General features: G+C 36.6%; 4 protein-coding genes across 8 annotated transcripts in view; all 4 read right to left on the bottom strand.

Moving 5' to 3' along the window:
- Positions 1-3427: 3427 nt before the first annotated feature.
- Positions 3428-22780, bottom strand: etv1 (ETS variant transcription factor 1). Of its 5 annotated transcripts, XM_079885049.1 has the most exons (14): positions 22610-22735; positions 22185-22271; positions 21122-21209; positions 20843-20890; positions 20116-20181; positions 16264-16317; positions 12261-12390; positions 10426-10614; positions 9098-9342; positions 7455-7523; positions 7269-7337; positions 6831-7000; positions 5241-5342; positions 3428-4306 (listed from the first exon to the last, which is right to left on the bottom strand). In XM_079885049.1, the coding sequence occupies exons 2-14, from the start codon at positions 22242-22244 to the stop codon at positions 4085-4087; spliced, it is 1512 nt and encodes a 503-aa protein (XP_079741175.1). In that variant the 5' UTR covers positions 22245-22271; positions 22610-22735; the 3' UTR covers positions 3428-4084. The 5 variants fall into 5 exon arrangements, with proteins under 5 accessions (XP_079741175.1, XP_079741171.1, XP_079741174.1 ...); XM_079885045.1 differs by lacking the exon at positions 20116-20181 and having other exon boundaries at positions 9098-9354; positions 22610-22733; XM_079885048.1 differs by lacking the exon at positions 20116-20181 and having other exon boundaries at positions 3429-4306; positions 22200-22271; positions 22610-22780.
- Positions 22781-27025: 4245 nt separating this feature from the next.
- Positions 27026-86976, bottom strand: dgkb (diacylglycerol kinase, beta). The gene is made up of 25 exons (XM_079885050.1): positions 86836-86976; positions 79719-79848; positions 77478-77554; positions 77228-77248; positions 76984-77131; positions 75911-76048; positions 75231-75280; positions 73825-73899; positions 73620-73739; positions 73072-73189; positions 72465-72553; positions 72079-72195; positions 71719-71817; positions 71544-71642; positions 69435-69508; positions 67958-68032; positions 65138-65223; positions 63335-63424; positions 62908-63068; positions 55921-55985; positions 40590-40680; positions 40129-40324; positions 30690-30810; positions 28788-28848; positions 27026-27144 (listed from the first exon to the last, which is right to left on the bottom strand). The coding sequence occupies exons 1-25, from the start codon at positions 86836-86838 to the stop codon at positions 27040-27042; spliced, it is 2409 nt and encodes an 802-aa protein (XP_079741176.1). The 5' UTR covers positions 86839-86976; the 3' UTR covers positions 27026-27039.
- A 5433-nt stretch (positions 86977-92409) lies between these two features.
- Positions 92410-121466, bottom strand: agmo (alkylglycerol monooxygenase). Its single transcript, XM_079886051.1, has 13 exons — positions 121185-121466; positions 118627-118757; positions 118171-118322; positions 109532-109635; positions 109290-109385; positions 107430-107496; positions 107131-107196; positions 106769-106848; positions 105731-105865; positions 103759-103875; positions 102235-102317; positions 101630-101735; positions 92410-93233 (listed from the first exon to the last, which is right to left on the bottom strand). The coding sequence occupies exons 1-13, from the start codon at positions 121305-121307 to the stop codon at positions 93153-93155; spliced, it is 1341 nt and encodes a 446-aa protein (XP_079742177.1). The 5' UTR covers positions 121308-121466; the 3' UTR covers positions 92410-93152.
- Positions 121467-127778: 6312 nt separating this feature from the next.
- meox2a (mesenchyme homeobox 2a) overlaps positions 127779-129420 on the bottom strand; it is a 10684-nt gene continuing 9042 nt past the window's right edge. Inside the window, exon 3 of the mRNA XM_079886141.1 lies at positions 127779-128792. Coding sequence (XP_079742267.1) covers positions 128571-128792 — 222 coding nt within the window. The 3' untranslated portion in view covers positions 127779-128570. The remainder of the gene's footprint in view (positions 128793-129420) is intronic.

Consider the following 129420-nt stretch of genomic DNA (forward strand, 5'->3'; position numbering starts at 1 on the left):
TTACCATTGTGTTGTTGTATAGACGTGTTTTTATAAGAGTATAAAGGATGACGGTTTTTCTGCACCACTCTGTTGAAATGACTGAAACAAATGTTGGTAATGCCAAGGTGCTTCAAATATATATATCAAGATATGTTTTTGTGAAGTGTCAGTACTGGTATTACGAAATGGTCAACAAATTAATTTTTTGTCGTTGCTGATAAAACATTCTTCCAGAATTAAAACCATGAAATGAGTATGGTAACAGTCATGAAAAGGCTTCCCTAAATTACACTGACTTTTCCGTAGCCAGCATTTTGACGAAATCTTCTGTGATGGCGCCTCCTTCAACGTGGCAATTGAAACCTGAAAGGGATCCACCATACAGAAGGTCATGTGCTAGGATGACGGCATGTTTACTACATTGCAACCCATAAATATGCAATACACTGTAAAAAAAATGTTTTGTTTCAACTTAAAAAAGTACGTGTTCATGCTGCATTAAAATGTTAAGTTTACTTGAAAGTGACAACTTGGATATTTGAGTTTACTAAACTTAACATTTTAAGGCAGCCCGAACACTTACTTTTTTAAGTTGAAACCACAATATATATATCGTCATTCACAACAGACTTCTGTATACTGTAAATCAGGCCGCAGCGCTTCCGGTTCAGGGCCTCATTTATAAAACGTGCGTACACACAGATTTGATTGTGCATATGCTAAAATCCACAACAAACGCTCATATTTATAAAAAAGGTCTTCGACGTGATAAACTGCTTATCGCCAGTTCTAAGCAGACGTATGCACTTTTCCTTGTGGCAGAGAGTCGGAGTTCTGCGGGTATTTGGAAATCCAAGCAATTCTTGCCGCTCGCAATTCTAAGTAAGTAAAGGATATGGACTTGTCAGCTGCGCAAAATTTCCAGATCATTTGTGATTTATAGATTTCACATCTGGAAGAGAGGCATATTATAAAGGAGGCCCCAGCTGATTACCGTTAGCTGATTGCCATCAGTTCTTATTGCTGTTAACTCTTTCTCCGACAAGCGGATGCAGTGAGACCTGTTTTCCTGTTTGTTCATGTGACTTTCGGCATAAAGTATGGAAGCTTGTTTCTGCCACGGAATAAAACAATTTTAAAAGATAATTGCGACTTTTTATCTCACAATTCTGACTTTTTTTCTCGTAATTGCGAGTTTATATCACACGATTCTGACTTTTTTTTCTCGTAATTGCGAGTTTATATCACACGATTCTGACTTTTTTTCTCGTAATTGCGAGTTTATATCACACGATTCTGACTTTTTTTCTCGTAATTGTGTTATATCACATGATTCTGACTTTTTTTCTCGTAATTGCGAGTTTATATCACACGATTCTGACTTTTTTTCTCGTAATTGTGAGTTTATATCACACGATTCTGACTTTTTTTCTCGTAATTGCGAGTTTACTGTATATCACACGATTCTGACTTTTTCTCATAATTGCGAGTTTATATCACACGATTTTGACTTTTTTTCTCGTAATTGCGAGTTTATATCACACGATTCTGACTTTTTTTCTCGTAATTGCGAGTTTATATCACACGATTCTGACTTTTTTTCTCGTAATTGCGAGTTTATATCACACGATTCTGACTTTTTTTCTCGTAATTGTGAGTTTATATCACACGATTCTGACTTTTTTTCTCGTAATTGCGAGTTTACTGTATATCACACGATTCTGACTTTTTCTCATAATTGCGAGTTTATATCACACGATTTTGACTTTTTTTCTCGTAATTGCGAGTTTATATCACACGATTCTGACTTTTTTTCTCGTAATTGCGAGTTTATATCACACGATTCTGACTTTTTTTCTCGTAATTGCGAGTTTATATCACACGATTCTGACTTTTTTTCTCGTAATTGCGAGTTTATATCACACGATTCTGACTTTTTTTCTCGTAATTGCGAGTTTGTATCACACGATTCTGATTTTTTTTCTCGTAATTGCGAGTTTATATCACACGATTCTGACTTTTTTTCTCGTAATTGCGAGTTTGTATCACACGATTCTGATTTTTTTTCTCGTAATTGCGAGTTTATATCACGATTCTGACTTTTTTTCTCGTAATTGCGAGTTTATATCACACGATTCTGACTTTTTTTCTCGTAATTGTGAGTTTATATCACACGATTCTGACTTTTTTTCTCGTAATTGCGAGTTTACTGTATATCACACGATTCTGACTTTTTCTCATAATTGCGAGTTTATATCACACGATTTTGACTTTTTTTCTCGTAATTGCGAGTTTATATCACACGATTCTGACTTTTTTTCTCGTAATTGCGAGTTTTTATCACACGATTCTGATTTTTTTTCTCGTAAATTGCGAGTTTATATCACACGATTCTGACTTTTTTTCTCGTAATTGGGAGTTTATATCACACAATTCTGACTTTTTTTCTCGTAATTGCGAGTTTATATCACACAATTCTGACTTTTTTTCTCGTAATTGTGAGTTTATATCACACAATTCTGAGTTTTTTTCTCGTAATTGTGTTTATATCACACGATTCTGACTTTTTTTCTCGTAATTGCGAATTGTCAGTGTTATTAGACAACTATCTCAAGTAAGAACTTCTATTTCTGGCAGTTTTATTGTGGATCTGGAAGCTGAATGAAATCATAAACTAGGGAATAACACTACTTATTTGCTTGAATGTTTGTGCCATTGAAATATGAGACAAGGATTGACATAAATCACATTGTGTATACTTAGGAACAAAAAAACAACCCGATTGTATTTCAACACTATTTTATTACAGAAGTGTAGCTATTGCCATTCCCTTCGCAATTATGTATATATATTTTTTACATTCAATAAACACTGATGTTTTTTTTTTTTTTTTTTTTTCAAATGTAAAAAAGAATGAAGAAAAAAAATGAACGTACTGCAGGGCATAGCTGCCGTCTGGTCATACGTGACTAAATTTACACGAAAAGCAGCATTGAGGTGCATTAACCTGAATATACATGTTTTATATTTTCAAAGATGTCATGGTGGAGCGAGTAATGGACCAACATCCAATTTCTTTCCTAATAAAAAAGCAATTTGTCACTCTAATAGTAGAAATGTAACTTTAATAGAATGATGTCACAGACACGTGTGAAGCTTGCATCTTGCACAAGACCTGTCTGATGATAACTATTTGATATCTATAGGCGCTTTTGACCAAAACGTCATATTCAGTGAAATATGGTGTCAAATACTGAAGTATACAGATGGTTAATTAAATATATCTAAAAAAAACAAAAACTGCAGTATTTGAATCACCATGCACTGTAGTATTATGAAATCATGCTGACGTGTTTTTTTTTTGTAAGAAAAAAAATCTTGTTCATTGAGAAAATTACCTGCATCTTCCCTCCTCTAAGACATTGTATTCATATGAGAATATATATATATATATATATATGGGTATAGCTTGAATACTAGTATAATATCCCTTCACAAATAACACAAATCTGTCATTTGTTGTAACTGTGCTAGTATTCAATCATTTTATGGATCCTGGATGGGCGAGAAAGGAAGTATAAGGGTCAGTTCAATGTGCTCATTTTACTTTGACATGGAGAGTTTGAAGGATTTTATTTCCATAGTAATACACTGTATTATTTACTCAGTTTGACACCAAGGGAGAGAAAAACAAAACAAACGTGAAAATGTGCAAAAATAACAAAGCGCTCCACAAACAATCCAAGAGTTTCAATGGTAAAAGAGATTGGGATTTTTCCACTCACGTGCTCCAGACTCTAACCTGTCTAAATAGTTCAAAACATCTGTCCGGAGAGAGGCCATTTGCCCTCGAGAGTCTTTCGCTGTGAGAAAACGGCATGCTGAAACACCCCATCCCCTTCAATAGCAACAAAAAAAACACCAAAGGAGCATCTAACGTAACTACACCAGTAAGTTTGTAGGTTTACACACTGCCATCATCCTCTGTCCATAAAGTGCTGTCTTTTGTCCTGGGGAATGACTGAAGGAAATGAGGGACAGTCTGAAAGTTTGTTTTGTGTGGTTTTGTTTCGAAACGGCCGGACTGTTCTTGTAGCAGTTGTCAGTAGACGTAGCCCTCGTTGTACGGGTGTGGGTTGCAGTAGCCGCCCTCTTGAATGTACGCCATGTTCTCATCGAAGTGTGACAACGGCACGGTGTCTTCCTCGTTGATCTGCCGCTCCAGGTCGGTCTTCAGCACCGGACGCTGATTGTCAGGGAAAGCCATGGAGAACAGAGCCTCGGGGTCGCAGACAAACTTATACACATATCTTTCACCTGCCACCTTTGAATCAAGAAACCAGAATATTACTGTATATCCCAACAGTGCAAGGAAAACGTAGATGGTTTCACTTCGTTAAAAGACTTGCTGGCAAGTTGACAAATATCATGCCCATAAAAAGTATGCTGTGTATATTTGAGATGTTTTTGTACATTTATTTTAACTTTGTAGTTAATTTAAATACTCCTTCAGTGTGACAAAATCATTTTGCAAAGAAAAAAAAATTGACATTTTCCATTAATATAAGCTCATAAAAATTGCATGTGTAATAATTCATAATATAAAAAATCACTTTAGAAGAACAAGAATTTTCATTACATTCAAGTCCAAATTTGTATGTTTTATTGTTGACCAGAAATGCCTATATTTGCCTAAAATATCTTTAATGTTATAAAACTACGCTACTTTAATAAACATCTGATTTTTAAAGATGTTTTTGAAAGAAGTTTCTTATGCTCAAGGCTGCATTTATTTGATCAGAAATACAGTAATATTGTGAAATATTATAACAAATTAAAATAACAGTTTTCAATTTTAATATATTTTAAAATGTCATTTATTCCTGTGATCAAAGCTGTATTTTCAGCATCATTGCTCCAGTCTTCAGTGTCACATGATCATTCAGAAATCATTCTAATATGATGATTTGGTGCTTTTTCAGGATAACAGCATTTATTTGAAATAAATATAAATCTTTTATCACTTTTGATCAATTTAGTGCATCCTTTTAAATTACAGTTTATTACAAATTTCAAGTAGCTGAGCATTCAATTTTCTTATTGGCATATTAAAGTAGCTTTAAAACAGTCATTAGCATATAAAAGTAGCTTATTATGAAAAAAAGACAACTTAAGCCGAAAGGCTTGTTTTTTGAAAGTAGCTAAGCTACACCTTTAGTGTGTCAGAAGATGTAGCTTAGCTTGTTAGCCTGCATTACCTTTTGCATGATGCCTTTTTCATAATAGTAGCGCAACGATCTGCTCAGTTTGTCGTAGTTCATTGCAGGTCGATTCTTCTGAATTCCCCAGCGTCGTGCCACCTTTGAAGCAAAGAGAGCAAGTTGTTACAAATGAGCATAGTGCAAAAATCTGCAATAGCAAACAATAAGACATCACACCCACTCAAGGCCCCTTCTCAAAAACAAAGCATTGGTCGGCCTGCATCTTCCATTGGCCACAGCCGTGTACCCATACCTCTAGTCAGAGATGTGTTCATTAGGAACAGCAGAGCGTGGCAGATGTTCCTGCACCTGTCCGCACGACCCCCCACCTGTGCCCCCCTCCTCTTCAAATCCCCCTCCCACCACTCTCCCAGAGCCCGGCGCTGTGGGCCTTTTTCACTCTACTGCGGCTCATTCACGCCTTGCACCCGCCCAGCCAATCCCAACGGTCCCAGTCACCTGATGGCATGAATGACTGCCCTGTTCTCTACAGCTGCCTTGTGGACCAACGCCAGTACGCACACACACACACACACACACACACACACACACACACACACACACAGGACTAGCGAGTCACACTGTCGCAGACACTTTACACAAACACACCTCTGTCCACGCTTTCCAAACTCTGGACTTTTTGGAGAGTCAACATGTTGAAATATTTTGTTTTTGGGATGGACATGACAGACTTGTTTTGAACAAACAAATGAAGCCTCCCTAAGATTCAAAATTTGCATATAAAGTGGAAGTACTTTAATTTTAGTAAAGATAATCAGATAATGATGTAAATAAGCAATATATAATGTCCTAACCCAGATAGCAACATAGTGCCGGCCCAGATCCGGCCCACATCTGGTACGTAGGCCGGATCTGGGCTGACACTATGTTGCTGTCTGGGAAAGTTATTTTATCCTTATAAAGCCTACTGTATAATATTTTATATGCAAAATTTGAAGGCCTTCTGTCGACCAATAGATTTAATTTTTTAGCATGTAAAATAAATCCCTTTAATATAATTCTAAAAAGGTCTTTCAGACTGTGATACATATATCTTTTTGCTGTGAAGTATACTTTCAGTAATATTTCAAGATGAACACTTACTGGACTGAAGCAACTTGGGTTTACTTGATTATTCAATCATCATTTTTTTGAAAAATCATGTTAATAGTATCAAACATGATACATCAGGCTTGAGGAACATCTCTCTGTCATCAATGTATTGCATTGCATTATCCATTTTGCCCCCATATCAGTGACTGATATTCATATGCATCTTAGTAGTTTGCTATACTATTATAAGTATCTCAGTGGATTATATTACATACTATATAATCAATAAAAGCCTGATGTATCAAATATGATACTTAACTTTTACTATTTTGTCTAAAACCTAAATAAACAGCTGCATTAAAAATATAATAGGTAAATGTATAATAAAAAATGTATTATTTCAATAATTTTAAATTAAAATATTAATGTCATAATGGTTTTAAAATAAACTGTTTAGCCCCACAACTATCTGCAATGTTCAAGAGGCCACTTACAGATACAATCTTGAAAAACTATGTTTACACTGGTTAGTACCTCCTCAGGCTCAATGAGTTTAAACTCCATGCCTCGGCCCGTCCACGCAATGAAGTGTGAGTTTGAGGGGTCATCCAGTAGGGCGACCAGAAACTGCCAGAGCTGCAGCGAACCCCGTCTCTGATAGGTTGGGCCTTCTCGGTACAGCCCCGCCTCCTGCTTTATGTCACCTGTGCGCGGAAAATAAAAAAGTCATTAGATGTGTTCGACTTGAAGTGGCGCTGCACAGACCAATCGGTGTATGACATTAATGCAAGACATCAATGACCAATGGTACTGTTTTAGATAGATAAAGTTGTCATTATGTTACGTATCTAGTGGCTCATAGACAAGACCATAAATGACTGTATAGTAAAGAGTCAACTTAGTAAGAAATAATATTGAACTCGGCACATAATTCTAAAAGAAAGATAGATTTTAAAAAGATAAATAACATACCCTCCGCCTTCTCCGGCACTACGCAAGTGTCGTCATAGAAGTGCCTTGCAACTTTGTCGAACATACAGCCTATGGAACAAAAAAGATGAAATTGTTATAATCTTGAGACGTTTTACATTTAATAAAACGTTTAAATATGACACATTAATGAACAAAACGGCAATATTACTCTGACTGGATAGTTACCCTCTGTTCTGTTACTGTGCGCCAGATATCCCTCTTGTCTAAGATATACAGAGTGACAGCTAGGCACTTCTGAAAAAGAAAAAGAAAACAAAAAAGCATTTGAAATATGCATAATAAATTATGCATTGGTTCTAAAACCTAAAAAAACCAACATTATTTATTTATTTACCTTCTTACTTATTTTCCCTGTCACAGACAATGCAAAAAAAAAAAAAAAACACACAAAAGTATAACATCCTATTCTGACAAGACAAAAGGTTTGTGACGATTAACCGCAGTGGATGCCTTGTGCTCCGCGTCAGTCGTGTTGTTTGTTGGAGCTGCGATTCAATCAAAGCAAAGCAAGACAGCTTAAGTGAATGCTCCATAAAACATCTAACCCTGTTCATTTGGACCTATAAAGATCTCTCAGGGTTTCATTCAAGTAATGGGCCTGTCGAGGAAATTACCCCTGATTAAATTAGCCGCTGACTGTCCAGTCCTTACACAGCTCACAACAAACAAGCTCCTTTATGAGGCAGGATAAATTCTTCTAAATGACCGGGAGGAGATGCAAAACATGTCGATGATCTCCTCCACTGATGTAAAGAAGCAATGCAGACCAATCACTCACACTCATGAAGCTTTCATCACTTCATTTGTTAGCTTTTACTGCGTCTAATTTATAGATAATAATTAGATAATATATTAGATAATGTAAACACACAAAAAATCTCTAATATTTTAAATACCACTAACAATTATTTAGGAACTGTCAGAGTAAATGTACATTTTTTTTAATAAACAATAAATTTGAGTTTGTTGCTTTGACAAAGTAAACAGAAAAGGCCAGAGTATTATTGCTATTATCCTCAGGTTACGTTCTAAAGACACACATAATCCACAGGAAGCAGAGCTGTTTTCTCTCCTGACGGGCTGCTGCAGTCCAACTCTATTTTTTATGAATGAAAACCAAAAGCCTCTTCATTCATGCCAGAGCTGGGCCGACAGCCTGAGGGCCCCTGGGGGAGAGATTAGGGGCCCCTCTCCTTTCCAGCCAGGCCCTCAGGAAATGAGATCAGACCCAATAATACGCTAATTCTATCAATCTCCCCATCCCTAATAAAGTTGCTATCTGGCTGTATCTGCGCCCCAAAGAAAACAAAAGAAACTAAATCCTTAGACTATTTCCTCTTAGGTTAGTGAAGTCCATACCGTTTTCATCCCCATACAAATCATGCTTTAAACATTCAAATAGTTTTCTTTTCCACGTTAAACTTTTTAAACTGTTTAATTATTTACACGGCTGTTCAAAAAGTTTGGGTATGGTAAGATCTTGTTACTGTTTTTGAAAGAAGTCTCTCATGCTCACCAAGACTCAAAAATACAGTAAAAACAGTAATATTGTAAAATATTATTACAACTTAAAATAACTATTTTCTATTTTAATATATTCTAAAATGTCATTTATTCCTGTGATGTCAAAGCTGGATTTTCAGCATCATTACTCCAGTCTTCAGTGTCACATGATCCTCCAGAAATCATTCTCACTTGTCGCTTAAGAAACATTTCTTATCAATGTAGAAAACAGTTGTTTTGTGGAAACGTTACAGACGATGCAGTCGGTGTTATTAGACATATAAACGCATAGAAACGTGACTTACCTGAGTCGTAGGTGAAGTCGCGGGGCTCTTGTTTGATCATCATGGAGTGCGGGTATGTCTGGGGAAGAGGCGCCCCCACCATGGCAGGATGCTCGAAGAGGGGGTCGGCGTACTCCTGCTTGAACCCCTGAGGAGGGAAGGGGATGCTGGGTTCCGACATCTGTCTGTGATACATGGGTCGTCCGTCCCGCGACATCGAAGGAGATGGGAACGAATGACACGGCTCCGACAACTGCCGCCGAAATCTGAACAAAACACTGAATAGAATAAGTCTCACACATTATCTGTCTGTCTGTCTCTCTGTCTGTCTGTCTAGTGTTCTATCTATCTATCTATCTATCTATCTATCTATCTATCTATCTATCTGTCTGTCTGTCTGTCTGTCTGTCTGTCTGTCTGTCTCTGTCTATCTATCATCTGACTATTTTTATCTATATCTGTCTATCTATCTATCTGTCTGTCTGTCTGTCTAACGTTCTATTTATCTATCTGTCTGTCTATCTATCTATCTATCTATCTATCTATCTATCTATCTATTATCTGACTATTTTTATCTATCTGTCTGTCTGTCTATCTATCTATCTATCTATCTATCTATCTATCTATCTATCTATCTATCTATCTATCATCTGACTATTTTTATCTGTCTGTCCGTCCGTCTATCTATCTATCTATCTGTCTGTCTGTCTGTCTGTCTGTCTAATATCTATCTGTCTGTCTGTCTCTATCTATCATCTGACTATTTTTATCTATATCTGTCTATCTATCTATCTGTCTGTCTGTCTAACGTTCTATTTATCTATCTGTCTGTCTGTCTGTCTGTCTATCTATCTATCTATTATCTGACTATTTTTATCTATCTGTCTGTCTGTCTGTCTGTCTGTCTGTCTGTCTATATATCTATCTATCTATCTATCTATCTATCTATCTATCTATCTATCATCTGACTATTTTTATCTGTCTGTCCGTCCGTCCGTCTATCTATCTATCTATCTATCTATCTATCTATCTATCTATCTATCTATCTATCTATCTATCTATCTATCTATCTATCTATCTATCTATCTATCTATCTGTCTGTCTGTCTGTCTAATGTTCTATCTATCTATCTATCTATCTATCTATCTATCTATCTGTCTATCTATCTTTTTATCTATATGTCTGTCTATCTATCATCTGACTATTTTTATCTATCTATCTATCTGTCTGTCTGTCTGTCTGTCTGTCTGTGTCTATCTATCGATCTATCTATCGATCTATCTATCTATCTATCTATAATCTGACTATTTTTATCTATCTATCTGCAGTGATTTGGTAACTGGCAGTACCTGTGGTCCATGGGGTAAGCGCTGTCAGGGAGGGTCTGTGGGGGTGCGAGGTGAGGGTACGTCCTGTCTGGTTTGGGGGTAGGGGCGGCAGTGGGAGACACATGCTGGCCAGGGGACACGGGCGTGCTGCAGGGGGTAGACACTGGGCTGGAGGCCTTCATTCCCGAGGGATGCTTCTGCTCGTAGGCACTGGAGACACCAGGGAACAAGAGCAGTTTAAGTTAGTCTTTCCTGAGGGCCTTTCAGGCTACAGAGATTATTATGAGACTGCGCTAGACTTTATTGCTGGTAAATTAAAAAAATTAAAAAAACATAAACTCTAAAGCTTTTTGTCTGCAGCACACTGTATAATGCATGCTAAACTGGTATTTCAAAATCTGTCTATAAATGAATCCACATGATCCTTCAGAAATCATTCTGATATGCTGATTTGCTGCTAAAGAAACATTTCTTATTATTATCAATCAGTTGAGCTGCTTACATTTTTTGAGGAAATCGTGATACATTTTACATGACCTTATTTTCTATATTTGAAAATAATTATTTATAAAACTATATTTTTGTTGTATTTTAATCATTAAATAATGTTCAGCAACAGAATTTTGAACAGTAGTGTATAAATGACATCTGTGCAAATAGTTCCATTATCAAACAATTAAATGATCCACGTCTATTCCGACCCATCCAACTGCCAACCCTCACATCAAACAATCGACAAGGTACCAAAGATGAATCATCTGATGAACCTTAACGCAATTACACTCCATTCAGAAACATTAAAAGACAAGGAAGGAACAGCCCTCTATGGGGCTTGACAATCTCCAAAGCACCTCTGAAGAACATCATTATCACAGAGGTTGTTGGTTCAGCTTGAGTGCCATCTGCAATATGAGGGCAGGTTGGCTCCTCCAGCGAAATAAAACATCCAAGTGAAATGTCATAAATTTAAAATCAAATCAATAGGAAGATGACTGTAACCAAGCAACCGTGTTTGCCGTAGACGCTTGTCCAAGTGGAAAAGCCATTTATTGCACTTAATGCACCGTAGCGTAATTTCTTGTTTTTTCTTTGTGTGTGTGTGTTTTTCCCCCTTTCCAATTTCAGGTGGATCTCATTCAAGCCATTTCGAACAGCACCTGCTGTACAGTCGCCTCGGAGTAAATAACTAAAAGGAAAACTATCATTATTGTGCATTTTTCCCCATAAATCTTTAAGACTATTCTTGGCTCAGGCTGAAAAGTCTATGCCAAGACCCCATCTGCTTCAGAGATGCTCTGTCAAATGAACGTCTGTGCTTTTTATTCAGTCTTTAGTCACATATAAAAGGTGAAATACACACCCACCGTAACACCTTAGTGTCTGAAATTTGCATTCAGAATTATTTTTTATTTTTTTTCACAAAACATCTGTAATTAGGAAAAAAAGCACACCCTAAATTGATAAAAATAATGGATAAAAATTGTTTGTTAAACGGTATCGTATGAATTGCAAATGTATGTAGGCCCATTTATCACTTAAGTGTCTCACACCAGCTGCTGAGGCTGAATTTGAAAACTAAAATATGGGATGTTAGTATCTATCCCGACAGCTGGAAATATAAAGTTTAGAATTGACTTTCACTGCTTTAGTGCAAAAACACTTTTGGTTTCTCACAGATTTCTCTCAGACGTTGCAGTCTAGCACGTCTAGCAATGGTCTTATTACTACCGGTATTTTGATACAATGTGTAACAATTTCCCGTCATTTACCAGATTTGATTATTTTAAAGAAGAACAGGGTGTGTGTGTGTGTGTGTGTGTGTGTGTGTGTGTGTGTGTGTGTGTGCACTGACGTACCTGATGTTATACAGGCACTTCTCCCCATAGTGGAGTCTGAAGGGCCTGTCCTGACTGCAGGCTGAGCCCAGATCAGTACACGGACTGTGGGGCTCTCTCTTTATCCTCAACTGCAGCCCGTGGAACGCCACTGAGAAAGACAGAAACGCACAGATGTTTAAACACAACATTAACAGTGAACATATTTCCAATAAGAATTACTCAGAGGACGCAGAAGTGCTGCAGTCACGGATGGCATCTGCACATGAAGTTGAAGTGACCTTACAAGGTACATCTACCTTCTGTATACAATCAACAACAACAAATAATCATTAGATTTCTGTTTGCGTTTGCATACGTAAAAGTTGGTGTTTTCAGCAAAGGTTTCTTGCACTTGACGCCTAAAACAAACGCTTCCATGAACAAGGACAAATTTGTAATAAAATATAATATAATATACAATATATTTTTAATACAAATCTGCCTCCAATTCAGTAACCATATTCAATAAAAAAAACAAAAAATAAAAAAAAAAACATTAAAGGAACATTTCAGCAAGTATACTGGAATGACAAGACTTGGTAACAAAGTTTGGAATCAAGTTGAATAGTGTTACTAATGTATTATAACATTTTTGCTTACTTCTAATGGCAATCTGAATCAAAATAATACTTTGAAACTGCATGAAAAAGCGGGGGAAATCATAAATAAGAAGAACTTTGATAAGATTTGTGTGTAACAAATAAAATCACTAAAAATAAGATAAGAACTGAATATCGGTAATGCTTTACAATAAGGTTTTTATTTGTTAATATTAACTAACTACATTAATTAACATGGACTAACAATTTATTAGTATTAATCTCAGCATTTACTAATACATTTTTAAGATCTAAATTGTATCTAAGGCACTGCACAGTAAACAATTATATGATCAATAAGTTATAACAACATGTTTTTACATTGCTTTAACTCATAAAAATAAGTTCAGCTTTTTTATAAAACATTTTTTTTTCACATATCACATTTTTTAAGTCAGTTTAATGCAATTTAAGTTGAAATTACTTAAACATCCAAGTTGATTGTACTTAAAAATTTAAGGCAGCAACTTTTTTTTTTACATTGTGTGAACTAACATGAACATGAACATTTTTATTGACTAACGTTATCAAATGTTAATAAACGCTGTAAAAAATATATTTGTTAGTTCATGTTAATGTATTAACTAATGTTAACAAATTATAGCCTACCTTATTGTAAAGTGTTACTAAAATATCAATGTCTTAAGTCAAAAACCATAGTTTTAATTTATTTGGCAGTCTTCTGAAATTTTAAATGGTCTTGTTAAGATGTGTCCTTGTTCATGATAGTGGATTCTAAAATAGCACTACAGATGAATAATTTATACTTGAGAAGACTTCTTGACGGAACATATTAAGAAGCACGTAGACAGACGAAGAAAAAAAAAATGCCATAATTGATTTTACGCAAAGGAATACGAGTAATCGAATCAATACAAAATCTGTTAGCATCACAGGACGTCATACGTGCAGGATGCCATTCCAGGATTGCAACAATTACACATGCATTGATTGTTGTTAATGGACAGCATTTTCAAGAAGTCGTTTATGACATTTACTGCCATTTTTTTTGTATCCTTGCAATTTATGAGATGCATTTAAAACCCCTTCAGTATGTCAAATGTCAACTGAAGTGGGCAACACTGCCTCAAAAAAATAAACAAAACAGGAAAAAGAGCAGTGAAAGAAAGCTTTGACTCAAATAAAGAGCACTTAAAAGGATGCCGTGGTGAGTATAGCAAAATATTCATTTCTCATATCTTAGCTTATGCAAAATATCCCGAAATTATTTCCATATTTATGACATTCATGTTCCATTCTGCAAAAAGTTAAATTATTTTCCATAAAGCTGCGCTCTAATAGATTTGACTTTCATAAATGAATAGCCTGATGTGCCTGATTCAATGCTAAATTTAGCAGAACACACTAGGAGAACGTCTTGTCTTCACAAAAGTCCATTCATTACACTACCAAACTCCATTTTCACTGCACCCTGTGTTACATAAAAGAGCATTTTGGTTAAAAAAAAAACAAGTGTTTCTAAGTTTCATACTGACTTTTTTTTTCTGTGCTGATGGTCGTGTGTTTTCTCACCCTTCTCTCTTTCTCACTCTCACCTCTTCGCTGACTGTTACTCGCTGATAATAGATTCAGTCACACCTTCTTCTTAAACACTCTGGGCTTGAATTACGATGGCCTTTACAAAAGGGCAAATAACTCAAATATAATCACTGTTTGATCACACTTACACAGCCACAAATCACTATTATAGTTAGTGTTTAAAAAAAACTATATTTATCTTTTTTTATTAACAACAACCTTTCTCTTAACAATTCCAGATGCATTTAAAATAAAAAGCATTTAAAATGCATTTATATATATATACACACACACACACACACACACACACACACACACAATACCATTCCAAAATTTGGGGTCAGTTCGATTTTTTTATGTTTTTAAAAAAGAAGTCTTTTAAATTATTTGATCAAAAATGGAGTAAAACTGTGAAATATTGATGAATTTAAAATAACTGTTTTCTATTTGAATATATTTTAACATGTCGTTTATTCCTATGATGGTAAAGCTGAATTTTCAGCATCATTACTCCAGTCTTCAGTGTCACATGATCCTTCAGAAATCATTCTAATATGCAGATTTGATGCTCAAGAAACATTTCTTATTATTATCAAGGTTGAAAACAGTTTGTGCTGTTTTTTTCAGTTCAAAATAACTTAATCGAAACAGAAATCTTTTGTAACATTAAAAAATGTTTACTGTTACTTTTGATCAATGTAATGCATCCTTGCTGACTAAATATTTATTTAAAAAGATCAAATAAAAATTGTACTGACCCCAAACTATATATATAAATTAAATCATACAAATAATTCTATTTCTATCTACTGCGCAGCAGTTTTAGAGGTGTATTTTTTCTTCCTGTGTAATCCCTGTATATCCAATTTCTGGGTGTTTTGTGGGAATGGACCCCATGAAACGGAAGTGATCCACTGGCATTGCCGACTCAGACCCATATGGGAGGGCCAGGATGCCCGTTCAGGAGCCCAACCGCCATGCCCTCGCTCTACCTCCATCTGCCCGTCCCTCCTCTCCTCCCCATCCTGCCGACTACGCCAACTAACACCCTGCGCTTTCAACAGTCTTGCTCAAATATACATTTTGGAGCGGAATAATCGTTGCTGAACATTATTTAATTATTAAAATACAACAAAAATATAGTTTTATAAATAATTATTTTCAAATATAGAAAATAAGGTCATGCAATAAAGGCTTCCTTTTGTGACATTTCACTGCACTTTCGTCACGGCCTACGCTCACAATAAGGTCTAGCTCAGACTGAGGAAGGAATACAGGACAATAGCCCATTATCAGCAAACACTAGTATATTTTATTTGCCTAATGAGCTTGAGTTCTCTAGAAAGACAAAGCCCCCCTTCTTCTCCCCTACATCCTCTGTAGCAGAGTCTGTTTTGGCTCCTCTTTAAGACATAAGCTGGACTCGCTCCCCACTGTGCCTCATTCAGTCCATGCCACTTCCGACACTGGCACCGGCTCTGCCACGACCACTGCGCGCCAACTTTACTTCCTATGCCCATTTAAAGGCCTATTGCTTCTGGCTGCACTCGCTGAGAAGGTACACAACCTAGAGAACACACGCCGTTCGCGCGCTCTCTCTCTCTCTCTCTCTGTCTGTTTATTCACAGAAACAACAGCGGCGAACGACAACATGTCGTAAACAAGGGACAAAACGAGCTAACGTAACAATAAAATTGCACGCTAAATCATCAAATTTGAGAAACGTATTTTAGTCAGGCCTTTCTACAGTGTGAGTTTTTGATAAACCCTCAAGACACAACATAAACGCGGGTATTATTTTATACATTTAAGAGTGTTATCAAAAGAAAAGAGGTCACACTTACAGTTTTCACTCTGAAAGTCAGGAACAAACTGCTCATCATTGTCAGGAACTTGAGCTGGGAGGAAAAAGAAGAGAGAACAGGGTAAATAATCCGATTTTTCCTTCGTAATTATCATATTTGGTCGAGCTAACACAATCTGTCCTCTAATAATCGCTTAAACGAGTAATTTCCTCTAATAATCCTCTGTAATTGAAACACTAATGATTTGAAATTCTCAGACCAACCCATGAAGACATTTATTGGTTGAAAACAGAGAAAACATATCCTCTAATTATGTCAGTAATTTAATTTCAACTTAATTTGTTGGCCAAAGCAGGCGTGTGAAACACATCCTAAATCTGTCTCTGCCGTTCGCAGCAGAATTCACTGATACATGTGTATCAGACCAGGCAACCAAATAAAACACCTTGCCTTGTGCTTTGCAACTACACCGTGTCTTCATAAGGATAGCCATGCAGTGAGAAAACACCTATTGTTCACACTGTCTAATTGGGACACATCCCCGCTGGTGAAAGCACCTGTACCTGCCGAGACGGCTGCCGTCCAAACAGAGCACGTTCCCCTACTTTTCCCTCTCTCATATAATGCTAAAATAATGAAGCCTTCATATGGAGCTCAATTAAGCACATTCATGTTTATATCAGATGCGTTAGAAAGACCTGTTGTTTATTGCTTGTTAAACTCGACACAAAGGCGCACGGCGGCGGAGGAGTGCGCGAGACCTCGCTGCACGGGGCTATTAGCACGTTTATTCCTCTGCGCTAAAATTGGATTTTCATTTTCACAACAACAGTAACAAGTCGTAACATGCACAAATCAACATTTGCTTTGTGCAAGGGAACACGTCTTGCTCGGCTACTTGGGTTTTCGGCTTTCTTTCTGGACCTTTAGAGTGTTTCCTCATGTCTGTGTTAAAATGTAATGCATTCACATCTAATGAGAATGTGCTGAATATTATAAATGAGACTGGGGCTAGTTTTTAAGTCAAAACTCTGATTCAAACAAGATTCAATGAAGGTAGATTTTAACTGGAAAGTTGACAAATACAAAATATTTTTTTTCATAAATGTCAGGTAGGTGCAAGTTGTCACATGTTTTAAATGTTATAAATTTAAACAATTTATTAATTACAATATTTGTGGGCTAATTTTTTTTTTTTTTTTTTTACATTTCATAAATTGTTTTAAGTTTTTCCCCAAAAAAATGCTTAATGGCAGGTTTCACTGTACACTGTAAAAAACAAAGTTGCTTCCTTAAACATCCAAGTTAATTGTACTTAAAAATTTAAATCATTTCAACTTAAATTACATTAAAGTGATTTTAAAAATGAGTTGATTTTTTTAAATTGCTTAACTTATTTTGATGAGTTAAAGCAGTGTAAAAACATATGTTGTCAACTTATTGATCATATAATTTTGTACAGTGTAACAACATGTAATAAACTCTCAATAAACAATAATGGTTAAAACAGAATTTTATGGTCTCTTCTATAACTCAATCCACAAACTATAAAACATGCGCCCAAGGCCATACAGTTCTTCTCAATCAGGGCCAATATATCTTTATAGTTCTTGCCAGTGTTTTGGGTATTTGGAAAGGCGCAGCAGACGTTTTTACTGGTTAAACTCAACAAGAATTATCACCGCCATCTCTCTCACTGGTACTGAAGTAAACACAACCAAAGAGATATTAAACAATCCCCTTACTAGAACAGAATGAGCAGGAAAGAAACACCAAGTGCATTAAGAGTCAGAAAAGTAGCGTAAACATCAGTTAAACAGAAAAGGTGAGCGACAGAGAAAGACTGAGATGCAGCCAGTATTCTCAGCAGGGTGAATGAGTCAACCTGTGAATGGGACAGCTGATCCCAGCGCCACTCCTGAGGCTATAGCTAAGGTGTTGGAGCATGTCCATCAGTTCAAGAAAAAAAAAAAAAAAGAAGAGGAGAAGAGCAGAAAGGAGACAAACTGCAGCACCAGGCCACATAAAGACACGCAAAGACTCATAATCACTTCTCACCGCAAAAGATGAAAGTTACACTTGAAAAGTAGTAAAACTAAGAAGCTAAATCCCGGTATGACACATTCAGTGAGTCTTTTTGAAGTTTTAGACGTAATAAGTGACTGTCATCTGTCTCGGGCCAAAATGACACATGCATGTCAAATGACGAGCCATCAGCTCTTTAGTCTACGCTGCCGGAAATACTGTCCGTCGCTCATACGTCTTCCTCTTCTTTCCAATTACCTGAGCTAATAAATCTCTGAAATGAAACCGCAAGGTCTTCGTTTGGGTTCTAATGGACAGGAAGTCATATATTAAATCTATCTGCGATTTATCTTGAATCTTTTGGCGCTGCGGCTGATGGATGTAAGACAGGTTGAATTGTACTCCTCACTGTAATATCTACTGCAGCGAACCACTTTTTTTTCCCCCTGCCGGATACACTAAAATATTTAAGTCATGTCTTATTCTTTTAGAGGCCCTGGGGTGGATTTGGCATAATCAAACTCGCGACAAGGACAGTAAAGTCCGAAAATCTGTTCTAAAGCGTACTTTTAATTTTAAAATCCACGGTTATACTGCAAGCATTTTTAAATATATTAAAGAAAGCGCTCTATTAAAAATTGAGATTGTCTTTCCTTATGCTGGTGGGCAAATCCTATTTAGACGGATCATTTCCTCATATTATAGATGTTTGGCTTTAAAATGTGACCAATACACACAACAACGTCCTGGAGTGCAGCTATACAACATCATATTTCAGTGAAGTTATTGTAGATGTTGCTAAACAAAGTCAGTCACACTAGCCAGATTCAGTGCGATCACTAACAGAAAACAGACACACACACACACACACACACACTCATCTTCCTGTTCTGTTTTTGTCCAAAGCGCACGCAAATGCATTCCATGGGCTGAAAGGCAGTCGTGATTTTACAAATGCAAAGCGCTGGAATCGGTTTTACAAACTGCTTTGCATGATATTCAGCTGTCCAACTTCTTTGTTTTTTTTTTCCTTCCCAATTTGCAACCAAAGTGCTTTTTTACGATAAACAGACAAAAGATTATGTCTACTATGATTTGACTTATATTTTCAACTTCAACTATATTTTCAACAAAGTTATCACAGTATAATTGAATATGAATCTTTTTTCTTTTAGAAACACTAAAAAAAGTTATGTTTACTAGAACAAACATTAATTTGTACATACATAAATGTAGCTTTCCTAAATGTCCTCAACATTTTGAGATTAAGCTTGGAGAACCCAAAAAAAATTTTTTTTAAATTATATTTATGTTATATTTGCAATATTTTGCAGCAACAAATACACACAGTTTAGAGTAAAACTTCACACACCAAAAAAAAGTCTCAACGGTAACACTTTACAATAAGGTCTCATTTATTAACATTAGTTATTAGTTGCATTGACTAACATGAACTAACAATATTAACATATTTTTACAGCATTTATTAACCTTTGTTAATGTTATTTAATAAAAAAAAAAAAAATCACATTCATGTTAGTTCACAGTGCACTAACTTATGATAATACAAAACTTTCAATCTTAAAAATGTATAGTAAATGTTGAGATAACATTAACCAAGATTACTAAATGTTGTTCATTGTTAGTTCATCTTAACTAAAGTAGTTAACTAATATTAATAAATGTATACTTATTGTAAAGTGTTACCGTCTTGACATTTTCAAGGCAAGAAAAACCTTTAACATCAAAACTGCGAGTTTGCCATTTAGTTTTTTTTTAAATAACATGATTAGATTTTTTTTTTAATCACATAAAAATATTTCCAAACACATCTTCAATCAACCAAACAGGGAACCATTTACTAACCTAAAGGTCGGTGCTGCAAGCAAGATGGGAAGAAGACACTCGCGCTTAATTCCTGAAGCATCACGTTTGAGTTAAACCACAACCAGCATGTCTTGCCATGAGAAAGAAAAAATTGCCAAAAGAAACCAAAAAAAAAAGTTAGGGGCGAAAAAAACCGAAGCGGTAAAAGCTGAAGCGCAGGAAGCGATCTACCGTCAATCCATTTCTTTAACAAAAATAGTTTCAAAAAACAAAGAAAAGCGAACTTAAAACACTATATGAGAAGTATCAGACGCGAAAGAGAGGTATAAGAAAAAGAAAACGAGTGAGGGAGAGAAGGAGTGCGCGCATGTTGGAGAGAGAGAGAGAGAGAAGAGAGAGAGAGAGAGAGAGAGAGAGGTGGCAGCGTTGGTGGCTCGTCTGCCTCAGCTCCTGCCAAAAGCGGACGAGAGGAGAAGAGAGTGAGCGAGACTGCAAGTTCTTCTGGTAATTTGTGATGACACTCAAAGTAGAACCTCCTCGGTCTCCCCCTAGACTCCTGTTCTTCTCAAGCTCTAATGTATGCATGACACACCAAGTGCCTTCGCTACAGATGCATTAATTGGACTGCAGATTAGGTCTGTAACTTGAGGCATATTTGCACCCCTCCCCCAAATCCCCCCCTCACGCCCTCTCCTCTTCTTCTTCAGCTTCGAAACAAAAGCTGAGAAACCTTCGGCGAGACTGAAGTAAATAGACCAGAGCTTACCTTCGGCGAGCCAGGTCTCCTGAAGTTGACTGAGATCTTGAAACAGCTCTAAAACAAAGACAGCAGAGTTTGAGACGGTGAAACAACAGGTACAAAGCTTTAATTATGAGTTTTGACACTCGATTCCAGTCTCAAAGCCCTCTGAAGACCGAGGCGAGCGCTGCTGATTGAGATTTTAAAGCCCTGAGTGCAGGTGGCAACGAGCGATATTGCATTTTGCAAGATGTTAAGAAGGCGTGAAATGAACATTGTCTTTTTCACCCACACCTGAGTGCTTACCCTCGGTGTCCAACGCCAGGGCAGAGTTAATGAATTTTCTTTTCCTGTCCTTCGCCGGTCTCGTGTTGGACGTCTTTCCCCGAGGATTCTGAGCAGAAAGCAACAGATCAATTGTCTCAATTTGAAGATGGAGTGTGTTGAGCTCGCTTTTGAAATAACACACAACTTCAGCTTCATTCATCATGCTTGCTTTTAATCTATGAAGGATTCTTCAGTTAGTGGGACTTTGGACCTGTTGAAATCTTTAAAAAGATTTTCAGTAATGGCCTCGATCAAACCTCAAGCGTAGTTTTGAGTTAAAAAGTTGGACAAGTCTTGGACTTACTAATCCAACAAGTTAGATAGCCATCAGTTAATTAATCAATTCTCAAATACTGACCCATTTGCCAACAACACCTAGTTTTACCTTTGTATCTTCTCTGTCACTTCTCCTTACATCATAACCAAATATTTTTCCTTTTGAATAACTCAGTTATTTTGTAAAATGCCTGCTGTGACTGAAAGTACACTGTAAAAACGATATGATCAATAAGTTATGACAACATGTTATTAACTCATTAATTAATAAGTTATACAAGATTCAACTTATTTTTTAAGTAAGTTTAAAGTAATTTAAGTTGCACTGACTTAAACATCCAAGTTGATTGTACTTAAAAATTTAAGGCAGAAACTTTTTTCAGTGTAGATTACATTGTTGTTTTTTAATGTAAACTCTGCATACATACCAGATGAACTGAAAATATGATTTTCTGAAAAAAGTGCCTGATAGATTTTCCCAGAATTTAACACCTTTTAAATGTGTTAGGAGAAATTAAAAGCCCAACAACATCCATTCTGCCATGCAAGTAATTTAACGCACTAATATAAGATTTACAGCTATTATAATCTTAAGTTTTAAAACATCAGTGATTGTTAATATCTTAAGAATTAATCTAGAGGACAAAAGTTCCCCTAAACTGAAGAATCGCGCACATGTCATTTGTTACCGTTTAACGCAGATTCTTGTCATTCAATCAATTAAATGACTGATATATATTTACAATCATGGAGATCACTAATTTACCTTCATCAGACTTACATGAGTCTTTATGAAAGGCACTTGTTGGTCGTAAAGTCCGTCCATTCTTCAGTCCGTGATTCTCCGATCACCCTTTAAAGTAGAAGAGTGACTTTAAGCGATTTGTTGGAACATGAACTGATGCGCGGTGAAGCGCATTCAGCAGTTCCATTCATAAACATATACCTTTCATTTGACTGACTACATGCTGGCTATTATGAAACAGACATTAAATGCAGCATATCCTTGACACTTTATAGATAAAGTTGCTAGTGTCCTATAAGGTAAATGTGTTACGGTGCTGTGCGTGCGTAATGCAGCAGCGAGCCGATCCTCCGAAGGGACTGGACTTTAAGAAACACTTTTTTCTGTTTCTAGTTACATTTTACTGAAACGTCGACGGTGATGGAGAACTCAAAGCTTGCACTCACCCCAGTAAATGCACCGCATGCATTCATGGATGGATGTGTCGCCGGGCTGTATGAGAAGCGCGCGCTCGTGTCTCTCCTCCGCGTTCCGCGCTGAAGTAAACGCGCGCTCGCTGCTCCAGGGGCCTCCCTTCAGAAACAGCCGGCGCCCCGCTTCCCATTGGCTGCCACTGTCCTCCGCCGGATCAGATTTACACGCGTCAATCAAGAGCCTATTTCACCGTTCCTTCATTAAAATATGCAAAACTGATATTGCAATTATAAGGTGTTTATTTATGAGAAACACATCACATCATTATAATCTCTCTTGTGGCTAGATGTTTTGGAAATGGTGTGCATGAAAGTGCACACAATCAATGAATCCCGTTTACAATGCTTATAAACGAGCTCAGTTTTTGACAAGCTAAAAAAAACTTTCTAAGACTGAAATACACAGTATTGGCCACAGTATTCAAATTATTATTCGTAAAGCTCTCTTTTTGATAATGCAGTGGTTCTCAACCAGGGGACCGTGGCCCCCTAGAGGGCCTCGGCACAATTTTAAAGGGGCTCTGAGATTACTTAAAATAAGCAATATAATTTATATTAAACAAATATATTAATTAATATTAAATAAATACATTGTCACAAAATAAACCATATCATGCAACACTGAAGACTGGAGTAATGATACTGAAAATGTAAATGTATATAAATCAAATATGTAAAACAGTTATTTTAAATCATAATTATATTTCACAATATTACTGTTTTTACTTTACTTTGGAACAGATAAATAAGAAACCTCTTTCAAAAACATACAAAAATCTTACCGATCCCAAACTTTTGAATGGCAGTGTATAATATTACAAAAGCTTTCTATTTCAGTTAAATGCTGATCTGAAAGTTTGTGGTTTGAGATAATTATATAGGGTTATGCAGGGGTCAAGTGATATTTCCCCCCCCCCCCCATAACACCTATGGTTATAGATGTGCTTTCACACTTTATCTGACCTTTGAGATCAAGTTCATTATATCCATGCATGCAGCATATTTAACACATAATAAAAGTGTCGGTCCAGTGGTTCCTTGTGTCACAGTTCTTGTTACATGATTAAGAAACACCTAACATGTCACTTTTGCCGGATCAGGTGAACTAGCACACCAACAGAGGGACTTCCATTATGGGGAACTGATGGAAACGTTAACTGACATTTTAAGTCATTCATGGCGCAATGCATTATCCCGTGAGCTTGACGAAATGCAGGACAGGTACAGAATCAGATGTTCATTTGACAGGTTAACACTAAAAGATTACAACCATAGGGATCCATTTGTTGTCAGGTCAAGAGGTGAGCGGTTGCGGCAAGCTGACAGGTTCAAAGGGTGAAAGTGGGTGTTTGTTAGAGTTACAAACGGACAAATTACCACAGCAATCTGGCATAATATATTTTTTACTGACAAAAATAATGACAAATGTTGCTTTCACTGGTTTTACAAACTTTTAGAAATGGGGTTCAAAGGGTAAAAATGTCAAAAATTGATTTTGTTTGTAATAATCAATATTAAAACCAATATTAAAGTTAACTATAAACCGTTCAAAAAGGTTTCATTGTTCTTCCCACATATTTTACAGTGTTAGCATCGTTTACACAATAGGCCATGCTCTCTATCCACCACATCCGAAGTATAAATATAAAGTCTATAAATGATCTCGATCCAACATGCAGTTTATTGCACAAAGCACTTATTATGAACTGCAGGCTTCAAGACTTGAAACTAAACCAGGCAGAAACTTCAGAATTTTAGTTTAGGATGTGTAATAGTGTCTCACATCACTGGATGCTGCTATCTTGCAAGAAAAGGAAAGGTGCAGTCGCACATTTGCTTTAGCTCTGGCAGCAGTGCATCACAACACATGAATATGCATGAGCAAAGCACCTTGTGACCATGACAACCATGTCTTGTAAAGACAAAATAAAACAAAATACAGTCTTCCAATCTGATTCTTGGTCATAAAGCAAACAGCTTTGGCTTAAAATGAAACAGACAGGTATTCACATCAAAAAAGCCTTCAACACTGCTTGTCGATTACTGACTCCGGATGAGGATTGTTTAACGGTAACCCAAAGCCACCATTTGTGCTTTCTTAGTTCATATTATAAAGAAGGTTTGTCTACACCACGTGTGTTCATGCTTCTGGAAATGATTTCCTTCTCTAGTGACTTGAATGTGTTTAGTGTTTGGCACTTAAGTAGTGTTTTAGAAAACACTTGTTGTAACCAGAACATCCAGATTTTTTGAAAGTATTTTGAAGTGAATTTTAAATGCAACTCCTAAAACAATAAATATAATTCTCTGAAAAAAACTAAAAATAATTAAGTTGCATGATTATTGAAGGAAAAAGTGTTCTAAAAAAAAATATGCTGGGGCAGAAATCACCTATTCACATTTAAATTTGGTCTAATTCATTTCCATAGAAAAAACACAGGCTTTAATCTTGATTTGTAATTTAATATAATATAATGAGGCGAAGCGGAGTGGCCGTTACACTTCGGGTTGTGCATTATTTTTCAATAATTCAATGGCCCGTTGTTAATTATTCATCTTATACTACAGTTAACACACCTCAAAACATTGTTCATATGATGTATTTCAAGACAGTTGTCCTTAAAACGCTATTGTGTGTAGGACTAATTTCTTACGCATCTAATCCCAAGCCTCTGGTACTTATTCCAAAACGTCATTTTAGAGTTAGTAGTGGAGGCTTGAGCCACTGATAACACTAATGCAGTTAGAAAGAGAGAGAGAGAGAGAGAGAGAGAGAGAGAGAGAGAGAGAGAGAGAGAGAGAGAACGAGAGAGAGAGAGAGAGAGAGAGAGAGAGAGAGAGAGAGAGAGAGAGAGAGAGAGATTAAACGTGTGTAAATTACCCGAGTCTGTGTGTCTCTCAGCAGTGTTCGTCGGCAACACCTCTACTATTAGTGAAACGGTAAGTTTAACTGCTTCAAAAACAGTGCCGTTATTCCCTGACTAGTGAGAAATGTCATGTAGCTTTTGAGTTGGTGAACTATTTTACTGATAAAATACAGCACTGACAACACATTTCTGTGAGAGTTTCTGTGTCCGTACTGTATGTGTGCGTTTGAGTGCGAGAGAGAGCTGGAGAAAGAGAGTAAATGCTTTTCATATATAATAAAATGCAATTTTGTGACAAAAACAATGGAAATAATTTGGTGTTTTTATCCTATTGTCTATTATATTTATTTGCTTGGCTTGGTCATTTGCTATTTGTAAGCTGTAAGGACCTTTGAAATGACTGAAATTATTTGGCGGAATGATATGGTACTGTATGTGGTCTGTAATACGGTCAAGACCGGTTTGGAACTGCTTTATCCGTGCGTTTCCCTGAAAATAATTGCACACTTTAGAACGTTCGTCAACCAATCAGAATCAAGATTCAAAGTTTTGGATTTGCACCCGGCATGCGACAGCATATAAAAAAATTACAACTAGACTAGACACGTTTTAAGTTAAAACAGTTTTTTGTTTTTCTTTTGGCCATCACATAGCACCACGCAATCCAGAACTACTGGCACTTTCTAAATAACATACCCAAAATAAAAATGGCTCCTGCTCATGAGTCCGTCTGACTCCACACATTAAACTCAGACTCCAAAAGACTTAACACACTTGCTTCTGCAGTGCCTATTATGCCTAATGCGAGTACACACTGCATGATTTTAGGTACGATTTTCACTCGCCGACAGTTTTGTGGAACTTCTGAGAGAAGTGGCGATGCCCGTCATGCAGTGTGGAATGTGTTTTGACTGGAAATTGCATCGGCGATGACCTACAGCCAATGAGAGCGTAAGATAATGGGCAAGGGAAAGTTCAGGGGGAGGAGTCATAGACAAAACATCAGCAAGCATGGCGTTTTCGCTGCAAATCAGTGCACAGACAACTTGGATCGCAAGCTTCTTGCTGGCTCTCTTTTAACAAGAATAAATCCAGTCTCACTCGTGATTTTACATTATTTCATGGATCACTTCTTGTGTGAGTTTGGTTGAGAAACATAGTTTGTAGACCAGACAGAGCTGTCGGCGATTCTTCCTATTAATATGTGACCCTCTGTCACCGATCCATCATGTACGACAGCAACTAAATGGTACCCCAGACAGTCATGTAGTGCGAGAAGAACAGTGATCTGACGACTTGTGCTTTTCCACTGCACTTTAAACATTTGTGCCCAAGGGTTGGTCTTTGCTTCCCAGTGCATGGCTTGTAAAATGGCAGTTTAGTCAAACAGCTGAGACTGGTGGCTGAAAATATCAGCTGAAATCTCCCCACTGCTAAAATACAACCTTCAGGAACCTTCTCATTTGGCACGTTCCCACCATATGCTGTACATGATCTTGTGTAGCGTGCAGTGCTGATCACAGGTGTTGTCGACTGTCAGTTTTTGTTCTCTCTGCGGTCGCGCTGAAAGACGGAGAAGCAGCCAGAGCTTTGTGAAGGGCCCATCAGCATACGGGCCTGATTCTCATGCACAATTTTAATCTGTGAGAACAAATACAATGCAAAATGTTTAGGCTTATGTGATATAAATTATTAAAGACAACCAGATGAGGAAGATATGCAAAATACACAAATATAGGCACACAACTTGCCCAAGACTCTCCAAGACACAACTGATGTTTGAAAACAGGCAGTGATCTAATGGACTAGAATGTGAAGTGTGAGTGTCATTAAAATCTTATTTATTAACTCTGTCCCCGTCACATTTAATTGGGTGCTGAATTCTCAATTCCCCATTTATGTGTCAATTATAATTCCACATCAAAGGTGATGGTAAATATCAAGCTCTTCTCTTTGAGTTCACCCATGTGCTTTGTTCATGAAAGTATTTAGACACAGTAATGGCAATAAGAAGGTAAATGGTAATGAACACCTCAATAAGAAAACCTTTGGAACATTTAAGTTTAATTAAGAGGTAGAGTCAACATGACATTTTTTAACGTATGGGGTGAAATCGAGAGTGTTCATATATAATGCAAATTTATTGGAACCATGCCCTTTTTAGTGTCTCTCTGGAACAATTTAGAAAGACAAGATAAGATTAGGTGCCATTATTTATTTATTTAACAGGGACAATGCACAATATATATACTGTACCAGATTTAGCTAAAAGCTAATTCACATCTGCAGTCCCTGGGCGAGGTGAGGATTGTAGCAAATTTTTATGAATAATATACTTGATTCTCTAAAGAATAAAATTATTCTCTATTGCAAAATAATGCAATACAAAATAAGGTGAAGAAAAAAAAATGCTTTAAGTCTTCAGAAAGTAGTTTTTGGAGTATTCATATTTTTATCGAAAAATATATATATTTATTACACATAAAAATAGAATATATATACTCAAAAAACTACTTTCTGAAGACATAATTTAAAGCGTTTTTTTTCACCTTATTTTGTATTGCATTATTTTGCAATAGAGAATAATTTTATTCTTTATATAATTTCAGTGTTATATAATTATCATTTTTTTCCCACTGATTGCCTCTGGTTTACAGACAAACCCTCACAAGCAAATACAAATACAATGCAGCGCCACCTAAAAATGGATTAGCATAATCAATCACTTTTGCTGAGGATAAGTTGGAACACCTGAATATCGAATGTAGTGTCTCAAAAGCATTCCTTGCGTTTACTGACGCTAATTAAGCATCAATGAAGCCATAGGTTGCCATGGAGATCACCTGCTACTATAACAGTTCTGTTGCTGTCTACCTTTAGACGGAGTTTTAATCTACAGGTACAAGTGCTCCTTCCAATTAATTGTGTTGTCATGCTTTTTGGATTCCAGGCATCGACAAAATGAAGTATATGTAAATGAACACTGCACTTCAGAAAAGATGCTTTCAGAGAAGGGAAACTTTAATTAAAGGCAAACAAAGCTTTGAATCTTGCAAATGAGGTTGTTTATTTGGGCTGGAGCATATTTTCAGCTTTCTCATAAGATGCTGCTGTGGTTTTCACACAAAATCTAAGACTGACCAACTCGAGCCAGTTTAAGAAGAATGTAAGAAAAAGGTTCTTAAAGAAAAAAAATATTCCCACTATTAAACATTTATATTTGAACACGACTAATATCAGGTACATTTAAGCATATAATAAATATAATTTCATTAAATACTTACAGTGCATGGGCTTTGCATCCATGGCTCTCCATCTATTTGCATAGGGAGGGGTTTACTGGTTCTGTCAATGGAAGATAGTAATATAATACAGAAACATGGAGATATATATTTTGTTATTTTTTGTTTATATACAGTATATCTGTGAACATCAATAAATTAGGTGTCAGGGCTCTGTCACTTCTGTCTAGTGTATTTCTTGGTTCTGTGACAGAGCTCTTTTGTCAAGTCTTTGTGTGGGCGAGTGGTGCGCTCTCTTGTCTGTATGCCTGTATGTATGACATGTGCGGGGCGTGGTGTTTGGATCCCGGCACATCTGTCTAGTTTGGTTTCGGTTCTGTGTCGGGATTCGGACATTCATGCTCTGCGTGTTTGTCCTCTGTTGTGAGCGCACATGATGACCTTTCGCTCGTTCTCGTGCGCTCTGTCTTGTCGTGTGAGCGTGCGGTTTCGTGTGAGCTCGGACCGTACGCTCTCCTGTCTGCATCTGTTGTTGTGTTCTGTGTAGCACGCGGTTCATGTTTTCATCGGCCGCGTGCTTTCCTGTCATGTTTTGTCTTGTACTGTGTAGCACACAGCTTGTTTTTCACTAGCTGTGTGCTTTCATGTTGTCATGTTTTGTGTGAACACGTGGCTTATGAGTGTTCTCATTGGCTGCGTGTTCATGTTCTGTTTTGTGTGAGGACATGGCTTGTGATTTGTTTTACTGGCCATGTGCTTGTGTTCAAGTCATGTTTGGTGTGAGCACATGGCTTGTCATGCGTTTCCTTGTGACATGTGCTCTCCTGTCATTGTCTAACCCCGCCCACCTTGTTACATGATTATTGGTTAATTTGCCCCACCTGTCCTCCCTCGTTACCTGCTTTGTTTGCTCTCCCTACTTATTCTCCCGGTGTTTGCAGTCCTGTGCTGGTTCGTTGTCATATGTTTATCCTTGTGTGTTCTTCGTCAAGTCCAGTCCAGTCAAGTCCAGTCCAGTTCAGTTCAGTCCAGTCCAGTCAAGTCCAGTCCAGTCCAGTCCAGTCCTTCCCCCTTGGGGTAGTTTTGTTTGCATTTTGTTTTAATTTTTTGCACCATATTAAATATTTTCTTCCTTCACTTCTTGTCCTATACAGTGTGTGTGAAATGAAGTTTGAATGTAGATAAAGTACTGCACAAATATCTCACGTGGTCTCATGAAATAATACACTACCCTTTGGAGTCGGTAAGATTTTTAAATGTATTTCAAAGAAGTCTCTTCTGCTCACCAAGGCTGCATTTATTTGATCAAAAAGACAGTAAAAACATTTATAATTTAATATTAATACAATTTAAAATGTCACATGATCCTCCAGAAATCATTCTAATATGCAGATTTGATGCTCAAGAAGCATTTCTTATTATTAGCAATGTTGAAAACTGTTGTACTGCTTAATGTTTTTGGGGAAACCTTGATGCATTTTTACCCCAGAATAGAAACTTTATAGAAAATAGGGAAAAAAACCCCTGCATTTATTTAATAATTTTATAATGTTACAAAAGATTTTTTTAATTTCTTGCACACAAAAAAATCCAAACTTTTGAATGGTAGTGTATCATTAATATTATAAAAGATCATTAAAAAGATCATAAAAAAATGCATGCATAACAATTGCAAAATAATTAGTATATACAGTATATATAATAATAATAATATATTATGATAATATACGTAAAGCATGTCATTATTTCATGTCATCTAGTATTGTGGCGAATGCTTTGGCGATATAAAACTTTTTACTACACTAATCAAGTTACTCAAATCTAACCCTTCACATTTTAAAATTCAGTATATAAGGACTACTTGCACACAACAGCACATTGTTGTTAAGCTAATGTAGTAATCGGGGTTGATTTGTAAAGACTATGAAATGTACTGTAACACACCTGATAATGATGGAGGAACACTGGGCCAGACGTCTGCCTGCGCTCTTCAGACCCGTGTAGATCTGCCCCATTTCCATCGCCCCCTCCAGCCCCACCACCTCCAACAGCTGGTCAGAGGGGTCTGCCATAGAGGAGGAGAGAAACAGTTAACTGATGAGTAGTAAAAGTCCATTCAATTATGAAGTTACAAACGAGTAGACCAACAATTTAGGAACTTCTGTTCCTCTCAGTCTCGTTTTCTTTCATGTCAAATTAAATACAATTTCTAGTCTGGTTAAATATAAGTCTCTGAACTCACAATGACTTGCCTCTTCAGATAATGCATCTTGAATCTTGGATGTATCAGGATGTACCATAAACAATTAAATAATTTATTAATATAGTGAATATTGTTGTGTCCTAGATGATAAATTGCTTGTTTTTCATAAAAGCATCTGTTAACGCCCCCCTGTAGTCAATAATTGTATCCCTTTAAACTAATCTTTGATCACCAAAATTATATATTTAAATGTTTTTTCTTGTGATTTTTTTTTTTTCATGGCTTAAAATAGCTTTGAATATAACTCTACACCCTTGCTTCATTTAGTATTTGCAGAATCATGAATATGCTAATTAGCCCCGCCTCCACTCACTCACACCAGCTCAGAGATTTGGTACCAGCACAATGGTATCGCTCTTTATGTCGGACACATAAGTGTAATTAATATGATTAGCCTTTTGCTTGACTATGTTATCAAACAGCTAATATTGTGCTGCTAATATTACACAAACCATGTTCCCATTCGCCATCTCAGAGTCAGGCAGCTGCGTTCTAACAATAATCAGAAACGCTTTGAACAACTCAGAGCGTCAGTGGAGAAAGGTATATAGTTGATCATAACAACGTGATATACATCATACACCCGCTATATTGCTAAATCTACCCAATTTTTCATATCAATTAAAAAATATACCGGCATAACCTGGCTTCTCTTGAGACTCCCCTGCTAATTCACTGTTAATGATATGCTAAAGCCCACCGGCATGTTGACGTGATTGGTTACAAGGTAGTTTGTGATGTCAGAAACACCAGTGATTTGTACACCAGTGTCTTTTTTCACTGCAGTTTTAAGGAGAAAATACTCAGCAATGGTGTTGACTTATGAATTTGCACATGGTTTGTCTTAACCACATTAAAACACCACATAGACATAAACAACATTAAAACTTGATTTTCACCACAGGGGGACTTTAAATGATTAAATGTAAAGGTATAGCACATGTAAGGCGAAAATCTGTATGTGCTAATACCTAAAGTGAATTATTTAGCATAATCATTAATATACATGAAATAACACAAAACTGAAGAGCCCATGCAGACAGTCCTCTCCCTCCAAAACACAAAACCAATATCAATATCCTTGTCCTTGCATCCACTTTCTACCAAGCCTGACCCATGGGGGGACGTCAGGGGGAAAAGATTATGAGGAGAAAGTCCAAAAGAGAAGATGACGAGCAGACAGTGGAGGTGTGTTTGGGCGGAAAGGGGGGAGCGTGTGAGAAGAAGAGAGAAAAAAAGCAGACAAGCTTGATTTGGAATCTTCACAGTCTGCCTTCCGCTCTAAAAAAGCATAAATTGTCACCGTTGGAGAAAAGGAGGGGAGGGAAAAAACACCAACAACCCACAAACAAAACACCTATTAATTAGAATGCGACACTGATGCAAAGCAATCTAGTGTTCCTCCATATTTATTAATTTCTTTTTTGTTTTGAAGTTATGAGCATTGATTTTTCCTCGGTCGGAGGTCCAGTGTCGCGCTGGGACCATCTGTTCAGTAACAGCTCCTATGAGTCTTCCTCTCCTCCTCCTCAAACACACACGGTGTCATTCAGTCCACAGACAGGCAACAGTCAACCACACAAACAATCAGAACTGAGAGCTGGCAAAGCTCTGACCGCTAGCACAAGGTCCAGTCAGGGCTGTTGCATCCAATCATTCATTTTCTATTTCTATTTCTATTTTAGTTTTGACCTTTTTGACACTTTTTAGGGTATCTTAGTGAGATGGGGGGAAGAAGGGGGAATGTGTGTGAGCCAGGTTCAAACTCTCACTACTCACAAAAGCACTATGGCTTAATGTGCACATGTATCATGTACCTTATGTCTATTCTATTCTATTCTATTCTATTCTATTCTATTCTATTCTATTCTATTGTATATCCTTGATTTAATCCATTATATTCTAATAGCTTACACATTTTATATCTTATTCCATATCTTATTTTATTCTTTTCCTCACAAGTATTATATTTCCTTAAATGTATTCCATTCCATAGCTTGTTTAATCCTATTCTGCATATTCTTACAATTGTTCTATTTGTATCTTACATTTGAATTCTATTCTGTATTTTACATTTTAATTCTATTCTATATCTTTCATAAATTACTAATCTTTATCTACTCTATTAATCTAATCTAATTCTTACATTTGTTCTATTCTGTGTCTTACATTTTAATTGTGTTGTATTCTATATCTTTCATAAATTACTAATCTTTATCTACTCTATTTATCTAATCTATTCTTACATTTGTTCTATTCTGTATCTTACATTGTTATCATATTCTGTATTTTACATTTTAAATGTATATCTTTCATAAATTACTAATCTTTATCTACTCTACTTTTTAATCTATTCTTACATTTGTTCTATTCTGTATCTTACATTTTAATTCTATTCTGTATTTTACATTTTAATTCTATTCTATATCTTCCATAAATTACTAATCTTTATCTGCTCTATTTATCTAGTCTATTCTTATATTTGTTATATTCTGTATCTTACATTTTAACTCTATTCTATTCCTTTTATTCATTACTAATCTCCTTTATTCTATATCTAACATAGATTTTTTTTTCTATCATCATTATATTCTGTATATTGCATCAATTCTGTGTCTTACATGCAATTCTATATTGCTAATACAGTCATAGATACCCAGTGGGTGCAAGGAAGTGATATGGTGAGCAAGTGTTTTGCATCATAGCTGTCACTACAAAATGTATTTTAGGATGGCTGGAACACTATTGACCAATCGGAAGACAAGATCAGAATAATTTGTTTTATGAACGTAAGTATGAGTAACACTACAAGTCCATTCACATATTTAAGCTAAATGTCACTTGTGTGCAAAACTATATTCTACATGTACCTAAGGGCAATGCAGGGATATATTTCTTAAGTATGCAAAAGCAAAGCACAAAAAACAGTGTTGGTTCCAGTCGTCTGGCTGACCCCACAGTTACTGGGGTAACACAAATGCCTGGATTGTTGTACCAAACCTGTGTTCAGCTGTTGTCAAGGAGACAGGCTGTGAACAAGGCCTTGCTGGGATTTGAAAAAGTGTGAGAAGTAGGAACTGAGTGTGTGTTTGTATGAGTGTACACAGTCCTTTGACCACTGTGGCTCTGCTCTTTAAAAGGTTCAGGCTTGCCGACTCGTGAGGCTGAGAGCTCACACAGAGGATACCGTCAGAGTCAGGCTGAGGGGATTTCTAAATGCCTGAGGGAGCGGAGAACACTCTCTACCTACTGCTTCATGCTCTGGGAACTGTCATCTATTTCAAATGAGAATTTAACAGAGTATTAACACAGATGAAACACTTCACTAGAAGTTACATTAAACCAGTGTTAGCATTTCCATTCATTTCAATGACAGGTGATGTTCGGCTGGGAAATGATGCTCACAAAGTTTCTGCATGCTGGTATAATTGCTTCATTGGCACTCAGTTACAGTGTTTTTTAGTCAATCACCTGAGCCATTAATGCCATCGCGCAAGATCCAGGCAGTAGAAAGTAGAAGTAGAAGTAGAAATAAACAGAAATGTCATGCTGTTTAGAGCTGGTGAAACATACAAAACTTTAGGCTATACTAATATTCATATTAAACAAAAAATGTAAATCAAATAACAAAAATAAGTTAAAATGTGAAACATTTTAATTAAATTGAATTATAAATAAATTAAAATGAATGCTCATTAAAACATTTTTGAATGGCTGCCAGTTAAGAAAGATTTTGAAGAAGAATTTTGCCCACATAATGGTGTAGTTACGGCATCCACCAGCAGGGGTTAACCGGCCAAACCTTAACCTCTATATCTACAAATAACATTCGCCACTACTAGAATTACCAAAAGGAATTGCGAAAAGGATGGTTTTCTTGAACACTCAATCAAACTGCCAATCAAACAGATAGCTCCGCCCCAAACTGACACGTGACACCATTGATTGTTGCTATTCTAGGCTGTAGGTGACGCTTAAACAACAGTGCAGTTGCAGAACAGTGTTTACACTTTTCAGGGAGAAAATCAACTTTCAAATAATTTTCTAAAAGTCTCTGCATGCTAAGCTGGAATAAGAAAATGTATTTTAACACTGAAAAATGTCAAATCTCCTTCACGTTTCAACACAAACCTCTCTTTCTTTTGCACATGCACACACGTACACAAGCCGTGTGCACCTGATAATGGTGTTTTCTTGTCACCTGTTTTTTTTTTTCTGTGTGATTGAACAGCCAGTGTTGCTCATGACGCACATGGAGCGACAGGCGCAGGGAGGGCTGAGGTACGCAGGAGGGGGTTGGGGGGGCTTTCACACAGTGTGTCAGGGGACATCAGTAGCCCCAGTGCAGCCCACGTCCATGCTGAATAATTCAGCCCGCCTCCATTCCCTTCCACCTGAGGAGGCCTGTCTCCTAGCGTCACCAGCGGGGCCACTCAACTGCTCCCGAAAGGTCAGACTCTACCCCATCTGAGAGCCGGGCCTCTGGGGCTAATGCACTCACTGTTTACCATCCAGCTAATGCTCCCTCGACTAATCTGACAAGCACAGGCCTCTCACCTTCAGAGCTCCTTCAGATGAAGCCGTATCTACAAAGGCTTTCAAAACCACCAGCAAGGCGCCCGGGCTAAGTGCCTTCTCTAGTCCGAACCTGGGCTCATGGTCGCCTTCTCGCCAATCAATTGATCTTTCTTTCCCAGAGTAAATAGAATAGAATGGAGCGTAAAGGTTTTTTCTTCCCTGCTCTCTTTTTCGGAAGGCGGTTTTATTTGCAAAGCGCTCTGTTACTGCTTTAGCACAACTGAGAGATGCAGCAGGGATGCAGCAGGATATTAGAGCAAACATGCATGATACAAATGGGTGCATTTATCAGCGTCTGACTCGTATTGACTGAAATTAAAGAGTGCAAGGGGCTGGATGAACTGGAAAGACGTCCACAGACTAACGACAACTGAGATAATGGATTGGTACTTGGGGTTTAACTGAGGTGGACAGATTAAAGAGTTTAACGAATGAGATACTATGGAGTTAAGGCGTGTAAATGTACAGATATTGATATACTGAACAAAACATGAATAAGTATACTCATACTAGAGGTTATATTTCATTTTCACCCCTATTGACTGAAAAGAAAGCAGCTGGGCCAAGCAAGTAAACACTTTAACCACTGTAAAAAAGAAAGTCTAACTGACAATCTCTTTCAAATGGGTGATTTCTCATCAGGGAACATCAAATACTGTGATTGTAAGACTCAAACAGGCTCAGACGTTTCACCCTTCATTCTGCTCTCTGTGATCCGAAACGTTCCCATGATAACGGCCCAAAGAGATTCTGTAAAACTACAATCAATGCTCTCAAAGCGGGCATGATGCATGATTTTCCCCAACGTGGTGACAACCGGCGTACACATTTCTAGATTAGTGAACAGCGTTCTGCCTTGATGATCCTCCGTGGAGGGAACATCTAAGTGTTTATTTCAAAAACAACTCTTTATTGTTCTTTGTGCTTTGACGGGATTTGGCCAATTCACCAAAATGTAAATTGGTCTGACCGGCATGTAAAGTGATGAACCACAGTTTGGTTTGTTTTTAAAATGTAGGCGGGTTTATGGAAAATACATAATACGCTAAAATAGACCAGAATGTACTTAAATATGTACTCACTGGTATGTGCGACAATGTATGCGAACTACAGAAGCCCGTTTCCGCCGCAGAGTAATAAAAAGATAAAAAGGTAATTGTGACTTAAAGGGGTCATGAACTGAGAAATTAAATTTTCCTTGAGCTTTTGATATATAAAAGGTCATCATACTATAAGAATATCCTGTAAGTTTCAGAACTGAAAACTTCCTTGTTAGTCCAAAAACAGCTTTTATTGTTACTAAGCCCAGCGAACAACTCGTCCTAGAATGTGTCTATTTATGAAGTAATAGATAGGTGAAAGACCTCCTCTGCAGAAGAAAATCAACATTCATTTTCAACAATGTGAATGTCTGAGTTGAGCATTATTTATTTGTAAGTGGTATATTTCGCAGTGGATTCTTTGGTAAATCAGTCGCAATGTCGGCGCAGCCTTTGCAAACAGACTGTTATGATATGGACTCGACTATAATGCGACAAGATGTAAGTAACAGTGTTAATTCAAATGAAAGCATTCGTGAGAGTGCAGAAACCGAGTTGCAATGACAAGATCACTGCATTCATGTGCTCAACATGTCTGTGATTGGCTACAATGCTCATCACTGCAACCTTTCATGCCACAATCTAAATATAATGCAATGGATCTAAATATAATGCCATAATCAACACTTTACACAATCAGTTAACCTTGAGACCTGTAATAGTAAAAACGTGCTAAAAGTTTTTGAGAGAGTTAAACATGTAATACTTAGCAATTTCATGTACAAAAAATGTTAGCAAATCACAGCAGTGGGCGTTTACACAAGTCTCACAGCAGACACTTCCCTTCAAACAGAGAGTTCAAATCAGAGGGCTAAAACAGGGTAGGAAAAATGCCTTTTATTTCTAAATTATTAAAAATTTTAATGTAAAAATCACCACAAGTGCATCACATAAAACAATGCAGTTCATGACCACTTTAATATTATACTCATAATGCATATATATATACACTCACAAATTTTATGTCAGAAATTATGACCATGTCTCACAATGTGACTTTATGTCTCAAAAATTTGACTTTATATCTCACAAATGGGAGTTTAATGTGACTTTAAAGGGCTCCTATTATGCCCTTTATGAAGTCTTCATTTTGTTTTTGTGGTGTACTAGACTAGAATATGCTTTCATGTTTGATTGTTAAAAAAACATAAATTTTCACATATTTTACATTATTATAGCACCTCTCTCCCCAGTCTGTCCCGAATGCGCCATTTAGTTCCGGTTTCGATAAAGCCCCTCCTTCTGAAATACGAAATGTGCTGTGATTGGTTAGCTAGCCCATTGTGTTGTGATTGGCACCGCTTGTTAGCGTGTGTTTGTGAAATGTCCCGCCCCATACCATAACTGCAAGCTCTACTCAGGATGGCGTCAATTTTAAAGCAATTCAAGCCTGATTTAGAACGGATTTCATGCACAGACTTTGCAAGCACGGATTTCACAGAACGTTTTAGAGTGGTATGTTGTTTTTAAAAAATGTCTTATACATTTTAGATACAATGTTATACACCATTTAATCATGATATTTGTCGGAACCACTATAAACAGTAATCGATCACAATACCAAGGTTAATTTTCCTAAGGGGTGATGAACAAGAACAAGTCTTACAAAAGCGAGAGCTTACAAAAGCAACAGTAGACACTATATCAACACTAATGTTGGCTAGCAAGCGAGCGAAGGCAAAGCTTTGCCATTTGTTTACATCATAGCAACATAAAAATTATGATTGGAACTAAACTTATGATTGAAAACGCTACTACAAAAAATAAGACGTACTAATAAGTTGTAATCCATAAACAACAGATTGTACCGACAAAGTGGGAACTGCTCCATTTCAGGAGAAGCTTTTGTGCGTAGCCTTCATTGTAGTTCTGGAAGCTGTTCATCGTAAAATGTGCAGCACACAGAAACACGTTGGGTTTATAATGTTCAGGAACAGTGTTTAAAATCAATTTTAACCACTCTAAGTTTGTCAGCCTTAGGAAGGTCAAACAAATGAGTTTTGGAAATGGTGGACAAAACAGTGATCTTTGACATGGCGACAACACTGTCTCAACACTGTATCGTAGCTCAGCCAGGCCTCGTCCCCTTTTTTTGCGTATTTAAATGAGTAACGGCCTCACAAAACCCGGAAAAAACGCGTTGTAGTCCAAATGAGCCATTCATTGTAGTTCTTGAAAAGTGGATTTTGTTAAATAAAATATCTCCTTTTGGAGTGGACTTTGAGCTTTGTAAGCTTTAAATTTTACATTATGACTTTATATCTCACAATTTGATTTTATATCTCACAAATGGGATTTTATATTTCGCATTATGACTTTATATCCACATTATGATTTTAAATCTCAAAATGTGATTGTGAGATAAACATAATGTGAGATAAAAAATGTAACTTTAAATATCACAAATGGGACTTTATATCTCACCTTATAACTTTGTTGTAATGTTTTTATACTTAAATAGTTACTAAGTACCTCAAACAAAATGTCGAATATCTTTCAAAGATCTGATACCACTAACTTGGCGGACTATGGCATTTATTTATTCATTATTTCAGGCGGACTTGTAGTACGAAAAACAACCTGTGTACAGTACTCTTACTCTAGAAAGTCATGTAAAGCCAGCCAATCAGATTAGAGCTTGTCAGATTTGTAAGTTTTGCTTTTCTAGTTATGTGTGCAATAACAATAAGCCTTAAACATCTGTGGGCAGTCCAAGGGCATACCGTATAATTCTGAGACTACAAAGAACCAAAGTTGCACAACTTAGCTTGAAATTATGCAAACTTTGTAGTACGAAAAACAAGAATTTGCATGATTTATTATGGCAGTCATTTCAGTACCCTTGAGCACAGCTAGTGGCAACAGCAGACGTATGTGAGCCTTTAGAAAGTACAGTTATTGAAATCCCAATCAGCCTGGTTTTACCATGGTATAGTTGAGTCTGCTTTGATTAGACAGGTCTGTCCACCAACGCTAGCACAAGCCATTACAGAGCCACTGACAATCCCAAACACTGACATTAAAACTGCGCCCCTTCAACCCAAACAAAAGCCACTCGCCATGATTCAATGTGTCACTGGTGAAATATTCATCATGAAAGAAAAGTTTCTCTGAAGTTGCCTTTGATTAATCAGGTGTGAAGACAAGGACTTTGCAAACCAGTAATGTTAAGGTGACCCTTAAAGAAATGTTCCAGGTTCAATTCAAGTTAAGCTCTATTGACAACATTTCTAGCATAATGTCTATTACCACAGAAACTAATTTTGACTAGACTCCTAGTAAAATTAAATGAATAAAAATAAAAACAAAAATAAGACAAATGATTGAAAAATAAAAATAAAAACTGTATGGGAATCAGATTCAGAACCCAACATCTAAATCATTTTGCCCTGCATAGTAGCCTACAATATGATTTGTGATATGCGAGTATGCGTTTGTATACCTTGGACAGCAAAAATTAATTGTTTGGGGTCAACAATTGTGGTCTTCTTTTCTGGAGACTTCTTCCCTGTTCTACGGTGACCCCTCCGTTTCTTGCTCTCTCCCCATAGGTTGGAACCGCCATGCATGCTGGGAATATTCAGGACGGCGATGCCCTCCAATGAGATGTTGCTGAGGTTCAGGGTGATACCATCACACTACAAAAAAACATGGGAAAGAATTGCAATCGATCAATCAATAATGAATAAATAGATCTACATCTGTTGTATTAGCACAAGCACACTGAAAATAAATTGCTCTTTGTTATAATCCAAAAACAACAAAATCCTGAAAGACATTTTGGAAAAATGTATTTTTCTTGTATTAAAACAATACACCACAGTTCCTTCCAGTTGTTTTGCAGGGGGTGTTTAAGTGTTAGAAGGGCGATAAGGCATGTGGTTTCTCACTTATTATCATTACCTCCACCTCAAGATAATCATGAAGCTTCTTGCAAGTTGCTGAGAAGGTTTCCGAGGTGCCAAACTCGAAGTACCAAAGCTTATTCTTCATCCTGAAACCAACAAGTTGTATCAGATTTTTATGGATAATGTATTTTTTATAGATCATTATTAATCATTAGGTGAGTAGTGTGGCGTCTTAAAATGAAAAGGTTATTTATTGGCATCTATGGTTTCATGACATAACATCCATGGAAACTTTTCTTTGCACAAAAGGTTCTTTTTAGTGGAAAAAGGTTCTTCAGATTTTTTAAAAATATTATTTGCATTAAGAAAAAATATTTATTTTAAGAACCTTTCACCAAAAGGTTCTTTGAGGAACCCAAAATATTTATTCTATGGCATTGCTCCCTTTCGAGTGTAGTGGTTAAATATCTGAGCTGGTAACTAGGTATGCATGATGATATATTGGTACCATAATGGTTATCAGCCAAAATTGAATGTGCATGCACAATTCCCCTATTTTAACATTTAGGTGATTACATGCCTTACTTTTAATAATACTGTTAATGTAATCTTTATCAAATTTTAAAGCAACACCATGTAGTTTTTCAACCTTCATAATATATTTCCAAGACTCTTGTGATGGTACATCGACTTACAATAGGTTGAATGACACGTCTGCCATAGCCTGACAGGGTCTGTATCGCTTTTACTGGCACTACGGAACTTCGGGGTTCGGGTATAACCCGAGCACAAAAAGAACTACAAAATTCGACTGCTTTACAGCATACCTCACTTCCCCCTCACCCCCCATTTCCTCAAATTCGGACGTGAGAGCCCAACTAGCGTTTGTTTCCCGGCTGGTATAGCGTGTGTATGTTGTTGTCATGACCGAAGCAGCAACGAAACCGAAGAAGGCAAAGGTTTTGTTGGAGGACACTAGGAAGAGAAAAAGGGAGAGTGACAAAATCAAAGGCCGGACGAGGATCAATATTGGTCCAGCGTTCGCTCGCTGACGTGAGCTAAAGGAGGAGGAGGGGTGCCCGACCGATGTTGACTTGGCTGTCATGCTGTTGGACTAGTAAGTATATTGACAAAAAAAAAAGTCAGAAGTAAGCCTATGTCTAAACGGCGTGTACAAGTTTGCAGGGGCTACATTCTTGCAAGTAAATAATACATGATTAGACGGACAAAATCATCTTTTAGGCTAACTAGCCTAATGACTGCAGGCTGATAGTCATGTTTGCTTATTTATTTTTCTGGTGAAAGTGTCTTGCCTCAGGTTATAAAATCGATTTTTCAACTTTGCAAATTCATCTATGGTAGCTTGATATAATATTGATGATATATGGCTATTACCTACCACACAAACATTGAACTGAATTAGCATATCCATTCTGTAAAACAGTAGCCAATAGGCTACTATAATGATGCTGGCTTGTAAACGTGAGCTACGCGATCTTTTGGCGTTTGAAAAAAATAAAACCCATGAAATTATATTCATATGACATGCTGAAATATATGCCACTGTACCTGGGATGAAGACATTTCACACGCAACGCAGGCAGTCTGCCCAAGACGTGAGAACTCCAGTGTATCCCCTGGTGTAACCATGACACATTTTATGACAGTAGTAGAAGACAATACTGTTTCCCAACTGTAGGGGGACCCCGAGAGCAAAACTTACATGGTGTTGCTTTAAAATGAATATTCATTTTTCATACTGTACATTATACTATTTTATACTACAGGGCTGTTGAATGCTTGAATCTGATTGGTTGGAAAACTTTCTAAGGTGTGCAATTATTTCAGGGAAACGCACGGCTAAAGTATTTCCAGCCAGGTCTTGACTGCATTACAGTTCCATATCACTTCGTCAAATTATTTCAATTATTTCACAGGTCATTACAGCTTACAACGGCAAATAAAACCAAAATTACACTGACCAAGCAAATAAATATAGTAAACAATAGGATAAAAATGACAAATTATTTCCATGTTTTTGCCACACAATTATGTTTTATTATATATGAAAAGCATGTACTTTCTTTCTCCCACTCTCTCTCTCTCTCACACACACAAACGGCAAACGCAGAAACGCACACAGATACAGTACGGACACACACTCGCACTGAAACGTGTTGTCAGTGCTGCTCTGATGATTTTATCAGTAAAATAGTTTAACAACTTAAAAGCTACATGACATTTCTCACAAGGTAATAACAGTGCTGTGCTTGGAGCAGATCAACTTACAGTTTCGCTGTTAGAAGAGATGCTGCAGCCGAACACTGTTACCACCTCCGGTGTGCATTATTTTTCTAATAATTCAATGGCCTGTCATCAATTATTCCTTACATGATGCCTAAATTTACCTGTAGCATTTAAAACAATTATTTCAGTGAAATTAGTCATTTATCAGTTATTGGACTGTTAAATAATTAACAGTTTATTTGTATCGGGCAGAGTTTTATTATCAGTGCTAGCATACTAGTAATTGGAAGACTGTAGGTTCAAATCAAAATGAATGAATTTACAATAATGCATCACCTAAAGTAATTCACAATGACTGTCTGGTCCCCATCTTGGCATGAAAATGATCTAGGACGACTCAAAAACTGAAGCACATGGTGCAAACCCCTACCATCACAGAGCCCAGCTAGGGTTCAGAGAGGGTAATCTAGCTGCCCCTTCAATTAAGAGTGGGTTGTGGAGCCGGACCCCTGTCCCCCACCCCACACAAAGTCTCTCTGGGACCAGGATCATGATCAGTGACCTCACCAGAACAAACCACCATCTGTTTTCATTACCAGCAGACACACACACACCTGAACCTTCTACAGAAAAGACCAAAACACCAAGGATTTAGAGATTTAGAGAATTACACAATCCCAAGCATAAAAATGGGATCTAGTTAAAGGAAAAATAAGACGTAGTAAGTAAGTGGCATGAAAACAATAAAAATGCTTTCGTTTTTGGAGTAGATTAACAAGCATGCAGAGATCCATGGTGATTGTTAGCATGGTACACTCTTAAAAATAAAGGTTTGTTATCGGCATTGATGGTTGCATGAAGAACCTTCTATTGCACAAAATGTAGTAGAAAAGGGTTCTTTAGATAATTTGAACGTTCAACACACTAAGAAAAAAAAAAAGTTAAGAACTGATCGTTAAAAGGTTCTTTGGGGAACCAAATTTGGTTCTTCAATGGCATCGCTGTGAAAACTTCCTTTTGGACCCTTTATTTTTAAGAGTGTATTAAAAAAACATTTGTGGAATTGTACAATAAAATATAAATACAGAAAAGATGCATTATGTATCTAACATCAATATGTGCCTCTATAATTAAAAGGGAGGTGACAGGTACTCTTCACCCAATTTCACACAGAATGGATTAAATTTGTATTAATGGTAACAGCACTTCTTAAATGCCCATAAACTGAATCCGACCAAAATCCTCGCATCAGTCGCAAATCCACAACAGATTATCAATCAGGCGTCCGCGGCGGGAAGAAAACCTTTTAAAACACGCTGATGTGCAGAAACTGTGCAATAAAAAATGGCCCCCTCTTCACTGCATCCCAGCCCCAACAACCTGGATCTATTAGTATAAGCAGGACAACAATCGCTGAATTATTGATTTCCTCATTAGACTTTTTGTCAGGACCATTTAGTGATGTTAAAAATGAGTTTTCATTAGCCACTTGCAGGAGAACCTCGCTGCCTTTGATTTATAATGTGCAACATGGTCAATATACGGCAGAACTGATGAGGAAAACACGGCGCACACGGAGAGATGGGCAATGCACACCTCACAGATTAAACGGACACACACTTCTTCATTGTGACGGAGGCTGAAAACTCTCCTCCCAGTGTGTACTTACAGTTACACATACATTCAGGACATACTGGATGCCTGGATTAACATGTGCTTCGTTATATGTCTAATTAAAAGCTGCATTGGTTTGTTAGCATAAGTCATATTTAATCTGAATGAGAAGGTTAACAGACACTGTACGGGGGTGTCTGCGTTACATCATTTGAACTCACTTTGACTGGAACTCTCACTAATAATTTGTTTCAAATTCTCTCAAAGAAAATTTAGTTCTAAATAAATATGATGCATTTTTTTAAACAACTAAAGAAACTTCATACAGCTTTATATTACATATAGTTACGACTTAAATATAGTTTGCATACCAATATAAATTTTATGATGCTTTATGATATTTTTGACAAGAGAAGTGGTCAAGGTAAACTGTACTTGTATAAAAAGTAAAAGATCAAAAGTCTCGTTTTGTGAGAAAGGTAGGAAAAAAAACAGGTTTGGAACAAAGTAAATAATAAAATAAAACAATAAAAGCCAAAGATGTTTAGCCAAAGATTATGGCAATGAAGAAAAGACTAAAAAATATTTATAGAACATTATAGAAGTTTATCAGGATCTCTAACATACTGTAGACTTCAGACAACGTGTCTTTTCGCTAGACTTCACCTCTGAGTTCCAGTATTGCAAACATTTGAGCAAAAGATCAGGATAGATTGTGCCAAGATTGCTCCTTAGTCGATTCCCTCCACTTAACCTAACAAGAGTGCTAAAGCGACAAATCAAGCCGATCCCTTTGCTCATTAGGTAATTAGGAGCATCTCATCTCTTCAATCGGATTCCCATCTGTTCTGTTCCCTTTCACCGACGCACACAAGTAGGGCTGATAGACGGGTCACATCTGCACTAAAGACTGTAGAAAAGATCCATGCACACACTAGGAGGGCTGGAATGAAATTTTGGATTATTCTTACATTGAAACAGGTGTAAATGAGGTTACCGAGTCAAACAAAGTACGAAAAATTTACATAAAGTGTTGCGAATCAACATTGTGTCAACTATGTGTCTTTGCAGTGGTACTGAATAGGGACCTGAGGGAAAGTGTGATGGTTGCGTTGTCGACCCGAGGCGACTTTGCCTCTCGTCACTTTCTGCTGCGTCTGAGGAAGGCAAACATGGTCTTGTCATCGATTTTTCTTTTGACACCTAATCTAACCTGTAGTGATGTACGACCTCATTCTCACACTAATTTCTTCTTTATCTGAGGTGATAAATATCACATTGATATAACTACCTCTGTCAGGATTGCTCTGATGCACTGTTTTGTAGAACATGACACTTCAAAGAGAGAGAGAGAGAGAGAGAGAGAGAGAGAGAGAGAGAGAGAGAGAGAGAGAGAGAGAGAGAGGCTTGACACGAGTTTGGGGTGATTCTGTGATACTCTTCAAACATTCTGATTAGGGTTTGTCCTGAAACTGTAAAACCCTCTAAAACCCAATGGACATCATGCTTAAAAACACTAATTATATATTAAAATAGAAAAGTTATTTCACAGTTTTCTATTGTATTTTTATCATATAAATGCAGCCTTATATGATATCTTTCAAAAACATTCAAATTAATTATTAAAAAATATTTTTTATATACCGATATGTGAAATACTAGAAATATAAAAACAAATGTTAAGGAAAAAAAAAAACATACAAAACTTAAATATTATATATATATATATATATATATATATATACCCATTTGTAATATACATAGCCAATAATCTTTAATATATATACCCAATAATCTACCCAGCACTTGTAATATACAGTGTGTATATATATATATATATATATATATATATATATATATATATATATATATATATATATATATATATACATACACATACAATACATATATACAGTACATATATACATACATACAGTACATATATATATATATATATATATATATATATATATATACATACACACACACACACATATATATACACTGTGCATATTACAAGTGCTGGGTAGATTATTTACAGACTGTAATCCATTACTGAATACAAATTACATGATGGAAATTGTAGTTAGTAACGTCATCTATTACGTTGCACATTTTAGGTAATAAAATCTGATTACTTTTTGATTACTTTTGTCCTAACTCATTTGTCACATTGATTTGAATAGAATAATCTTGTAGCATATTAGCATATAAAAATGCAGAGAGAAAGAAAATTTATTTCACTCTTCGTTATCAACAACGTGAAGTGCATTAAACATGTCAGACTTTCTCAAGATGGGGTTTGCATAGGAACAGCAGGGGGTTCTGAAATTAATTAAAAGGTAATAATTAAGTAAAAATATGTTAAAATGAAACAATTAAAATAAAACACTTACTAAAAATATTTTACTTTTATGCTGTGTGGCTTCTCAGTTTTCTTATGTGTGCAATTCCACAAAACTGGAAGACTTTCCAAACATATACAAGCAATAGGCTATTTTAGAAAGGAAAATGTAAAAAGTAAAATTGGGGAGAATCTTAAAAATGAGAAGAATTATGGAGAATATGTACATTTTTAATAATTCACTGCCTTTTTGTGAATATGAAGTATTCATGTAACTAAAAAGTAACTGTATATAGTAACTGTATATGTCTGATTACAAGTATTTTAAAGTGTAATATAATCGAATTACAAGTATTTAATATTAGGAATCTGATTATGTAATCCAGATTATCCAAATCCATTATGTTGCCTCTTAAAATACCTTGCTTTGAACTAATTCTAAAGGCAGGTATCCTTTGTGGAGTAACAATCCCAGAATGCATTGCAACAAGTTCAGTGAAAGAGTAATGCTTTTAGCAGGTAGCTTTTTTTTTATGTTAATAACTTTAAACCAACCAAAAGACTAAGCTTTAATAGTTTGGTGTGTGCGCATTTTGGACTGAAAAGAGTAAAGAGAGGCCTGTCATGCGAGTAGAGTAGGATCTCTCGACTCCGAGTGATGGTTAATGGCTGGAGAGTGTGAAGGAGGAGAGGTTCCCTGACAGCTGGCGGCCCTGCAGGAGTCAGTGGCTCCACATGGGGCTGCGGGTACTGAAGAGGTTGCCGGAGATCTCAGCAGGGAAAGGAGGCCTTTCTAGTACCGCTGGGCTTTATCTGACTACTGGCCATACCACAGGGACCAAGTGCACATCGACACCTAAAACTCAACTACAGCTCTGTTGTGTGCAAGTGATCTGTGATACACAACAGTCATCAGTGCACATGTATAACACTCATTCTCTTGTACAGTAAGGGCTTCCCTGTGGAATTCTGCTCCAGTAAGGCCCTGCAGATGGAGACCAGCATCTGCCAACTGAGTCTAAGAGATGCAACACAGGTAATCAGATGACAGCAAGTCCTGGCACGTCTACAAACATGAATGAGACTGAACCATAGAGGATCTGGCGGATGGCCATCGATCTGAAATCAAACGCAATGGGGTCTTCCAATAAACCCACTAATGAAAGGGAGGTTGTTGTGATTTCTATATTTTATACACTTGTGTTCAAAAGTTTGGAGTCAGTCATTTATTTTAATTTAATTAAATTGATCAAAAGTGACAGTAAAGACAATCATAATGCTACAAAATATTTATATTTCAAATAAATGATGTTTGTTCTTACTTTCTATCCAGAATCTTTTACTGTATTTTGATCAAATAAACAAAGCCTTGGTAAACATAATAAACTTCTTTAAAAAACATTTTTAAAAATATTACCAACCCCATACTTTTGAACAGTATTGTTCTTTATTTTGAAAGATGGCGGTCAAAGTCCAAAATGACAAAAAGCACCATAAAAGTATGATAAAAGTGGTCCATGTGACTTATAGGTCAATTTTAACTCTTTTTAAAAAAAAATCCGAACAATGAAATTGAGGTCCAAAACAACACTGGACCCCATTGACTTTGGGGTACCCCTAACGGACCCCAACACTGAGGCATTTATTAAATGTTGTGTTTCAATGATTAAAGAATATCATTCCGGTTTGGAACAACATAATGGTGAGCATATGAGTATATTTTGAATGAACTGCGGTCTGTGGTCGGAAAAATACCTGACTACATGGTTGTGCAACGTGTGAGATCATCTTCTAACGTTAGGTATGTGAAGTGCCAAACATCAGGTGGAGTTGTCCGCTATTTCTGTGTGCAAGTAGTGTGTGAACATGAGGAGGTGGGTGGAGCTGGGAGGGGTTTGAAAGTCCAGCAGGGATGGGGACAGGGCCACAGGTGAGATCTCAATAAATTACACTCTGAAGTGGTCATTAATTATAGATGACACCCCAGTCAGACCAGCGATTTCATTTGAAATGAGGAGCAGTGTGCATAGCGCTGGTGCCCTGGGCCCTGGTGCGATGGCTTACGTGTGTGTGAGAGAGAGAGAGAGCAGTGGGTCAAACAGTCTTAGCTCCTGCATTAGCTTTTTGATGAGGACCCTCATTACGCTAAACGGCCCTCTATGGTTCAGCCTCCCTCCGACTTGAGGAAAGGTTAAACAGAGAATAATTAAAGATGACCGCCTCCGGCTGAGCATGTCACCCTTAAGGAGACACTCTGGTCAGCGGTAGGCTGTTTCAAAGACGGCTCAGTAGAGCTCAAGCACTCCTCCCTGGTCAGTATCATACGGCTAAAATAAATCACACATTAATAACACTTGGCGTGAATGTGAAAATGGCTACAATGCAATAATTAACAACTAAAAGCCTTGAGCAAGTCTTTAAAAATTGTAAAAATAAAACAAAAAGTTTAGGGTCGGTAAGATTTTTTTATGTTTTTGAAAGAAGACGGCACTTTTTTGATCAAATACACAGTAAAATTGTAATACTGTGATATTATTACAATTTTAAATAAGAGTTTTCTATTTCAATATATTTTAAAATGTAATTTATTCCAGTGATAGCAAAGCTGAAATTTTGCTCAGACAATTCATATTCATTTTTGAAAACAAATTTATTTATTTTTTTGGTGGAAACAAATTTTTTGTGGATTCACTGAGAAATATACATTTTAAAAGAACAGCATTTATTTGAAATTGAAGTAATAAATATCAAAATCAAAATATTAATTTCGGTTACACTTCATTTTAAGATGTCATTGTTACAGTGTAATTATATATTTAAGTACTGAGCAATAATAATTAACAACATGTACTTACTATAGGGTTAGGGTAGGATTAGGTTTTGGTTTAGGGTTAATTGCATGTAATTATGCATAATTTACTCTAATTACTATGATAAGTACATGTTACATATGTAACAAGGACACTTGTTAACTTAATTTCCTTCTTTAAAAAAAATATTTTTGAACAGTACTGATAAAAAAAAATTAAGAAAAAAATAAAAGTGAAAGTAAACAGCATACAGATGAACAGATGCATGGAAAATCTATTTTTTGTATCCAAGGGGAAAAAAAATAAAATAAAAAGATTTGGAAAAAAAGGGGAAAAAAAGTAATTTGAGGGGTTTAAATATTCTTTTAAAATAACTTATGTGGAAAGATTAAGTTTGACTTTTTTCACTACGATACTATATAGCTATTATTGTTAGTATCGTCAAATCTGAATTTAATATGGGATCTGCATCAAACATTGTAACAGGCGGCAAACGGCATTGTTTTTGTTTGTTTTTTTTAGATGCCAGTGATGAATAATACCAACTTAGCACAATTTTACTATGGTATTGTGGTGGAAAATGCAATCACATGGTTATTTCTGAAGGAGACAACCACAAGACCACACATTTAAAAAGACAGCACACGTAGTGTAATAATAAAGTTCCCAAAGCCGAAGACAACTGAGACACTTTCTTTTCTCCTTTTTCTCATCATCTTGAAGACAGAGATTATCTTGAAGACAGAGATTATCTTGGAAGCGCATGAATGATCAGCGATGAGAGAGAAAGTGTACTTTAACAAGTCCACGCGACGCTGCCACACTGATTGTCTGCTTTTAATCCTCGACCTCATTATCACCCTCTGGTCTTACTCCAGCAGTAAATTAATCTATCTGCAAAGTGTCAAATCTTCTCACTTTCCTCCTGGTAATCACCCGAGGTGCAAATAAAACTAGGGAGCCGGGTTCGCTCAAGACCCCGCGTCCGTTATCAACAAGACGATGGCGTGTTATAATTAAAAACCAATTGGCCATTGTTGGGTTGCTCATTAAGCCGATCAAATATTTGTGTCTTCGCTAAGGTCAATGCAATGACATTCAATAACAAGCAGTGTTAACAGGAAAAACATGTTAAAGATTGGAAAAGTTGCATGGAGAAAACAGCCAAAAAGTCATGAAAAAGATGCTAATTTCAGTGCTATGTTATATTAAGAAAGAGAAGACTGGCAAAATTGTACCAATGGCCTAACATAGATTTGTTAGACCTATGCTTGCTAGCCTAAAGCAATATGGTTAATGGTCTAAAAACATTTTGTATGAAGTAACTAGGGCTGTAACGATACACCAAACCCACGATTCAGTTCGTATCACAATTTTTGACCCACGATTCGATACAAACCTTGATTCTTGGGGGGGTGGGGGGGATGATTGCAAAGATGAAGTTGACAATGCTGACTCGCGATCTTCGCAGTAGTGAACGCACCAGAGAGAAATGCACATTTCATACGGATTACATAAGCAGAGAGCAGTCTGTTTTCTTTCGTTTTGAATTGTTCTATTTAAAAGTACATTGTTCTATTTAAAAGTACATGTCAAGCATGTATATACACATATACAGTGAGGAAAATAAGTATTTGAACACCCTGCTATTTTGCAAGTTCTCCCACTTAGAAATCATGGAGGGGTCTGAAATTGTCATCGTAGGTGCATGTCCACTGTGAGAGACATAATCTAAAAAAAAAAAATCCAGAAATCACAATGTATGATTTTTTAACTATTTATTTGTATGATACAGCTGCAAATAAGTATTTGAACACCCGAGAAAATCAATGTTAATATTTGGTCCAGTAGCCTTTGTTTGCAATTACAGAGGTCAAACGTTTCCTGTAGTTTTTCACCAGATTTGCACACACTGCAGGAGGGATTTTGGCCCACTCCTCCACACAGATCTTCTCTAGATCAGTCAGGTTTCTGGGCTGTCACTGAGAAACACAGAGTTTGAGCTCCCTCCAAAGATTCTCTATTGGGTTTAGGTCTGGAGACTGGCTAGACCACGCCAGAACCTTGATATGCTTCTTACAGAGCCACTCCTTGGTTATCCTGGCTGTGTGCTTCGGGTCATTGTCATGTTGGAAGACCCAGCCTCGACCCATCTTCAATGCTCTAACTGAGGGAAGGAGGTTGTTCCCCAAAATCTCGCAATACATGGCCCCGGTCATCCTCTCCTTAATACAGTGCAGTCGCCCTGTCCCATGTGCAGAAAAACACCCCCAAAGCAATGCTACCACCCCCATGCTTCACAGTAGGGATGGTGTTCTTGGGATGGTACTCATCATTCTTCTTCCTCCAAACACGTTTAGTGGAATTATGACCAAAAAGTTCTATTTTGGTCTCATCTGACCACATGACTTTCTCCCATGACTCCTCTGGATCATCCAAATGGTCATTGGCAAACTTAAGACGGGCCTTGACATGTGCTGGTTTAAGCAGGGGAACCTTCCGTGCCATGCATGATTTTAAACCATGACGTCTAAGTGTATTACCAACAGTAACCTTGGAAACGGTGGTCCCAGCTCTTTTCAGGTCATTGACCAGCTCCTCCCGTGTAGTTCTGGGCTGATTTCTCACCTTTCTTAGGATCATTGAGACCCCACGAGGTGAGATCTTGCATGGAGCCCCAGTCCGAGGGAGATTGACAGTCATGTTTAGCTTCTTCCATTTTCTAATGATTGCTCCAACAGTGGACCTTTTTTCACCAAGCTGCTTGGCAATTTCCCCGTAGCCCTTTCCAGCCTTGTGGAGGTGTACAATTTTGTCTCTAGTGTCTTTGGACAGCTCTTTGGTCTTGGCCATGTTAGTAGTTGGATTCTTACTGATTGTATGGGGTGGACAGGTGTCTTTATGCAGCTAACGACCTCAAACAGGTGCATCTAATTTAGGATAATAAATGGAGTGGAGGTGGACATTTTAAAGGCAGACAAAATTGTACACCTCCACAAGGCTGGAAAGGGCTACGGGGAAATTGCCAAGCAGCTTGGTGAAAAAAGGTCCACTGTTGGAGATTTCAAAATAGAACTTTTTGGTCATAATTCCACTAAACGTGTTTGGAGGAAGAAGAATGATGAGTACATCCCAAGAACACCATCCCTACTGTGAAGCATGGGGGTGGTAGCATCATGCTTTGGGGGTGTTTTTCTGCACATGGGACAGGGCGACTGCACTGTATTAAGGAGAGGATGACCGGGGCCATGTATTGCGAGATTTTGGGGAACAACCTCCTTCCCTCAGTTAGAGCATTGAAGATGGGTCGAGGCTGGGTCTTCCAACATGACAATGACCCGAAGCACACAGCCAGGATAACCAAGGAGTGGCTCTGTAAGAAGCATATCAAGGTTCTGGCGTGGCCTAGCCAGTCTCCAGACCTAAACCCAATAGAGAATCTTTGGAGGGAGCTCAAACTCCGTGTTTCTCAGCGACAGCCCAGAAACCTGACTGATCTAGAGAAGATCTGTGTGGAGGAGTGGGTCAAAATCCCTCCTGCAGTGTGCAAACCTGGTGAAAAACTACAGGAAACATTTGACCTCTGTAATTGCAAACAAAGGCTACTGTACCAAATATTAACATTGATTTTCTCAGGTGTTCAAATACTTATTTGCAGCTGTATCATACAAATAAATAGTTAAAAAATCATACATTGTGATTTCTGGATTTTTTTTTTAGATTATGTCTCTCACAGTGGACATGCACCTACGATGACAATTTCAGACCCCTCCATGATTTCTAAGTGGGAGAACTTGCAAAATAGCAGGGTGTTCAAATACTTATTTTCCTCACTGTATATACATACATACATATACACACATATACATATACACACACATACATACATACATACATGTACTTTAAAATCCACCTATCGAACTTGAAATAGCCCCCATTTCATACAATGACCCCTATGCATCAAAGTCTATAAAAAACCCTCCAGCACCTTTAACTGTAAGCAAGATATGCATGGCCTTTGCTTCAGTAATATGATGATATATTAAAACAGTTATATATTTGTAAAAGGTTTCTAGAAAAATCCAACAAAAAAATCTGCAATACCTTCCTAACTATGATCATACATTATTGAGGGAGAAAAGATACTATGTAATAGAGAGATCTAAACCCATTCTCTCATGTGAATTATTTATCAAATTCAAATAACAGATGGTATAATTTTCTTAAAATATCTTAATCATTATTCAAAAGACACAGTGGTATAAAACGGTTCCTGTACACAGACTCTTGTGTGATCAGAATTCTGTTTGATTATATGTCCCACACAGATCTGAATCAACATCAACAGTCAACATTCATGCCTTCTGTCTTCTGGCCAATCCTGATTTCCTCAAATTAAAATGTTATCTGCTCGCCAGCTTTGAAAAATAGTATCGCACGTAGAAAGTATAATTATCATTTGATTATTAAAAGACTCTCCTGAAGGTCTTGTGTCATCACGGTGATGGAAAAATGATGTCAAACTACCCAAGCAAATTCAATTACCCAACCAATTACTCGCCTGCGTTCGTACTGACTTATTGGGACATTAAATATTAATGGGAGCATGGATATCAAATTTGCTCATCATTAGAAGGTGCACACATCGTGGGCTAATCACAGATGTTCCACATCACTCAGATCCTTTCAGCAAAGAATGAAACACTCCAACACAAAGGAGCACCTACATCTGTTGCTTGAAAGCTCTGCTAGTGCTAAAAGATTAGGAAATAGTACATCTATTTACATTGAGTAAACCTGTGTCACTATGTTACTCCAATAGCAATATACTATATATGATAAAATAAAGGTGAAGTGTATAATATCTCTATTTAGCATCACTAAATGCAGATGCAAAAGTAATGAATGTTTTCAAACAGGTCTACTATTGGTTAGACAAACAAAAAATCCCACCCCAAATTTACACCATTGGTTGAGCAGGGTGGCTTAAACAAACAGGACAAAGTATTAACAACACCACAGAGAGCCACAATGTTTAGCCTCTTTAGGGAAATCAATTTATTTAGAGTTGGCTCTCAACATTAAGCCTTACAAAAATCCATACTAATATTCAGATTGTGGGATTTTCTGGTAGGGGTGGTATTGGCTAGTAACTGATTACATGTAATCTGGATTAAGTAATCAGATCCTCTAAATTAAGTACTTGTAATTAGATATTATATTATGTTTTAAAATACTTGTAATCAGACTACAATTACTATGTTATTGATTACATGATTAAATATTATTCACACAATGGCAGTAAATCATTCAGAATTTATTGATTCTCCCTAATTCTTCTTTTTCACATTTGAAATTTTCCTTTCTAAAAAAGCATATCGATTATATCCATTCAGAAAGTCTTCTAGTTTAATGCACTTCATGTTGTTGATGATAAAGGATTGAATGTGTTTTCATTTTTCTTAGTATTTTTATATCAATATGGTACAATATTATTCTCTTCAATTCAATTCAATGTGATTAGGTCAAAAGTAATCTAAAAGTATTCAAAAATGTGAAATGTAATATATTACTTTACTAACTACAATTTTTGCCATGTAATTTGAAATCAGTAATGGACTTAAATTTCAAGTAATGTACCCAGCACTGTATATATATATATATACTATAAGTGTATATTATCATTATAATTAATTAATACATTTTTTATCATACTACATCCTATCCACTACTGGTGCATTTAGTCCTTAATCTTGAAGATTGTGGCCTTAAACAATCTTTCTAAATCTCTTAAGCACATATTAACTTCTAGTATCACATTAATGGGATTTATGGGAGGAGAGTATTTAAATGAATCATGCAAGGTGATTACTAAGGTTTGCGCTAGTCAATTTACTGGTATTTGCACCATTATTTAACGACCGAAAAAAAACATATCTTAAAGCATGTCCAGACGCTAAATTGCGCTGCTCTTGTTAGATTGTGTTGGTCATTATGGAAATGATCCGGCTGCGTCATTGTTCATTAATGTGTGCGTCATCAGTAGATCATGCGCAGAACTTTCCACTCCCATTGGCACTTTTATGTGATTGCGCTCTCACGCTAATTTGCCCTGTTTAGTAAATCTGGCTCTAAGAAGGTTATCCTGCTCAAGATCAGATTTTGGGATCCATAACAATACAATCCCACATCTTCATCTAAATTTAGGGAAGTAAAAGCATGGCAGGAGTTTCAAAAACACACCAGGGCAATAAACCCAGCAGACACGCTGGCGAGCTTACAGAACGAGATGACAGACAAAACAGTGGGAGTTAAGATGCAGTGTTGGTGAAGTGTTTGCTGTTGACACAGAGATAGAGAAAGAGCGGTACCTGCTGTTAAACTTTTCTGGATGTTTCTCTCTCATAATGTGGAATCGATGAGCGATGGATGCATCCTACAAAAGGAGAAAAAAGCAAATCAGATCATTTTTTTTATGCACACCGTTATACCGCCATCAATGTTTCGTGAGCTTCTGACAATGCTTCGTTAGGGGCCTTTGACGTATTAAACTCGTGTGTCAGATTCTCTCATCATCTGCTGTGCATCTGGGTTTTAAAATCTTGAATTTGACAAAACAGCTGTGTGAAGATGAAAAGACAACAGATTGAGGATTGCATTGAATGGTTTCATGATGGTTTTATCACGGGCCATTAGCTATAAACAAAAGCCCCGCGTCAGAGACGTCGCAGACAAGAGACGTGTTTATTTTAAAACCAGATGAATGTATTTTAAAACCCGACAAAAAAACTAAATTCCTTTCCCCACACAACATCAGAGCACCAATTACAGGCCTGATCTCCCTTCCACGTGACTGGAAACAAGTTTGGGCTCCATGCATATGTATGTGTGTTAACAGATAAGGTGTTTGCGATTCTTTGCTGGGGTTCTAGCCAACGATGATGAGTATTGACAAGAGGACTGAACACGTGGTTGGGCTAATTAATCACACACATATACAGGATGCTGCAGCTCTGCTGGCGCCTGTCAGAGATCCTCTTCCAATCTGACATCTGCGGGTTAGAGGTTCAGATGCACTTGCATGCGCTATGCATGTGCTATGCATGTACTTTGTGTACTGTAAATGTTTTGTTGCTATGGTGATGTATGGAGACGGTGGATGGAATGTAAACTGACTATATGTCCTGATTGAGAAATGTAGATTCTGAAGGCCTGATAATTTGTAAGGACAAAAGGGAGAAGCAAGACAAACTTGACACTTTATACACCTTATAGAAGATATGCAGATTTCATTTAGCAGGTGCTGAAGGGGTTAAGAATATAATTAATCGTTATAGACAGGGTGTAAATTAAACTTTTTTTTTTCTACACACTTGACAAGCGAATTGAGAAAATGTACTATATTTCTGAATGGCCATGAAACTGTATTTTTATAATTTTTTTAAAGTTACATTTTTGTTGGCATATTATTTAGATGTTGAATATTCACAGAAAACAGCAATACGGCACAGAACTGTTTGACCTATGATGAATACAGTGAGATATTTTCTGATGATTAGCCAGTTACACAAAACCATTTAAGTGAAAAGTGAAATATCCACAACATACAGGAAAACAGATTAAACATACAGAAACTTAATTGTCCTACTTTACCAGTTTCCTCCCTTTGCTGATTTTAGACCTTGTATTTTTGCTTTGGTGGGTAAAGGCTAAAAATGTCTCATGTTATTGAGTAATAATTAGGGCTTGACATTAACACCCGCCAAATGCGGGTGGATTTCAGCAGTGGCGTGTAACGCAGTCACTCCTACTTGAATTTTATATATTATAGCCTATATAAATTTCTCAATTGTAGTTTTTTAAAAAGCCATCTGAAATATAATATAAATAAACTAAGTGCAATGTAGTGTTGTCAAAAATATTTATTTTGAAATTATAAACTAAGTGCAATGTGGTGTTGTCAAAAATATAGATTTTTTAATACATATCGATACTGAAATATCTGAAACACTTCCCATACTAATATTCCACAGAATAGATGCACGATACCAGCTGCGCTTTCTCGCTCTCTCATGATCTCTCTAGGAGTTGACACACAAACCCGCCTCCCCTCACTCACTTGTTTCATTTGCTCCAGGTGAATATTGTTGCTGTTACAGGGCTTGAATTTCGCTGTGGGATTGCGCATAATTCCTGCAGATTTTTTTAAAGTAGTTCTCAGAACTAAATTTAGTTCTTTTTTTGCTGCTTATTGTGCTTAAACGGCCAAATGCACACAAAATAATGTCAAAATGGCGGTCTTGGCGAGTATGTTTTAAGTGAACGTAAACACTTGAGAAAGGAAATGCACGTGTAACAGTATAATGGATTTGTGCGTCAGGTCTTAAAGTGACAGCAGCCAAATATACCTGCTGCCAAATTATGAGATAACATTAAAAATATCTACACGTATATGGCAGTTCATCCCCCATGGTACCAATGTCAAAATTGTGGCCAGTGAAAATGCTGAGTGGCCAGTAACTTTGGAAAACCACTCGCCACAGTAGCTGGTGAGCAAAAAGAAGATAAATGTCAAGCCCTGGTAATAATTATAATTTATTTATTTTTATTTAAAAAAAGATTTGGCTTCTTTTCCACTAAAGTAAAATGAGAAGATGTGTGACAGTCACTGAGGTTTTTAATACATGTCAAAATCAAACACTTAAAGGTACAATATGTAACTGTTTTGCTTTAAAAACAGCAAAAATCACTATATCTATGTTATATATTTTTTTTAGTTGTGTACGTTTCCAACAACTTTCAAACCAGGAGAAATTTGTAATTTAATTCGAAGACACGGCACGTTTCTTTATTTCCGTTTTGTCGCCGTCAATGGCGTCATATCCGCGTTCTCCCTGGTTTCCGCTCGTATTGCCATAGTAACCAGAGCCCTCTGATAGTAACCAAGGCGACAGACGTGGACAACTGTGTAGTTTGCAATGTCTATTTGCACGCTGTTGTTGTTTCGTTCAAACATTATGGACCATGGCAAGCAGACTTTGGATAAAAAAGGAGAACTAAAACGAGAATCAATATCAGCGCTGTGTTTTCGAGATGCCTAGAGCTCCACGTCCGAGACTCCGACCGCTCCTACAGTACATGTACTTTATTAAACAGGTGAGCACATTTACATAAAACTAATCAATGTTATATAGTTCAACAATGATAAAATGTTAGAATATGATCTGTATGTTATTCTAATGTTGATCTAGCTTACTGCTAGTCTCATATAGACAAACTAACACAGAATAACATACATTTCAACACATTCAAATGCAGTTTAGTGTGATAGTGTAATGTTAGACCAAGTGAAACAGCTGAAGTTTAATAAACTGACCTGTGAGTTGTAATTCTGCACTTGCGTGTAGTTCGGTAGAATGAAATGTCCATATTCCTTTTATATCCGCGGGACTCGCGTCCCGTGTGGAGCTGATAGCTGTCTCTTAGCAATCCCAAACTGCTTCATATCACAGTCATGATAAAAACATCGATGTATTTACTCATCCATAAACATTATTAGATCGGTCGGCTTGACGTTGACGACAAGATCCATAATTCTTAGCAAATGTTGTGTCATCAAACTACGCCTTTGTTATTGTAAGAGGTTAGCGACCCCTAGCAGCGGAAAAAAAATACATAGTGTACGTACGTTTAATTGGATTGAAAACTGAAACTGGAAAGGTCTGCGCATGTGCAATGACGTAGAAATAGCGTAATGACGTATGACGCACATAACGGGCTATTGTTGAATATAGTTAAAAAATGGCTTTTATTGAATAAAAAATTTATTCAATAAAAGGGTTCACTGTTTAGAAGATTTGAGTTAAATTTCCAGAATATAGGTTAATAAATGACTGTAGTGTCATTCTAAACATTTCTTTCTACTCATTGTCTGTGAAGTGGTGCAGGACAGCCCTTGCTTCAGACCCGAAATGGATCAATAGTAAGCCTGCTTTTTAAAACAAAGAAAAGAAGCGATGGCTGGATGGTTAGTATACGGGTCATCTCAATCAGCTCCCTAGTTCAGTAGTCAGGGCACTGATCAGGGAGTCGGCCATTTTAAGGGCTGTCTCAAGCGTAGTGTACTGAACCGTTCGCTCCCTAAAAAGTCCCACAATGCACCATAAAAACCAGGGAGCATCGATGCTCACTATGTTCCTTTATTGGAAGTTCTGAAGCACAAAATAAATCATGTGAGCGACCTCACTATACATAATGACACGCGATATATGTTTTTCAAAAATGTGTAGTGAGTCAGGATCCTTACTGTCCTTACCAGAGCCTGAATTAGTGTACACGATATACTGGTTCACGACCTAGAAAGCTAGGGAGTTGATTGAGACGCACCCTACGTCAACGGCGGGAAGCTCTGTATATTCGTGCAGTGTGCGCATATCCAAAGACCAATTCCAGAGTGAAGCTTATGACAAATGTGCACATCAACCCGATCACTTTATTCACTGTTTATTCAGTGTTCGGATTCATTCCGAAAAGTGTACATGCAAACGTGGATAATGATACTAAAATGTATGTCGGGAGATCACTGTACAAAATACAAAAGCATGAGTGAACTTGGGTGTGCTCAGAGATAAAAGAAAGAAAAAAAAAAACTTGCAGAAACTTTCTCCTATACCTCCCTCTCTTTCCCCCCTAGACCCAAACACACTCATAGGACCATTTGTGAATCCAGCCCCTCCAATGAAACCACCTCCACACAGAAGACCCCCTGCTAGCTCACTGCTGAAAAATGTTTTAGTGGAAGCCAAAAAAATCAATTCCTTTACTGTTGACATCTTTTAAACCCGCTGTTAGTTGCAGAGCAAAGGGAGGCCCGGGGTCCCACCAGGCTCCGTTTTCTTCAGCGCAGAACAAGAAGAAAGGTAAAATGACAGGTGTATCTAAAAGATTGTATTGCTCTTTTCTTACAAACTACACAATATATGAAAACATGAGAGCAAAGGCACGGTCTCCCCTCGGCCTGGCTCTGGTTTGATGCCCGGCGCTGAAACCAGGGAGCTTTCAGAGACGTCATCGCATCCGGCGTCCATGAAGGAGACACCAGATTTCCTTTCATTGACTCTAAAGTTAAAGTTGCAGGCTTGCAGCAGTCAGTCACTCGCTATCTTTCATCTGCCGTTGTCCACCCCTCCTCGATAATTACCACTGCAAAACTCTCGTGACCAAATTAATAAAGGGACATGTGTAATGTTCTCTCATAGTTCACCATTTAGTCCAATTACGGCTTGTCCAGGCAGATGATGTGCCTTCACTGGGAGAGTAATGACTTTGACATGAGCGCAGGGTCATTAGGAAACAGACTACATTATCTTAGGCGATCCTGTGTGATTAGGGACTGTCTCTAGCTTCTGGCTCTGACCGAAATGATAACACCCCCTGTCTAACAGAGAGGGATATTTCAACTTTGGTATTTAAATGGTACCTAATTACCCAAAATATCACTTGACAGGGTGATCAGTCAACGAGACAAGCGTTAATATGAAGAACAGCTTTGATTTGAGAGAGTTTTTGTTGATGCGTTGCAGATGACAGACATTTCTTATACCAACTTTGTTAGTCTTTGGATTTTACACTTTTTATAAAAGATTTTGTATTTTTTTTTTGTATTTCTTTTATTCATCAACACTTTGAAAATATGAGAAATATATTTCTGCTTATTTTATTTTTTTTACTTAATGCTCTTACATTAAAAACATGTCCATGTCCAATTTCCATTTTGTTTATGGTCCAATTTAGGGTCTCACTCACTATTAACTACGACTTTTGCCTCAATAAACTCCTAATTATGGCTTATTAATAGTTAGTAAGGTAGTTGTTCAGTTTAGGTATTGGGTATGATTAAGGGATGTAGAATATGGTCTTGCAGAATAAGGCATTAATATGTGTTTTATAAGTACTAATAAACAGCCAATATCCTAGTAAAATGCATTTTAATAAGCAACTAGTATATAGTGAGAATTGGACCCTAAATTGTTACCAGAATTTGGTAACTTAAACAACTTAAAAGTTAAAGAACTTGTTCAGCTGCTGTGATACCCTTTTGTGTTTTGTTGCAAATGTCGTAAATTACCTCTTTCTGCTAAAATGTTCTTGCACTATCTTGTCTGGCAACAGCTGCATTTGTTGGCTGTTTAGTTCCTACAGTTCATATACATAATTACGGAAGACATTGTTTTTCATTTGCATAATCTGCCAAGTAATTATGAGCACGACTTGCTCTGTAATCTCTATTGGTTTTCAGTTGTTTTCAAAAGGAATTTGTGTTTTCATGTAAAATGTGATAGGAAAAATATCACTTGATCCCACTGAGATTTGCACTTCTCTTTAATCCAAACAAACAACTAAATTTGTCAACGCATTGAAATTTTAAATTCATTATCACAGTGCAGAATATATTGTAGCTGAATGATTACTGAGACAGAGACCTATCTATCTATCTGTCTGTCTCTGTCTGTCTGTCTGTCTGTCTGTCTGTCTGTCTCTCTCTCTCTCTCTCTCTCTCTCTCTCTCTCTGTCTGTCTGTCTGTCTGTCTGTCTGTCTGTCTGTCTGTCTGATTGTCTGTCTGTCTATCTATCTATCTATCTATCTATCTATCTATCTATCTATCACAGACTTGTTTTATGTAAATGTGAGCACTGGACAGAATGTTTTCTAAATCAATACTGATTTATGAAATGCCATTCAATGACATCAATGACATCGACTAACATTTGTCCAAGCATGTCTCCCTCATTACAATTTCTTCTTTTTTTTGAGATGTGTACAAATCTAAAATAAAACAGAGCCGTCAAACCTGTAAATGTCAATTACCATATTTCCCTTGACATTTCTGGATAATGGCTGACATGCGGTCGCCGTAATAAGCATCATTAGATTTCAGACGGCCCGAGATGCATCAACACACAACGTGTTTGATCGCCGTTCGGTAAGACGAGAACCGTGTAACGTCTATGGCATATTTCATTCCCAATTGGCAAGCTTTGCTCTTCACTGCAGTGATGAGAGATGGCTTTGTTAATGTAATAGATGCTCTTGGCATTTCAAAAAGCACTCAGCCCTCTTGATTAGCTCATTTAGTCTTATTACTTAGGGGCCTTATTCACTTCTTCATTCATAAACTCCACTCACAGTCATCACATACTGTATCATGGTTAATAGACTAGACCAGCACACTGGTCAGACGCGTATAAAGCGAGTCTCTCTCTGTTTATTGGGAGGGAAAGAGTACAAGTATGCTGATTGTTAAGGGGTCACATGGGGTCTTCACATCCTCAAATACAACTTTAATTCGTTCACTCACCACGCCAATAGAGAAGTAATTGTTCACGATGCTGTACGGGACTGGATCTCCTCCTTCATCTTTGTCTAGGGGAGTGATGTCAATCTTCCACCTGTCCAACATCACTTCAGTACTGTTCTCAATGTCCTTGAGAATCTGCAGAAGACTTTCTCCGACGTAGCCTGAAACCCAAAGGTCATATTACAAATGACGGTTTGGCTCTATTGAGCACCAGCTATTTAAAGACAAGGAACTGACAAAATAGTCATATTTTGATCTAATTAGTCATGAATGAGTAAAACATCTGTGAAAATACTACAGTGATAATATATGAGAGGTTTCCCAAGAGCTGATTTGCTCATCAATCCACAGTGCGAATGTAGGTTTAAGGATTCCCACAAAGTTTCATTCGTGCAGCAAATTAAAATATTGAAAAGACTTAAATTACCTCCACCCCAGCGCAGGCACCTTGCGAGGTCATTTCCTGTGCCGAGAGGAAGCACACACACAGGAGGATTCTGTTCATAGTTAGATTTATCTATGGGAAAGAACAGCATATATATATATAAATAGAATAAATAGAATATATATATATATATATATATATATATATATATATATATATAAATAGAATATATATATATATACCGGTATATAAATAGAATATATATATATATATATATATATATATACACACACACACACAAGGTATATATAACCAGCAATATTTTAAAATCTATATGATGCTTAAAAATGTAACCAGATTTGTAATATAAAACATTTACATAAACCTACGTCAACACAGGAGAATACGTTACTAAATATGCTAATTATTGTTCATCCCGATTTCAAAATATAAGTTTATACCCTCACTTTGATTTTATATGTTTTGATGTCCACAAGTTCTTGTACAAGAAATTACAGTGGCTGTAGCATTTATATAGTAAAGAAGTGCGCAAATATGTTGTTTTAAAATGTTGTTTGGCCAATATTAAACATTGACATGCTGTAAAGTTTTACAACAACAATCACCATGTCGGTGCCCTCGACAGGCAATTGTTGTAATGCATAATGTACGCATTAAGTTGATTGTTTATATTATAAATATAACATTATGTATTTTAACAGTGTTGTTTAATAAAATCAAATGATAACTTGCTTTTGATACTTTATTTGAACCAATTTTATTGCCTCATTGTTATTATATATGTACGTTAAGGAATTTTAATAGCTATTGTTCACTCGATTAATCATCAAAATAATTGACTGATTTCTCGATTACAAAATAAACATTAGTGACAACCCTAGATTAGTTAAAACATTTCAAACTGCACCTGCATTGTTTTGCATTTTGTGACTTTTAGTCAAATAAAATAAAAAAAATTCCAGCCATATATTTCATCATTGAAGATTTCTTAAAAAAAAAAAAAAAAAAAAAAAAGTGTTCTCATGAACCCAGTTTCATGTATCATCTTGTCTTGTGTATCGTCATACCCCCCCAAAAAAACTAAACTTTCCAACAAAAAAAATTGTGGCCATTTAAAATGCTGAGTGGCTAGTAACTATATACTGTATACAAACAAACACACACAAACATATACATATACAGTATACTGTATGTATAAACTAGAGTATATATGTATGCAAATCTGTGTATGAATGAATAATGGAATAAATGGCAATGTCAAAATACAGTGGTTCTTTTCTGATACACTCCTCTGAAAGCATCCAGTCTATTACTCGGTCTTTGTTTTGATTGATAAAAAAAAAATGGAGGCAATTTTTGACTAAATGAGGAAACAGTCATCTAAAAAAATAAAAATAAATAACCTTCAGAGACTATTCTTCAGATGATATAAATAATATGCCATTTCTTGAAGAAAGATAATCATCCTATTTGCCCCGAAAATACAGATACGAATGTAATAGCTTGAGTTCTGTGAAAAATAAGTATTTGACTATTCCGACAAATATAACAAAATCACTTCTGTATAAAAGAACCTCTGAAACAACAAGAAAAGCCTTTTTTGCAGCAGATGTCATACGTTTAGAAGTTTAACTTTAGCTTGCTGTTTTTATTAAATCTATAATGTAAACTTCCTGGATTTAATTTACAATATGGCAACAGTATGGAAGCCCAGATCCACATGAATCCAGCGTTTAATTTCTCTAATGACCAAGGGCCAAAACAAACAATAAGTTGAAAAATGTATGTGTTTTGGGTTTCAATTTTCACATCATCTGAACTCACCTATTACATCAAGAATCCATCCAACGGTCCCATCTCCACCACAGGCCAAGACTCTGAAGTCTGGAACATCTCGAAAGAAATTTAAGCTGAAATGAAAAGCGTTAACGTATTTAAATAAAAAATATTTAACCACAACTTTATACTTGTACAACTGTTAAGTCTTGTATATGAATTCATTTAGTGAAAGATAACAACAATAGTCAATAGACATTTTTTCTAACAATAATAAAAAGTAAAATAGTAAACTAAAAATATATATTACAAAGAATAACACATTTTATATTTAATAAAACGATATATTATACATTTAGAAAAATCTACATAAACTCAGTTTTCCACCATATTAGACCTTTATTAACAAATGCAATGCAAATGCAAATCCATCTTTTCGAAAGCAAAGCCTGTTCAGAAGCTAATCAGATCTACCAAGACAATGTTCATTACGACGTCTTCCGTTCCTTCACAATAATAAAGCTGTAACCGCATGAAGGGACCTTACATGGTAGAGTGGCGTGCAATATAAGACTCTCAATTACTTTACTTATTGGGACATGCAGGCTTGGTAAATCATATTAGACAGCAAAAACAGACGACCAATCGCATCAAAAAAGCAACTTTGAGGATGTTTGAGTATGAAGAAACAAACACTCAGTTTGCTCTAATTGTGTTAGCCATGCCTGTAATTGACAGGACAGCCCAGAGTTACACCTGACAGTCACCATGACAAAGCAATGTCACATTCTCATCACATGACTACACCAAGTTCATGTGTTATTTCAACAGATGTGACTGTCAATGCATAAAGCCGAAATTTATCTTTTCCACCAGCAGAGAAACGTCAATACATAGGCTACACCTGACCTAGTCGGTAGGACTTCAAAACACCGTAATCAATAAGTTCAAAAGCAAATTGGCTGACAAGGTCACTAAATGGTTTCTGGAGAGGATTGCTCAGTGGGGTGCATTTATGAAATCAGAAAAACCTGGGTAAAATGAATCAGAGGCTCTTTAAAAGGTCTTTAAAAAAAATCCTACAGTGGGAAATATTCAGTGGAGTAAAAGGTGTGACAACTCATATGCATCGATCTTGAAATATTATTATTTTTTAATTGTGAATCATTTGATTTACACCACTAATGTAAGATGCTAGAAATCAGATTAATTGAGATTTGGTACAATAGCAAACATTTTTTATGTTTTTGAAAGAAGTACCTGTAACACTTTGATCATTTGTTAACATTAGATAATGCATTAACTAACGTGAACTAACAATGAGCAATACATTTGTTACAGTATTTATAAATGTATGCTCACCAGGGCTGCATTTACAGTAAAAATACAATAAAATCAGTAATATTGTGAAAAATTATTACAACTTTTTTTTCTATTTTATAATATTTCAAAATGTAATTTATTCCTGTGATGTCAAAGCTGTATTTTCAGCATCATTACTCCAGTCTTCAGTGTCACATGATCCTACAGAAATCATTCTAATATGCTGATTTGATGCTCAAGAAACATTTACTATTATTATCAATGCTGAAAACAGTTGTGCAGCTAAATATTTTTGTGAAAACCTTGATACAAAAAAAAAAAAAAAAAAAAAACAGGATTCTTTGATGAACTGAAACAGCATTTATTTGAAATAGAAATATTTTGTAACATTATAAATGTCTTTACTGTCAGTACTAATCAATTTAATGCATTCTTGTACAAAATATATTCATTTGCTTGTCACACTTTAGTTTAGGGTCCCATTCTCACTATTAACTAACTATTAACTACGACTTTTGCCTCAATAAACTCCTAATTTCTGCTTATTAATAGTTAGAGTAAGGTAGTTGTTCAGTTTAGGTAGTGGGTGTGATTTAGGGATGTAGAATACGGTCATGCAGAATAATGCGTTAATAATAAACAGCCAATATCCTAGTAATATGCATTCTAATAAGCAACTAGTTAATAGTGAGAATTGGACCCTAAACTAAAGTGTGACCCATTTCCTTAATTAATTTCCTTTATTTATTTGCATATGAGAAATATCAATATAAAAATATCAAATAAGTAGTATGACTTTTCCCTGCCAACAATTATTTAAAGAATCCTATACATGTACAGAATCAAATCACTAATTAAATCAAATCAAATTTCTTTGTAACTCATACTGAATTGTTCTGAATTCACACAAATTTCATCGATAACCTACAGTATGAACAGTGAATGAAATCGATTTTCTGTCTACCCAAATATTCACCCCTAGTTAATTTACATGGCAACATCCCACAACAACATTTCCACTTTCTTTATTGCTCTTTAAAATTTCATTTTCAAAATATAGTATCAATGAATATTGTCACAGCCCTCACGGCTGTGCACTTAACTCAAAAGTGACCACATCGCTGGCATACTAATAACAAATTCAGTCAGTGATCACAGAGCCTCATGGTTGCGTGCATTTGATTGACACCACCGATGGTATGCGTGATCACACAAGGCCCTGAGAGCGGCAACACACTAACACTAACATGAATCTATTATGACCAGCTGACTGTCAGCACTGGACACTTCCACAGCCTGGCTTTGTTCTGTGCAGTGTTTGTGATGGCGGATCTAACTCATTAATAATGTCTACATTTGCAGCCAAGACACAGACAGAGATTGTCGTGCATGAATTAGTGCACATTACCATCAAGCAGTGTCTGCATATACAATATATTGTTAACGTCGGGTTGTTGTAACTCTTATGTATGATCATAAACTGAGAATGTGCCGCAACAAAAAGCTAGACAGCTTCTGTTAGAATGCTAAGATATTGCCACTCACCCAGGCATGGGGCCGTTCTTGGCCAGGTTGTAGACTTGACGAGGGTTCAGCAGGTACTGGAACTTTCGGAAGATCCTTGATAGGAGAGAGTTTATGAACAAATCAATGACTAGGAAAAATGACATTAAATGTCAATAAAATTACTTTTGTTTTAAAGTCACCATGAAATCAAAATCTTGTTTTTTATGGAGTATTTCCATATTTATTATACATGTTTTATCTGTGTACATCATTATTATTTTTTTATTAATGTGCCCTCATAATCAAAATAACTCCCCTCCGGCTTGCATTGACATCTCTAAACTTCTCTGATGATGCGTTTACAACCTGTCACTCACATGGGATCGGCCAATAGCAAACCACAACCATCAAACCATCCAATCAATTCCCGATGGACAAAATTAAGGCCCGCCCTACATTTTTTCTTGTTTGAGAAGCTGCTTCACTCAGATATACCACAATAGGGAAGAAAACTATCGCAACTTGTGCAGAATTTTTACAGTAAAAACCTGTTAATTGGTTAACTGCAAGTTGCCTTACAGTACAGTTTATGGCAAAAAATCTAACATGACATTATATGATTTTTTTAAAATAAAATACGGTCAAATTTATGGTATTTGGAAGTAAAACTATGACCGTATTACCGTATAATTTACGGCAAAAAAACAGTTAAAGGACATTTTCAGGATAAGACCCTGTGACATCACATATGTCTATATTTTATAAAAAATAGTTATGTTTCTTCTTATTTTTGTTATCACTAATGTACATTAGGGTGTTTTTGATACATTTACAGTTATTTAGTTCATGAATCATTGTGTTGCTTTTATTTTACCACCTGTATTAGTATGATAAAAAGCGGATTTTGGTAGCGTATTAACATTATATAACTTAATGAAATGCACTGTTTTAAGTTGTAAAATATACATACATTTAATACCAAAAACATTTTCAATGTATTTTCTACTGTGAATTTCCGGCAACAACCGCTGGCACTTTTTTACTGTAAATGTAACAAAACAAAGATATTTTTACAGTAATTTTCAAAAATAAGATGGTTGTGGTTGAATGAATTTGAATAGAAACTAAGGATTTTGTCACCACCTAATAAGATGGATAAAATAAAATATTTGACATCATAGCCATCTCATTCAATGTGGTCCATTAAGAGGAAATGAGATTTGATCTGGATCTTTAGGATGCCAAAAATGGGTTTTGAATTGGAACTGATTTGATTAGATCATTAGATCATCATGTAAGTTGCCAGAAATAGAATCGAAACTCAAAGCAGTTCCATCAACAAATTGATGGAAATCAGAAAATACATTGAGCTCATGACTGAGGCTGCAAATTTGGTGTCAAACTAACTGCAAGTGACTGATAAATTATGCAGATTGACTCAAGATTGTTGAAATACAATATGAAAATACTGTGGCGTCAATTCCTTCGATATGACACCATATTTTACAGTTCTCACCTTTCACCTTGTTTGCCTCCACTTTTAGGGTTGACGAAAACCAACAGTGGATGAGTTCCTTCTGAAGAAGTAATCTACAGAATAAAGTGATGACAAGCATCATTACATATCGTAATTTAGATTTTAAGTGGATTTAGCTTTTAAATCAGCTGTTGTCCTTCAGGATTCAGATTTTACTGATTTAAAAGGGTACCAAAATTGTTTATCACACAAAACATCCTTAAATCCACACACTTAAATGTATTACCGATGTGCAAAAGTCAGACAATGTGCACCATTACTAACGTTAATTATTAAAATGTCTTTTCTACAAAGCTTTTGCTTAACAAATCTTGCCTAATATCTGTACCATCTAAACCTGAAATTTTTATGTGAGCAATTTGATAATTCTCTCTCTTTTTTCTTAATTATAAAAAGAGGCCTACTACCTAAAGTATAACATAAATGTTGTTGAGCTCAGAATAACTCTTCATTACAAAAAGTCTTAAGATGTCCTAGCCACGAAAACCCACGTCATAAGACGCATCTAGCAAACCTCAGTAATCAGCTCCATATTTAGTCATTAATGACAGTCTTTGACCATGAGTCACTTTTCTGCATGGATGCATGATGATTGTGGGGTTTTGGAGCAGACAATGCACGCACAAACTAATCCAGAGAGTGTGAGTCGTCTTCCGGTGGACAGTGACTCAGATGAAGCGCTTAAAACGGAACCCATCGAAACAATCCCAGCAGGCCCAGGTGAATTAATGAGCCGCCCGTCCGGCGACGAGTGATCCATTACTTCCTCTAATTATAAATAATAATCCTGATTATTACACTGGTTAGCCGCCGCCAGCCAAGATGGATGGCCCAGGACATGATTTGTCTTTTTTCGTTCTGTCATTACTATGCTCAGACAACGCCCAGTCACAGCGGGTCACTGCAGCCAAACTGTTGCCTCAACCAAGTTAAGATCTAAGAATGCAAACTAGCTTGCACAAAGTGGGATTTTGAGATAAAATTGTCATTTTAGCCGAAACTTATAATAGTTGATTCTTCACTAGGAAGTTCATCATTAACATTATGGGTCACCCTTTATATTAAGTGTCTTAAACTACAGTAATGAGTATTTATGTAAAAATGTATTGTTAGGTATAATGTAATTGTGTTCATATTGTATTGCAAAACTGCTATTGAGGTGGGATATGGGTATAGTTAGGCACAGGTTTGGTGGTATGGGTAGGTTTAAGGGTAAGGAACGAGTCAAGAGTGTAATTATAGATGAACTGCAGAAATTAATTACAGCAGGTAAATGCTAAGCAGGTATATTTCATGCAGGTATTTTTTTTTTTTTTTTTTATAAAAGTACAATGAAAAACATATATAAGTGCACTGAGTGATTTAAATGTTAGTACATATTTAAAGACATCTAATATAAAGTAGGTCCACATTACGTTAATGGACCTTTTTTATTTATATACTTATATTTCAGTTTCATTAGGGATGAATAATGCACAATATTTCACATATCTGTGGCATATCAGTTGCTAAATTATTTTTTCAAATGTACTTGATATGTAATAAATGTAATCTTTAGCCAATCTCAAAATGAATATCCATTATGGGAAAACACCTTATATTGTGTATTATAATGTTTTGATGCCTAAATTCACTTGTATCATTGGAAACGAATGATTTTAGTTGTTACCTGTTTTATTGTTTATTTATTTATACAAAACAGCAAACTATCTGAATATCCGCAATTTATCCAGTAGGATATCAGCCATATCAAATAATTTAAAATAATTAATAATACATAAAAAATACAGAAAATAAAATATTTTAATATAAGCGCATCCTTAGTTAACATGTAATTTTTTATTGCCTTTTTGTCTTCACTTTAATATTCAATAATGTCCCTAATTAATATGAGATCTTATAAGATGCATGCATAATAATTATAAAATAAATAGCTAAATAAAATGTTTTAGATGCATGTTACCAAAGGACATGTCAACTTCCCAGACAGCAGTTTAACTTCAGTTTTGTTTGATATAATCTGCAGGAAATGGACATCCTGCTTTTAGTAACATCCTACTCTACAGTATGTGTGAAAGTGTCATTCACCTGTAGCCCCTGTCCATCCACTGATACAGAATTGGTCCTTTGTATTTCCCCCCGGCCTCCTGACTGGCTGGAGTCTTTTCTCAAAGTAGACTGTCTCTCCTGCAGTTAAATGTCACATGTAAACATCCAAAAGAGCTGAGCTTTCTATAACCATCATAGAAATAAGAGATATTACCAGTACAACAGGACATATAGTGTTTGGAGGAAGGATGTGATCTCTCAGTGGTCCGCAGTCACATTCGGGTTTGACGTGTGAAGCGCACTTGTTGTGTAGCTGTTGTGTAGGAGGAGAACATAACTATAAAACACATCAGACAATTCAACAATATCATTTTACGTACAGACTTATGTTACTAAACAGGCCTACATGTTGAATTGATCAAATAAATATGTCTACAATACAATTAAATTGTGTGCAAGTTTCACAAAAATAACTTTAATGATTGAATAACATGCCTTTAAAAACTAAAAAAAACTTTCAGACCATAAAAACTGTAAAAATTATTTGTAATGAGAAAGAAAGTGATAAACTCACAGTAATCTGGCACCAGACACAATGAAGGCCCGTAAGACCCTGGTAACACTTGATGGTTTTGTGACACTTGTCACACTTGTTTGGACAGTTTCCCTCAACCCAGAAATGATGCATAATCTACGGTATTCAAAAAAACATTTTGTTATATATACACAGCATAAAGAAAGGAAGAAAGAAAATACAGGCAAAGGAGTATGCGTTTTGATTAAGACTCATCATTGGTGTATTTGGGTCTCTTTTTAAACCAGGTTAATCATGTAATTAGCAATGCTTAGAGAGAGAATTTCTTTCTAATTTCATTAGCTGAAAAGAAGCCCTTGGTCTAAGCCCCGTGGAACATTGGTGATCCAAGCGTGCTGGTTTTTAAACACTACAATTCGACGCACCTCTGTGTTTTTCTTGGATTTGACGTATGTTTTGATGCAGGACGGGGGGGCTCGAGCCACACATCTCTCGTGAACGGTGTACTTACAGACTATGAACCAGACAGACAGAAAATTAATTCACAAAGTAATGTAGAAATGTTTGGATGATTTGTTACTGATTTCTAGTCTATCAATTTCTATAATTTGAAATATTTTAATGTGTATTTTAATTATATTTTAATATTTATACAGTTTGAATAATTGCTTATTTAATATCAAACATATTTTTATTGTTCATTTTTAATATATTATTTATTGAAATAATATCTACTTCACCAAAGTACGAAAATATATATTTTTTAAAAGTATCGAAATTAAAGTATATAAATACATACATATACATATATATATATATATATATAATTAAATATCTCACAACCATCTTCAAATCTTTGATTGCATTTGTTTAAAGATGAGATATTTAATACACCAACTTATTTATATTCCAAATGAAAGTAATCACATGATTTTTTACTTGTATTTGTCAATTTGTACTTATCGAATAAGACAAAAAATATTAAATAACAGAATCATCTATTGATCAATGTAATAAATGTTGTGAACTAACAGGAACAGCACAGGCCTTGCTTTCCCAATCCAATCAACATATTCAGACACAGGTTACAATATGCAGGTTTACTGAAGTGCTTCAGTCTCCACACATGCTGCCCGTCATCCTTTACATTCTGCAAGAGAGAGACAATGAGAAAGACAAAGATGACAGTGAGAGAATTAGAATAAGACATCAATGAGGACTTGACAATGACAATACAACTGTAATGAAAAACATTACAACATTCACATGAAGGCGATTCTGGAATCCTACTGGGATATGTCTTGAAAAGTGTCAAATATGCATCTTTAACAATTTGGAGGTCATGCCAAATATATCAGACACCAGACCACTAATGCAGCTGTCAATGCATTTAAAATGAGTGGAGGACTCCATCTAGTGGGTAAGGAGAGTGTAACATCAATTTATCAACTGATGAATCTGTTCTTCTGGCTTAGATGAATGGCTAGATGGAGAGACAGGTGGACTGGATGGATGGATGGACTGAGTAGTGGGTAGTTGGACAAACACATATAAATATATAAAACTGAACTGGTAATCACATTTTCAAGTCCCAGCAGCACTAGCAGAGGAATGGTGGTCAAGCCTCCCTGGACCCACTCTTCAAGAGAAACCATCCCGTCATGGTCATAGTCAATCTCCTGCATCATTTCCTCCAGAATCTACACCCCACAAACACCAAAAAAAAGTTAATAATCAGAAAACATGATCAAATTCTGAACAGGATCAAATTCAATTTAATCTTACTGGCTTCAGTTCTGTTATGTCCCACTCCAGATACTCTGCAACATGCATCATCTGAGAGATAATGTGCTCCAGTTCCTGTTCAAGAGGAGCAAACTTTCTGCATTATATCAATGCAACTCTACACAAAGATCTAGGCCGCCATTCGAAATCGCATTAACTTAAATTATTTCTTTGGGTCTGATAAAAGAATTGGGGTTGAGGTAACGCATTACAAGTAACGCAAGCTACGTATTCAGATTACATTTTTGAAGTATCAAATATCTGAGTTACTTCGACAAATAAGTAATGCAAGTTACTTTGTTTTCCCATTTATTGACTGAGAAATCAGGAGTAAGTGCAGAGGCGTTGTGTGCACTGTCTAAACATAATGGTTATTGTAGTTCTAGATTGAATGTGAAAAAGCATTTACTCATTTCAGTTGAGTAAAATGTTTGTTTCTTTTTTTTAATATATCTTATATATTTGTTAAAAAGTAAATCTTCTATTAACATGTTGTTCTGTCCTAGCTAGTGCACTGTAAAAAATTATATGATCAATAAGTTATGACAGCATATGATTTAAAAAAAATTTCAAGTCAGTTTAATGTAATTTAAGTTGAAATGACTTAAACATCCAAGTTGGTAGTACTTAATTTAAGGCAGCTACTCTTTTTATAGTGCAATGGGCTTAATTATCTTAAAACGTCCAACCTGTTAAGGTCCACCTTGTTACACATTGCTTCGTTAAAAAAAAGTTATGTAACAGGGTGAAAAGACTCCATAGGATATAGTATATAGCATGAAAGTATGTGATTTCGGATGCAGTCTTAATGTGGGACGCTTAATCCTGCACCACGAGATCTACCTTTTTACAAAAATATGTTTTACTTCCAACTTAAACTTAAACACATGACACAGGTAATCAATGTCTTTGAGTTCATTAAAAAAATGACAGAGTCTGAAAACAAACTTAACAGTAAAGGAGCAAAACTGAGCATCCATCATTTAGTGTATGAAAACAATTCAGTGTTCAACCACTAGGTGGTGTATTCAGGGGTTTAAAAGACACTTAATTTTCAATAATTCATTATTGATCTGACTGCACTGTTACTGTTTGATGAGAATAAAACTTGAACTGAATTGAGTAGCTGAATCGACTGCTTCATAATTGACCATTTTTGCAACATCAAAACTGAATTGAATCAACACTGAACTGACTCAAGCTGAACACTGACATTAATGTCTTCTGAAGAATTAGAATTTAGCTCATATTTAAAGAAGTTTGCATCACTGTTTGTCATTTTCCTGTTTATTACTGTGAAGCTGCTTTGAAACAATCTGTATTGTATAAAGTGCTGCATAAAGAGGGCTTGACTTGACTTAAAACTGTAATAAACTGGAGGGACTGCTGGAAAGATAAGGTCTCACCTTACTGTCTAAAAACCCGTTCCCATCTGTGTCATAAAGCCGAAACATAACTGTGACAGAAACAAAGAGAGACGGAGAGAGGTTGAAAAAGAGAAAACACTGCAGTTTTAATACAAGGATAATTTATGCATCTGACAAGAGCACTGTTTCAATGGCAAATTCTGTATCCTTCAAAATAGGTTAAAAAAGGATATCTATGAAATGAACCTCGCAATTCAGAGTGCAATCTAAGCTTTTCTATGAGGCATCATAAAGTGGGTGTTGCCATGGAAACCAGCAGCTCAGCCAATAGCAGAATCTCTCAAGAAGTCAAATTAATCAGGTTTAGCACAATTTAAACTAGACTAGCACGTCACAGACGCCCTTTATGCAAACCGATTGTTCTTTCTTTCATAATAATGACTCAGAAGTGCTATCAGCCAGAGGTTATTCAAATCTGAGCATTTCAGCAGTTTAACCATGTCTTTCTGTCTGCCTATAGCAACAGGTTTCTGAACTAGCAGCCTAGAATTACAATTACAAAAGCTGCCAGTAGATGGCAGCACAGCCTCATGTTTTCTCCATTTTGGAAACCAGTTGGCAACCAATTAACCAACACAATATAAAGAGTTTCTTCCACATCACAAAGAACTTTTAAGTTATTTGAAATAAAAATGTAATGGTATAGTAGGTGATCCTACATTCTAGTTTGTCTTCTGGTCGTCCGCCCTCCAGGAGAGAGAGGTAGCAAATCATATCCTTCAGCTGGATTGTGCCGAGAGGTTCGGACAAGGTTGTCACCTTTGGCGGAGTGCAGTTTCCCTTTATCAGCTTTAGACCTTGTAAAGCACAATTTGAGTATGTTTAAAGCGCATTGATTTCTGTGTGTTTGCTATGTTTTGGCAAGAACCGAAACTAGAAATCACTGGAATCTCCATTTTTGGTCTAACTGTTGTCCTGGAATATTGTTGCAGCTCTATTGCTTTTAAGACAAAGTTAAACAATTAAAACTGAATAAAAGGAATAAACTAAATATAACTGCTTTGTGTGCATATGTGGCCAACATTATCGGTTCTTACACTACAGGGTCAGTGAGATTTGTATGCTCAACAAGGCTACATTTATTTGATCAAAAATACAGTAAAACAAAAACATTGTTAAATATTATTACAATGTAAATTTTTTAAATTCCATTTTAATATATTATATAATGTCATTTATTCCTGTTATCAAAACTGAATTTTCAGCATCATTACTCCAGTACACTTCAGTGTCACGTGATCCTTCAGAAATCATTCTATTACGCTGATTTGCTGCTCAAACAAGTATCATCAATGTTGAAAACAGCTGTGCTGCTTAATAAAAAAGTTCAAAAGAACCGCACTTATTTGACATAGAAATCTTTTGTAGCGGTACAAATGTCTTTACTGTCACTTCTGATCAATTTAGTGCATTTTTTACACTGCTTTAACTCATCAAAATAAGCAATTTTCTACTTTTTTTCATTTGCTTTAACTTATCAGAATAAGTTAAGCATTTTTATTAAATAAGTTATACAAGATTATTTTCATTTTTTAAGTCAGTTTAATGTAATTAAGTTGACATGACTTAAATATCCAAGTTGATTGTACTTAAAAAATTTAAGGCAGCAACTTTTTTTTTTTTTTTACAGTGTAGCTTATTGGTAAATTAGATATCACAGTATATTAAATTTGTAGTTTTTCTCAAATGCATAAGTTTGTACAGCCTGTGTGATTGGGAAGACCCAAATTACCCATGATCCTCTGCTTGTCCATCATGGAGGGGCTTGGCTTGGGGTCTTTGTTGCAGAAACTGAGGAAGAGATGCTGACAGAACTCCACAGCAAGTTCATTCTCCAGGAAGGTCTCCATGAAGAGCTTGAAACCCTCAAAGTCAATTTCCTGCTGAAGGTGATTTCCCCCCGTTACTCGGTTAATACTTCATACTAACATAATAACTGCATTATCAGGCTGTAAAACTATAAAAAGACAAATTACCTGATTGAAGATTTCCGGCTTCTACGCAGAACAAAATGACAAGCAAGAGGCATCTTCAGTAAATGGATGCCAAGCATTTATGGAAACACAATCCTTTCATTACCCAATACAAACATCATATAGTTTAATGGTTCTAAAAATCTGCTGAAATTAGATCATCATCATAACATTCGGTCCAGTACAGCATTCTTAGCTCAGCATGAACACTGCAATATAATGTGCTTCACAAGAGCATAAAGAGTTGCAATACCTCTTCAGGATTATACTTGGCCAGAATCCCATCTCCATGAAACTCCTGGAGAACATCTCTTAGTTTCTTTGTTGTGTCTGCGACAAAGGAGTAAAATAAGAGGAAGATAACAGTTAAGACAGTGAAAGGAAATTTAGGGTCAATGATGTGTTGATGTAGTGCTAAATTATGCCCAAAAAAACTTTTTTATGATAAACATGTCTGATGTTTGAAGGAAGGAGATCTTTTGGCAATTTTTAGATATGGCAAGGTTACACTACCATTCAAAAGTTTGTGCTACATGTCACTCACTTTGCAAAAAACAAACATAAACAATCAATTTTAAACAAAAATATAAAATTTTAAACACTAAATTTAACAAAAATAAACCTAAAATTCCAGATATAGGGGCAATGCCCCTGCATGAGCTTCTGTCATGGTAGCCTATAGTTAAGCACACAAGCAAGAGTGCTGTTTTTTCCACATGTGATATTAATTTTATACAGATCAATAAACAAGAAGTTAATTGTGAATTACAATTTGTCACTCGAGGGAGACTCGAACTCAGGTCGTTCTAATTTTGTCTGACCAAACCAGCTAGTGGTAGAAAGATTTTAATATGAAAAGTTTTTTTTCTCTCCATAATAATCGCACTAAATTAGCCGGTTAAATTTTAGCCGGACAGCTCTAATATTTACACATATACACGCGAAACGACTTTCTCCTGCTGCAGTCTGCTGTACTATCTGCATGTCTTGATTGACAGATGTGTCGTCCAATCAGCGGTCAGTAGTGGACCTTGTGTTTTGTAACTTTTCAGACCCTTTTTATGCTCAAACAGCAACAATAAAGAAATTTGAAAATGTAAAAAAGCATAACTTTGAGGAGATCAGATCATCTCTATCATTGAGTCTGATGATGGTAGAGCTCACAACTATCAAACCTAGCAGACATTCATTCAGCTGCAGAGAGATGTATCCCTCCTTCCTCTTCACTAATAGCCCATATTGTCGTACTGCATGCTAGCCAATCACAATGAGAGAAGCCCAGGCCTGGCACAGGAAACAGCGGGCTCTGGGGGCATCAATTATTCAGATTACTCAATTAAATGCAGAAGATCTCTGTTCTCTGCATACGTAATGACAGATCTTCACTTTGACAGTGGATTTGTTATGTATGAATGCAGGTTTTGGGGTAATTAAATGACGCACATCTGTATCTTGATCTTTAAGTGGTCGTTTTTGAATTGGTGTGCAATAGATCCTTTATTATTGTTATGTCAAGCAGATTCTTGCTACTAAAACGGTCTAATAATAGTTTTATCTCTTTATCTTAACGGGAAATATAATACATAATACATTTCCAATGGATGGAAAAAAAACTTTGACAGCAAACACGGAGATTTACTAACCGTTTCCTCCAAAAAGAGATTATAGATGACACTTCGGTCAGACTGACTCCCACCACAGCATTAGCACTCAAAGGAATCAACATTCATCATAGATGGATTATGTATTTAGTGGAATTAATAACTGTCAGTCAGAATTTTCTCTCCCATCATAGTCTGGTACCGATTGGATTAGACTGAAGACTTAACCTTAAGCTCCAGACAGGAAATGACATTTCCTTAAGTGACACATGCACAAAATTGGTGTTAAATGGTTCGAATTTTATTCCTGTGAACTGGCAGCCTGTCAGTGTCTCTGCAAGGATATTTAGATGCTTTAGAGGCTTTTTGGAGATACTGAAAAATAAACCGTGAATGATGAATTGAATTTAAACAGTACACTGCAAAAAATATTTTTTGTCTTGTTTTCCAGTACAAATATCTAAACATTCTTAAACCAAGATATATTTACTTTAGAAGAAAAATGACTTAAGTCTTATTTCCAGGAAAAAATTATCAAAATTAAGTGAGTTTATGCTTAAAACAAGAAAAAATATCTGCCATTTTTTAAGGGAAAACTAAATTATTTTCCAGACCCTATTGGCAGATATTATTTCTTGTTTGAAGTATAAACTCACTTAATTTGAATACATTTTTCATTATACAAGACTTAATATCTTGAGTAAATTTCTTCTCATGTAAATGTATCTTGATTAAAGTTTTTTTTTTTAAACGTATGATTTGACTCGCCCATCTCAAAAATGTTCTTAAGTAAACATAACTGAATTGAACTATAAATGACACATTGATAAACAAATATTGGACAAATGTGGTCTAAACTAACCAACTGAAGAATAACAAAACAAAGGCCTTACATTGTGCATAGTCTTGAAGAAGAGAGAATTCGTTCGGGCTCAAAGTGACAAACTTTTCTTCATTAGACATGCTGTCCAGTGTTTCTCTGCCTCGGTTTACATTCCAGAATAAGATCCACCAGCTCAGCCTCTGAGGAGAGAATGAGAAAACTGTCAGTCATCCTTGTGAATTTTACAAAACTGATCTTTGCAGTGTGTCATGTTACTCAAGCACATACCATCAAGGTCAAATATTTTGTGTAATATAGTCTAGAATTACGGTATTCACATATAGCCTATTTGTAAACCAGTTTTTGTGATTCTGTGCTTGGTACAGGTCACCACAGAACAACAAGAACTGGTTATGTGTCACACGTGCCAGCAACAAATAATCAAATAGCTATGTAACATCATGCCAGTCAGTCAATACTGAAGTCAAAGTTAGACTGGACCTCAGTGACTGGCATTGACTGATGTGAAGCACTACTTTGTACTGTACAAGCATGACTGGGTCCCAACAGTTTTAATTACACTATGCAACTGTCTTTCATCCTCAACAAGGCTGCATTGATTTGATTAAAGACACACTAAAAACAGTAATATTGTTAAATGTTTTTACAATTTAAAATAACTTTCCTTTTTAAAGGGGACATGTCATGAAAATCTGACTTTTTCCGTGTTTAAGTGCTATAATCGGGTCCCCGGTGCATCTACCAACCCAGAAAATGTGAAAAGTGACAACCCAGTAACTTTGTTACTGTGACAACTTGTTTGTTACTGCCGTTGCAAGCATGTCGCTCCCCTTCTGATGTAGGAAGGTGATCTTACTATAATATTAGTGCCCCTTTAATCTGCACGTTTCCACCCACGGCACCGCCATTTGGTTTTCTAAAGCCACAACAGTGTAACCAGTTATAAAGCAATGGCAACACGTAGTGATGTAGTACTCGAGTCCGGTCTCGAGACCGATTTCTGCTTTCTCGGACTCGTCTCGGACTTGTTCCTTCAAAGACTCGGTCTTGACTCGGACTCAGCATAGGCGGTCTCGTCCCCATCACAGTCGAGTTGTCCGAGTCAAGACCGAGTCTTTGAGGAAGCAAGTCCGAGTCGAGACAGAGTCTTTAGGAGTCGAGACCAAGACCATAAAACATACCTGTCAACACTCCCGGTTTCCCCGGGAGTCTCCCGTATTTCACACCCATCTCCAGCCCCCCTCCCGTTTTGTTATTTCTCCCATGAAACTCCCGTAATTTGTATGGCCCAAACGTCGTTATATGAATAATCAACCCGTTCCAAGGTTGTCCAGTTGCCAGATCTTGTATGAAACCCATCCTACTCGCGCAATCAACACAAATTTCAACCCATTTGTGAGCATACTTCTGCGTCGGACCTACGCCGGAGCCTATACGCCGTAGGCAACGTGTTGGTTTTAATTTATACTTCTGCGTCGTTGTCCGCGTTGACGCACCTAGGGAGCATGTGAAACCCCGAGGGAGGGGTTCTGGCAGACCAATCACAGCGCTTGCGTCCGCGTAGAATTGACGCGTTGTTACATTTGTGGAGAGGTGCACGTCAGGGTACGCGCTACACACAGCCTACGACGTAGCTACGGCGGCAGTTCGACGCAGAAGTATAAATACGCCTTTACTGGTAGAAATGGGAAAAGACTTTGTGGTAAGTAAATACTTAACGCAATTAATGCAGCATCCGTTTTTTTCTGTCATCCTTTGGCTGCATGGCGTTACATTATATGATGCGCTTTTATTCTTGCTAATGCTTTTAAACCATTCAAGCCATATCTTAGGCTACTTTTTATAAAACTTTAAAAGCGGAAAGCGCATCACTCATTCCTGGGAATACATTTGACATCGCAGCCTGACCTTTACGTAAATAAATATCCTACACCAAAAGTACCAGAGAAAAAGTCTCAGCTGTGCTCAGATTTGTAAACAGTACGTTGCTTTGGTTTTTCAATCCGTACCCGTTTCGCCCCGTGGCTCAAAAGGGACACAACAAAAATAGGGACACACGAGAAAGCCAAAATAGAATGCAAAATTTATTAACAAAATAGAACTGTACAGAAAAAAAAACTACGTACAAGGTAACAGTGAACAAATTCATAAGCCGTGCACGCTTTCGCAATTGTTGTTTTGTAAATCGTTCTTTCGCACGTAATCCTGGTTCACACGGGACGATTTTTAAATTGTCGGCCGATTTTCCAAACCTGAGAGACCCCACATACGGCGATAAAAAAATCACGGGTCTAAGGGCGGGCGTACACGGTGCGAGTTCGAGTGCGAGTGTCCTGTACGAATTTTATCCCGAGCCGGCAGCAATCACGTGAGCTTTCGCGCTAAACACAGAGACCGTCAATGTTGCATGCAGGCAAAGCTTCAGATAGAAAAATGACCGAAATGTGTGTGCAAATGATTTGTTGAAATGCAGAGAACAGTATAGCCATTCCTTTCAACAAAAACTTGAGAGAGAGCGAGAGAGCGAGAGAGAGAGAGATAGAGAGAGAGAGAGAGAGAGAGAGAGAGAGGTGTGTGTGTGTGTGTGTGTGTGTGTGTGTGAGACAGTGTATGCGCACGCTGTATGGTTGCTGCCACTGAGGTAGCCCCGACGTGGTGTATGATTTGGCAATAGGGGACAGCTGGTGAAAATCGGCTCGGCTCGTAATTCCTCTCACACGCTGCGCGCCGCGACCATGCGTCGCTCTCCCGAGTGAAAAAAATCATCTGCGAGCTCGTAAAAACAGCTAAAATCGCACCGTGTGGTGCGCAGCCACACAGCAAAATCAACATATCACACACGTCACGAACCGATTTGACTCCCGAGCAGTCAGACGGGAAATCTCGCAAAATCCCTCGAGATCAAACGTGACTTCAGAGTAAACAATGCAGTGGCGATAGTTTGTAGTTTGTTTTTAACTGAAAAAAAAAAAAACGTTATCAAAAGAAAAGGCGATGGTCAAAGAAGGAGACAACGCGAGCTGCCTCCGGCTGTTTTGATTTTGTTTCCCGGTGCTTCCTCGCTGATTGGCTACACACGCCACAGTCCACAGGCTGCGTGCTCGTTTGTCACCGGGGGACACCACACATGAGGAGAAATCGGGCCAAAAAAATCCAACATGTAGGATATCCCCGATTTGAGATCAGAGCGGTCCCGACGTCCTTCCGAACAGACGAGAGCATGTCTTAACACACGGCAGGAATATCTGATCAGATTATTTTACGATAATCGGAGCATCCTTAAGATTGTTGGAAGGGGTGAATCGATTAGCTAAAATCGGCCTAATGCCCGATTTACCCCTCCCGAGAATCTGAGAAAAAATCTTGTCGAGGACCTCGATCGGTTCCGATGTTCGGCGCAGATTATCTGGTAATGTGAGGCGTTCACAGATCGAATCTTGCCCCTCCCGATCTGCTCTCACACAAATCGGGCTCGCCCCGATCATATCAAACATGTTTGATATTTATCGGGATGAGCAAGATTGTGATTACGTCAGTGCTGTCAAAAAGACAGCAGGGCTGTCGTGCTGAAGGAATTTCCCTTGAGATAATTTTGAATGACTCAACTCGATATGCGTTTTTATCTCCATTTATTTATTGCTAAATAAATAAGTATTACGCTGTGGTCAGCAGGCACAAAGGCGAGTAACGTTACATGTTCAGTAATGAAACCGAAACTAAAAAGCGCGTTAAAACGAAATGGATTTCAAAATCAATGCACGCGTCACCGGATTTAAAAATGCACATCTAGCTTGTTGCACGCACACATATTATGTCGAAATAACGATAGTATATTATGTTAACATTATTAGCCTAATAATAATAAATCTTTAATCAATATTTGATTGAATGCTGAATGTTGTGCTTGGTCAATTTAATAAAATGAACAGGCTACTTTAATTGTGACAATTAAAATGATTGAATATTAAATATTAAGTGGACAATTTTTGCAATAGTATTTATATGCTATATATCTAGCACCCCCTCAGCACCTGCGTTAAAAAAATATCTCGCACCGCCCCTGGCCCACGTATTTAAAAAATGGTCGGGTTTAAATCGGGCTCGGGCTCATAATTACAGTTATGTTAATGTGTTGTGTCGGGCCGGGCCGGGCTCGGACACAACGTGCATGGGCTCGGGTAGGGGTCGGGCTTGATTTTTTTGGGCCCGATCTAAGCTCTTAACTCAAAGTACCGGTAGGTTCAAAGTCTCAGTCTCTGTATGTGCGTGCATGCGTGTGTGTCTCATGGCAATGCATATCCCATATGTTTCCTTGCTTTTACACTTCAGATCTGCTGCGTGAGATCACGTGAGGCGCTTCCTCTGGCACGATAATCTTAATAACATTTTGTAGTGTGTGGTGCACCGCGATTTTCAAACCTTGTAGTGTGAGCATGTTTAAGATTTGGGGGAAGAAAATCTGCAAAGATTCTCCTTAAGTGTGTGCTTCAACCAGATTTCAAAATCGGTTAGGATTTTAAAACTCCTGTAGTGTGAGCCAGGCATAACGTTAATTATCCTGCCGTGTGAACCAGGCTTAGTTGTTTGTAATATTCAGTTCCTGTGAAAAATTGTGAAATACTGTTCCAATAGCTGAAGTTACACAACAACATGCTGATTGATTACACAATATTTGGATGTAATATTCAGTTCCAGTGAAAATCTGTTCCAGTTAATGGAGTATACGGTGATGTGTAATATTCAGTACCAGTAAAGTCCACCCGATGGAACAGTTTCTTACAGTAACTGAATATTACACAACATCACCTGTTCAGTTTTGCAAACTGTACTCACAGATTTGTGGCCTATAACTTATTTTAGAAATCTGTTTTTCTGTATATTGATTTGTTGTGTATTGTTAAGGTGAATTTTTCTATGATTTGGCGATGGGGTGTATAATGTATAGATGACATGAAACTGTCATCTATAGTACACCCCCCCCCCCCCCCCAGGTCTCCCGTATTTTGATACCCAAATGTTGACAGGTAGTAGGCTATGCCATAAAAACATGTCAGTTTTCATATTCATGATTTAATATCACCCCAGTTAATAATCAACAGTTAGGCCTACACAAGGGTGCTGTAAAGGGGTGGAAGGTTAGGACGATTCTAAGGGCCCAGGCTGATTTAGGGCCCAGAAGAGCAGACCCCCTTTTTCTTTTCTTATTTCTTTTCTCTTTTTTATACATACATTAAATGTGCTAGGGCCCCTCATGCACTAAATGTGTATTTTGTCCGTTTTGACCATAGATTTAATATTTAAAAAACAAATAATGTATTTACTGTTTCAGTCACACCCCTCCCCCTTACAATGTGGAATAACTTAATTCCACCTGCGCTGTCCGAGCTACGATCGCTAGTGTAACGTCTCTTGCTTATTGCACTTGCTATGATGCAGCGCAGACAGTGACACACGCAGGCATGTCACATTAAAAAATAAGGGCATCAAAAAAGGAAAGGAAAGAGAAGACAGAGAACGCCGAAGTCGACAGTATGTCACACAGTTTTTCAAAAAGAAAGGTATCTTGCCCTATTCCTGTAGCCTATTCCAAAACTTTCAGAGTTACTTTTGTTGCTACATGACCTGCTTTTATCTAGCTAGCTTAGTAAAATAATTACTGAATTATGATTTACATCCAACAATAATAACATCTCTGGGTTATCATGTCTCTACACCATAGACTGTAGAAAATAGCTACACAGATTCAGCGGCTGCTGCACACCCACGTCCTCCTTCTCCCCCCGTGCGAAATTCGCGTCCGATATTTTAGCACGTTAAAAAATAAATACAACCTCACGTTATGTCAATCACACTTGCACACTGCCTACGAAACTTTCGTCCGTCAAAAAAAAAAAAAAAAAAAAAAATCGGATCGGGTTCGATTTTCTGCGTTTTTCGCATCCGTAACAAGGGTTTGAATGGTGTTTTGACAGTTTAGACTCTAGAGCCACAGAATGACGGATACGAAAAAACGCACGCGAAAATTTTGGATTCAGTGTGCAAGGACCTTCAGCCGAACAAGGTGAGCCTGCCCTGAGCGCGAAACTTCACGAAGATTGAAGCCTCTCAACACGTCTTATCTACTGTGTTCGCCACATGATGATAACTTTACAAAACAAAAAGTAATCTATACGCTTCAAAAATCACAAAATTAGTTTGCCGTGTGTGTTCTGTGAAGTGACAGTGCTGCTGCTACGATCGATTATGTCAAACTTGACGTTCTTAATATGAATAAAATGCCCCAGAAAAAAAATAATATAAAAAACCGAATAAAACATGTGTCTGTAGTAGCCTAACCATTGGCTATAAGGAGTTTACAAAATAGATATTTTAATATTTTATATTATGAAAACTAAATAGGCCAATATAAATAATATGGTTATTACGTGTGTGTTTGACTTATAAGTCAAATTTGTATAAATACAATTTTTTTTTTCTTGTTTTTGTAGGCTTTGTACTCATCTTTAGATATTTTAACTACGCAATGTGCTAAGTATCTTTTTTAAAGTATACAGGGCATGTTTATTGGGTTAAATTTTATCTGTAAAAAATGTAGGGGGCCCAGAAATTTTGGTTTCCATAGGGCCCAGAATTTCTGGCGGCACCCCTGGGCCTACAGACTAAGCTAGATTGGGAATTGTTTAGAGGAGCAGTCTTAACGTCTTAATATGGACTATGCTTTTACTATCATTAAAAAAATCCCTACCACATGCATCTTCTGCCTATTTTTCTAAACTGCTTCAACAGTGCTGCTCTGTCATCAACATGTTAAGCCCACCCTGACTTTTTTACGGGGACATAGTTTAATCATAGTTAGGACATGCAGAGCAAATTAAAAATTTCTAGTGGTATGTCTAAATTAGTAGGCTTAGCTACTTTATAACATTTTCCAATATTTCCCAATTTTAAACATTTTGACAATACACTAGCAAACAGTTCAAGAAAAGCATGCAAACTGTTCTGTCGTTGGCGGCACAGAACACTATTTGACCAAAACATGTCATGGCTGTCTTATAAAGAACTCAGGGAATTGTGTCAACTTGTGTAAAAGTGAAACATGACTGTATACGTGCAAGTCGATGAGATGAACGTAACTCCACAACAACTACATAAATGTATCCACTAACCATTCAGAAACGTCCAGGTTCAGTCTAAAAGTTGCAACCTCTTCCTGAGTCTCTCCGTAAGGCTGCACTCTGCTACTTATTTCTGAAATTTGGCTGAAATTCGCTTGTTTTGTTATTGTTTGTATCCGAACCTCATGTAAAGGAATCGGCCTCTTCTGGAGGCGGGAAGCAGCAGCTCATTTGCATTTAAAGGGACACACACAAAAATGGCGCGTTTTTGCTCACATCCAAAAATGGGCAACTTTGACAAGTTATAATATGATCCGGGGGTATTTTGAGCTAAAATATCACAGACACATTCTGGGAACATCACAGATGTATATTACATCTTGTGAAAAGGGGCATAATAGGTCACCTTTAATAATATGTAATATATCAAAGCTGTATTTTCAGCATCATTACTCCAGTCTTCAGTGTCACATGATCCTTCAGAAATCATTCTAATATGCTGATTTGATGATCAAGAAACATTTCTTCTTATTTTTATTATCAATGTTGAAAACAGTGGTGCTGCTTAATATTTTTAATATTAATATTTTAATACTTAATATCTTTCAGGGTTATAGGATGAATAGAAATTTCAAAAGAACGTTTATTTGAAACAGAAATCATCTGTAACATTATAAATGTCTTCACAGCAACTTTTGATCACTTTAATGTGTCCTTACTGAATGAAGGTATTCATTTATTCAAAAAAATCATACTGACCCCAAACTTTTGAACAGTATAGTGTACATAAATCCAAAATTAAATTAAATGAAATCATAAACTTTTTAAGCAAAACATCCAATGTAGATATGTGTGAGTTATTCCAGAATAACCATATTGTGAAGAAAAAAAAAAAGAAAAAAAAAACTGGTTACAAGTGAGTGTTTTATTTATCATTTATTTGGACAAAATATTATAGAATTTTAATATAAGCAATTTATCGTTTATCGGCCATAACATAAAGATAATTATTGTCTTATCAGTTTCATAAGGGGTATAGACCATATACTGTAAAAAATCTAGACAAATATCTGGGTACTTATCCCTTATGAAAATGATCATGTTTTTACTGTAGTAACATCTGTATTAGTAACTGATATTTTGTGGAAATATTGTAGACGTCAACTCAATAATCTATTAAGAGAGCAAGTACAGAAAGTTTGCACGACAAGACAATAATTATTTTCATGTTAATTCTGATAAATATTAAAATTCATTATTATTTTGTCCAAATAAATTATAAACAAAATAGCACTGATCAATTTAAATGCTACATGTGAATTTATGTATCAAAGCATTGTACATTAGGAAAAATGGATTTTCATTTTAAGATTTGCTAAAGATTTTTAATTTTATTAAATTATTTGTGGTATTATAATGTTAAAAATGTTCTTAATGTGAGTGTTAGATAATGGCAAAGGTAATCTAAAGGTAAAAATAGAGAACATGAGAATGTACATTTAAATATCCAATGTCGACCCATGACAATAAAGTACAAAATTCTAATATCAGCAATATAGTACTGATAAATCACACATCAGTTTCTAAATGCATTTAAGCTACTGTTTTCATAACAAATATTATAGTTATAGAAGCCACATGTGCCATAACCAGTACCTGTTATGATTATGGTTTTGCAACAAGAAAACACATTTAAGTATAGGCCTACTGTGCAAGAACATTTATACGTTCATAAGAGATGACTACTGTCACAAGAAAAAGAAGTTTAAATAAAATGAGATCATGCACTAATCCATTCCTGAAGCATTCCTCAAACTGAAGGAAAACTCTGCAACTCAATTCCACATCCTGTCATGCCTTCGAACTTCCTGTGACAAGAGCAGGAAGTGCCTGAAGCAAGTGTCTTTTCTGAAAGATAGTCTTTATTTATGGATAAAAGTGCCTGTCATGTCAAGAAACCAAAACAAACTCTTCTCAGCGTTACCTCGGGGTACGAAAAATGGATAATCTTGGCCTCGTCTTGACCTTAATGGTTGAAATACATTATATCCACAAGCTAGGCTCACAAAAGTGACAAATTACAATAGCATTAAATGATCACAAGTATACAAAACATTACATACAATAATGCATATTCAACCCTGCACCATTAGTCATATCAACAACCCTGGAATAAAGCAATGAAAATACAGTCAAGAGCTCCATCATGATGTCACTGGAAACAGATGGAACACGATTCCCTCTTTCCCACAAACACCAGTGCTCAATGCGGAGTTCCACTCACCTGATGCTTCCCGGAGTCAACAGCAGTGATCCAGCAGGAATGTTATATCTGTTCCTGCATCATCTGCGAGAATCACTGTGTTTGTGTCTATGGGGAAAATGAGCATGAGAGAGGAGCGCTGGAGAGAGGGAGAGCGATCTACTCATCTGCAACAATCAGTTCTCGTGCCTCTGTTCGCATCACACACTCCCCCTCCCCTCCTCTTTTTCCCCTTGATCTCTCCATCTTGCCATTTAGCAGGCAGTGGATCTAGGATGTGATATTGGAAGGATATGCTTCACATTAATATGCAGCCTTATGAGGTGAGTATGTGTACCACTGGTGATGCTGTTGAGACCCACCAGACTCTCATCCAAGGGACCCGCTGCAATGAAAACGTTGTATATTAACTTCAACTTCAATTAACATCAACAAACATGAAATGACACTTGTGTTGACCAATTGCAGTTTAAGTATTAACATACTTTGGGTCATGTTTTGGGTTTGCTGTGCTACTGTGTTGTCTAACAGAAATTGATTAACATTTTGTTTAATGATGACTCTGGAGAAGCAATCTAATTAACCAAATATATATTTGGACTAAAAAAATGGTAGAGCAAATTAGACACATTTACGAATATGCTGAATATTTTTGGAAATGTTTAAAATATTTCTGATTATTTTTCAAATATTATATATATATATATATATATATATATATATATATATATATATATATATATATACATATTTATTTTTATTTTTTTGGGGGGGGGGGGGGGGGTCACCTTAGAACACCTTAAACACATTTACAAATATGCAGATAATTAGTTAAATTTAAGATATATTTCTATTAAAGATATATTTCAATTAAAAACAAATTATCCATACTTAGAAATAGTAAGAATATTTAAAAATATATATTTTTGACTATTTTTCAAAGATTATGTTTTTAAAAATCTATAGCACAAATTACAATTTATAAAATTATGTACAGCATATTAAATATAAAAATGATATAAATAAATATTAAATATAAAATTATAATATTACAAATAATAATATTTTATTACTTGTATATTACAAATTATATACAGAATATTTTTTTAGAAATTCAAATTTTCGTCCTTACTCCAGTCTGATGATCCTTCAGAAATTATTCTGATATGCTGATTTGATTTCTTATTATCATCAATGTCAATATATATATACACATAGTATATATATACTGTATATATATATATATATATATATATATATATATATATATATAGCACAACTGTTTTCAACTGATATTTTTATATGGCCTTATTTATACATATATATATATATATATATATATACACACACATATATATACACATTTGTATGCATAAACTATAAACATACAGATTAAAAGCATTGATATCTACAATGTCAGAAAAGTACCTTTAGGCGAAACAGCTTGTCACTGGGGCCTCAACGCTACACCTTTGTAGCTTATCTACCAGTAAAGGCTGCATGTTAGGTACTAATACACACCCTTTGTGTATGCTAAACCTCCTGGATGTTTTCCATGCGACAGCTGGCCCATGGATTTTGCTAGAGGAAAGAGCATTCATGAGCTTTGCCGTGACTAACAGCTACTCCAAGCTTTCTGAATCCCCTCTATTTACCTGAATATCTCCAACCACATTTGTCATATAACTGAAATCCTACAATCATTATATTCTGTAATCATTACTGTGAATATATTTCGAGAAATGCCTCAGTGTTTATTGTCAATACAATGAAAGTCAATGGTATCCAAAACTGCTCAAACATTCTTCAAAATATCTTCTTTTGTGCACCACAGAAAAAGAAAGTCAGACAGGTTTGGAACAATAGAAGGGTGAGTAAATTTTCATTTTTCAGTGAACTATCCCTTTAAGTTAACCAATAGTGTGAATGTGCAGAGCACATAACTTTTCGATAAATAGCTGTTTGGAAGCAATTAACAAAGGCAAATTACTGCCAACTGTCTAGTTGGAAAACGCAACGTAAACGGCACATATTTTATAAACAATCTTGTACAATCTCTCATTTAGACTTGTTACAAGGCTAAATGAGGCCACAAATCCTATAATACTGTATATTTTACTGTGGTCAACATCCCGTGGAAGAGCTTCATTCCAGGCTAGGAGACAGAAAGGACGGGCCCGTTTCTTTCTAGTTCTGCCAGTTGATGCAAGCAGTGTAATGCTATAATCTGAACATGAGTCATTTGGGTCTTTTCTGGCAGCAGAACACCACATTTGTGAGGCTAACAGGACCCATCTGCCATTTCGAGGAGGACAGGCCCGTTATTTTCACCGCATTATAACTAATCATGTCTCTGAAAATTGTTTCCAGTTGATTGTATTGTACTTGTAATGCGGATCTTGCAGTCTGCACTTAATAGTGTAATAACCTGACAAAATATCAGCACAAAAGAGGTTCGGGTCATTGCTAATGTGTGTTATCCTCACATCAGTGAGCTCTCAGCTCAAACTCAATGTGCAGGCATGCAACTAACAGTCGATGATGGCAGGAAAGAGATTTGTGTCAAGCCAAGCTATCATGTGACTATACCTGTACAGCAGTGCTAGTTTGTATAAACAATATCATAACAGAACACGCATGTGTAGTTTAGACTCAGAATAACCGATCCCATTTGAATAATATTTTTAAATGTTTGTCAATCGGGACCTTCTTCCCTAAGGAATTGTTATTCACAGCTCCTATTCAACACACACATACTGAATATAATTTTGCTCACAAATTAGCAAAGCAGGTATACAAGCATTGCATTCAAGGGCTTACATGTATATATTCTGTGCAAATGTGTTACATAATTCATCAAAAGCAATATAAAGCAGTTAGTGATGTTTCACCATGTTGTCACTGAAAATACTAAATGTGTTAATATTCTACACTGCTAACATCAACTACTGCTGCTTTAATTAAGCAGTAACATTTAAGTAACATTAAATTCAGACACTCCTCCGGGAATCTGTTAGCGAGACATCAAACAAATTTGTCTTTAATTATTTAAACTGCTTAAGCACACCACCTCACTTCAATCCAGGTGTGAAATCCAGATGTTATGAAACTGGATATTAAACTGCAGAAATAGTGACAGTCACATTCTGTCAGAAAGCTGCTATTTTAAATCAATGCATATGTGTTAATCAAATGTAAAACAAGCTCAAATGTTTGGCAAAGAAAATATTTAATCAAGCATTTACTAAAGTTAATATTGTTAGCTAGTGTTGGGAGGCACGCTGATGTGATAAATTATATAGAATATAATATATGTGATTTATTATACCCAATTATACTCAAGAAGTGGTTAAACACGCCATAAGGTATTCTTATTTTATTCATTTATTTTCATCATTAATAATAATAATATTAATTAAAAACAAATACTTTCTTTCCACTAATCGTAAGGGTCAGTGGCTCCAAGCAGCTCTGTTATTCTTGTCCTACAGGAATTGTTCTCCATTGGAACTGTCCCAGTCAAAAAGCATGGAAATGATCAATAAACATAAGTAGGCTACTGAATGAAATGGGGACACAATTTTAGTGGCCCTGCTAGTACCACCTGGTGGTAATTTGTAGAATTACATGAGATCACTCCACAGCTAACAACCAGCCTCCATTGGTTTATTCAGACCAATACTATGAAGCGTACTATGAAGAAAAATCAAAAGATGTTTTCCTAAAATAAAACATATATATGTTTTACATATGTTCAGGTAGATTCTGCATGATAAAACTGATCTAAAGTGTATAACTTTACACACAGTTCTTCAAAAAAACTCTAAGATCCTTGAATACATTTCAAATATGGTAGGCATGCAGATAAAGCTACAGTTATTATAAGTTGGTACCTTCTGAGTTTAATTTACTGCAAGCATTATATGTGCTTATGGTTTAAAAGTAAATTTTAAGCTGGTTAGAACCATATTGTCTTTACAATACATGTCTTTAGTGTGTTAATATCTTCATTCAAACCAAAATCAGTCTCAAGTTTGTAAGAAGACGGATTCATAAAACTGCAATGTGTCAATGTGAGGTTATTTGTTGTCAGTTGGTGTCTTATCTAGTTTTGTTTCTTCATCCTGTTAGTTAGCTGGTTCACACACTGTAGACTCCAGTAGACTGCAGAGATTAAGACAAAGGCCTGCAGAAAACAAACAGATATTTCAAAAAGGTTAATATTAATAGGCAAACTCTAGTTTATGAAAGTTGAAGTTTTCTGTAAACAGTTAATAGTGTAATAACCTGACAAAATATCAGCACAAAAGAGGTTCGGGTCATTGCTAATGTGTGTTATCCTCACACTTATTATTTTTAATAATTATTATATCTTATTTTTAATCTTTAATAATTATCTTATTTAATAATCTTATCACTTATTATTATCCAGTGTGTTATCCTCAGCTCAAACTCAATTTCAAATTTAATTTGAAAGTATTTAATATAATTATGTTTTTTAAGAGTTATACATTATTGCAATGAATGTGATTATAAAACATTGTAATACATTATAATACAATGTAATGCATTATGATTCACTATGGACTCAATGTATTTGTATCGATTACATAGGTCAGAATTTTATTTGCAATTGAATGTGAGAGCCCTAAAATGTCACATACCAGGAGAATATACTACATAAAAAAAAAAGAATTAAAGCCAAAAGGTCAAGCATGTGGCCAAAGAATCTCCCATGATGCATTTGGAGTTGAGGTTCACAGAAGCCACTGTGGAAACAGGCCAAAAGTGACATTCTTCCAAAAAGCTGTAACCTTAACTGCCCCTCCTTCCTTGCGTTCAAGACCATAAACTGCATCCGAGCTCTAAACAGAGTCCAAAATCATATTCTGTCTATCATAACTACCTCTCCGATGGGAAATAAATAACGATAGTTTCCTCAGGAGCAGCACAGCTGTTTCCCTCCGAGAGAAGAGAGAGAGAGAGAGAGAGAGAGAGAGAGAGAGAGAGAGAGAGAGAGAGAGAGAGAGAGAGAGAGAGAGAGAGAGAGAGAGAGAGAGAGAGAGAGAGAGAGAGAGAGACAGACAGACGAAGGGAAAGGCATGTCTCTGTGCTTCTTGACCTCCTGCTACCTGATTCCACACATCTAATGGCAATGCCATTTTTACAATGCATGTTGTTTACCCTTATTCATAGAAAAATTACAAAAAAAAAGTTATTATTATTATTATTAAACAAAGTGCATTTTGCTCATCTTCTGCTCAGATTTTCTTGTGACCTTTAAAGGCACACTACAGTTTCCGTTTTTCTCAAACAGCGCCCCCTAGAGTCGCAGTGGAGTACTTGTATTTAACGTTACTGTCATAAATACCACTCACGCAGAGCCGTCTCTGCACTCTTCCGACCGCGCTTTCTTCGTCGACTCTGCCATGATTCACGTCTGAAATGCGTGCTAGTGTCTTCCATAGAGGCTGCTTCACATGTTGTTGATGTATGTGACGTCGTGCCGTAAAGCGAGTCGTGATTCTCGCGAGATTTGTCGGGGCACCACCTCTCAAAACTGCATTGCTGGTTTTGCCAGCGGCATCCCCCCCTGCTTTGCTATCAGGATGATTCGCCCTGTATGAGTTTGTTTACCATCGAAATGATTTCGAGGCTGTTATATTAAGGTACAAATCTTGCATAGTGTTAGCCTAGAAATCTAGATGCACCCTAGCGGCAGCAAAATGTATTTTGCAGCCAGGGTGGTCTAGCAACTCTCCATTGACTTTCGAGCTGCAAAAACCTAAATTGGGTCAGGCCAATCACATCGTGTATAGAGTAGGCGGGGCGGGCTTAACATAATGACGACAGAGTGCGACGGTTGCTGCTACTTGAAAACAAAGAAGAGTTGCTGCTTCTGGCTAACAGTCTTTCGAATCGGCTTTGTCCGCGACTCTGGAGGACTTGGAGTTAAGTTTTTCTTTGAGAAAAGAGCAAAGAACGGCACTTAAGTCATTCTTAAAAAAAGGAAGATGTGTTCGTAGTTTTGCCAGCCAGATATGGCAAAAGTTGAATCTATCAACTAGCTCCGCTGTTGGGAAAACGCTCTGGTTGGTTGAAGCGCTGTCCTATTGCGTGCAGAGGGAATTTGAAAGACAGCCGTTTATCCCGCCCCTCGGATTGAGCCGTGTCTATGGTGAGTTGCCAGACCTAACATCTTGATGTAGGTCTGGCTTGCCAGGCTAGCATAGTGTGCCTTTAAAATCTCAAATGTGTCTCAGACTGCTTAGATTTGCTTCCGACATTCCAAAGTCTTCAATTAGGCTAAAGGTCAGAGGTTACAATATAAACTCATCAAATTCTCCTAAAATTATTACATTCTATAATATGTAACAGTTCTCTCTCTTTTTAGGAGAAATATCTTAGACAATACTGCAACTTTTCTTTGGGGAATCGCATTGGACAAAGGCTCTACTAAGTACAAATGTAAGAATTATTCACCTTTGAGACATTACTTAATTCTACACCGTCGGTCTGCACTGAGTCTAACCTTTTAAAGTTTAATTTTGCTGAGAAATTATCTTAAGAGCTCTTGAACACACACACACACAATCAAGGATTTCTATACTGTATATTGTAAATATTACAGAAACAAATGCATTATAATTATGGCAAAAATATTACCATAAAATTCCCTCAAAATACAAATATTAAATAAAAAATAATATGGAACAAATCTATACTACATTGATTTTACTGAGAAAAAACAATTACATTTGAGGTGTCGGGCCACTTTTGACCTTGAGGAGTATGAATGTGACCTTAAATGAGGAGCAACTGAGGGTTAAATGACAAACTGCCAGATGTTTCAATCAATTTAAAAGGCTTTTTCCCTCCAATTTTCCTTCGCAGATTTATTTTAAGTGGAAAAACACAAGGATGTGTATGTTTTGATATTTCTCCTACTGCCTCTCAGTTGACCTCTTGTGTCTATCTTTCTGTCTCCCTCAGCTTGTTTCTCGCTTTCACACACATAAAAGCACTAGAAATAAGTACAAAGATACATTCTAAACAACAGCACACATTCACACTCGAGTTTAATAAGCAAAGAGTCGAGTTTTCAGGGCAGCTGCACTTCTGGGCTAAATCTCTGCTGTCACCTTTGTGATGTATGACTAGTGAGGGGGCGTTTTCAACCTGTACACTCCACATGTCAGTAATGAACACTGCTTCCAAGTTAGGAACTAAGAGAAACCTAAAATTAAATTACTGGAATAGCTACTATATAGGAAGCATTGGCTTTCCACACACACAAAGAAAAAAGAAAAAGAAAACCCTGTTAAACAGTCCGAGTTCTCGTCCGGGGTGGCAGTGCTGACCTATTAATGAAACCCCCTACTGCTTTTGGCAGTCAAAGAAGCGCTGATTCTCTGAAATGAAGCCGAGAGACCGAAGCCTGGTTCAGTCCGGCTCCAAACGCTTTGATGCCGGGGTGAAGGGCGTCGTGGCAGCCTCGTGTGACTCTCACTGGACTTTTTGAAAATCAGTTCAATGGAATTCTGAGACAAGGTCCAAGATGGATGGGTCTCCTGAGGCTTGTAAGGAACTTTCTGTTCACCATGGCAGCTTGCTTAGCAACCTGAAGCCACAGAAAGATCTAGAATACTCTTCAATCAAGAGAGGCGATCTTCATACTGCTACCGATTATGCCATTGTTAATACAGACGTCAAGAATAAATCGAATAAATTAGTTAATACATCATATTTCTATATCAGGAATGCCTTTAATCAAAATACCAAAATAATAGAACCGTGATATTTTCCAGTGGGTTGGATATTTAAAAAATTAATTTACTAGGGTCAAAATGTTGGGGTCAGTATGATTTTTGTTTGTTTGTTTGTTGTTTTTTAAAAGAAATTAATACTTTTAATAGATCAAAAGTGACAGTAAATACTTTTTTAATGTTACAAAAGTTCATTTGTACATCTATTCAAAGAATCCAGAAAAAAAGATTTAATTAAAATAACTATTAGGCAGCATAACTGTTTTCAACATTGATAATAATAATAAAAAAAGAGCAGTAAACCAGCATATTAGAATGATTTCTGAAGGATCATGTGACACTGAAGATTGGAGTGATGATAATTCAGCTTCACGTCACAGAAATAAATTACATTATTAAATATATTCAAACGGAAAACAATTATTTTAGATTGTAATAATATTTCACAATAATACAGTTTTTACTGTATTTTTGCTAATATAAATGCAGGCTTAGTGAGCATGAATGGTACTGTACAAAGGAAATATAGATGTTATATTAACATTTACTAAACATTACAATAGAGGTCAAATTGCTAAATAAATCTGCAAACAAACAAACAAAAAATTGGCTAATTTTAATGTAGGTTCAAGTCTGAAATATAATATTCCCACTCTCTCTCCCAACAATTTCCTGTCACTTTTCCGCTGTCTATCACCTAAAAAGATATATATATTTTTTTTTATTATTATTTTCTTTCCCTGTACGCACTGCTGTAATGCGATCTTTTCCAAAATATCGCAAACAATCCACAAACCACCAATTCACTGGTGACAACTTAGAACTAACAGTGGAAACAACTGTTCCCAATCACCTGAAATACTTGCTAACGCTCTTCTTATCAGTGTAATGCCGGCTCAAGCTCCAGAGCTCCTCTCCTGCGGTGTGCTGGGGGCGTCAGGTGCTGTGGAAAGATAAGCTGACTGCAGCTTTTGTGTGAAGCTGATCTTGATAATATTATCTTAACCTTTCCCTTCAAAAAAGTGGGGTGGGTCTTTGCGGTGGTGTAATTTTTGTTTCACCCTTGAGAGGAGAACAAATATTAGCTTTGATGGGTGGAAAAACACGGAATGGAAAAAAAAACAGGCAAGAATGGAAGAATATCATCCCCTACCTGAAATAAACAAAAAGCTGGAATGAGTGTGGAACCGACAGAGCAATTTTTAGGATCTGATAACGTTTCTGAAGGATTATGATGGCATTGCTGCAAATAGACCAATGTAAAGGAAAGGACACTCTTACCCTGGTATGCGGTCTATTACCGATACAGTTCACATGGACACAAAAATCCAACATGACGCTACTTTTGTGTAAAACTGTTCCGGGGGGATTTCAGCACCTGAGCTTACAGATGCACGCTCTCACAGTAAAATGAGCAATTCAGCTCTTGTGTAAATCTAATCAGTCTTCCACGGCGAGCCGCAGACATGCTTAATTGATTCCAGAAACACTGCCTTTGCATAAAGCTTGGATGGTGAGAAGAGAAGAGATGGAGGGAGGGCTGAGAAGAGAGAGGTGGCGCACTAATGAAAGGTCAGCTGAGATGCACGGCCCACGCTGCAAGTGCCAGAAACACACACACAGCAATTTTATGGTCAATTGGGCCATGCATCTGGAGTCATACATCACCGAGGCGTGCAGCAAGACACAGAGCCAGATCCGAAAAACACACACTCGAACACACATGCATTTAGGATGAAGTTAACACATATGTGACCTGTCACGGAAACCAGGGACACAAGTCGGCAGCACAACTTTCGAGCAAAATGAGAAAGAAGCGGTTTTTTTTTTCAAAATTGGTGATTTTTTTTTTTTTTTTTGCAGAATCTGTTAGTTGAGATCACGAAGAAGCCTCTCCATGTTTGAGATAGCAGTATTGGTATATTTAAAAGCGTACATTTTGAGTTTAAAATCGGCTTGTTTTTCGGAGATTCTAGCATGCAGTAGGGGCGTGTCATTGTCGGTGTGTATACGCCAATAACATTACGATGTCCAGCAATCGATTTAAATAGTAGGTTACATGGGGTTTAATTTGTCGTTTAATGAGATGTAGCCTAATACATGTTGTCAGTGCCAATACATAGATCCGCCTATTTAATCCGATAGATCCGAGCTTTCGCCAGCCGTGTCAGAGGGTCTGAGTTCGAATACGCCCTCGTATAGGTTTTTTTTCTCGTATAGTTTTTTTCTCTCATCAAAACGATTATGTTCATCAGTGGTTGTATATCAAGCAGGGACACGCAAACGTTTGCATTATGTTTTGTGATTTCAACAGAACGAATAGAGAGTATCCGCAACGCAACGGATTGAAGCGCGCGTCGAGTGAAGACAGTGCGGTGTGTGCGCGAGCCACACGAGAAAACACCGTATCTGCGCCACTGATCGCAGAGGCAACGAGCACTTTGATCACTTGATTTTAAAAAAACACATTTCAGCGCTAGTATCTTATTTAAAAAACGAACGAAATGAATGCTCTGCCAGTTAACTGGAGATGTGTTATTTATTTGTAGAATTGGTACATTCGTGTCGCGAGATGTTTTAAAAAGTGGTGGGAACATGTCCCATCCGTCCCACCCGCAAATTACGCCTATGCCTATTTCCATAGTTTATTGCTTATTATTTATCATTAGCAAAAGTTTGTTTCATGTTGCACGAGTAGGCTAGCCTGGTAATACCAGACTCTGCTACTTCACTTTGCTTCGTAGAGAGAGTCTGGAATAGCATAATAGAGAAGTGTTTTCTCTCTCGCGGGGGGGGGGGGGGGGGCGCTTGTCTGAAGTTTAAAATCATTGGTTACCCGCGTAAGCCAATCACATAACGTTTGGTTATGGCGTGTGTTATGCGCATGCTCAGCCGCATCTAACTTCCACTGTAAACACATGTATGATGCAAAAACTAAACCATTGAGCGAAATACTGGAGTGAACATGGCTGTGAATGACTTTTGCAGATTATGTGAAGTAAATCTACGCAAGTACGCATCCACCACGGTACAATCAGCGTCTACGTCACGGCTCTCAGCCCGCCCTCTGTTCGTTGATTGGCCCGGCTGTTTTCAGGCCGGTGGAAAACTGAAAGATACGCTGCTATCTCAGACTGACTACAGGAGCGAAATGAAATTAGCGGAAGTAGGAAGTCTGACGTAGTCAGGCTACGAGTAGGCTACACCGAAGAAAATTCCTAGTCTGTGAAACCTTTCATTGACAATGGCAATAAAATCTATTCTGATTCTGATTCATACTTGGATTAATAGCCTACTCAAATATATATACAGTGCTATGCATAAGTTTAGACACCCATACTAAAGTTGACTAAAAAGAGGAATAAAAAATCATCTTTTGGAAATTGAACTTAATGCCTTAATTTAAAAAATTAGGAAAAATCCAACCTTTAAGGACACCAATTTTCTTTGTGAATGAATAATGTATCGTAAATAAATAAATGTTCTTCCTTAAAATACAGGGTGCATAAGTTTGGACACCCCTATGTTAAATTCCCATAGAGGCAGGCAGATTTTAATTTTTAAGTATTTTTTTTAATTTTTTTTTTAGGATACTATGCATCCTGATAAAGTTCCCTTGGCCTTTGGAATTAAAATAGCCCCACATCATCACATAGCCTTCACCATACCTAGAGATTGGCATGGTTTTATTTCAGTTAGCCTAATAGCTGGTTTGATTTGCATTGAGAGATGATCTTATGGAAAGTACTCCATGCCAATCTCTAGGTATGGTGAAGGCTATGTGATGATGTGGGGCTATTTTAATTCCAAAGGCCAAGGGAACTTTATCAGGATGCATAGTATCCTAAAAAAAAAAAAATACTTAAAAATAAAAATCTGCCTGCCTCTATGGGAATTTAACATAGGGGTGTCCAAACTTATGCACCCTGTATTTTAAGGAAGAACATTTATTTATTTATGATACATTATTCATTCACAAAGAAAATTGGTGTCCTTAAAGGTTGGATTTTTCCTATTTTTTTTAATTAAGGCATTAAGTTCAATTTCCAAAAGATGATTTTTTATTCCTCTTTTTAGTCAACTTTAGCATGGGTGTCTAAACTTATGCATAGCACTGTATGTTTTTGATTTGAACATTGTCTAGAGTTTATCTTATTTTTTATTCAGTGTACACAAGAGTTGCCTATACAGTTTTACCGGTAGATGCTAAGAGACATTTATTTATATATTACCTGTTTGCAAACTTTATTTTTATTTTTTTCTTTGATGGCACATTTTCCTGACCTTTCTGCTCTACAGCTTTACAGGGGTATGGCTTATCTAAATGAGATGTAAATGAGCCCTATTGTCACTCCCAGCAGGAGAGAGAGGTGAGAACTTCACAATCTTTAGAGGCTGTTTTCTCCCCTTTGAGCTTTTTTGAGTGCCTACCTTCAAATGGCCATAACTTTTCCAAATATTATCAGATTTCCATGTGTTACACATCGTTGGAAAGCTTGGAGACTACACTTTCAGAATCTGTGAATAACTCAAAATGCCCTAGAACCGGGAGTCTGATACCACTAGTAAGAAACCATCTATTTCTATTACTTCAGCATAACAATTTGAGTAAAACGTTTGAGAAATCAGAATGTTGCAACAGTATTTGATTTGCCCCTCTTTTGCGGCACTCAAGCTGCATTAAAAATTAAAAATTAAAAAAAACTTGATTATGTTATCCAGCATGTTTTGAGAATAATCCAAAGAGCATCTTGTGGAAAATGGAAATCTGTAATAGAGATTATGATAATGCCATGCATGTGTCAGTCAAACTTACCTCAGTTGGAAAAGCCAAAAGAGGCACCAGAGGTTTAATGTAACCAAACCGATGAAGCACCATTATCAAAACGCATCTCATCATCTCCAATTCAACTGCATTAGCCCTGAAAGAAAGGTACAAGAAAATATTATTTTTTTCTACTTTTTCCTGTACTGTTTAGTAATATAGCGTCCATGTTTACTTTGCATATACAGTACAATAGTTTTCAAAAGCCGGCCCAATAGGAAAAATCATGCTCCATCATGTCCAGTCCACAAAAAAAAAAAAAATTAAATAAGATAAAATTAAATAAAAAATGAAATAAAAATAAAAGATAATAAATAATTATATATAATAAATAAAATAAATAAAATAAAAAAGATGATAAATAATAAATAAAATAAATAAAATAAAATAAATAAAAGATAATAAATAAAATAAAATAAATAAATAAAAGATAATTAAAAAAAATTTTAAATAAAAAAATAAAATAAATAAGAAAAAAAAAAAATAAAATAAAATAAAATAAAATAAAATAAAATAAAATAAAATAAAATAAAATAAAATAAAATAAAATAAAATAAAATAAAATAAAATAAAATAAAATAAAATAGGAGCCGTACCTCTGATCTATCAGGAATCCCAGACAGGTTAGCGAAAGTAATACGTAGGCAGTCATGAGAAGTACAGTAATCTCAGAAAGCATCTGTAGGTAAGAGGGAACAATAATTTGGGTCAGGATTTGGAAAAATATCCTTATGTCTCACTCAATTCAGTCAAAATATAGAAAGATTTCTTCATGCAACACAGGTAAATACAAGTAGCCTAACACATTAAGGTGTCAGGACAGTTGAGTAATACCACTGGGATGCTCCAAGAACTCAAGGCCAACCATAAGGGAAGTATCATCTAAATCTGAATTGGCACACCTCTATGGATGGATTTACTCTAAAATCATAATCTGGTGATAATTTGCTGTTAATACAAGTAACAATGATAATGAGGGTTTTCTTGACCTTGCTAACCCACCTTACTCAGCAGCGGATAAGTCAAGTGGGTGACCTCATAACATATTTCATATGACACCAGCAAACAATTACTGACTTTTTCCTGTGTGACTCACTCCAGATCCCAAACCTCAGCCCTGAAGCGCTGGCTCATTTTTCAAAAATTAACAAAAAGGAAAAAAAAAAAAAAAATCTATTTTGATTAGTTAATTTTTAAAGCCTTTACATATCCAGTTTCAAAAATAACAGAGCAAGAGGGCAGAGGGGGGAAGGGGGAGGGGGCATCTTCTGAAATTTGCATTTCAGCAGAGGTCAGTGCACAGACCTTCCATAATGAACAGTTAGTCAAACATCCAGCAGGATTGATAGCCCTGCATGGATGATGCAATTGAAAGATCACATGGTCAACACTAAAAATGTATGTTTTCCTTCTTTTTAAAGAGGAACTAAACCGAGCTGTAGCATAACTTGTCAATTGAAGTGAATGCAAACAGACAAAGAGATATATACACACTTTTACAGTATTTATTGCTAATCCTGAAGGCCTCAGTTTGCAATAGGTTCCCAGGGGGCTGGGAAATTTGTCAGAGGACTTGTATTGGTTGCTGGACCGATGACCGGCTGTTTTATTTGCTGGTGGAGCCAGAGAGGGATCCAGGAGACACTTCACCGAGAGCCACAACTAAAGGAGCACCGCAGAGGTAGGAATCACAGGAAAACAGGCCGTTTCATTTCAGTGGGGAGGCAGGGTGGGGCCACATATTCTGGCTAACCAAAACTATGCCTGGAGAACATGGACTTCCAAGGATAACGGACAAGGGCAACTGAACATCTCTGTTTTTAAACGGGGGGGGTTGAAAAATAATAGACAAAGATTACTTCAAAGTATTCTGTAAAAGTAAAAGGCCTTATTATTAAAGGATTTTTAGGATAATGAGAGAGAGACTGAGGTTGATAATAGACCTTGCGAGGTAGCATTAACCACACAGCAAATTAAAAGCCTTTAAAAGACCTTGTAGATGACAATGAAAGATGGCATACAGATGATAGCTTTGATATTTCAGTCCGGCACATTTCTGGGAAAACCTGATGTCAATTTCAATGGTGAAAGGGAAGAAAAACTAAAAAACAGGTACCTACCGTTTGCTCCATTAACAAGTTGTTATATACATCCAATAGAAGTATGAACTGTATGAACACATAGGCTTGCATCGAAGGGGACCATGCTGGATCGTAAGGCTTTTCCTCTCCTGTAATCTGATTAGAGAAAGACCAATAAAAAAAAAATCAAATATAATGTTTATAAACAACAATTTTCCACTTTTTTTGGCTACCACTTAGCAGAATGATAGCATTATCTGTGAGATTATGTTTTTAACTATTATTTTTATTTATTTTATTTGGTATTTTTCAGATGCTTTTTAGACTGTAGAGAGTTTTACATGATTTCTTTCTAGCTGTTCCAAGTAAATTAGAGCCATCAATTGGTTAAAAAATGGTCTAGATTGTAGATCAGAGCTGGTAGGACCAAGGTCAACTTGGTTAGCGCTAGACTACCTTGGACCAGGAACAAACCAACTACCATGCTCGAAAAACCAGACTGACTACCTAACTCAAATTACATCACTGTTTGGATCCCAACCTAAAATAACTCTGCTATATACATCAGTTGTATAGGCATGAATCACTGAGAATTTGATCACTGTTGATTTCCTAAGAACTCCTGAGGCTGTCTCAGCTGCAGACACGTGTGGGTTTCCCTCACACCAGAACCCTGGTGCTCTGCTTTCCCTCAGAAATCAACACATCCGAGCCGGTCTCCCTCGCTCCTTCTCTCCTCCACTCCACAGGAGAAACAACAGGCACACCCCCGGTCTGCATCATCGAAGGCCTTTCAAGATATTTCTGTCAAATTCCTTCTCTCTCCACATGTTTAGGATCACCAGGGCCTACTTTGAGGTGGCTTTAATTGTAACATGGTGAGAATGACAGAAAGAGAGAGAGAGAGAGAGAGAGAGAGAGAGAGAGAGAGAGAGAGAGAGAGAGAGAGAGAGAGAGAGAGAGAGAGAGAGAGAGAGAGAGAGAGAGAGAGAGAGAGAGAGAGAGAGAGAGAGAGAGAGAGAGAGAGAGGGAGGCTTTCTCAGAGTGTGAAACTGCGTCTGTGAGTATGTGGCGCAGTCAGACACGTTTCAAAGCAAACCACCGCTCTCCTGATGAGAAGACTTTAAAACCTTGTCGCAGGCCTGCTGTTTGATCAGGCCCAAAAAAGCCCGCTTTTTAAAGACGAGTGAAAACGAGCCTATTGTGCTTCGGCTCACAAAGGCGGTTAAGATTCATTTGGCAACGGCGCACACTTGTAAAGCCTGTTTGAAACGTGAGTTTGTTTTTATGTGAGAACTCAGGGAGTCATTTGGGTGACCTCTTTTCTTTTTACAGAAACAGCAGGTAGTAAATGACAAGTAAGGCAAGGAACAAAAGAGTTTCCAATTTAAAGATAAAGGTGAAATTTTAGCAGAAATGGAACAGCGAAAAATTATTTCCAAACCGTTTTCCTGAGTACTAACTCCATTGGTCGGACAAACAGATAGTCCTGTCCCTAACTCATACTATTGGTTGAGCACATTATATTTTTTTAAATAACTATTTTCTATTTTAAAATATTTGAAAATGTCATTTATTCCTGTGATTTTGAATTTCCAGTTGAATTTTCAGCATTATTACTCCAGTCTTCAGTGTCACATGATATTTCAGAAATCATTCTAATTTGATGATTTGCTGCTCAAGAAACATTTCTTATCATCAACATTGAAATTTGTGCTGCTTAATATTTTTTGTGGAAAGTTTGAAACAATGTAAAAGTCTTTTCATGCATGATTGCTGAATAGAAGTATTCATTAAAAAAATAACTGACCCCAAACCTTTGTGGTAGTGTATGAATTAAATATAATTTCAATAATGAAAAGTTATTTCATTCAATTTTAAATTTCCTAGAAATGTAGGAATTTGATTAGAATTTAAAGTACATATTCAATTCATTTCGGTCTACCATTTTATCAGAATATAGTAAGATATAGTGAAGTAAAACAAAAACAAAAAAAAACGAGTTTCCCACCTGGGGTATATCAGCAATGTCTCCCAGTCTTGGCTTTCCAGGAGTCCAGCCTGGCCCTTTAAAAATGACGGACAGCTTATTTGAAATTCCTTCAGCCTCCCAGAACCTCTGCCACAGGTACGGGTAATAAAGGAACTTGAGAGGGGAAAGAAAAGAAGAATGAGTGTTTAAACCATACATGGCACATGCAGCCGTTATACTAAGCAACCTCTTTAACGCTGCATTACCCAAAAACGTTTCACTCAACTATGACGTGAAATATTATCCTTTTGATTTGTATTTTAGACTTTTCATCACAATCAGTTTTTAAATTTTTTTGCACAGTTTATATTTCACCAAAAGATAAACATTTTTCTTATTCATTTTATTCATCATCATCTAGTCCTCGCGTCTAAATGCTTTTTGTCACATACATCAGACCGCTCTTACTCCGGACCGCCACAGGAGAGCAGAGAAAAAATAATCAAACACAACCTCCATTTGGTTTTGCAGAACTCTTTCACCTCTCCTGAGCCATATGTTTAAAGTGAAGTAATAATGTTATGGTTACAGCATGGCTTTTCCACAAGCCCGGTAATGTGAGCAGAAGCCGGCTCCCATTGACTCTGCTCAGATATTTACATCTCTAAAATTAGATTGGTCTGATACACTAGAGCCCATTATGTGAAACCCAATTCATCTCCAGTGTTGATATTTTCACCAGTCAAAGGTCTTGATAGAATGAGGGGGTATATTAATCTAAACATTTTGTTTATAAATGATGTAAACTTTGCTTACATAATATGAACACTGAGCCCATGTATGTTACAATGATACCATAGTAAAGAAACTAACCCCAAAACAGACATAATACTTTTTAAATCTTAGATATTGCAAAAGAGATCAGTATTACAAAAAAATAATCATTTAAAAACATTACTGTAATATTAGTATTACTATTATTAATATTTCAATACATTTGTGTGAAAAAAAAAAATGAATAATTGCATAAAAATAAATAAATTTTAATTAATATTTTCACAGCTGTGGTGTACCAACCTCGACAGACCAGACTTCAAATGTGTTAATTGGGTGTGTGAGACCATAGACAACTTTATCACTTTCAGGAGTAAAAGTACCTATTTGGAAAAGAGCAGATAACATCACATTTTCTGCATGTGCATTCCTAAATCACAATAGTAGAGTACAATTCACAAAAAATGACAGATCATCATTTGTGTTTTTAAGTTTTAATTTACCCTACTAATTTGTACCATTTTTATTCCCAAAGACAGTAGAAAGATTACATGAATGTAATGCATGGATGCATGTGCCACTAGGGCACAGATCAGGCTTGTTTTCATTAATCAGACAACAACTTATTGGTCGACATTTTGAAAGCATATACAGACAGAACTTACCAAACATCCTGTCCCATATGATAAGAATTCCTGCATAATTCTTATCTATGCAATATGGATTTCGCCCTGCGAATGCATGGTCAAATGTTAATGATTCGCTACATATATAATGACTAGTCATTACAGCATCACCGTTTTTTCTCATACAAAGTATATGAAGTATTAACACAGTGTTACTTATGTCACATGATAAGATCCGACAAAATAGGCTTCGCTTTTGACCCACAGTGATAAACTAACAGCATTGCATTATGGGAACAGTGCAATGCAATTCTACTGTCAAAGTTAATAACACTTACCATGATGAACTCTATGGTGGCTGGGAGTATTTAGGATCCACTCCAGAGGTCCAAGATCTTTGACCAGCTAGTGATAGAAACAGTTGCACAAGGTCACAGATAATATTCTTACAGACTTCCAAGCTCCAAAAATGATGTAAAGCACCATAAAATATGTGACTTGTGCTCTACATTTAAAGTCATATGATAGCTTTACGTGAGCAACACATTGAATGTTATTCAACTGGCAATCTTGGCATCAGTTGATCTGGTTCACAAAAAACTATTTAATTGATTTGTTCACAAATCTGACCGATCTGGTACCCAAGTTCAACTTACTGATTCAAAGATCCATTCACAATGGTTCACGGCTTACCGAAGGGGAAGATTAACCATTAATAAGGACTTTAATTTGGGTTCACTTTTACGGTGCTTTTGTGTCATTTTTTATTATTATTTGAAAACCTACATGGACAAAAATGACTAGTACAATATTCAAAATGACTTATTTTGTGTTCCAGAGAAGAAATAAAGTCATACAGCTTTGGAATGATATTAGGGTAAGTACATGATGACAGAATTTTCGTTTTTGGGTGAACGCTCTCTTTAACCTCACTAACAACTATTTCCTTTAATGCACAAAAGGGCAACAGCAACAGGTCGCTCCTATATTCAGTATGTAAACCACAGACAAAACACCCAAAGACAAATGATCATGGGTTAGCCCATTGTCCTCCTTTGACATTTTTCATATGGACAGGCAGACAGAATCGTAATATTAGTCTTACATACAACATGTGATTAATTTTCCCTATTGAGTGCCTTGTCTTTATCTTGGCATTACATGCTGAAGAAATGTGCTCTTCAGGGATTGTGGAACCTTGACTGGTTCAGATGTTCACAAATGTACTTGGAGACATCATTAATACATAGTGTTTTCTTATCTGATGAGCTCGGTCGAAACTCTGCTAACTACGGAAAGAAAAAGGTGGCCAAATTTCCAGATGGAAAGAACAATATTTATAGATTGGATGTAAAACAAACATTACATTGGATTAGAAGAAGAATAAAGAAACCATTAAGTCTACTAACACACACTCATAAATACACGTGTGCGTGTCTATGCGCAAGCTTTATGGTGAGTTAAATGCACAAATACACATTCAAAGCCTTATTTTACCAGGTTATAAACATCCATTTCAGCTAGATGGAGAATATATCGCAGGTGTTAGGGCTGACCATCAGGTTTTTTACTTAAGTATTTGATTTTTGACGTCTGCAAAATGGGAACAGCTCAGCATAAGTGAGCACCGTATTTCAGTGGGCCATTATTTCCATGTAATGAGAGATCTGGCAACAGCTGAATTTTATCTTAAAAGAAAAGAGCTCCCTCACGACTTAACTCGTGTTCTAATGTTGGATGAGGGCTGGGAATTCGACGCCAATAAATTACATGACATCAAAAAAAAGCCTATAAAGGGAGCATAAATTATACCCCTCAGAAAATTGGAGACGTGAAGACTGTTTTCACTAATAGAGCTCTACAAGATGGAAGTGATTCCAAATCCATTTCCCAAACGATCCCCGAATGTGTAGCCGATACTGAAGCCCATTTAAATGGCAAATGTAAAGCTTCTGTTTGGAATATTTCATAAAATCTCAAAATCTCATTACTTATGATTGAGTGTGGTATTCAAAACCACAGAACGGGCAAAACTGCAAACCTACAAAAGATCAGAGTTTTGAAAATGGCTAAACTAAGTCTACCATGCTATGAAAGTCCACAGTTAAGAGCAAAGAAATGGCTTCATTTTATCTTATAATGTGCCACTAAAAGATTTTAAATGTGCTAAACCATTAGTAATGACAAATCCACAGTACCTCAGTATGAATCCAGAACTGATACAGCAGGTTAAACTGTATGTGCACTGCAAACACTGACGGAGGGACCATTAGCGCCAACGGAAGGTAAAACAGCTGATAAAACACATCAAATATTATCACTTCATAATAGGTCATTAGCTACACGGCTAGAGCTCATTAACTAATAACTGTTATGTGATCTATCATGCATCATGCCAAAATTATCATAGGTTAATTAGGGAGATGCAGGTACTTCATACCCATGAGGAAAACTGCTGAGTAACAGATTGGCGTAGTGCTGTTGACAGATTGTAGTATTCAGAACTGTGGTGAACCTGATGAGCAGCCCACAGGAAGTTTAACTCTGAAACGACAAAAAAGGAGAAAGACACAGCCGAGTGACATTGTAAAAATAATGTGCAGAATCTGAATCGATGATAAGCAGCAATGAATTGGACTAATTTCTATGTTTTGGCTTTAGACATGTTTTGAAATTGTTGATATAAGAATATCTATAGTTTGCAAACTAAAAAAAAGGGACTCTAAGAGCCATATTCAGGCCACCGATCTCTTTTTTGGCAGAAAGATTTGCCTGCATGCTTCTGAATATGCACAAGTAACCTAATCACAATGAGACTTCTTATGGAAATATTCTCTAACATTTCTTAAAATAAAAAAATAAAATTTAAATGAATACAATTTAAATGAATACAATTTAAATGAATACAATTTAAAATAAAATAAAATAAAATAAAATAAAATAAAATAAAATAAAATAAAATAAAATAAACAAACAGCAAATGTAGGCTTCTGTGGAGTCTGGAACAGTTTATTTTCTTTTCTTATTTGTTTTTACATTTTCTAATGAAAACGCACGATGTTAAAAAAAAAGAAAGAAATAAAAAAGTCCACCCTCAAGTCTTCTTGATATTCTGGTCCTTTGATACAGCTTGGGTTCCTCCTTCAATGAAGTCTACAGGACCGCCGTACTTAGCAACACTAATGACATGACCAACACTGTCAAATCTCTTTAGGATTTTTCTCCGAGATTGTCGAAGGCCTTGTGTAAGTGTGAGGTCCATCAAATCTAAGAGCTGGTGAAGTTCCCGGTGAAATGCTGTGATCCAGCTGAAAAAACACATCATGGTGAGAGCATAAGAACAAAACCTTCCTCCCCGCCAGTGGGGCTCCACTGAGATGTTAGAATCACCAGGCCAGTGGCAAAGTGAGCAGTCAAAGCTCTCCATTGAGAAAACAACTTCAACCAGTCCACTTAATCCAGATAACAGGACCAGGAAGAGATGCTTTCAGTGTGTATGAAACTGAAAACTGATTTTCAAACATCAGTTGTCGCCGTGTCAGGATTCTCAAACCAACAGAAAAATGTTCCAATAGTTTATTTATAGTTGTCTCTACGCTTTAAATGAAGTATTGCAAGAGCTAATACTACTTTGTTATAAATAACACTCTTTAGAGCTTTCTGCTTTGAATCAAGAGATGAAATCAGAGTTTTTTCTCAAAACACACCCGCAGAGCTCCAGTCAGTGTTTGAGAGTGTGTGAGCCCATGCTTTCACCTCCTAGGGCAGAGCAGTGTAAGATTGATGTGGGGTGTCACTGGTAGGAAGTATGTTCAGCTAGGCCTCATTGCAATCCGTGTCCTCGTGCGCAGGCCTCGGCTGGAAGCCGCATAGTTTGGCAGGCAGTATTCAGAGGGGAAGAGCTTTAATGATGAGAACCTATGCCACAGAAAAGACTTTCCCATCATGCCTGAAGACCATGGTCTGCTCAGACACAGAGATTCTGTTCTTTTCTCAAGAATACAGGGATAAACAACATTTAGTTGCACAGAAAGCAGTATGCACTATAAATGGATAAAGAAAAGCATTAGTTTGGCCTCAACACTTAAGGAGAGATATCATACTTGGGTGCTCTTGGTGCTTGCTGGGGCATCTCTTCTATTCTATATCTATTCTTCTTTTTTTAAACTGTTAGACTAAACTGGGAAGGGTCATAGCATTTGCATATTATTGTCCTATTGTTAGTTCAACTGCTTCTATTGTTCTCCTCATTTGTAAGTCGCTTTGGATTAAAAGCGTCTGCTAAATGATTTAATGTAAATGTGAAATGTAAATCTGCTAATGGACACTCACTGGCCGAAGGCAAACTATTATTCTCTATGCAAATTAATATCCAAGCCAAGTCATGACATTCTCAGAATGAATGAATAAAATTATGACATTTATGTGCATTTTTATGGAAAACAAAATCCTCACCTTAAGGTTGTTCTTAAATAGGTTCTTATCTATAAACTCTGGTATGGATGCAAAGTACAAGAACAGAAACATACAGACTCGTGTACAATTACCATCACAGTACATAACTGTGCTGTAATAGTAGATATAAGGGTGAGAGGCCTTAACACAAGCCCCATAAAATGAAGGGTTAAACTAACAAGAAAATACACTGATTATACCACTGTGCATTACAGTGCACGCTTTAAAGTGTACTGCCGAAACATTTTGAAAGGAAAAATAAATTAAAACTCTCTACTTGTAAATATGTTAATGTATTTTTAAATGTGCTACACATGTGCACATTCAAACAACCTATTTATAAAACTATAAGAGACCAAGAACACTTGGCAGTCAAGTTCTTTTCATCACATGCATTAAATATTGAGTTTTCCCTTTTCATCTAACATGTGAATACCTCCTCAGCTCTAGTGCCGAGGCCCCACATGATGCCACGGGCCTCACTGAGCCTCAGCGTGGAGAGAGACCGCATGCCATGTCACTCAGGTTATCAGTGAACTGTGAACGTCTGGGCAGAGTGGACAAGCTGTCAGCGAACAAAAGATGCCAACACAAACAGTCACAAACCCATGTCTGTCACCACAATACTTCACAATGTCTTTGCTGACAGTCAAAACTGCTGCTGGAGACATTTGTAAAAAACAGTGGTATATTTTGAATTACGCTGCACATGAATAATCATGGCTGGTATTCGGATAACATGCACGGTTACATCGTTTCAGCCTATTTTTGCAATGTTTCACGGTGTGTCCGTGAAACGTTGAGGTACCATCATAGTAGTTTCGTGCGCGCGTGAACGTCATGGCAACGTACAACACAAAGTAGGCTACCTCACACGGGAAACACAGAATAAGAACTCGATAGCTTAGCTTCCAAAAAAAGATGGCTGACACTGCTTGTACATTCTGTGAGTGAGATCCCACCCTCTATGGGCGGGTTGAAAACATGCGGAACAACGCCTTCTACTGGCTGTAGTCTTTAGCCTCTGGCCAAAAAATCCTCCGATGACGCAAAATGACGATTTTTGCGTCATCGGAGGATTTTTTTCAGACAAAAAATACATAAATCTCTCATATCAGGGGGATATTAAGGGGGAAAGCATGGTAATTCGAAAATACTACAGGTTTTCTACTGATACAAAGCTTAATGCTAAATCCTGAAGTATCCCTTTAACGTAACGCATAAATGCGCGTAACTAACGTAAATCAAGCAAGCTAGTATGAGGGGAAAATATGGATTTTTGTTCCAGGAAACTTCTTGCACAAAATAAATTCAAGCACTTTCAAGGACCTGTATCTATGTATGTTTATTTTCAAAAACTTTCCAGGGTCTTGATTTTTAGTTTTAGTTTTCAGATTCACAAACTTTCAAGGATTTCAAGGACCCATGGGAACTCTGCAATTAATTGGAAAATCTGTATTTTTTCCTAGTCCTACTCATGGCATATGGTGGAGGTAGACTCCTATCCTGAAGGACAAAATCTTTGACACAGCAAGAGACATCCCTCAGACTGGCTTGGTTTGGCTTCATCCAAAACTTACATATGCACACACTTGCCTACAAACACAAGTGGCTGATTTGCTGGACATTGTTGATATTATTGCAGTGTCCCAGGGGTGCTGGTTTTAAGCCCTGGCTGGCTCCACATCCTGGCCGGTTCGATTCTTTTGTACGCCCTCCAACCTGCACGGCCGGGGACTTCCAGAGGCAAGAGAAGATTTATGAAGCCCCCGTGGCCTGGGGTTAAACCCCGCCGCCTTCCACCAAGAGGATTCCTTTTGAAAACAATAACATCCAGTCCCGGCCTCCTTTGGGACGGCACTGACGTGATCTGTTTGTCTTGACAACTGCCGGCGTCTGCGTAAACGCTAAACGTGTGCCACTAATGTATCCCTAACATGATATTGGGAGGTTGCATATGTAAACATATGTGCTACTGCAACATTTTGCTACTGGAGAAAGCTAACTTTTTTTCTTTTTATAACTTTTCTGATTCCAGTTACAAATTTAAAAAATGTGCAAATAAAGTCAAACCTTCCAAACATCCTTTCTTTGTGCATCTTTACAAGGTTACATCAGTCGTAATATTTACTCATTTTGCCCCAAGCACTTCCAACAATGACAGCCACAAAATACCATTTCTAATATGATCAAAGCTTACTTTTGGAAAACCCAGTGGCTCAACTGCAATAAACACCTTTCCCACTGAAAACCATTGAACGGTGTGAGGTGATAAAGAATGTAACATTACGTAATGCCTTCCATAACTTGTTTATAGTTTCTATCCAGCTTTATGACCCTCTGTATAAACCTACAGCATCTAACCTCAACCTCAAAATAAAGTAAAAAGGCATGAATATGACACTTCTGCTAGACTGCACACCAGATAAAAACGTGTCTTTAGAAACCCACACAATATCCTCCTTGGACAAACCAAATGTTTTTCCAAACTATCATTATTCAAATGTCTTTATGTGACTCTAGTGAATGAAAAGGAGAGGGAATTAGGGAATTGAAATGCATGTTGCTTTACAAAAGTTGGGCTTACAAGTAAGACTCCAGATCCAAAGACCTGCAGGACTTGTAATTAATCTAAAGACGTCATGCTACACATCTACTGTAGGAAACACAGAATGCAACCTTAGGCCAAACTAATCACCAAAACTAAGGTTATTTAAGCGAGTCTGCCATTAAAAGCAATCCAACCTGACAGCATTACTGTAGGAAAATCAATCTTCTCAAAATTGAGGATGCAATGAAATATTTACTAAAAAAAATTAAAAAAAATAAAAACAGGAAAAAAAAGACCTTTCAATGTTCTGATTTGAACTAATTAAATAAAAATGTGAAAAGTTAACTTTACATGAATTTCAGAATGTCATATTTGGTTTGCCCCTTTTGCACAAACATATTTTGTTGTAAAACCTGATGATTGTGTTCATCATGATATTTAAGAAGGATACAAAGTGTATCTTGTGCTTTAAATGGAAGTATTTTGCTTGATTAGTGACCCAAGAAAAATAATCTTATTCATAGCTCTCATTAATTTGACCTCACAGCATGTCTTTGTTTTAGGTTTTTCAAAATCCAAAAATTTGATTTCCATGTTTAAACTACAGTAGATAGTAGTTGAAAGTAGTAAAACCCAAATGTGGTCTCAGACTTCTGGAGCCCACCGTACATCTGTCATTGCTCATGACTCATGAAACTGAGAAATGAAAGACTAACTTGATGGAGCCCTAATGCAGCAGCAGCCACCATGGCCTTCATGTCAAAAGCCCATTGGGCTGCTTCAGAGTTCCTGAATGGAGGGTTAAGCTGAGGTTTTGGTGGAGCTCGTTGGAAATAGTAGCACATGGGGACCTGAATCACAGTTGGTATGAGAGCGGCAGAGCAAACAGAGCTACTACTGCTGTCAACGAGCTGGCCACATTAAATCTCTCTCCTACTGACGCCAATGATTGTGGTGCCTATGATTATGTTGTTTACTGATGGTAAAACACACACTAGTAAAACACACTGGGTAAAAGGTGTAAATACAACTTTGAGTTTATGAAATATCAACGATCCAATTTTGTGATAATTTTGTTTTAAAACAAAAGCACATGTAGAGACAGTGCAAACGACCGCATTACCTATATGGCACATTGGGGACCGCAGCTATTTTAATACACTTCTCTGTCTACAGATTTAAAAAAATCTTGATGCGTAAAAGGATCTAGAAGACCATTAACCTAGTCCGGGCTAAACCATAAACCTCGTCTGGCCAACGTTGCCAAAACCGACCGTGCGGTCGGAAAGCCCGCTACAGTGGAGTGGGGCATCGCTATAGAGGCATGGAAAGGCCAAACACCACTAAGAGTCGCAATAAAGGTTTGCAGGCAATTGGAAAATAAGGCAACATATGGAAAAAATGTGACAGAGAATGACAGAAGAGAGCAGAATGGACGCATGCAAATAGCTCACGCAGAAGCAGACGCCTGGACAACATCAAAAGCCACCAAGGCCAAGCGCAGCCTTTGATTCATGAGGATATGAATTTCTAACTATATTAAATGGCTACTTCAGACAAGGAAAAACAACTACTTTACAAATCGGTCTTAAATTTAAGCTTGAATTTAGTTTTAAATGTCATTCAGGGCAGTTGTGATAAATTATGCAAAAATTGGGTTGCTACTGTACAATACGAATTTTAAATGCTACAGATATTATATTACAGCATTTTTAACAGATCTTAGCACGCAAGTATCAAAAAAGGACCTGTGAAGGAAAAAATGAAATTCATAAAAAAGATCAAAAAAATGTTCCCATTTTACAATGGCAATAATTAGGGTCAGTATAGCTTTATAGCGGTCATATTTCTGCTGTTATGCCCATAAAATTGTTTTTTCATGCTATAGAATAAAGATTTATAGCTTACAAGTCCCAAAAGAATAGAGCTTTAGATAAAAGCTTTTGTGCGCCAACTGAACCAAAATTGAGTATGAAAAATATTCGGAGATCATTAGCTAAACCTTAAGACCAGCTGTTAACCTCTCAAGTTAGCGGTCAGAAGTGAAATCCGAAATAACAAAGGTGGACATGTGGTTTAGTCCGAGAGCTGCTGCTCACAGGTTTCTGGTCATTGAAAATAATCACATATTTTACACTCAATGGACATAAAAAAAAAAAAAAAAAGATTTTCAATATAGTTGCATTTAAGTTTAATGTGATAATTAAAACTTTTCTCTTACTGATAACACCAATAGAATATAAGGAAATATTATTACAATTATATGACATGACAACCTTATTATTTTGAACAAGAAACGTTCTATTGAGTTGCCTTCACTCAACAAAAATAAAATACCAGAGTAGTCATATTAATCAGCAAATGACTCTTTTGAGTCAGTTTTTTATAATGAAATGGTCAAAAGACTCCCTGGAAACGGAATCCCTTACGATTCCCATTGTTACTACGATCACTTTTCCGATTCTTCTCTCAGTAATATTCTCTGGTTGCAAAGGTATAACAGCTAAACTAACTACGATCCTTAAAAGAAAGGCCATTATGTCTGGGTCTTTTATGAATTATAACCATACCATATCCAAAAGAAGTCATCTTGGACAGCAATGGAATAGAAAACTAGACAAATAATTTCCTCTGACTTCAAAAAAGAACAAATTGGGCACAGGAGACCTCTGACATAAATGACATTTCCGACTCGGAGCAAGAACTCGGGACAATGGAAAACATAACATGACAGCCACAAGCACCTCATCACTTTATTTAGGGGTCCAAGTGAAGTCTGGAGAGATGTAATTAAACAAAAAAACATCCTGCCATCGTATCAACATTAAATCCCAAATGGATGGAATTGGTGTAGCATATGGTAAGCATACTTTAGAAACGAGGGGCAGTGGCCTGCTTTTACCTCTTTTATTCAGAAGAAACTGAAGTCAATGCACTGGCCTCTGCTCTGACACAGTGGATGTTTACTTGTGGAGTAGAAGAGGACATGGGGCAAATTATTGAGCAATGTGCATTTGAGGAAAAAAAACAAAACAGCCTATAACATTGTATTTTGGTATTAAGATTTCATATTCTCCAGCATACTGGAGAGCTACTTCTAGAGCAAGATCAAACATCTCAAACTGTTGAGAAGCAGATTTACAATCTACAGTATGGTAACAAAGTATATTTACTGGCAATGCGGCTGCTATTGAAGAAAGAAGAAAAACACCACAGCACTCAAAGATTACAGCTGTGACAACGTTATCCTCTGTTTGGACACACATCTCACGGCTCTCTGCCTGAACTCTCATGCTACGCAAGCATAAGTGTCTTTTGCAATCGCCTACTTCTTGACAGATTGATATTTCATATGCAAGGCCAAAAAAAAGGCATTTAATCTAAGATGCATTTTCCACATCTGGACAGAAGACAGATTATACTGTATATAAATGTGTTTACTGAAATATGGAAAATAAAACTCCGTAGAGTCTGAGGTAAATCAAAAACAGTTGCTTTTCCAAGTTATGAACTTGCAAATGTAGCAAGACATATGATCCTTGAAGACACAGGGGTCAAAACAACATTATCATGGAACTACACCAGCCATTGTGCCAAGAACATAAAACTAACATCCATAAATGACTTCAGAAACAAATAATGCTTCCTACAGTACTTTAGTTTAAACATGTTCAAAAGCTAGTTTCGTCGCAATTAAAAACTCTAAATTGACAGGATTATCAGTGGATTATGACCTAAATTTCAGTCTGTTTTTCACAAAAACTTACCATACGGCTTCAGAAGTCGCATGGACCACTTTTATGGCACTCTTTGTTTTTATTATCACTATAAACTGAATGAAAGGATTTTGAAAATGACTATTGTAATGGCTCCTATTCCAGTTGGAACTGAAATGTGTAAAAATGCTATTAGTACTAGATTAAATAATTAAATCATATTAAAATTCACACGATGAAAGCAGCACACCCTGTACATTTTGGAATGTTATGACCTTCCATTTTTACATTCAGCGAACTCCTTTAAAGCAGATGGATGGATATAATAGCAGTGCATTTGGCAGGATATCCACATACCATGGACGAATCGATGGAACCAGTAGTATCCCATGTCCACACCAAGAAACGCAAGCCACCACGTCCAAGCTGAATCCCAGGGAAGCTCCAATAAACGGAAGTTGTTCCAGACATAAATATAAGCCGACAGCTCCAAACTTCTCACCATGAGCCTTGAGAAAGACACACAGAGAGCTGAATTAAGTCATATTAGCAGAGCTCACCAGCAGATAAACATGTCATGGAGTCTATTACTGCACAAGAGAAACATGATGCTAACTACCTAGCATTAGTTTTGTTCTCAATTTCATTCAGTGCTCAAAATCTCGTTGTAAGGTTAAGTGATATGATAAACAGTATGACTGTCAACAAAATTGAGTTTTGAAATCCAAGACATGTCAATAATTTCCTGTGATTCATAACTACAGCCATTTCTGTGATGTCAATCTGACACTTGGGAAGTTGTTGTCAACTCACTGAGGCAGACGAGACATCATCCCTGCGGACAAAGACGTGATGAAATCGTTGATCTTGATGCGAGGGCCATCTGTCTTTAACCATCCCAACACAATCTCCAATATTATCAAACCAATGAAATACGGTGTGGCCTACAACACACAAAAATCCAGCAGTGAATAAACACCAGCATAACAATGATTATAATGATATACTCTTGACTCTAGTATATATCATGGAAACTTTTAAGTGCTCCAGAATAAGTCGCCTTTTGTAAGTGTTGCACGTGACTTTTTGTAACAGCCAGAAAAAATGCATGATAAACTAAGCATAAAAATTCAACACACTAGACCTCTGTCAGCAAATAAATAAAGTATGTGCAATGATTCTGTAGCAAAGTCATGGGATAAAAGAAAAGAATATGTATTATTTATATATATATGTGTGTGTTGGATTGGAGTGTAAGGAATTGTAAGGACGGGCTCTCTAAACAATCATGTCCATCTTGTGAACACCAGACACATTATTCAAAATTATAATTTGCCAGCAAGGTTTAACTTTAAATATTTGGTTCTGAGGTTCAGGATTTCTTGAACTTGGATTAACCATCAAAACCTAGGGCAAATCACAAAAGACTAATTAAAAACTTAACAGATGTGGTGCTGGCAGAACTCTGGGTCACTCTTCGCAGTGTGAAACCCTAGACTCACTTTCTCACATGAAAACACATGCACACTGAACTGAGTGTGTGTGTGTGTGTGTGAGTGTGTGTGTGTGTAGGGGGGCTCAACAGTATAGAGTAGATCTACAGGTGCAACTCGACGTGTGTGTGTACATGTGAACTGAGGCAGGATAGAACACTAGGGAACCCCTATCACACGCAAACCTGGACACATCTGGCTGCCGACTGCAGCGAATCTTGAGCTGCTAGTGCAATGAATAAGAAGCTTCCAAAAACTACAAACCTATTATGAAACCTATATGAAATTCAACCTACATGTAATTAGATATTGAACTTCAATGAGGTGCTTTATTTGTAACAAAACTACAAGAACAAGTGCACTTCAATTTTGAAAAACGGTTATTAGCATGTTTTTAACTATACATAATAAAAACTAAATGAAAACAACAATTTAGCACTGCAGTAACATTTTTTAAGCTTGCAAAAATTGTTATAAGTTGTATATAAAGCTGTGATTGTGGACTCAGATCTCACCAGGGGAAAAAAATAACATTTGTGAAGCAGATGTTAGTATTTTAGGTTTTTTTTCTTCAGCTTTCTTGGTCATATTCTGGACTTTACACAAAACTGTTTTCAAATCACAAAACTGTTTTTAAGGAATGCACTGTCAACTAAACTGCCTTTATACACATTTCTAATACAACATTTTTATTGAGATTTTATCGTTTCAACTACACATTTATAGTCTAAAAATGGGACTGCAATGACAGTTTTCAATCAAACTGAGTGGAGAAAATATCTAAAATCTTAAAAGCACAAATCCGTGTATTGACCGAGACAAGAAAACAGAATTTCTATTCTCTCACCAACACACATCAAGAGACAGAAACTTCAAATAAAGTGCTGCAGGAATGGCGAGCGAGGCAATTTAACAAGTGTGTGTTTGTGACAGAATTACAACAATTAGGATTCCTGCAGTGTGGTTAATTGCAATTTCTCTATTCATGTGTTTATAGAGGCCTGTAAAAATGTGAGTGTTTTACCTCAAATAACAAACATGTGTTGATTTGAGTACAGCCAAACCAAAAAACACACATATGGGTCTGTTAAAATGTGAGAAGCGAGCACCCTGCTACAGGACTTAAAAACCCGAACAGGTGGCAGACTTATTTTCCAATTGTTGCAGGCATGATGCTCACTGTTTTTGCACATTGATGAAAATCAAGAAACCACACAATGTGGAATTAAGGCATAATTTAAATCCTTAGAATTAGACTTGTTGTAAGAAAACATGGGTGAAGTCTCCATTAAAGTCAAACAGAGCATCATGTCAGAGTGTCTGAAAGTGTTTGGTAAAGCATTATTATCAATAATGAAGAAACCATTAGGCTACAGATGTTTTGTACACTAATATACTGACCATATGAATTGGCATGATTAAAAAATCAGAGCAAGTAGCTAATATTAAAAATCCACCAACACTGAGCACATATGAAATTCGTAGACTACATCTACTGGTAGGCTACCTAATCCAAAAGGTGACAAAAGGTGAAAGGCAATATTTTCAATCATCGTTGTTTTGTTCTTATTTAATACAGCGTATCATCGTATACAGAACTGTACTTTTCACTGTATGATGCTACTGTGTTTTTGTCCAAGGCACTCTTGCACGATAGGCTACTTGTGCATTTAACAAAACTTTTAACACGAATTAAGTTCTAAAACAGAAAAACGAGTTTTGATTGTAAAAAAATGTATTTAAGCTCTGTTGTGTAAGCTCTGTCGAACTTTCTCCATGAGTGTGTGTTGTTATTGTTATTAAGCAGTGTAGCTCTAATCAGTAGCCTATAATCTCGTATTTGTTTTCAAATTTTTTAAATAATGACGTCAGACTTACCTGATTAACATATTTCGGCACCTCTTGTACAGTGGCGAATGATGATTCATTAGGAGTCATTAGACTGAACAGCATACGAACTCCCTGAGAAACAGTCACATTGTTTACTCCCCCTTGCGCCATTGTGTTTGTAAGTGGTAAAAATGAAACTACAGTATAAATCAGTGACTCCTCTCACTGCCGGATTAATCACAGATGTTGTCTGTTGAACGTGTATTTAAACACCTAGGTCTGGACCTTTGAACTTCAGCAAGCGCAGTTATGAAAAGAGATTATGTAATCACATGACACAAAACAAGGAAGCAATATGCTGCCTTCACGTGCTATCGGAATTATCGTAGCCTACTAGTTTTCTAGTTATAAAATTGGACGTGAACGCCCTCTTAAGTCAAAATTTGAATGGGATGAGCTAAATTCAGAAGTGAATTCAGACGAATTCAGAAGTGGTGGTAGGAAATAGCACGTGAAAGCAGCATATTCCAAGCAGACACCTTCATATCAATTTGACGTCAAATATTAGTCAAGACTTGATCAAGATCCTGTATAGCATCATTTTAAATTAAGTTTGGACAGCAATTTATTCCAGTGTTAATTGGGTGAAAATAGGAAATTAATACCCCACTGAAATTGATTTAATGTATAGGCCAATATGTTTGACGTTCAATTTACATCAAATCAATGTCATGTTTTAGATGTCAAATTGACATCACATTGACATCAATAGTTTAAGTAGGATTTATATAAATTTATGGCATAATATGAATTGGTTGTCAGCTTGATTAAGTTTAAATTGCCATCTATTGCTATTGCTAAATCTACCAGATTTTTCATATCAACAGAAAAATATACCGGGATATCCTGGCTTCTCTTGAGACTCCCCTGCATCGCAGCATAGTAATGATATGCTAAATCCCGCCGGCACGTTGACATGTTTGGTAACAAGGTAGTTTGTAACTCCTACAAGGTAGGTAGAAACACCAGCGATATCAAACCGCGTTTTTGAGACTGTCTTTAGATCACTGCAGTTTTAAAGAGAAAATACTCAGCAATTGTGCTGACTTATGAATTTGCACATGGTTTGTCTTAAAATACACTAATTCTATTCTGGGTGTGCATCAGTTTAAAGATTTATGTTTTGACGTTTTTGCCTTTTATTATAATAGGACAGTATGTAGACAGGAAGCAAAGTGGGAGAGAGAGATAGGGTGACGGGATCATGAAGTCCACAAGCTGGGACTTGAACTCAGGTCACCCTAAACATAAAAGCAAGGTTATCGGCACCACCTGGTCTGCACTAGTTTTATAAATATTAGAACCTCATTGTGTAAGAAACATGGGGGGAACAGAATCCGACTGCAGACAGTCAAGGTGTCGGAATCTGTTCCCCCGCCACCATGATGAGAGATGTTGATGTAATGGTTTAAAAGATCCTTATTCTATTCTGTGTATTGATGGAGCTTAACCAGCATCAGTTTAATAAATATTTGAACCTCATTGTGTAAGAAACATGGGGGGAACAGAATCTGATGGCAAACAATCCAGCTTTCAGAATCTGTTACCCTACCCCCATGATGGGAGATGTTGATGTAGTGGCTTAAAAGATGCTGATTCTATTTTATAGTGTGTATATTAAGCTTCACCAGCATGAGTTTAAAGATTTATTTTTTGGCGTTTTTTCTTTTGTACTGATAGGACAATATGTAGATAGGAAGCGAAGTGGGAGAGATAGAGGGGGACGGGATAAATAAGAATACATGAGCCAGGACTCAAATTCGGGTTGCCCGAAGTGCACTGGCACAATATGCCTGCACACTGCCCACAAGGCTATTGGCACCACCTAGCCTGAACCAGTTTTGTAAATATTAGAACCTCATTGTGTAAGAAACATGGGGGGAACAGAATCTGATGGCAAACAATCCAGCTGTCGAAATCAGTTCCCCCATCCATATGATGAGATATGTTGATGCAGTGACTTAAAAGATCCTGATTCTATCTTGTGTGTGCATGGAGCTTAACCAGCGTCATTTTGATAAATATTAGAACCTACTTGTATAAGAAACAGGGGGGATTAGAATCCGACGGCAAACAGTCCAGCTGTCAGAATCCGTTCCCCCACCCAGTTGTTTACTAGTGACTTAAAATATTCTGATTCTATTATGTGTGTGCATGGAGTTGATGTAGTGACTTAAAGCATATTAAAAACACCAGCAACATTAAAAACTTGATTTTCACCACAGCGGGGCTTTAAACCTCGATCTTTACGAGTTGGGGCGTGCCAGCGAGAAACATGGCGGATTACCACAACACTTATATATATCTAGCAGTGATATTGTCAGGCATTTCTATTTACAGCGAAGTAAATTAATTGCCTTCACAGAATATGATAGCATTGTAATATAACAATATAATTTGTAACAATAAAGTCTACAGTGCCTTCATAAATGAATAAAAAACATAAAAAAGCAAAACACACCTGATGCACATTTCTTTGTTCTTCCTTTTCTAGAAGTAGAGGTTAAGAACCTTGCTGTTTTTTTGTGTAATTAATTTAGAGATAGTACACCACCATCTAACTCCAACAGAACTGACTTGAATGCACCTGCTGTTGTAAACATGACTTCCCACCTCGTAAATACTAACTTCCCAGGAGGACTTTAACTCACCACAATATTGTGTCTATATTTATTTGTATTGTAGAAAGACACTCATAGATAACATAGATAATATAACGATAATAGACAGTGGCATAACTTTGTTTTAAAAGTGTTTAAAAAATTTCACTAAATTACTAATCGAAATGATGCAGAATATTCAATACATATATTCTAATATGTTCTGATTTCTTCACACATCATCACATATCTCATCTCAAGTATGCTTTTCACTAATGTCTTCTTAGTGACTACATAACCAACACTAATTTTACACGTATGCCAGGTTGTATTGATTGATTGATTGATTGATTGATTGATTGATTGATTGATTGGTTGGTTCAGCAAGGACTACTTGAATGATATAACAATGTATAAACCTTTTTTCACAAAGTAAAATAAATAAATTTGCCATTGGGAATAAACAATATTACCCAAAGACATGAAAGGAGATCTTTCTGTACAAAGCTTTCTGTTTTTTATAAATTAATTAATTAATTATTTTGTTTTCATTTTAATTTTTGGAGGGCAAGATCGATTTATTATGATGTATTACTACTTTTTTTTTTAACTAAAAAGCATATTTTTAAAAAGAATTTACGGTAATGGATATGGAAGGTTCAACATGGGTGGGTTTGGTTAAAATAATGTCTCAACTGATTGACAATCATAATTTACATGTTTAAAAATGATTTCTTACACAGTAAATACTTAATAAATTATATGTTATCACATATTTACATTATAGTTTTAAAATGTAAAATTATTTTTGATTAATGGTAAAACAATAAAATGTCAGACATTTGCAGATAGCAAAATAAATTATATTATACTGATTAAAATAGAAAGAAAATATGAATCCCTTTAGGTGTATTGGTAGATAGAAAAGGTCACAGCAATGTGCACAAACTGTAGATTAAAAAAGTATTTTGGAAAAGCTTGTAGTCTACTGCTGTTTTTGGCTTGGACTATATTTAAACAATGTAGCTTTTCCTGTCCAGGAAAGAACCTAAGAAGTCAAAGTGCAATAAAAGGCTGAGATGTGAAACAGAGAGTAACGTGACTTTCTGTGTGACCTCTCTATTCCATTGTGGAGGAAGTTCCAGAAATCTCCTTGGTGATACAAAAACATTCAAACAAAATATCTTTTTGTGGTTTCTTCCGTCAAAAGCAGTTGAAGCTACAACTGATTCTTTTGGCAGGACCCTCAGAATCATTGGTCCTGGTGGGCAAATGGGTCTTGATTCTCCTGGCTTGCATTATGAATTAGAATGCAGGCTCACTCAGTGGCGACAGCATGAATGGACCATAACATGATTTTGTAATAGAATATGATCCGTTTGCTCACCCTCCTCTCAGACTTAAGGCAGAAGTCCTGACCCTGCCTGGAGGAAAATCTGAATTTAGCATATTCCCCTGCCCCTTCCTCAATAACTTATTCATGTAGGCTCCTCGCTCAGCCTTATAGCATATTCGCTTCATAATCATGGTGATGAGTCGCAGACCCTCACTGGATGGATTTCTATAGGAACATTCAGCTTAAGGCATTTGAAGTGGCTGAGGGTTAGAAAATGTACTGAAAATGACAAATTAGACTCGCAGCTGAACACACAACAATGGTTGTGTATCAGTGCATATTCTCCAGTCCAACTGCATGCAATTAAGGCCCTAGAATTTCAGCTTCTGTAAGGAGGTCCCTATTGCCCAGTAAAGTGACCCAAGGCATATGACTAATTCTAACCACAACAACAAATCTTTCATTATTATTCTAGTAATTATTAGTCTAGTGGCAGTAGAAGTCTTCACATTAAATTAAGATAATCATGTAAAGGCGAGGTAGGTGATTTGTTCCAGAAACATTGTTTTGCTGGTTGAAAGTCTCTTCACATTCTGATAGCAATCACTAAGTTAAGTGGTCTAAATGTAATTTTTTTGATATATGTCGTCTGTGGAAGGCGTAGGACCATAAAATGTTCGTCCAATCATTGAATTCGGTCCGAATGCAATGGTACGATGTTCTAAGTGCCTGTCAACGTGTGTATTTCCATACCTCCACGCACCTGCTCACGCAGACATCACACATCATCAGCGCGTTTCATACTATGAGTTAGCCAGACGTCAGTCAATGAGCACCCAGCAGCCACCTTTTACAGTTCCTTCTGAACCAAAACAACGAGTTTATGCTGCGTTCACACCATACCTTAATTTGGAAGAGATACCCGTGACGTTATACTCGGAGTGGTTCGTGACTCGAATTTATGCGTTTCAATGGCAAAACCATCAACGTTGTAATGAATCTGCAGCAGTCAGGTGAGGTCTCTTTAAGTTGTTTATGTTCATTATTATTGTAATGTTATGTGCTGTGAGTCATGAGGTAGTTTAACGCCGTCTCTTGTGCCGCTTTGCAGACTGCTCTCAGAGGTAGCTCGCTATTTCTCTCAAAAATGTCCTACCCTACCTTTAAAATGCACCTGTTTCGAGAAAACTGTGTTGGAACAAGTAGCTAGAAGGAACATATGATTTCGATGATAAGATACAAGCAGATAATCAACGGATGTATTTTTTGCTTGCTCAGTTGGGCCAGTAGTTAATATTTTTATACTTTCAAAATATTTAAATTATTAAATTTAATTTACATTGAGTTTCTAATTGTAAATGTCATTTTGAAATTATTTAAAGGAACACTTTGTAGCTATATAGCCTAACTTTTTTGGTTCAAAATGAACAACATTTAAATAATAAGTCAATACATCATTAATCCCTCTTCCAAAACACGCTTTTGTCTTACCCTGACACACTTATGGTAAGCCTATTATAATTGTTTATATTTTAGAAGAAAACAAATGCATATTTGCATCACTCGCCTGTGCATGTCTCGTCGTCATATCCGTAAATAGAGAAACGTTTATCTGCTACTTTGAGGCTTGTGGGACAGTGGGAGTGGGTTAGTTGTCGCAGCGAGGAAGCTTGACATGGAGCAGCTTGACCTCCCGGTTAAAAAAAAAAAGAACAAAAAAAACACCGAACAGAGGATTCTGGCATAAAGAGAACGCGATAGAGCTCGTAAATCATAAAACAAAATCAACATCGGCTTGACTTGGCTTGGCTTTTCGGAGATGGCGGGAACTGAGGGCTTTGAAATGTTGTAAAAGTGATGCGGAGATGGCGTTTTTATGACTCGAGTCGACGGGTGAGTAAGATATTGAACAGATAAATTGGCACACGTTGTTTATTGTAAAGCATTTTGTTAAGGGTCATTTCATTATGGTTGTTGTAGAGCTGTGCTGGAATTTATTTTCAAGGAAGTATCGTGTCTATTAATGGGTAAAGCAGTAACGTCTTCAGCTAGTCAGCTTGAGATCCTTTCCATGTCAAGCTAGTGTATGTATTATGGATGATAGCCATATTTATCAGCACAGTCACGTAGAGCCGAATTGAAACCAATGTTTTTTTCCGCAAAATGCATGCACTTTTGTTTTTTTAACCGCTATTGGGCCAAGCGGTAGGCTATATAGCTACCTTTATTTTTTTAATATAATTTGCAAAGAAAATTTTAGCTTAGACATTATAGTCAATATAATCATACAGGAAACTCCAGGACAGAAATAAATTCACAAACACATTTGCTAGAAAATGATGGCATACAGTAGGTTAAATGGCAAAAATGACATTATTTTCAACCCGTTCTACTGATACTACCTACTATCACAAAAATTTAAAATAGTATTTCACAAGCAAAAGTTTAAAAGGCATAAACATGCATGTACATAAAAAAAAGTAGGATATAGCAGAGGCCCAATAGGGGGGAAGTTTCGTCAACTGACCCGTAACACTCACATATTGAGCCCTGGCAGTCAGTTCTGTAGTCAAAAGCCAGTTTTCTCAAATTATTCAAGCACTGTTTATTATTAGCTAACCTCCAAGAAAGAATCATTCATGAGATAAGAAGCCACATACGAAAAGTTTATTGTTGAAGCATTGTCTGCACATGATACAGCTGTCAGATTTTTGGAGGATAGGAATACTTATATTTACATGACATAATATTATCTGAAATGTTTTTGACTCTCCTGCACACTTGATTGATCATTATTTCGATCACATCGAAATTGTACAAAAACATACAGTAGAAATCAATTAAGGCACAGAAATTGACAGTGCAAACTAAAACATACCCCTTTTCAATGTAAGATCAGAATGGAATGTTGTTGGGCCAGATCCAGACAGTTTAAAACACTGCTCTTCTATCTTTCAAGTAAAACAGCAGTAGAAGGGTACTTTAAAGGTGCTGTAAGTGATTATTTTATATAATAGCATGCAGAACATATCAATACCACCTGACAGAAGTCTCTAGGCTCTGTAAAACACTTTGGCTTTGCTGACAGTGAGGATTTTGAAATGGCTTACAGCACCTTTAATGCATTTAACGGCATTTTCAAATGTGTAAACATTTCCGTCAAACAAGCAAGGCACCTTTTCTTTGTGAATATTGATGCCAAAGTATCACAAATATTCTGTATCATCCAAATGCAGAACAATATATCAGTCCTGTGTACATTTTTACATATTGAGCAAGCACTGTTAGCCTACTACTTTGAGGCGTCACAGGAACTGTCCTGGGAGGCGTCGTGGTGTGGTTGCTCCTCATTGGCACGTGTAATCTGCTGTGCAGTCTTTGTGTACTTTCAGTCCGTACTTAACATAATCTCTAACTGAACATGACCCCGGATAAGCATCATAAGTGAGCGTGCTCAGAGCTCTGGTCGCTGTCGTGGCTGTCCTCATTGTTGATAAGTGAGTCCGGTGTATGTTGGAGTCCAGGAATTCCCGAAAACTCAGAGGGAAGCAACGTTCCCTTTTTGACATTCACAAGCTCTTTTTCTCTCGCTACCGCCCCCTGTTGGCCTCCTTTAACTCTCTTCCACTTCATCCGTCTGTTCTGAAACCACACTTTTACCTAGTGGGAAAGAAAGACACGTGAGTTATCAGATCCTACACTCTTAGGCTACATCTACATTAAGCCCATTACATTTAGATCGTTTCAAAACGCTCTTCAACCTTATTAGCGTTTTCAAGCTTTTCCAAAAGTTTCCCGTCCACACTAAAACTACGAAAAATGCTTAAATCATCTTACTGCGCATGCGTAATACGTAATAAAAGCTCACTGAGATGATACAGAGAGAGCAGACATAATAAAGTTCTCACACTTCTTCTGGCACAATCATTTTCTTAGCTAAATATCCCAACACTTACTGGTGCATCCAATCGCACTCAAAAATCGCTATATTCCATGTATGGTCTAAAACACAATTGCCCTCATGTTTTGACACACAACAGCAATTGCGAGTACATTTCTGTCATCTTTTCAGGAATGTAATATGAAGATTGTACAAAGTAACATTTATCGTTAGCAACGGTACGCAAGTAGGACATGCGATTATAACCATGATATTTACACCATGATATACACTGTTGTTTTTAAATACTTCCGTTTTCACAGTCCAAACTAGAAAACTGAAAAGAATTTTAAGTGTCTTCAAAAATCTGTTCTCTCAGGACAGAAATGCCATCTCAGTGTGGACAGA

This window comes from Squalius cephalus (assembly GCF_949319135.1).
Source record: "Squalius cephalus genome assembly, chromosome: 11".
Taxonomy (NCBI): domain Eukaryota; kingdom Metazoa; phylum Chordata; class Actinopteri; order Cypriniformes; family Leuciscidae; genus Squalius; species Squalius cephalus.

Bases quoted from the DNA above. Each gene is read 5' to 3' on its own strand.
- agmo (XM_079886051.1), bottom strand. From the start codon at position 121,307: ATGGCGCAAGGGGGAGTAAACAATGTGACTGTTTCTCAGGGAGTTCGT. The intron at 105,866-106,768 runs GTTGGTACACCA...TCCCCTCTCAAG, and splicing joins TTGAAGTCTGGTCTGTCGAG to TTCCTTTATTACCCGTACCT. The intron at 102,318-103,758 runs GTAGGTACCTGT...TCTTACCTACAG, and splicing joins ACTTGTTAATGGAGCAAACG to ATGCTTTCTGAGATTACTGT.
- dgkb (XM_079885050.1), bottom strand. The intron at 77,555-79,718 runs GTAAGGCCTTTG...CCTTTGTCGCAG, and splicing joins TCTTCAAGACTATGCACAAT to ACACAACAAAGAAACTAAGA. The intron at 69,509-71,543 runs GTGAATGACACT...TTTATTCTGTAG, and splicing joins TGGATGGACAGGGGCTACAG to ATTACTTCTTCAGAAGGAAC.
- etv1 (XM_079885049.1), bottom strand. From the start codon at position 22,244: ATGGACGGACTTTACGACCAACAAGTGCCTTTCATAAAGACTCATGTA. The intron at 12,391-16,263 runs GTAAGTGTGACC...TGTCTTTCTCAG, and splicing joins TGACTTTCAGAGTGAAAACT to TGGCGTTCCACGGGCTGCAG. The intron at 7,338-7,454 runs GTAACTATCCAG...TTTGTTCCATAG, and splicing joins GCACAGTAACAGAACAGAGG to GCTGTATGTTCGACAAAGTT.